This window comes from Oncorhynchus clarkii, chromosome 26 (assembly GCF_045791955.1).
Source record: "Oncorhynchus clarkii lewisi isolate Uvic-CL-2024 chromosome 26, UVic_Ocla_1.0, whole genome shotgun sequence".
Classification (NCBI taxonomy): domain Eukaryota; kingdom Metazoa; phylum Chordata; class Actinopteri; order Salmoniformes; family Salmonidae; genus Oncorhynchus; species Oncorhynchus clarkii.
In genome coordinates, this window is record NC_092172.1 from 22,258,495 (window position 1) to 22,380,390 (window position 121,896).

General features: G+C 42.2%; 5 protein-coding genes and 1 long non-coding RNA gene across 6 annotated transcripts; 1 reads left to right on the top strand and 5 right to left on the bottom strand.

The window, feature by feature from the left end:
• Positions 1–30,980: 30,980 nt before the first annotated feature.
• Positions 30,981–41,328, top strand: LOC139384819 (toll interacting protein). Its single transcript, XM_071129712.1, has 6 exons — positions 30,981–31,188; positions 37,363–37,512; positions 37,641–37,823; positions 38,002–38,154; positions 38,246–38,333; positions 39,194–41,328. The coding sequence occupies exons 1-6, from the start codon at positions 31,156–31,158 to the stop codon at positions 39,412–39,414; spliced, it is 828 nt and encodes a 275-aa protein (XP_070985813.1). The 5' UTR covers positions 30,981–31,155; the 3' UTR covers positions 39,415–41,328.
• Positions 41,329–42,887: 1,559 nt separating this feature from the next.
• Positions 42,888–69,184, bottom strand: LOC139384578 (mucin-2-like). The gene is made up of 53 exons (XM_071129410.1): positions 69,157–69,184; positions 68,803–69,064; positions 68,548–68,662; positions 68,017–68,107; positions 67,824–67,930; positions 67,479–67,692; positions 67,252–67,377; positions 66,898–67,015; positions 66,588–66,726; positions 66,308–66,418; positions 66,016–66,085; positions 65,766–65,903; positions 65,502–65,666; positions 65,301–65,395; positions 65,074–65,200; positions 64,620–64,872; positions 64,415–64,464; positions 64,060–64,160; positions 63,723–63,874; positions 63,483–63,621; positions 63,286–63,396; positions 62,966–63,145; positions 62,620–62,859; positions 60,061–60,217; positions 59,746–59,874; positions 59,406–59,553; positions 59,000–59,043; positions 58,645–58,905; positions 56,978–57,162; positions 55,757–55,960; positions 54,773–55,588; positions 52,303–52,552; positions 52,116–52,194; positions 51,032–52,028; positions 48,802–49,672; positions 48,480–48,685; positions 48,191–48,362; positions 47,822–48,069; positions 47,436–47,619; positions 47,094–47,277; positions 46,684–46,856; positions 46,506–46,575; positions 46,279–46,400; positions 46,050–46,081; positions 45,563–45,731; positions 45,295–45,399; positions 45,103–45,143; positions 44,769–44,891; positions 44,538–44,636; positions 44,319–44,447; positions 44,070–44,109; positions 43,745–43,868; positions 42,888–43,359 (listed from the first exon to the last, which is right to left on the bottom strand). The coding sequence occupies exons 1-53, from the start codon at positions 69,182–69,184 to the stop codon at positions 43,146–43,148; spliced, it is 9,708 nt and encodes a 3,235-aa protein (XP_070985511.1). The 3' UTR covers positions 42,888–43,145.
• An 11,990-nt stretch (positions 69,185–81,174) lies between these two features.
• LOC139384579 (intestinal mucin-like protein) lies at positions 81,175–83,867 on the bottom strand. The gene is made up of 9 exons (XM_071129411.1): positions 83,797–83,867; positions 83,573–83,671; positions 83,417–83,457; positions 83,026–83,148; positions 82,680–82,778; positions 82,311–82,439; positions 81,968–82,007; positions 81,694–81,817; positions 81,175–81,382 (listed from the first exon to the last, which is right to left on the bottom strand). The coding sequence occupies exons 2-9, from the start codon at positions 83,601–83,603 to the stop codon at positions 81,175–81,177; spliced, it is 795 nt and encodes a 264-aa protein (XP_070985512.1). The 5' UTR covers positions 83,604–83,671; positions 83,797–83,867.
• LOC139384525 (uncharacterized) lies at positions 83,867–85,611 on the bottom strand. Its single transcript, XR_011628869.1, has 3 exons — positions 85,563–85,611; positions 85,176–85,210; positions 83,867–83,965 (listed from the first exon to the last, which is right to left on the bottom strand). It is a non-coding gene; the product is annotated as an uncharacterized lncRNA (long non-coding RNA).
• A 706-nt stretch (positions 85,612–86,317) lies between these two features.
• On the bottom strand, positions 86,318–120,493 carry LOC139384580 (mucin-2-like). The gene is made up of 41 exons (XM_071129412.1): positions 120,413–120,493; positions 118,603–118,889; positions 118,209–118,323; positions 117,855–117,945; positions 117,651–117,757; positions 116,455–116,671; positions 116,234–116,359; positions 115,720–115,837; positions 115,483–115,621; positions 114,842–114,952; positions 114,632–114,701; positions 114,261–114,398; positions 113,993–114,157; positions 113,789–113,883; positions 113,434–113,560; positions 113,070–113,325; positions 112,850–112,902; positions 112,468–112,568; positions 111,511–111,662; positions 111,294–111,432; positions 110,872–110,982; positions 110,317–110,496; positions 109,944–110,183; positions 109,707–109,863; positions 109,462–109,590; positions 108,547–108,697; positions 108,387–108,430; positions 108,065–108,299; positions 106,275–107,009; positions 105,762–105,926; positions 105,303–105,434; positions 104,779–104,951; positions 104,319–104,442; positions 103,836–103,970; positions 103,372–103,481; positions 100,447–101,124; positions 87,793–88,010; positions 87,488–87,659; positions 87,005–87,252; positions 86,596–86,779; positions 86,318–86,508 (listed from the first exon to the last, which is right to left on the bottom strand). Exons 1-41 carry the CDS (start codon positions 120,491–120,493, stop codon positions 86,318–86,320), a joined length of 7,200 nt encoding a protein of 2,399 aa, XP_070985513.1.
• LOC139385263 (mucin-5AC-like) lies at positions 107,099–108,043 on the bottom strand (the record flags this gene model as incomplete). The annotated part of the gene is made up of 2 exons (XM_071130429.1): positions 108,038–108,043; positions 107,099–107,782 (listed from the first exon to the last, which is right to left on the bottom strand). Coding segments are annotated over exons 1-2 (690 nt in total), but the record flags the coding sequence as incomplete, so codon positions are not given.
• Positions 120,494–121,896: the final 1,403 nt, after the last annotated feature.

Below are 121,896 nucleotides of genomic sequence, written 5' to 3' on the forward strand. Positions count from 1 at the left end.
GCACTTCAAAAAGATTATTTCCCACCATAGCCAGCTGAATTTGCAAGGTAACTTTTCTTTCATTTTGATTTCGGCACATATGGAAATGTGTCACTGACCATTGATTGATGTTTCAGCATTGTCTCAATTAATAGTTCGGTATTCAACTAGCCATGTGCAACATGCACATGCAGTGACAAGCCTGCATGCTAGAGTTAATGGTAGGTGGACGAGCAATATCCACCTTCGTAGTACGGATAAAGCCTGAGCTGGAATGTGAAGTTAACTGAAACTAGTTAGCTTTAGAAAACCCTGAGTAGATCTAGCTTGCTTCGTAGGATACCCCTCAGCAGTGTGTTGTTGTGGATTGAATTCTGCAGCTTGCAGGTCACCGACAGGTGGAACGACGATAGATTTGTTTTAAAGGTATCGTGACGTCTGAGTTTTCCCTCCATTTCTCTTCAATCAAATTCAATCAAATTTACTTATAAAGCCCTTCTTACATCAGCTGAACAAAGTGCCGTACAGAAACCCATCCTAAAACCCCAAACATCAAGCAATGCAGGTGTAAAAGCACGGTGGCTAGGAAAAACTCCCTAGAAAGGCCAGAACCTAGGAAGAAACCTAGAGAGGAACCAGGTTATGAGGGGTGGCCAGTCCTCTTCTGGCTGTGCCGGGTGAAGATTATAACAGAACATGGCCAAGATGTTCAAATGTTCATAGATGACCAGTAGGGTCAAATAATAATAATCACAGTGGTTGTGAAGGGTGCAACAGGTCAGCACCTCAGGAGTAAATGTCAGTTGGCTTTTCATAGCCCATCGTTCAGAGTATCTCTACCACTCCTGCTGTCTCTAGAGAGTTGAAAACAGCAGGTCTGGGACAGGTAACACGTCCGGTGAACAGGTCAGGGTTCCATAGCCGCAGGCAGAACAGTTGAAACTGGAGCAGCAGCACGGCCAGGTGGACTGGGGACAGCAAGGAGTCATCAGTTCAGGTAGTCCTGAGGCATGATCCTGGGGCTCAGGTCCTACTCCGAGAGAGAGAGAAATTCACACAGGACACCAGATAAGACAGGAGAAATACTCCAGATATAACAGACTGACCCTAGCCCCCTGACAAACTACTGCAGCATAAATACTGGAGGCTGAGACAGGAGGGGCCAGGAGATACTGTGACCACGTCCGATGATACCCCCGGACAGGGCCAAACAGGCAGGATATAGCCCCTTTGCCAAATAACAGCCCCATACCACTAGAGGGATATCTTCAACCACCAACTTACCATCCTGAGACGAGGCCGAGTATACCCCACGAAGATCTTCGCCACGGCACAACCCTACCTGGGCAGGAAGATCACGTCAGTGACTCAACCCACTCAAGTGACGCACCCCTCCCTGGGACGGCATGGAAGAGCACCAGTAAGCCAGTGACTCAACGCCTGTAATAGGGTTAGAGGTGGAGAGAGGGGAACCGGCCAGGCAGAGACAGCAAGGGTGGTTCGTTGCTCCAGTGCCTTTCCGTTCACCTTCACACTCCTTGGCCAGACTACACTCAATCATAGGACCTACTGAAGAGATGAGTCTTCAATAAAGGCTTAAAGGTTGAGACCGAGTCTGCGTCTCCATAAAAATGGAGCTCTATTGGAGAAAGCCCTGCCTCCAGCTGTTTGCTTAGAAATTCTAGGGACAGTAAGGAGGCCTGCGTCTTGTGATCGTAGTGTACGTGTAGGTATGTACGGCAGGACCAAATCGGAAAGATAGGTAGGAGCAAGCCCATGTAATGCTTTGTAGGATAGCAGTAAAACCTTGAAATCAGCCCTTGCCTTAACAGGAAGCCAGTGTAGAGAGGCTAGCACTGGAGTAATATGATACAACTTTTTTGGTTATAGTCAAGAGACTAAGTGTTTGCTACAAACATTGTTTGCTAAGGTATCTCTTAGTCCCATCAAACATTGTGTATTGTAAAGAACAAATTGCAGAGTCTTATCTATAATGTCACTATTTTATCAATGTTTGTAAAAATTTTGATTCTTAGGCTATTGTTAATCTGTCTCTATTTACCAGTGCTGTATGCTAGTTGAGCATGCGCTGTTGATTTATGGGTAGCTGCAACCCAATATGGCGACCGGAGTATGAGCGAGTGGGTGTATCGAAAGTAGTGAAAATGAATCAGTTTATTGGGCAGATTTGTTTCCATGCAAGACCATTTTGCGTGGCTGATTAGGCTGCACTACAAGTCGATAAACCGGCAATCCAAAAACAGTACGTTATAAATCGCAATCTGGGACAGGTGTGCATGATTTGAAAGTTTGTTCTATTGCCAACATAACTAGCAAAGTTATAAAATATGATCTTACAATGTTTGGCTTTCACAAGGCAATTTACAGAAACAGATTGTAATTTTGGTGTGCATAGAAAGGAGTCATGAGGGCATTTGGGTGCTTGTACTGCGGCAAATTTTCTTCAAAATAAACAAACAGGCTCAATCTGTTTAAAATAAGCCAGGGTATTTTGCCATGCGTACATCAAACATAGTGATCATAAACGTTGACACTGTATATGACGTGAAGAAATGAAAATCTGAAGTGCAGATTTGGACTCACGGGTGTTTGGCTAGCTAGTATGACATCAGCGCCGTATTTATTATAATCCTCAATGTTTCATCTTTCAAAATACATTGATTTCCCTCACTCAGACAACAAAAAATGTGCAAATGTTTCACAATTACTGGGAGGGATGGGGGCAACGTCTTGTTGCGCAGGTTGCTCAAGTTCAGAACTACTGTAAGTCAAAACCCACGCAGCGCTGTGAAGCGCAGAGCCAGAGCTCTATTTACTACATTCCAATTTAGGCTCTTATACGTGCCCAGATCTGCCATTCTTACCCATATATGGGAATGAGTGTAATGGCTTTATAAAAAAAAAAAAGAGGAGAGAACTTAACTCATTAATTTCCCAAAGCCAGGTCTGGAAGAAATTAATCCTGATAGGGCTGCTCTCTCTGCTCTTGCCCTCTCTCTGTCTCTCCATCTCTCTCTCTGCTACTCCAGCCAGTGGTTGATGCTCTACAGATCCAGCAGAGCAGAAGAGGCAAGATAGACTCCATTAGAGTCAAAGAGACCAGAGGAAGGTCAGAGGGGAGGAACGATAGAGAGAGAGAAGAGAGAACACCATCGGCAGGAACCAGGATGAGAGGGACTGATTGCTGCTGTGCTCTGACTTGACCATCCCCACAGATGGCGGATCCACTATGATAGAGGGCAATAGACAGACACAGCACACAGATCAGAGGTCTGGCTCAAGGAAGTGTTACATTACATGAAGTTGTAGCAGTGGGTGTTCTGTGATGTGTCTTAAGCCTCCAACATTGGAGCTGTCATGTTGGACACTGAACCATGGCAGAGAAATGAAACTGTCAGCACACAGACAGTATGGCTGATTGTCTAGTCTGTTTGGTGTGTCGACCAAATTGTTGGTCGACACACCTCCTCACTCATCAGGTTTCTGAGGGACAGAACACACTTTCGTTTTGAAATGAGTTTATTTTAACTGACATTTCAAGGATGGACTGTGTGAGTGTGTGTATGTGAGTGTGTGAGTGTTAGCGTGTATCCTTACTGCAATAATGGCTCTCCTCAGTCCTTTTCTCAAATTACAGGGAACAGAAATGGATTTCCAGACAATCAGGAAGGCTTTGCTCTGATTGGGCGGAATGCTTCCTCGAGTGTTTGTCAGCCAATTTGGCCCATTACCCAGTAAAGTGAATAAGGACTCCTAGTCCATCAAAGACCTGTCCAGCTGCCAAGCAACAGCAGTGGGACAAAAAATGGTTCTTAAAGAGAATTTTGGTGCAAGAGAAATTTACTGCCATAGCAATATTAGAGGTAAGAAGAGTGATAAGAAGTGATCTAGTGCAAATACATATACACTATAAACTGTATCTTCACTGAAAAAATATATACAGTGGGGCAAAAAAGTATTTAGTCAGCCACCAATTGTGCAAGTTCTCCCACTTAAAAAGATGAGGCCTGTAATTTTCATCATAGGTACACTTCAACTATGACAGACAAAATGAGAAAAAAAAAATTCCAGAAAATCACATTGTAGGATTTTTTATGAATTTATTTGGAAATTATGGTGGAAAATACTTAGCACGGCAATAAGTGAATAAGTCTGCCCAAATGTGCCGAGTTGGTCAATTGATACATTTTCAATTACATAACTATGAAGAACATACAAAAATGATATGGTAATACAACATTTAGTTGTACACACTCATCATTGGCTTACACACTAACTTTCACATATCTAGATGGCGGGGTGGGTGTGGAGCCAGAGACAGCATGGGTTCAAACTGTAGAACGCAGTTCCAACATTTAAATATAAAAATTGATTTTATCAAACAAAACTATGCTACATCTCTGGGACCCTCAGGATGACAAATCAGAGAAAGATTATTGAATGTAAGTACATTATTTACCTTCAAGTGAATGTATCAAACCAGTTGCCATGCTAAGTTTTTGTTGATGTTGTGCACTCTCCTCAAACAATAGCATGGTATTTTTCCCCTGTTATAGCTACTGTAAATTGGACAGTGCAGTTAGATTAACAATAATTTAAGCTTTCTGCCCATATTAGACATGTCTATATGGGCAGAAAGTTTGCTGTTACTTACAACGTCATGCTAATCACATTAACGCTAATCACACTAACGCTAACGTTAGCTCAACCATCCCGGTAAAAGTTCATTTGTGGAATTTCTTTCCTTCTTAATGCGTTTGAGCCAATCGTTTGTGTTGTGACAAAGTAAGGGTGGTATACAGAAAGTATTACATATTATGAAAGTCCATATTATGACAAGAACAGCTCAAATAAGCAAAGAGAAACAACAGTCCATCACTACTTTAAGACATGAAGGTCAGTCAATATAGAACATTTCAAGAACTTTGAAAGTTTCTTCAAGTGCAGTTTGCAAAAACCAAGTTGCAGCCCAAATAAATGCTTCACAGAGGTCAAGTAACAGACATATCTCAACATCAACTTTTCAGAAGAGACTGCATGAAACAGGCCTTCATGGTCGAATTGCTGCAAAGAAACCACTACTAAGGACACCAATAATAAAAAAAAGACTTGCTTGGGCCAAGAAACACGAGCAATGGACATTAGAGCAGTGGAAATCTGTCCTTTGGTCTGCTGGGTCCAAATTTGAGATTTTTGGTTCCAACTGCAGTGTCTTTGGGAGATGCAGAGTAGGTGAAAGGATGCTCTCTGCATGTGTGGTTCCCACCGTGAAGCATGAAGGAAGAGGTGAGATGGTGTGGGGGTGCTTTGCTAGTGACACTGTCGGTCATTTATTTAGAATTCAAGTCACACTTAACCAGACTGTTGGAAAAGCATTCCAGGTGAAGCTGGTTCAGAGAATGCCAAGAGTGTGCAAAGCTGTCATCAAGGCAAAGGTTGGCAATTTTGAAGAATCTCAAATATAAGATATATTTTGATTTGTTTAACACTTCTTTTGGTTACTACATGATTTTATATGTGTATTTCATAGTTTTGATGTCTTCACTATTATTCTACAATGCAGAACATTGTAAAAAATAAAGAAAAACCCTTGAATGAGTAAGTGTGTCCAAACTTTTGACTGGTATTGTTAGTATTCAGACCCTTTACTGAGTACTTTGTTGCAGCACCTTTGATAGCGATTACAGCCTCGAGTCTTCTTGGGCATGACGCAACAAGCTCGGTACACCTGTCGTGGGGAGTTTCTCCCACTCTTCTCTGAAGATCCTGTCAAGCTCTGTCAGGTTGGATGGGGAGCATTGCTAAACAGCTATTTTCAGCTCTTTCCAGAGAAGTTCAATCGGGTTTAAGTCCGGGCTCTGGCTGGGACACTCAATGACATTCAGACACTTGTCCCAAAGACACTCCTGTGTTGTCTTGGCTGTGTGCTTAGGATCGTTGTCCTATTGGAAGGTGAACCTTCTCCCCAGTCTGAGGTCCTGAACGCTCTGGAGCAGATTTTCATCAAGGAGATCTCTGTACTTTGCTCCGTTCATCTTCCCCTCGATCCCGACGAGTCTCCTATGATGTTGCCACCATCATGCTTCACCATAGGGATCGTACCAGGTTTTCTGCCATTCTGCTTGGCATTCAGGCCAAAGAGTTCAATCTTGGTTTCATCAGACAACAGAATATTGTTTCTCATGGTCTGAGAGTCCTTTAGGTGTCTTTTGGCAAACTCCAAACTGGTTGAGTCTCCACAGGTTTCCGTGGTATTGAGATTCTCTTGGCTCCAGCAACACAATCCCTCTATTGATTGGGCTACTGGTGCCATCGTGGGCTGGAGCCCATCCTGCCACATTGCCTGAAGTCAGCTCTGCCTGCCCTGGGACGTCTTCCTGGGAGCTTGGAAATTGCCCCTTACCTCTCCGCCAGTCCCACGGAGTACCAGGACCTCCGAGAGGGGTTCAGTAAGGCCCGGGCCACTTCGCTTCCGCAGCACTGCCCGGTATCCAAGAAGGTCAAGCCTGAGGCCGCTATGGTGCCGAGGATACACCCCCGGAAGCGAGGCCTTCCCTCCCCGCTCTAAGATCATTAGCCCCTCTGCTGTTTGTCCTCTGTTGCCCAGTACCCTCTGTATTTTTCATACCTTTTCTATGTCTAGAGTTAAAACCATGTCTGACTGCCCCTTGTCTCCTGTTTCCAGGCCCACCGCTCTCCCCTGTCTCATCGATGGCCAACCGGAGTACATGGTGAGACGTCTCCTGAAGGTTTGACCTCGGGGCAAGGGATTCCAGTACCTGGTTGACTGGGGGGGTTATGGCCCGGAGGAGAGGTGCTGGGTCTCCACTAGGGACATGCTGGACCCAGGCCTCATCGCTGAGTTCCAGCGCCAGCACCCCGCTCAAACAGGTATGCGCCCAGGTAGGATGCCAAGTGGTGCCCCTAGAGAGGGGGGCGGGGGGCTACTGTCACACCCTGTTTCACCTGTCCTTGTGCTTGTCTCCACCCCCTCCAGGTGACACCCATCTTCCCCATTATCCTCTGGATACTTATATATGTGTTTTCTGTCTGTCTGTGCGAGTTTGTTTTGTTCCTCAAACCTACCAGCGGTATTCCCCTTGCTCCTTCCTTGACTATTTTCTAGTTTTGTCCTTTCTGCCTGCCCTGACCCTGAGTCTGCCTGCCGTCCCGTGTTCGAATTAATAAACTTTTGTTACTTCGACACTGTCTGCACCTGGGTCTTACCTTCAAACGTGATCATTTCATTGTTGTCATTCCATATACAGTATGTGCCTTGAATCACTTGAAAGGTCATCATGTCCTCCTTCCTCAGTGTTCCAGGTTGAAGTTCTCAGAAAAAGTCTGATTGTGTCCTCACTGCTTTGCTGACAAACATCAACTGATGTACTTTTCCTTATTCTTATCAGGATGCAAATTTGTTCGGTACAACACTATGGAACAGATGCCAAAGACAAACTCAGACTCCGGGAGACACACTCTCTACCCCACAGCTTTTAAACACATAAAACAATCAGAGACCTTGAAAGTTTAAGTTAAATGAAACAACACATAACCCTTCCCTGACACACCATATTCATCTTGTGAAAGAAACAGATGAGGCTACAGTAGGGCAGATGAGATGAATGGATAGATATTGATGGATAGACTGTATCTTGTTTTCCTTCAAAACCCACACACACACACACACACACACACACACACACACACACACACACACATTCAATTCAGGCAAATGCGCCGACAGAGCTCGCTCTTATTTGAAATCTATCTAAAACTTTTTTGAGAGGCTAGCAGAGAAATAGGACATGTTCACTCCCAAGTACCAATGTAGAGGATGATAAATGTTTCTCTCCATCTTGCAATGTGGGATGAGGCTGAGTTATCCTCTCTCTTTAAACCTCAATGCAACCTGTTACTGCTCAATGTACGACAGATACAGGAGCACATCCTAAAATAACTCTGCAAGACAGATATCCACATGCTGCTGGGTGGCAGCCTGGTGAAGCCTGGGCCTGGGTGAATGAGAAAGGATGTCTTGGGAAGGGATGTTAAGAAGTACACGGGAGGAAAAGAGACCACAGATGGGGCTCCAGAAAGATGACCTTCTCTTCTATCTTTCTGAGTGGTCTCTAACAACATCCTCATTAAAACAGCAGTGAATCACAACCGTCCCTGCTTTTTCACAACCATTCACCTGTTTTATTTGGTTAGAATGTGTGGATTCCATCTTGAGTCTCAATTTCTCTACATTATTTCACTCATTTATGGGTTTCCGGTCTAAATCATTCATATCTCTCTTCACTCCACTCTGCCTTCAGAATACACTCACAATCTCCAGCCCAATTTTCTAAAGATTTGATTCAGAAGGTAATATCCTCCTTTCTGACCTTTGAAATACAGTAAAAAGGCTATCTTATTCTTTCTTTTCTATGAATTTCCCCAGTCTAATTCTAGCTGAACTGGAGTAAGAGTAGTGAAGGCAGGGCAATACCTGGCTGTGTGTGTGTGTGTGTGTGTGTGTGTGTGTGTGTGTGTGTGTGTGTGTGTGTGTGTGTATCCCTCTCTTCTCTGTGTTCCTCTTCTTCTGGTTCATCTGCGGTGACCCTTTTCCACCCTTCTCCAAGTGCTGAAGAAATGTACTCTCTTATTGTTTACCCTGGTAGGCATAAGGACAATGGCTTGTGAGCAAAGGAATGATTTCTAGGTCTAGTAATTATGTTTTCAATGACTCCCGAATGGGTAGAGAGAGAGAAGGTGAGTGAGAGATTGGGATGCAGTGAGTGGGCTTTCCTCCATTGACCTTCTCCCTATGGTTTGATTATACTCACTCCATCTTTCCATCCATCCCTTGCCTTTTATCCCTGTTGCTCTCTCTCTTCCCTCTCTCCATCTCCTCCTATTTACCCAGACTGATGAGAGACACCTTGGAGGCACCATCAGACCTCTTCAGCTGAGCACAGACAGTCAATTACCCCCTGGGTGAACATTAGGACAGCTAGTGTGTGTGTGTGTGTGTGTGTGTGTGTGTGTGTGTGTGTGTGTGTGTGTGTGTGTGTGTGTGTGTGTGTTGGGTGTGTCTGTGAAAGGTGAGGGGTGGCTCTGCAGATGTACTTGTGTCACATGGCCTTGTGTCATTTCAATATAACAGCTATACCATAAGTGAATCAGAGAGCTGTATAAGCCAATATAAGACTAAATATGTGCATAACACTGTGGAACTGTGCAGATTACAGAGACTACAGAGAGATTGGAGGAGATAGGGGACAATCACACAGCTTCCTGCCCAGGATTGATTTGTTTACCTGTTCTGTACTGAACACACACTTGAATAGAATCCCTGCTGCACTGCATGCACACACTTGTTCTAGAGTACACACACATAAACACACTACACTGTTCTACACTGTTCTACTCAACTCCCAGTGGAAAAGGCACAGATAAAAACAATGCAAACATCTGGATTTCTAGAGACTCGGAGCTCCACTTACTGGTTATAAAGTGGAAGTGTTGTTCCACATGTAGCTCAGAGTACACCTTTTGCTGAATACCAATAAAAGCATGTGTACCCACAGCGAGAAATCTCCTTTTCGTGCAGATTGGCACTTTTAATATGGTTAATATGGTCAAACAACACCTACTGTTCTCAGCTTGTTCTCAGGTTGTGACAAATGCTGTCGGTACAGGTACCATGGACAGTTCAATACTGTTATGACAATGACCACCAGAGGAGGAAAGCCATATTGGCATTGTTACATCACTGGCAGGAGAGTTTTGGAATACCTGAATTGACTGAGAACATGACCTCTGCGTGCATTTATTAGCATCATTTGTTGGTCTCAAACCATATATGAAAACATTATACATATTTTGAAAGCTGAGAAACAGCTCTTTCAAATGATATGACATACACCACATCAATCAAATGGTAATCAGTCAAGAAAAAACACCTGTCAAAATGTGTATGTTATATGAAAATCAACGCTTGTTTCCCAACAACTGCCATTAGAGAATAACATAGAGGATAGAGTCTTCCTGGTTGTGTGAGGACTGGACATCTGAAATCAGAATAGTAATACCTTTTACCGTGGATGAGTTACAGCTATTTTAGTGAACAGTGAATAGTGGCATTTTTCTAGAATTATATGAATGTTCCGTGATCAGACAATTTCTTATCTGGATAGTGTATTAAACACATACAGTACCAGTCAAAAGTTTGAACACACCTACTCATTCAAGAGTTTTTCTTTACTTTTACTATTTTCTACATTGTAGAATAAAGTGTTAAACAAATAAAATCAAAGTAGCCACCCTTTGCCTTGATGACAGCGTTGCACTCTTGGCATTCTCTCAACCAGCTTCACCTAGAACGCTTTTCCAACACTCTGAGGTCCAACTCATCCCAAACATTCTCAACTGGGTTGAGGTTGAGTGATTGTGGAGGCCAGGTCATCTGATGCAGCACTCCATCACTCTCCTTCTTGGTAAAATAGGCCTTACACAACCTGGAGTTGTTTTGGGTCATTGTCCTGTTGAAAAACAATTGATAGTCCCACTAAGTGCAAACCAGATGGGATGGTGTATCGCTGCAGAATGCTGTGGTAGCCATGCTGGTTAAGTGTATGTTGAATTAGAAATAAATCACTGATATTGTCACAAGGAAAGCACCATCACACCTCCTCCTCCATGCTTCACGGTGGGAACCACACATGCAGAGATCATCCGTTCACCTACTCTGCGTCTAACAAAGACACGGTAGTTGGAACCAAAAATCTTAAATTTGGACTCGTCAGATCAAAGGACAGATTTCCACTGTTCTAATGTCCATTGCTCGTGTTTTTACCATGAAGGTCTGATTCACACAATCTCCTCTGAACAGTTGATGTTGAGATGTATCTGTTACTTGACCTGAAGAAATTATTTGGGTTGCAATTTCTGAGGCTGATAATTCTAATGAACTTATCCTCTGCAGCAGAGGTAACTCTGGGTCTTCTTTTCCTGTGGCGATCCTCATGAGAGCCAGTTTCATCATAGCGCTTGATGGTTTTTGCAAGTGCATTTGAAGAAACTTTCAAAGTTCTTGACATCTTCCGGATTGACTGACCTTCACGTCTTAAAGTAATGATGGACTTTTGTTTTTCTTTGCTTATTTGAGCTGTTCATCCCATAATATGGACTTGGTCTTTTACCAAATAGGGCTATCTTCTGTATACCACCTATACCTTGTCACAACACAAATTATTGGCTCAAACGCATTAAGAAGGAAAGAAATTCCACAAATGAACTTTTAACAGGGCACACCTGGTAATTGAAATTCATTCCAGGTGACTACTCATGAAGCTGGTTGAGAGAATGGCAAGAGTGTGCAAAGATGTCATCAAGGCAAAGGGTGGACATTCTAGTTGTCAATTTGTTGAGGTAATCTGAAGAAATTTCACACTATGCTTCCTGAAGCACCTCCCACAAGTTGGATTGGCTTGATGGGCACTTCTTATGTACCCATACGGTCAAGCTGCTCACACAACAGCTAAATAGGGTTGAGATCCGGTGACTGTGCTGACCTTTAAACCATAGACAGAATACCAGCTGACTGCTTCTTCTCTAAATAGTCCTTGCATAGTTTGGAGCTGTGCTTTAGGCCATTGTCCTGTTGTAGGAGGAAATTGGCTCAAATTAAGCACCGTCCACAGGGTATGGCATGACGTTGCAAAATGGAGTAATAGCCTTCCTTCTTCAGGATCCCTTTTACCCTGTACAAATCTCCCACTTTACCACCACCAAAGCACCCCCAGACCATCACATTGCCTCCACCATGCTTGTCAGATGGCGTCAAGCACTCCTCCAGCATCTTTTTTTCTTCTTCTGCTTCTCATGAATGTTCTTTTTTGTGATCCGAACACCTCAAACTTAGATTCGCCTTCGTCCATAATACTTTTTTCCAATCTTCCTCTGTCCAGTGTCTGTGTTCTTTTGCCCATCTTAATCTTTTATTTGTATTGGCCAGTCTGAGCTATTGCTTTTTCTTTGCAACTCTGCCTAGAAGGCCAGCATCCCGGAGTCGCCTCTTCACTCTTCAGTTTCTTGGCAATTTCTCGCATGGAATAGCCTTCATTTCTCAGAACAAGAATGGGCTGACATGTTTCAGAAGACAGTTCTTTGTTTCTGGCCATTTTGAGTCTGTAATCGAACCCCCAAATGCTGATGCTCCAGATACTCAACTAGTCTAGGCCAGTTTTATTGCTTCTTTAATCAGGACAACAGTTTTCAACTGTGTTAACATAATTGCAAAAGGGTTTTCTAATGATCAATTAGCCTTTTAAAATGATACACTTGGATTAGCTAACACAACGTGCCATTGGAACACAGGAGTGATGGTTGCTGATAATGGGCCTCTGTACGCCTATGTAGATATTTCATAAAAAATCTGCCGTTTCCAGCTACAATAGTCATTTACAACATTAACAATCTTGTGAGTATGAAAGAGTCGCAGGAGAGAGTATGAAGTGAGTGAGGGTACGAAAGAGTCGCAGGTTTAAAATGAAAACAATCAATCCAGCGAGATTTAATTTTGCACCCCTCAAACACAGGAAACAAACAGCTGAAAAAGATAGATCCTCAGGTGGGTGGGGCATGCGTGTTGCTTAACTAAAAGGTTTATCATAGTACAAAACGTGTACATGTATGCACAGCAGTGTTTTAGAATGTTGGACTTGGACCGTTGCCTTTCATACTTTTCAAATTCTCAGTGTAGCTCAAGCAATTTCTACAACTGTCAACACATTCTAATGAATAGAGAACATGTACAAGAGACATGTTGGTTGGGAACACGTCCTGCGGATGGTTGTCTGAGCCAAGTAGCTTTGTCACAATGAGATGCTGGACTACTGCGTCCATACTCTTAGAGTAAATCATAGTCCAAGGACACTGAGATGCAATAGTTCAAAGTCCCATTGTGACATAGTTACTTGTCTCGGAGACTACCATCCACAGGGGACACACAGCTGGAACACTCACCTCCCCACAATCTGCGGGGATACATAATTCCCAACCAATATGTCTCCAGTACTCGTCCTCTATTAATTTGAATGTGTTGACTGTTGGAGAAATTGCTTGAGCTGCTCTGAGAATTTGAAAAGTATGAAAGCCAAAGGTCCAATATTCTGGATCACTGACTTATGTGAGAGTTCAGTGACCAGCCAGAGGAAGACGATACGATAGCACCCTCCTCAGGGGATAGGTATTCAGTGTACAGCCAATTAGTACACAGCTGGACTCACTAATTGCTTTGTGTCTTCCTCTATATAGGTGTGCCAGGAGAGGAGCAGGGGTAGAATTGGGAGTAGAGACAGGGACCTGTTAGGACGGTGGGTTTTTTCTTCCCCGCCTCAGAGAAAATTATGTATGTGGCACCTTGTCTCTCTGTTAACCAAGGCAGGCTATTGGTAGAGAGAAGTGTTCCTCCTGTAACTATTATGTGTAGACGATAGTCCAAAGACAGGAGTAGGCATTTGTTGTTTTGCATTCCCTTTTTGGTCACGGCCTTTTGGTCAATGGCTTAGTTTATGTTTATTTGTTTTGTTATGCTGGTGTTTCAGCGTTGGACTTTCCCTGTACTGGAGTTATTTTTGTCGGGCGAAAGAAGACCGGTTTAGTAAACGATAAAAAAAGAAAAGGAACCACAACCACTGCTTTTGTCCTGTTCATGTTATGCCTCCCCGCCTGCGTTAGGGTGCTTCGGACAAGCTGATCCGTTCACACTTAGTTCACATTTTATGTTACAGCCTGAATTCAAAATTGATTAAATTAACAAAAGCTGCTCACCCATCTCCACACAATACCCTATAATGACAAAGTGTAAACATGTTTTAAAAAATGTTGCAAATGTATTGAAAGTGAAATACAGAAATATCAAATTTACATAAGTATTCACACCCTTGAGTCAGTACGTTAGAATCACCCTTGGCAGTGATTACAACTGTGAGTCTTTCTGGGTAAGTCGCTAAGAGCTTTGTGTTTGACTTGTGTTTAGGTCATTGTCCTCTTGAAAGGTGAATTTGTGTTCCACTGTCTTTTGGAAATCAGGTTTTCCTCTAGGATTTTGCCTGTGTTTAGCTCTATTCTGTTTATTGTCATCCTAAAACACTCCTTAGTCCTTGCGGATAACAAGCATACCCATAACATGATGCAGCAACCACCATGCTTGAAAATATGAAGAGTGGTACTCAGTGATGTGTTGCATTGGGTTTGCCCCAAACATAAGGCTTTGTATTCAGGACAAAAAGTGAATTGCTTTGCCACATTTTTTGCAGTTTTACTTTACTGTCTTATTGCAAACAATATGCATATTTTTGAATATTTTTGTTCTGTACAGGCTTCCTTCTTTTCACACTCATTTAAATTAGTATTGTGGAGTAACTACAATGTTGTTGATCCATCCTCAGTTTTCTCCTATCACAGCCATTAAACTTTGTAACTGTTTCAAAGTCACCATTGGCCTCATGGTGAAATCTGGTTCCTTCCTCTCTGGCAAAGGAGTTAGGAAGGACACCAGTCTCTTTGTAGTGACTGGGTGTATTGATACACCATCCAAAGTGTAATTCATAACTTTACCATGCTCAAAGGCATATTCAATGTCTGCTTTGTTTCAGTTTTACCCATCTACCAATAGGTGCCCTCCTTTGCGAGGCAATGGAAAACCGCTCTGTTCTTTGTGGTTGAATCTGTGTTTGAAATTCACTGCTCAACTGAGGGACCTTACGTATGTGTGGAGTACAGAGATAAGGTAGTAATTTAAAAATCATGTTAAACACTATTATTGCACACTGCGTAAAGGCCATGCAACTAATCATGTGACTTGATAAGCAAATTTTTTTCACCAGAACTTATTTAGGCTTGCCATAACAAAGGGATTGAATACTTATTGACTCAAGACATTTCAGCTGTACATTTCTTATTCATTTGTAAAAATACAAATAAATCCACTTTGACATTATGGGGTATTGTGTGCAGGCCAGTGACACAACATCTCAATGTAATCCATTTTACATTCAGGCTGTAACACGTGGAGGGGTGTGAATACTTTCTGGATGCACTGTAGCTAGACCACCATCCATGTGGGACGCACAGCACGAACACGCACCTTACCACAATTCCCAACCAATGAGTATTTTGGTGTGCATCCACTATTCATTTGAATGCGTTGACAGTTGGAGGAGCTGTGCGTACACCTTCGGTACTTAAATAGACTCTTAATTGACCATCCGTTACCATACATGGATAATGAGCTGGCATGGCGATATTCTCCTACTAGTTGAATAATAAATGCACTGCTACTTTGTTCCGTCTGCTGTACTTCATTTGTATATTTTAAAGTAACAGTGATGATTTCATAGTAATCAGTGGTGAACCTGAAATGGTGTGTTCCTTTATCTGCAATTGATTGAATTTGAGCTACTAGAGTGTGCAGCTTCACCTTTTCTTCTTAAATGATAGCATCTTCAACCACTGATAGTGTGGGGATAGTCTACTCAATGATACTGAGATGAGGGTGGCTCTCATTTCACGGTAAGTTAACTCAGGGGTAAAAAGTTGTTAAACCCAAATGAGAGGGAGATGAGTTGAATCAAACTGTATTTAAAAATGGAAACCACAGCCGTCAGATTATGTAAAGGACTAATGGTTCATCATTTATCTCTTTTAAGTGAGACCTCCCGACTCTGTCTACATTGTGTAATACTACAGAGACTGATGTAGCGCTCCATTACACAAACACTCTGTGACTCCCCAGCTTCCCCAACTGTGGAAGAGTATTCCTGGAGTTTCAGAGAGGGCGGACTAGAGTGAAGAGGCTGACTGTCAGAAAACAGTGCAGTGTATAAGAGTCTGCCTGTATCTTTATCCCTAGGGGTTGAACTCCTCCTCATCATCATGCCTTTAATAATCACTGTCCTGTTCTCCTTTAGCTTTAATATAATGTTGAGAAGGCCTGTTCTCCCATCTCCTAGTAACGGTCCTAGGTCAACACATGAGCACCTCCGTGGACACAGACTAAAAAAAGATAGGAAAACCAAGCATGGAAAGTGTTGCTGTACTCCTTATTATCCCACAATGCAAAAATGCAAATTGATGTGTTTTTAGTTCTAGTTAGCTCAGATGAATGATTATACACTGCTCAAAAAAATTAAGGGAACACTTAAACAACACAATTTAACTCCAAGTCAATCACACGTCTGTGAAATCAAACTGTCCACTTAGGAAGCAACACTGATTGACAATAAATTTCACATGCTGTTGTGCAAATGGAATAGACAACAGGTGGACATTATAGGCAATTAGCAAGACACCCCCAATAAAGGAGTGGTTCTGCAGGTGATAACCACAGACCACTTCTCAGTTCCTATGCTTCCTGGCTGATGTTTTGGTCACTTTTGAATGCTGGCGGTGCTTTCACTCTAGTGGTAGCATGAGACGGAGTCTACAACCCACACAAGTGGCTCAGGTAGTGCAGCTCATCCAGGATGGCACATCAATGCGAGCTGTGGCAAGAAGGTTTGCTGTGTCTGTCAGCGTAGTGTCCAGAGCATGGAGGCGCTACCAGGAGACAGGCCAGTACATCAGGAGACGTGGAGGAGGCCGTAGGAGGGCAACAACCCAGCAGCAGGACAGCTACCTCCGCCTTTGTGCAAGGAGGAACAGGAGGAGCACTGCCAGAGCCCTGCAAAATGACCTCCAGCAGGCCACAAATGTGCATGTGTCTGCTCAAACGGCCAGATACAGACTCTCACAGGTGGGGGTTGTGCTTACAGCCCAACACCGTGCAGGACGTTTGGCATTTGCCAGAGAACACCAAGATTGGCAAATTGGCCACTGTGCTCTTTACAGATGAAAGCAGGTTCACACTGAGCCGGTGACAGACGTGACAGTCTGGAGACGCCATGGAGAACGTTCTGCTGCCTGCAACATCCTCCAGCATGACCGGTTTGGCGGTGGGTCAGTCATGGTGTGGGGTGGCATTTCTTTGGGGGGCCGCACAGCCCTCCATGTGCTCGCCAGAGGTAGCCTGACTGCCATTAGGTACCGAGATGAGATCCCCAGACCCCTTGTGAGACCATATGCTGGTGCGGTTGGCCCTGGGTTCCTCCTAATGCAAGACAATGCTAGACCTCATGCGGCTGGAGTGTGTCAGCAGTTTCTGCAAGAGGAAGGCATTGATGCTATGGACTGGCCCGCCCGTTCCCCAGACCTGAATCCAATTGAGCACATCTGGGACATCATGTCTCGCTCCATCCACCACAGACTGTCCAGGAGTTGGCGGATGCTTTAGTCCAGGTCTGGGAGGAGATCCCTCAGGAGACCATCCGCCACCTCATCAGGAGCATGTTGTAGTAGCTACTATCTTGTCTCATTGCTACAACTCCCGTACGTGGAGGCCACGTATTTGTAAAAACATTTTTTTTTACCCCTTTTTCTCCCAAATTTCGTGGTATCCAAATGTTGTAGTAGCTACTATCTTGTCTCATTGCTACAACTCCCGTACGGGCTTGGGAGAGACGAAGGTTGAATGTCATGCGTCCTCCGATACACAACCCGGTGTCGGAGGCTACACCGTGCACCTGGCAACCTTGGTTAGCGCGCACTGCGCCCGGCCCGCCACAGGAGTCACTGGTGCGCGATGAGACAAAGAGATCCCTACCGACCAATCCCTCCCTAACCCGGACGATGCTAGGCCAATTGTGCGTCGCCCCACGGACCTCCCGGTCGCGGCCGGTTACGACAGAGCCTGGGCGCGAACCCAGGGACTCTGATGGCACAGCTGGCGCTGCAGTACAGCGCCCTTAACCACTGCGCCACCCGGGAGGCCCTGAGTCTAATTTTGACTTGTTTTAAGGACATTACATCAAAGTTGGATCAGCCTGTAGTGTGGTTCTCCACTTTAATTTTGAGTGTGACTCCAAATCCAGACCTCCATGGGTTGATAAATTTGATTTCCATTGATAATTTTTGTGTGATTCTGTTGTCAGCACATTCAACTATGTAAAGAAAAAAGTATTTAATAGGAATATTTCATTCATTCAGATCTAGGATGTGTTATTTTAGTGTTCACTTTATTTTTTTGAGCAGTGTACAAAGCTAGCATAGTCTTGCATGAGAAAAGAACAGGAAGTATACAGAATTAGCTTGTACACCAACAGATCCATAGCTAGCATGGTTCGCCATGTCATCACTTTTTTATAAAGTTATCACATTAGATATAATATCAAAGTTAACCAAAATGACTATCCACTATATAAGGTAAGTAGTTAAACCTGCAATATGTCACTTTTGGGGAAACCCAACCAAATTCAAATATAAATGTGAGTTATAAATATGTCATTCTCATTGAAAGCAAGTCTAAGAAGCAGTAGATCTCTTCAATGTGCACTATTTCTGTGCTTCTCATTAATAAGTTTAGTTTTTTGCATATTTTACTTTAGGTTTTGTACACCAGCTTCAAACAGCTGAAAATACAATATAAGACATTTCACAGCGGTTTAGATGGTACAATGATTTTCTACACTATTCTACAACTATTTGAACTTTAACAACCAGGCGGAGCGAATTCTGCATAATACACCTTTAAAGAATATGTTACATACCAACAATGCTACCAAAGGCATAACACACAATGCCGTGTGTTTAACCTTTATTTAACTAGGCAAGTCAGTTAAGAACAAAATCTTATTTACAATGACGGCCTACCCCGGCCGACGCTGGACCAATTGTGCGCCACCCTATGGAACTCCCAATCACAGCCGGATGTGATACAGCCTGGATTTGAGCCAGGGACTGTAGTGACACCTCTTACACTGAGATGTAGTGTCTTAGAACGCTGCGCCACTTGATGACGATTACAAATATGCTGTATGCAGAATCAACCACCCTCTTCCAGAGACAGAAGAGGAAGCGAGGACATCCCACTGCCTCATTTTTTCTGTTTCAATGGATGTCAATTAACTAGGTAGACTCAGCTGCTATTGCATTGGTGACTATGGGAGAGCCACCCCCCGGAAATTATGATGTTTTGTTCAATGGTAAATGGTAATGGTAATCTTTGCCTCTTCCATTAGAGAAACAAACTTCCTGTTTACTGTGATCACGGTCACAATAGGAAGAAACTTCTTATAGAAAACCACCAGCAGGGGGAGACAAATATGCAGGCAACAGAACACCATCATCATCAGACAGTATTATGAGTATCTGAAACCTCAGTGCTCCTACATTTCATTCCCTCAACAGAGTACAATGGAATGCATCAGATAAAGTTCCTTCCAAAAGTTTATTCACTCACACATGTTCACGTGTCTTTTTTCCTCAACCCGTCCTTGGACTGCCCACCTTCATCAGTGTAATGATGAGGCCTGTCGACTGCTCAGGACCCCTGTACCATAATTACTTAAACTAGGCCTTATTAAGAGATAATTGACCTTCAGAGGCACATCATACCTCATTAAGTCTGCCAAATTAGGCCTGAACAACCTACCTGCGAGAAAGAACACACTGAGAAACAAACCTTACACGTGTGAGATGAACATATCCAGAATTCAACCTTAGCCCCTATCCCTGACCCTCAAGCCCAGAATCCCTAGCCCTGACCCTCCAGCCCAGAGTCCCTAGTCAAAACCTCCTAGCCCTGACCCCCTAGCCATAACCATCTATCCCAGACCCTCTAGCCAAGACCCCTAGCCCTGATCATCTAGCCATGACCACCTAGTCCTGAACCTCTAGCTCAGCGTCCCTAGCCCTGACCCACTAGACAGGTCTACAGTCACCTGATAGGAGCAATATTGTGGAAATTCCCAAACACGTGTGTGAGATATAGAATAAAGATTCAAGATTATACATACTCTGAGTAGATTCCCAGAGTTTTCGTTCATTGCAGAGCCATTCCCAGGGGAGTCGTACAGCATAGAACAAGACTTGCATAAGAATGAGAATGAGCTAACAAATCAACCCTATAAACAAAACAGCACCTTTAATGCAGGTTAACGTTTATTGGGATGAATCTGGTCCTGGAGGCTAAGCCAAATGATTTCCACTGGATGGGACAACTGCAAAAGTCATAAAATATGATTTTTGGTATTCATTTAAGGTTGGGGTTAGGCCTAAGGTTCAAATGAAATCAAATTGTATTGGTCACATACACATGGTTAGCAGATGTTAATGCGAGTGTAGTGAAATGCTTGTGCTTCTAGTTCCGACCATGCAGTAAAATCTAACAAGTAATCAAACAAATTCACAACAACTACATTATACACACAAATGTAAAGGGATGAATAAGAATATATAAATATATGGATGAGCGATGGCGTGCTGCATAGGCAAGATGCAGTAAATGGTGTAAAATACAGTATACAGTGGGGCTTAAAAGTATTTAGTCAGCCACCAATTGTCTCACCTCCTCCCTGTAGACTGTCTCATCGTTGTTGGTAATCAGGCCTACCACCGTAGTGTCGTCTGCAAACTTGATGATTGAGTTGGAAGCGTGCATGGTCACGCAGTCGTGGGTGAACAGGGAGTACAGGAGAGGGCTAAGAACGCACCCTTGTGGGGCCCCAGTGCCGAGGATCAGTGGAGTGGAGATGTTGTTTTCCACCTTCACCACCTGGGGGCAGCCCGTCAGAAAGTCCAGGACCTAGTTGCACAGGGCGAGGTCGAGACCCAAGGTCTCAAACTTAATGACGAGTTTGGAGGGTACTATGGTGTTAAATGCTGAGCTGTCGTCAATGAAAAGCATTCTTACATACTGTAGGTATTCCTCTTGTCCAAATGGGATAGGGCAGTGTGCAGTGTGATGGCAATTGCATCAGCAGTGGACCTATTGGGGCGGTAAGCAAATTGGAGTGGGTCTAGTGTATCAGGTAGGGTGGAGGTGATATGGTCCTTGACTAGTCTCTCAAAGCACTTCATGGTGACAGAATTGAGTGCAATGGGGTGATAGTTATTTAGTTCAGTTACCTTAGCTCTCTTGGGAACAGGAACAATGGTGGCCATCTTGAAGCATGTGGGGACAACAGGCTGGGATAGGGATTGGGTGAATATGTCTGTAAACACACCAGCCAGCTGGTCCGCATGCTCTGAGGACGCGGCTAGGGATGCTGTCTGGGCCGACAGTCTTGCGAGGGTTAACACATTTAAATGTTTTACTCACATTGGCCATGGAGAAAGAGATCCCACAGGCTTTGGTAGCAGGTCGTGTCAGTGGCACTGTATTGTCCTCAAAGCGAGCAAAGAAGTTGTTTAATTTGTCTGGGAGCAAGACGTCGGTGTCCGCGACGGGGCTGGTTTTCCTTTTGTAATCCGTGATTGACTGTAGACCCTGCCACATACGTCTCATGTTTGAGCCGGTGAATTGCGACTCTACTTTGTCTCTATACTGACACTTTGCTTGTTTGATTGCCATGTGGAGGGAATAGCTACACTGTTTGTATTCGGTCGTGTTTCCGGTCGCCTTGCCATGGTTAAAAGCGGTGGTTCGCACCTTCAGTTTCGCGGCAATGCTGCCATCAATCCACCGTTTCTGGTTAGGGAAGGTTTTAATGGCCACAGAGGGTATGACATCTCCGATGCACTTGCTAATAAACTCGCTCACAGAGTGATACGAGAATTATGTTCTCAATGTTCATAAACCAATTCAATTAAACTACTCAGTCTGCTAAATCAGGATTTGTAAGATACTGATTGAAATGAAACAGACAGAGGCCCAGCTGAAATAGTCAATAAGATTTATTCCCGAGAGCGCTAGTCTGTTGTACAAAACAATTCATTTTACACTGGCTTCTCATATATTCACACAAACACACGCACACACATTCACACTAACATTAGCACAACTTCTCACGCACACACATTCACACAAACATACGCACACACATTCACACTAACATTAGCACAACATGTCCTGCTACCCAGCCGACAAAGATTAGGGGAATCCGTGAAACTCCCTCCCTCAAGATAGGGAGACCGAGACCCTGGGAAGTACTCTCAGTGGCCCCAGCCAAGGTCGGCACCGAATCTTGCACAGACAGTCTGTTGTTAAGATCCTATTATAGACATATTGTACAGATTATGGTTACACATAATTCTAATCAATTTCATACGATTATATGGCTTCAGGTTGGAATATTCTAGCCATTCATATAAATTCCATCAACACAGAGTCAGCGTATACATCAATGTTATTGTCTGAGGCTATCCGGAACATATCCCATTCCATGTGATCAAAGCAATCTTGAAGCGTACAATCCGATTGGTCAGACCAGCGTTGTATTGACCTGAGCCCCTGGCGTTTACTGTTTTAGATTCTGTCTATAGGCTGGTAGCAACAAAATTGAGTAATGGTCAGATTTTCCAAAGGCAGGGCGGGGGAGGGCTTTGTACGCATTGCGGAAGTTCAAGTAGCAATGATCCAGAAAGCTACCAGCTCTTGTCACGCATACGATATGCTGATAGAATTTAGGAAGTATAGTTCTTAGGTTAGCTTTGTTAAAATCCCCAGCTCCAATAAATGTAGCCTCAGGGTGTATGGTTTCCAGTTTACATAGAGTCCAGTGAAGTTCTTTCAGGGCCGGCGAGGGATCTGCTTGAGGGGAGGGGGATATACACGGCTGTGACTATGATCGAAGAGAATTATCCTGGAAGATAATGCGGTCGGCATTTGATTGTAAGGAATTCTAGGTCGGGTGAACAAAAGGATTTGAGTTCCTGTATGTTGTTGTGATTACATCATGAGTCGTTAATAATAAAGGCATACACCGATTTGGCCTTCCTGTGACATTGGGTGCTATGCTGATACCCTTCTTCTTACCAGAGAGATGTTTGTACTGACTCTCACAACATATCCTGAATTTGCAATGTTTCCGTGGAACAGAGAATGTTACAATCTCTGATGTCTCTCTGGAAGGCAAGTCGTGTCCTAATTTCGTCCACCTTGTTATCTAGAGATTGAACATTGGCGAGTAATATGCTCGGAAATGGTGGATGGTGTGCTCGCCTTCTGAGTCTGACCAGTAGGCCGCACCGTCTGCCTCCCCTGCGTCCACCGCGTTGTTTTGGGTCGGCTTCTGGGATAAGAACCCATGCCCAGGGTGGAGGTCCAAACAAAGGATCCGCTTCGGGAAAGACGTATTCCTGGTCGTAATGATGGTAAGTTGACATCGCTTTTATATCCAATAATTCTTCCCGGCTGTATGTAATAACACTTGAGATTTTCTGGGCTAACAATGTAAGAAATAATAAATATAAAAACAAATAACTTCATTGTTTTCTAAGGACCTGAAGTGAGGCGACCATCTCTGTCGGTGCCATCTTGCACGTTAGCAGTGCTGTTAAGGTTAGGGTTACGGTAAGGGTTAGATTTCAAATCAGATTTTATAACTTTGTGGCTGTGCCAGTTGTGACTACCCTACAGAGCTGTGGCTGCCTCCAGTACATGAGTCATCCCAAAAAATGCCAAACTGCATCTTTAGCCACGGCTGCAAGACCCACACAAAGCCTTCCCAGTGGGCAACATTGTGACTAAGATAACAAAACATTATTATTATTTTTTAATTGTAAAGAGAGCAGGATTTCTAACCACCCAGTACATCTCACGGACCATTTCCAAGAGCCAACATGGAGAATTACAAAACTTTACTTTCTCCAAGACCTGAAAAGATCTTATGAAAGCATTTATTTTTGGAAAAGGTCTTGTTTGGGGTCAAGCAATACATTGTAGGCTGAGTGTAATAGATGCACTGTAAACTGAGATTAAATATTTGACAGGGTTGACAGAGTTCCTTCTCCCTTTCTCTACCTCTCTTTCTTCCGGACTTTCCTGAGTATGTATGTGTTGGCTCTGCTGGGACTCATACTCGCCCTTCTTTGTTTGACTTTTTGTTCTTTCCCCCTCTTCCTCGTTTCCCGCTCACCTTGTGTAGGAGTGATCGTGGGCTTAGGGTTCTGATAGGTCAAGTCCTCTGCAGGGTCAGAGGTCATGCAGGCTTTCCCTAGCCCAGAATCCTCAGGGACCCACACTCCCTGCTGTGTCTGCGTCCATGTTACCTCCTCTCCTCTCCTCTCCCTCACACACACACACTTGATGATATGCCAATGAGTTGATAAAATATGTGCCCTCTTCTGGTGAAATAGTGCAACATACACAACATACTGAATTATATGTTCCTATGATATAGTTTAAGCACAACATATATTCAAAGCACAGTTGTTTCTATGGCTCATTGTGCTGTGTTAGATACAGGTCCAACGTACTCTTTAGTTATGACAGTTTCTCTTTCTCAACACATCTTTGAATAACATTGAAAATCATTTCTTCACCCACTCTGCCTTAGACATGTCCTCCTGCTGTGTTATGAAAAGGATTATCTTTCTTCTTACGCTTTCTTTGTCTCTGCATTTCTCTGTGATGCACTATATATAATATCCCTGCATGGTAATTCCCATTGGTGGAACAATAAGGATTTCTCAGAATCGCCAGCCCTCTCTGAAATGTCTGGAGATGTTAGTCAAAGCTGCCATGCAATCTGTCCTAATTGAGTAAATGGTAGAGAGAGTAGAGGTGGGGGGGCTTCGTATCTCCCCATGTGACATGAGTGCTCTTGGGTAGGCTAGAACCAGCGTCGTGGCCCACTAAACCCTACACCGCCCCTAATTGAAAAGCTTAAGGGCCATGGGGAAGCTGTTAAAGAGCACCCAGAGAGTCACACTCCTCAGGCCCACACCCAATCACACACTGAGAAGAGCAGGGGGCTCAGGCTCCACTGGGTGTCATAACATTATGATTTGGGGTTTACTAAGGGAAAAATATTCAACTCCATTTTATAAGCTCAGTCAATGTATCAATTTATATAGCTGAATGATGATGATCACTCCCAAATCAGTTCCAGGACTATCAAATTACTCAAAAGAAACAGGTGGATTGTTCCTTCTCTATCGGTTACTAAAGGGAAAAATCCAGGGCAACTCTTTGCTGAGCCCTTGTCACGACTTCCGCTAAAGTTGGTGCCTCTCCTTGTTCGGGCGGCGTTCGGCGGTCGTCGTCAGCGGCTTTCTAGCTGCCACCGATCCACGTTTATTTTTCCATTTGTTATGTCTTGATTGTACACACCCGGTTCCCAATACGTTATTATTATTTCCCTATTTAACCCTCTGGTTCTCATTATGTTTTGTGCGTGATTGTTCCTGGTTTTGTGTTAGTCTTTTGTGTTAGGGTTTGTTAAAGTAAAGTAAAGTAAAGTACATTATTTTACTCAGTTCTGTGTCCTGAGCCTGACTCTGTCCTCACCTCTGCACAACTGACACTTGACAGCCCTGCTGGAAAGATAAATTCACAGGCTACCGACATCACAAACACAAATTGTTTGAATCAACATTGTTTCCACGTCATTTCAACCAAAAACTTAAATGTCATAACGGTGAATCAATGTGAGAAACTCATTGGAAAAAGTCATTGCAAAAAGTCATCTTTTTGTCTTTTTGTCATCTAACATGGTGACATTGTTTGTTGATTTCACATTGAATTCAGGTTAGTTGACAACCAGGGGTTGGAACAAATTATTTTCCAATCCTTTTGTTCTGAACAGAACCAAATTTTTTGTTGTTGTGAATGTTCTTAACGGACTTGTCTAGTTAAATTTAAAAAATAATCCAACTTGAAATGTGATAACGAGGCCTAGAGTATCCTTCACTAGTACTGAAAAAGTTCATCCATTCTTCTACAGTGGTTCCTCCTTCAAAAGTTGCGTCATACTGCGGCACACCTTGCGTGCTGCCTCAAAATTCTGTGGCTTTAATTCTCAGCCATTTTTTCTGTTACTGCAAGTTATTGCTAGTTTGAACACCAGAGGGCATCTTTGAGAAGCATTTGATAGTCTTCCATATTGCAGACACACGGGGGATTGAACCCCGGTCTCCCAACGGGGAGGAATGAGTAGGCTGTCCTTGTAAATAAGAATGAGTTCTTAACTGATTCCATATGTGTTATTTCATAGTTGTGGTGTCTTCATCATTATTCTACAATGTAGAAAATAGTAAAAATATAGAAACATCCTGGAATGAGTAGGTGTGTCCAAACTTTTGACTGGTACTTGCTTAATTAATTTGATTGATTTATGGTGTTTTTATTCCATGAAAAATGAAAAACCCTCTGGGTTTCTGTTAGGATGGAACGGAAAATATAGCGCTGTACAATGTGACGGTCGACAGTACAGTAGTGGGCTATTTAGCTAAAGAATCCCTGTGTCCTGCAGATGGGAGACCGGGGTTCAATCCCCCAACAGGGAGGACGGAGCAGGCTGTCCTTGTAAATAAGAATGAGTTCTTAACTAATTTTATGTGTTATTTCATAGTTGTGCTTTTCGTAAATTAACTTTGACAAAAAAATACGCACAATCGTTTGTCTCTACATTAACTAACATATTCATCTCAATTGTACTTTTTAGCTTGACTCGTTAAGATGTTATAACTACTTACATCTGCTTCCCCCGTAATGTTTAGCCACCAGGGACGGGTGGCTTGCGTCAAATTCGTCATTGGAACCACTCGATATGATTGGTCATATAAAAACCTTGGGACGTAAATGCATAATGAGTGCTCTAACTCCCCCTTGTGGTGATCTGGAGCAATGAAGCCGTGACACTGGGTACCTCTAAGTCACGCGATGTAAGCTCGCAACTTTTAAAGGAGGAACCACTGTAAGTACAAATCTCTCTCCCTATCTTCTGAATCAATCTTGTAACTTCAGTACAGTAGCCTATGCTTTGAAAGGGGAAAGGGGCAGGTAGCCTAATCATCCACAAGCAAAGATTTTCACTTTGCAGGCAGACACTGGAATAAGTTTCTGAGTGACAGAGTGAAGCTTTGCATAGGCACTTTGTTTCATTTCTGTATTTCGTACTTTTCCTTCAATTCGCAAGAGGCTGACTGTATCTCACCTGAGAAAGCATCCGAATGCGGGAAACAGCGCCCCTCTGTCTCTGTATGTCTAATCCATCTTTCTGATGTTGTCTGGTCAAAAAGAGTATGATATTGTTGCCGCCATAGCAGTGAATGCAAAGGAAGCCAATTTGGATTTGGCTTCACACCAATCACTTCACATCAAGCCAAACATCATTTGACAGAAAAAAATATTGTTTAATCTTGCTGTGTTGTTGTCCTCCGATGGCTAGCTAGCTAGCTAACATTGGCCCTTTTGCTAAATTAGCGAAGGAATGAGATAGGGATTTGGACTTGTGGTTTTACTTCATTCTCCGTACTGGATTCTGATCCAACCATAAATTCATATATTGTGCCTCTGGCCTGAGAGGTTGAAAATCCAATATGTACACTGAACAAAAATATAAATGCAACCTGCAACAATTTAAAAGATTTTACAGTTCATAAGGAAATTTAAATGAATTAGGCCATAATCTATGGATTTCACGACTGGGAGTACAGATATGCATCTGTTAGTCGCAGATACCTAAAAAAGGTAGGGGCGTGGAACAGAAAACCAATCAGTATCTGGTGTGACCACCATTTGGTCATGCAGCGCAACACATCTCCTTCGCTTAGAGTTGATCAGGCTGTTTGTTAATTGTGGCCTGGAAAATGTTGTCCCACTCCTCTTTGATGGCTGTGCAAAGTTGCTGGATATTGTCGGGAACTGGAACATGCTGTTGTACACGTTGACCCAGAGCATCCCAAACATGCTCAATGGGTGACATGTCTGGTGGGTATGCAGGCCATGGAAGAACAGGGACATTTTCAGCTTCCTGGAATTGTGTAGAGATCCTTGCGACATGCATTCTCATGCTGAAACATGAAGTGATGGCAGGGATGAATGGCCTCAGGATCTCGTCACGGTATATCTGTGCATTCAAATTGCCATTGATAAAATGCAATTGTGTTCGATGTCCGTAGCCTATGCCTGCCCATACCATAACCTTACCTCCACCTTGGGGAACTCTGTTCACAATGTTGACATCAACAAACTGCTCGCCCACACAACGTTATCTGCCCGGTACAGTTGAAACCGGGATTCATCTGTGAAGAGCACACTTCTCCAGCGTGTCAGTGGTCATCGAAGGTGAGCAGTTTCCCACTGAAGTCGGTTACGACTATGAACTGCAGTCAGGTCAAGACCCTGGTGAGGACGACGAGCACGCAGATGAGCTTGCCTGAGAAGGTTTCTGACAGTTTGTGCAGAAATTCTTCGTTTGTGCAATCCCACAGCTGGTCTCAGACAATCCCGCAGGTGAAGAAGCCAGATGTGGAGGTCCTGGGCTGGCGTGATTACATGTGTTCTGCGGTTATGAGGCTGATTGGACGTACTGCAAAATTCTCTAAAACAACATTATGGCTTATGGTTGAGAAATTAATATTTACAATTATCTGGCAACATCTCTGGTGGACATTCCTGCAGTCAGCATGCCAATTACATGCTCCCTAAAAACTTGAGACACCTATGGCATTGTGTTGTGTGACAAAACTACACATTTTGGAGTGGCCTTTTATTGTCTCTAGCACAAGGTGCACCTGTGTAATGATCACAATGTTTAATCAGATTATTGCTATGCCACACCTGTCAGATGGATGGATAATCTTGGCTAAGGAGAAATGCTCACTAACAGGGATGTAAACACATTTGTGCACAAAATTTGAGAGAAATAAGCTTTTTGTGCATATAAAAAATATCAGAGCTCTTTCAGCTCATGAAACATGGGACCAACACTTTACATGTTGCGTTTACATTTTTGTTCAGTGTAGCTAGATGTAGTAGGTTAATGTTAACTATCTGGCTCATCATTGCCCATGAAAGGAAGTTAGGCGAGCAAGCCCGAAAAACAGAGGAAGATCACATTGGTATTTCTCTACAGGTAGGGTGAATCAACATGATTTTTCTACTTACGCGCACACACACACACACACACACACACACACACACACACACACACACACACACACACACACACACACACACACACACACACACACACACACACACACACACAGGAAACAGCCACATTATATTTAGCTTATGTTGATTGGACTAATTTGGTTTTCGAATCTTTTAGTTGTCACTGTATTAGACGAATATACTGTAGGTGATTTCATGATATTGAAATGTTGAAGTTGAAATAATGCTGGAATAGCACGGAAGCTCATGTTTTCTTTGCGACTTGCAGCTACTCTCCAGTGTTCTAAATCAATAGTTGTTTAGTAGTCTGAAAATGTTGAAAACATTAACTTGATTGACAATGCTGACTTGTCTAGTTAAATAAAGGTTAAATAAAATAAATAAAAATAAAAGGCAATGTAGCTGTTTGTTACATCCAAAATGCTTTGTGGACTCCATCTGACAGTTGCTCTCCGGTTTTGCGATGAAACAAAAGTGTGGTTGAATTTATTCTGCCATTGGGTGTGTTCATAAATTCACTGTGGCTATCTACTCCGATTTCAGAGCACTCTCTCTGAGTGTGCAAGAGCGCAGAATAACTGATGAATTTACCAACGCTCAACACCAGTTGAATATGGCCAGTGTCAGTAAACGTTGACAAAAAAGTGTAATTCAATTGTTGCCAGCAGCACAGTTGCAGTCACCAATGCTCTAGATAACATGAAAACAGCCTAACCAGCTCTACTAGGGGGAGTAAAATGGTCAGAGTGAGGTGTACTCTCATTTGTGTCTGGAAGAAGCTAGCAAGCTAGCCAACATTAGCCAGTTAGCTTGGATGCTATTGTGAAGTCAGAAAATGGTCTGAATTTAGGAAAGGACAATCTGACCACACTCTGAATTTACGAACAGCTCACTCTGGCACTCCAGATTGAATTTACGAACACACCCATTGTGTCCTCTTAATGTTTCGGCTGTAGGCCTATATATCATGGTGGGAAGGCATATGAACTAACAGGTTAAAGAACAAACAACACAGTTATCACAACACAGGTTGTAATATGGCTTCCCCAGAGATTCTACCCATGTACCGCTACTGAGTCTGAACAGCCAAAAAGCACATGGAATCAGACATCAAACCACATGAAGGTGGTTTGAAGTCAGATACAAATCTGTCCATGTACCTTGTGTCTGAACGGTCAATTCTTATGGATTTTCCCTCAACTAGTTTTTAGACTGTTATTTGGCATATCTTGTTGCTTGATAGCTGCTTTGTAGACAGTTTACCAAGAACATGTGGTAGCTAACTAGCTTGTTAATTGTTTGCAAACAAATTAGTGAACGTGCTAGAAAGCTAAACGGCTAGCTAGCTAGTTGACTACTGTGGCCAAAAATGGCTTGTTTTGAATGTTGGATCATCTTATCCTTCGAAGCTTTAAAAGTGTTCTTACACTATGATTTTGACCATTCGAAGCAACTGTGAAACGTATATGGCATGCACTGTTGTCACCTTAGCTTGCTACATAACTTCTGATTGATAGGAAGATGTAAGAGCACCACCACCAATCAGCCTACACCACTGCCAGTGCGCACACCAATCGTTACTATGACAACTAGCTTGGCCACGTCAACTAATGACTGCTGTCTGAAATCCGATTTGGTCACTCACTATAACTTGCTGTTTGGACAGTCAGTATTCCTAAATGGATTTGAAAATCTAAACTGATTTGAGCATTAAGCCCTGCAGTGTGAATACGAGTTTATACTCACAACTCGCTTCAATCTAATAGGAGGAACATAATAGATTTGATGGATGAACTCGAGACCATGAGTGCATAGCCTATGCCTTCCTGTCGTCATCTGCTTTTCCTCTATGTACATGTTGGTAAAGAAATAAGACAGGTTAAAGCAAATTCTGGCTGTCCTGTTATTTTGTGAAAATTAAGGAGAAAAGCTATTGACTATTATGGACGATTGAGAGGCACTATGTTTCTCTCGCCCAAATCAGACTTGAAATTGCGACCTCACGCTTACCGATGTCCTGCAACGCACCCATCAGAAGCGGAAAGAGGTCAAGTCAGCTGATTATCAAACCTGCCCGGATAAGGATTCTTGGCCTGACACGATTGGATAACTGGCGAGCTTGAGTTGTTTACTTTTTTGCGAGTAATATTTCCCCTCTTCTTTCTAACTGTATACGGTTGCAGTAGGCTTTCGTTATTTGTGAAACTGGCACACTTCAAAACGGAATGAGTACTACCATTAGCACCCAACGAGGACAGGTAAATATAACGATTAATGTTAGATAACAAGCTATAGAAGCTAGCTAATGTTAAATTAGCTAACGAACGGATAAACACCATTTTAGCTAACGTTAGCTTCAATAATCACTCGTTTTCATTTTAACCCAAATTGGCCAGATTAGCTGTAGCTAGCTGCAACGTTTTAATGCAAACAACACCGTAACGTTAGTTAATTTAACAAACGTTAGCTAGCTACAGTAGTTTACTAACTTCAGGCTAGCTTGCTGGGTCGTTTTTACGACAGCCAGCTAATTTAGAAGCCTAAAGTTTGCCAAGTCTCTCTGGATATAGCCATATAGCTAGCTTGCGCTCCTTAGCTAGCTAGAGCTTGCCAGGAGCAATAACCACAAAGGCGTAGTTAGCATTCGGGTAACTAGCTATGAAAATGAGCTACTTACTGGTTAAATCTAAAGTCATCTAGCCAGTTATCTAGCTAACTACTTCTTCGATGGGGTTTAACGGCGATTGGTCTCCAATGTTAATGGTCCATTACCGCCACCAGCTGGACTGGGTATTGAATAAGAAAATAACAAGAAAACATTCCGGGAAAGGGAGAAAACGACATACAAAATAAAACACGTCAACTAAAAAAAAACATCATACTTCTCCAATCACAGTCCACTCAAAAATACATCCCTGTGATGGGACTACATACACTGACAGGATTTATTGCATGGTTGTGAAATCACGAAGACAAACGTTCAGCAGCATTCACAATGATTCAAAAAATTTGTAGACGTCTTCTCCGCTTGTGCTGTACAGTTTATGACCATTGCAATAAATAATACAAAGTCCACCTTTTTAACATGTAGCATTTCACTATCTCTCGGTTGATGAGAAACCTTCACTGGTCGTGGTGGCTCTACCATTGCTTCTTCCCCCCCGCCACTTGTTCCTTCCAATTTTCTCACCACCTCCAGATAGGAGACACGCTGGACACTCTTTACCCTTTCCACCTCATTCTCCTTTCCACCTCATTCTCCTTCACCCTAACAGGGCACTCCAAGAATTCAGGCGCATGTTCACCTCCACAGTTGCATAATTTCCCTTCAACTGGCATACGATATTCTTCCCTTCTGCACACACTTGACACAAGACCAAATATTTTACATTTATGACACTGAAGGGGCTTGTGCACAAAAGCTCTTACAGGGTATCTAGGGAGAGACTCTTTATCAAAGAAGAGTAGCATTGATGAAGTTAACTTCTTTTCTCCGTCCACCATACAGGGCAATTGATGTGCACCAACCACTCCATCAAAGTCTTCTTATATCCTCTGCCCTTATTTCTTGCGCCACACCAGAAATAACCCCCTTGATAGGCGTCCTGCTATGGAAATCCATGCAGGATACATTCCACTCCGATATCTTTTTGACTCTTAACACATGCTTCTAACACACGCTTCTTCTGCTCCGCAGACACAAACAAATCTAAACAAGACCACTTATTGTGACTCACCGACTCCATCATTTCTTCCAACACATTCCATATTTTCCTGGAGATGTTAAATGGATTTCCCAAGTAGCAATGATCTAAAACTGATCCAAAACCCTGATTCGGACCAAAAATGAGTCTAGTGGTTTCCTATTTTCCAACATAGCTTTACTTCTCTTGTTTCTCTTTTTCTTCGCCACTGTAACCCACTCATTCTCACTTTCTGTACTATTAGTTTCACTCGACTCACTAGCAGTTTCAAACAAAACCTCAGTTTCTGCCATCTTCCGTCTAGCTAACTACTGTATTCACAGGAGTTGATTTTGTCCCCCCTCCCCAGACACGATCAGGACACGCAGATTGAAATATCAAAACCAACTCTGAACCAACTATATTAATTTGGGGACAGGTCGAAAAGCATTAAACATTTATGGCAATTTAGCTAGCTAACTTGCTATTGCTAGCTAATTTGACCTGGGATATAAACATTGGGTTGATATTTTACCTGAAATGCACAAGTTCCTCTAATCCACAGATAAAAGGGTACAAGTTTTTCTAGTAATCTCTCCTCCTTCAAGCTGCTTCTTCTGAGTTCATATGGCAGTTGGCAACCAACTAAGGTGCATTGCCACTACTGACTTAAGTGTGGACCTCAGTTCATCTTTCAATCACCCACGTGGGTATATGCTCCTAAAATCCAGTTAAGAGATGGCACGTGGTATATGCTCCTAAAAACCAATGAGGAGATGGGAGAGGCGGGACTTGCAGCGCATTATACGTCACAAATAGAACCAAGTTCTATTTAGCGTCTGGCTACGCAGACGCTCGCTAACAGTGTGTGTGCAATGATTGAATAACATGTATTTGGACATTTTATTTTGCAATGCACGCGACGCGAGCGGAGTGGTCAGCATGTGAGGCAAATGGCTGTAGCTTGCAAATGGCCAGTTTAGCTAACGTTACTCGCCCAGATTTAAACTTGCTTGAGTTTATCAGGACACAGCTAAACCAGTGTCCTCTGTTAGCCATTTGAGCTGAAGCCTAGGCAGGAGGTATTAAGCAACATTTTACTGAACTACCTCTATAGGGCAGTGATGGAGAGGCAGAGACGAGCAAGATCTGATGATGTTGGACTGGTTTCCCAGACTGATTAAACCCTGACCAAATCACCTGACACTTTTTGTCCAATAACTGAAGATAGGGTGGTCATATTGTTATGATATTTTCAAATAAAATGTAATGTATGAAATTAAAAAGCCATATTATGCAAATGTGGCACTTAATACACAAATTAGTCTGTAGGAAAACACAATTACAGTAAATAAATCCCAATCATTTAAAGTAGGGATTGTCATATTAACAAATCTTAATGTTTAATGCAAAATAGAGTTTGTAACAATTTATGAAATTAGAACAACTTTTTGTACGATTTATACAAATGTGATACTTAATATGCTATTTGACTGAAAACACAAAATACAACAAGTTAAGACCATTCATTTAAACTAAGGTGGTCATTGTTAACATATATTGATGTTTTATGCAGAACTGGGAGTTTACACTGAGGAGTAATACCCTGACAACACCGCTCGCATCGCGTGCGCGAGCATTGCAAAATAAATGTAGAAATCCATATTATTCAATTATTGCACCCACACTGCTTGCGTGTGTCAACGAGCGTCTGCTTTGCCAAGGGCTAAAATAGAAGTCCTTTCTATTTGTGACGCAGATCGCGCTGCAAGTCCTGCCTCTCCCATCTTCTCATTGGTTTATAGAAGCAGGTACCCACATGCCATCTCCTCATTGGTTATACCCACGTGGGTGACTGAAAGACGAACGAGGTCGGTGGCGGTAAAGCACCTAATTTATGAAAGTTGCCAATCGCAATATAAAGTTCATAAAAAAAAAAAGGCCTGGAAGGAGGAGAGGACTAGAAACGATTTGGTTGACCGTTTTATGTGTGGATTAATTGTCAGAGTAGAGGACCTTGTGCATTTCAGGTAAATTAACAACTCAATGTTTATATCCCAGGACAAATTAGCTAGCAACAGCAAGCTAGCTAAATAGGACAAATTAGCTAGCAAGTGCTAGCTAAATTGCCATAAATGTTTAATGCTTTTCGACCTGTCCTCTAATTAATGTAATTGGTTCAGAGTTTGTTTTGATATTTTAACCTGCGCGTCGTGATCACGTTTGGTGTGGGGGGACCAAATAAATGTATGCATTATTGTGCACGATGGCGCACGCACGCAGCTGGTTTGGGTTCTGTGTAAGGTGGAGCCCATGCGTGTGTGTACACACACACACCAAGGGTGTCAAGAGTACATGTAATTTGGATTAATACAAAAAGCAGGCTTACTATTTAGTATTTACCAATTAGCAACTGTTAGGCGGTTTATATCACAGTTATGTTGGATTTAGTTGTCCAACTGAAGAGGCCTAGAGTGCCAAATATTAGGCCCAACCCTGTGCCACCTGCATACACACTCTGCATATCCCCCACACACAGCATCCCCACACACATTTCTCAGAATCTTCACACAGCACCCACCAACACACACATAGTGAGAAGTGTGTGCCTGTGTTAGGCTAAGTCTGAACTGTTACACAGAAATATATTAGTCTAATAACATAGCTTACTTCTAAGGTAGGCCTATGCCTGAGTTGGGTTACATTGTAATGTTATTTTTTGGTTTTAGATCATTTTCTCTGGCGAAGGGAGGATAAACTGCACAATTTCCTACCAATGATTAGCCTAGACTCAGATGAGACAGTGAGCTGCCTGCTAGCCAGCTGCACAGAAAGATAGATGGGACACATTTTCAATTCACTTAGCTATGTTGTTATCGGTTGTAGGCCTGTCGCCACTGAATTCTTGTAGTTTTACTTGAAAGAATAAAACCATTAATCACAAAAATTGCTAGTAGCATAATGCTGCCTCTCGCCCCAGTTGCCTCAGGGAACAGTGTCAAGGACTCCCACACATCTAGCAAGCTAGCACTCATCATGGAAATGAGGGTGGGGGAACAAGAATTTGGAGCAATCCCTGACAATCCATACATTAAATTGTGTTAGTGTTCAAATACTGGAGAGTTGAGACCAAATCACGGACGCTGGACAGAGTGGATTTCAGTTGTAACGAAAGACAGTTTTAATGAGTCAGAGATATCTTGTCCCGCAGTTTTACGTGCACGGACCTAGTTCACATAACTCGGCAAGGAGCCAGGTGAAAAAGAGGCCTATACAATGGTTACATACATTTTTATACATAGAATAAAGTAGGTGGAGTCTTGTCGTTTCGGTCTTCTTGACTGGTCGGAGGGTTGGAGGCGGGCCTTGCTCTAGCCAGAGCGGGCCCCATTGGTGCACAGCAAAAGTTCTTTGCTCTTGGGACCGGCCAGTTAGAGGGAGATGAGATGTGTGTTTATATAAGGAAGAGGGGGTCAGTCTTATGGCTGGGTGTATGTGTTCTTACGACGGAATGTCTTTGTTTATATGAGCTATGTGTATGAATATTTATATAACAATTGTAGCTATGATACAATGTTGACAATTTGGTGACTTTGTCGCTATATTTAGCAAGTTTTCAGACCCATCCAGTGACTTATTGGTAAAATGTTCTAGCGACAAATTCAGCTACTTTTCAGGCTACATTTTGCAGAGTTTTGACACTGTTTTTTATTTTTATTTATTTAACCTTTTATTTATCTAGGCAAGTCAGTTAAGAACAAATTGTTATTTTCAATGATGGCCTAGGAACAGTGGGTTAACTCCCTTGTTCAGGGGTAGAACGACAGATTTTTACCTTGTCAGCTCGGGGATTCGATTTCGGTTGCAAATTCAACACTCTAACCACTATGCTACCTGCCGCCCGGTTCTCTATAGTTTTGATGGCATTTAGCATCTTTTCCCAATCAATTCTACCGAAAACAAGAGTGGGAGAAGCTGTCTGCAACAGAAGTCACATCAGAGGCATAAGGGGAGGGGGTTTGCACCGGGAGAGGGGGCGAAAATGCTTCGTCAGGGACCGCAGCTGTGCCGCAAGGCAAAACGTCAACTAGCGACAAATCAAGGAGCCGATAGTTAATCTCACTGAAAAATAGTTGCCAACACTGGCTATGACGCTCTACTTTGTAACCTGTTATGTTTTTTTGGTGTATCTGAGGAAAACATGTAATGATAGACCCAAAATAATATAGTTTTACCTTATATTTCAGTCCAAGGATGTCCAATACTCATGAAACACCCTCAGGACTTTCCAATAATTCTTAGCAATACAATGTCACATTGATCTTACTCTGGTAGGTTGAATACTTACGCCAAGAGCAAATATGAACAAGCTGATTTTGCGGGTTTCACAAAAAGGGCTGCCCCACAGAATTCTTAGCATGGCACTTGCTTTAGATTTTGGCTCATAAATATCATAACATACAGTATTGGGATTTTTAGACATTGTTAACAACTGCCACATTAATGTTTTCAAATGATTCATGTATTTTGACGACCACATTATTGACATTTGGTGAAAGTAGATTTGTTTACTCCTGTTCTTTGTAGAATTCTCACATAGCGTCCATTAACCTGTCTAGGTCTAGCGTCCATTAACACCATATCAATGGTGTGTCTGTGAAATCGCTGCATATTGTGACCCATTTCTTCCTCTAGTGTGGTTTACCTGTCCTCACTCTTACAATTCCACCGCTTGTTTTGTCTTTTTAGGTATACATTGGGGAGTTGCCTCAAGACTTCCTGCGTATTACTCCCACCCAGCAGCAGCAACAAGTTCAGTTGGATGCCCAAGCAGCGCAGCAGTTGCAGTATGGGGGATCCCTGGGCACTGTAGGACGGCTTAGCATCACTGTAGTGCAGGTAAGGCGTTTTTAACTGTGCATCTGCTTGGTCTTTCCCTATAGTCAAGACTTTTTGTGGAACACAAGGTTATTAATGCAGTGGGGATGTTTTCCTGTGAATCACTGTTATGTCCCTCTTTTCTCCAGGCCAAGCTAGCTAAAAACTATGGTATGACACGCATGGACCCTTACTGCAGGGTCCGACTAGGGTATGCTGTTTATGAAACACCCACAGCCCATAATGGTGCCAAGAATCCACGATGGAACAAAGTTATCCAGTGCACTGTCCCACCTGGAGTAGACTCCTTCTACCTGGAGATCTTTGATGAGGTGAGAAAGAAGGAATTAGGGGGCGGTGGGTGAGGAAGATCGTAACTTATTGGCTCGACAACTAGTCCTGTCTGGAGTTATTGATAGCAATCTACTTTGAGTGTTTCTTCTTGATGATCATCCTTGATTTTAGGGACAAGTTACTGATTTGAGGTGTTTGTGCTGGTCACTTTTCCAGAGGGCATTCTCCATGGATGACAGAATTGCATGGACACATGTCACCATCCCGGAAGGCCTGAGAGAAGGCAGTGTGGTTGATGAGTGGTACAGCCTCAGTGGCAGACAAGGCGACGACAAGGAGGGCATGATCAACCTGGTCATGTCTTATGCTGTGAGTTCATAAAACACACATGCTCACATTGTCATTGTAGGACAGTTTGAAAGTGATTGATTGATATTCCTCTTGGCTCTCATGCTTTCAGAACATGCCAGCAGGTATGCATATGTCTCCACCCGTTGTCCTCATGCCCACAGTCTATCAGCAAGGGGTAGGATACGTACCCATTGCAGGTGAGTAGAATCATACTGTGATGTAGTGTTAGGTTGAATTTTTGAGACAATAATCCAAACAGACTCCAAGAAAACTCAAGCTAGATTAATTCACCTCACTGGGTGTTGCAGCTGCAAAAGCACACACACCTGGTCATAACACGACTACAGGCTACTGCAATCCACTAGATAATTACACTCCTCATACACAAAGAGCCTAAATCTAACACTACTTTTGATCTCCAAGAATATATAAAAACTGTGTATTCATATTCAGAGTATATAAAACAGTAAAGATACAAGACAGTGTTATAGAACAGTAATTATGATCTATCAGCTCGAACTCCATCAGCTCTATTCCACCCTTATGGAATCATTCTTGCCCTCAGAGACAGGCCCCCTTTCCCTCTTCCCAAATACAATGCACATAGATCTTTCCATCTAACCCATAACATAATAATTACTACTGCTAGGCTAATTATACAATTATAAACCGATTAAAATGGGCTCATGTCAGTCTTCAACAGTTGGCAATCTTAGACAGAGACACTGCAGCCATCTAAGGCCCAATTCTATTTTGATTGCTAGTCTACTTTCCAAATTTAAGTGGTCATAGCTTGCCTTATGTAAGTGAAACTAAAGGACGAAACAGACCACGCCTCTGACTGACCACAGAACATTGTAATTTTCTGTTCATTGTTCTGACAATTGTACATGTTGAATCGCCACTGCTCATCGGCACCCAGCAAGTGATCTACTTACTGTGCACAGGAGATGTTTATTAGTGTGTGTTGCCCTTAAGAACTGTTGACCTGTTTAAATTCTACATTAATAATAGGAGATTGTTGCTTACCCATTTCTCTCTGGTTTGCTCTTCTCAGGAGTGCCCACTGTATACAACCAGGGAATGGTGCCCATGGGTATGCCTGCAGCACCCACAGTCGCCCCACAAGAGGCTCCCTGTAGCGAGGAGGATCTTAAGGCACTGCAGGACATGTTCCCCAATCTGGACAAGGAAGTGATCCGCACTGTAATTGAGGCCCAGCAAGGTAACAAGGATGCCGCCATCAACTCTCTGCTCCAGATGACAGAAGAGCTGTAACAGTGGAGCCACAAATAAATCCACTGTGGCTGCCAGAACATTGCCCATTCACAGCAACAGCACCCTGCACAGTCTGTAAATATGCACTCAGGCCTGCGAGCTCTCAACTGTCACTCACACTAAATAAAATCCAGCTGATTTTTTTTTTTACCATAAGCAGGTGTCCATATCTGAGGTGTCACACATTTATACATCTGTATACATTACCATCTGTATTATGAATCAATGTATAGCTTTGTTCCCAGTCCACATCTGAGATTGGGACAAATTGGTTTACCTATTGATAAGTGCTGTGATGGCTGGTTGGCTTCTCAATGTTACATTCCACTTCACTCAGAATGGGTTATGTACAATTGATGTTGATGCAGTGCTACTGTATGTGGAATAAAGAAAGGAATTGATCCTGCAGAAGCTTTAGATCTTTATGAAAGTAGTTGTTGTGAGACATTGTTGAGAGCTCCCTAACCTGTCTTCTCTGTATATGTGTATTGACCAGTACTGTCCTGAGCCGATCTGTATTTGATTGAGATTGATTGATATATATCAATCAATCTGTATAAATATAGTTATATATTCAAAATATGATAAATTATGAAGACGAGATTTAGGTATGCAGCGGTTCAGAGCAGAAAAAGGACAAAGGATAACAAACTGCAATGACTTAGGACAAGTGAAAATTCCCACATAGCCACACAGCCAATGCCTATCAACCTCTCAAATGTTGAGGTTCATTTGCCACCATTCCACTCTACTCTGGATAATGCCATTCGGTTTTTTCCAACCGAAAATGCCTCCGAATGTTTCAATATCACTGGTCAGTTGTTTAGTAAGAGTGGGTAACTATGGTTGAAGAATATATCATGGTAATCCAATATCAAATAATGACATGGTAATACAAAGTGATTGAATGAGGTGAAGAAATAAACATTATTGATATCATCCTTTCCCTTCACAGGTTTTATTTCAAACCGTTATAGGCTGTGAAAATCCCTGCTGGTTTAATAAACAAAATTGTGTGCACAGCCCAATACCATGATATTCAGAAAATTGTTGGTATGACTATCTTACAGATGAAATGTAATGTCCTACCACTACCATATATAGGCCCACACATAAAGAGGAGACTTGTAAAGATCCATTGACATGAGGTATTGAATGTTGCCGCCCCCCCCAAAGGTCTGATTTTAACATGGGGTTTTCATTTTCTATTTGTATAAGCTTAATCTTCAAAAATGTGCATATATTTTTCCAAGGAAAGATCCTCTGTTTTGGTGTGATTCATTAAAGAAAATATATAGTGAATTTCTTTATGCTTAGGCCATCTCCATGAGTGTCATACAGTATGTAAAAAATACTTCTTGTTTAAATTTAAAAGACCCAATTCTGGGCACTTGTGTTTGATTTAGCGCTCTATCCCCTCTTGATTTAACACATTCCTCTACCTTTCACTTTCGTGAAGACACAGCAAGCACTTTCATTTGAAATATTAGGTTTTCTTCTCTGTTTTCCCACATTTCCCATTCTCATAGACATATTTTGAACATGATTGTGTCATGTTTAGCCAGACATCTGTATAATCCCTAACACTTCCAACGTTTAGCCATTATACTTGTTTGTTGGTGGTAGTCCATAAGTAAATGTACCTTCCTAAGCTAAAGAGACCATAACATTTATTTCACTTTTACAGTCCTTTTAGATAGATCAATGTGCACAAGGATGTTCGAAGGCACTCTAGCAGAAGCTAGGAAGGTTGTTCTGATTCTGTTGCAATGGAATGGCAAGGCTACGTGCTACAGCAGTTTATCTGGTTTGAATGTACAACACTTTTTTGGCATCAAATTATGTTTGCAATTTGACATTTGCTCTTGTTTCTTTTACTCATGACACATTATGGAAATAAATGTTTTATCTGCACGTGTTTGGTCTTGTAGTGTAGATCTCATCCTGGTTTGTTTGCTATGCCATTTTTGGACTTGATGATTGAAATATACCATAGACTTTTGAAGAATACCAGTTAAAAATGACTCATGAGCTTAGTTCAACTGCCATAACTCAAAATATAAGCTTGTTTTACATCTTTGTAAACAATGAAATTGTTAACAAACACTGTATAGACTCAAAACATGATTAAGGCCAACATTCAATCCGGACTGTGGAAGATCTGTGTTACAGCGCAATTGACATATAAAAGTAATTTCCGATTGAGCCGACGTGCTGCGTTTACCGTTAATGTGGTCTCTGCGATCACTGGAACATTGCCTTTAGAATGTGCATATAGTGGACAAAACGTGATTGGATTGAATCTGGCCCTTAAACTATAATTTTGTACTCATGGATGGTACATTAATAGAGGGAGAGACAGTCTGAACTGCAGATTGCCCCTTTAAACCTCACCATGTTGTCAATGATACAAGAACATCACTACCCTATTCTAGCTACATATTTTATTATACCTTTACTAACTTGTGACTTACTGCTTGGCAAGTTTTGTTGCGTCAATATATTTTCAAAAGTCACTAGTAGCTAGCTACAAGTAATTGCCAAAATAATAGAAAAACTTGAGTAAATGAGGGTTCTGGTGGCTCTGTTATGGTGTGTGGTGCATTTTCCTGCCATGGTTAATGACCACTCAACCCATTGAGCAGTGGTATTCACATTATTTCAGCGCAAACCCCCATTTTTTTCAGCCAGATTTTTACATCAACAAATAACCTTATAATCATTGCATTTTCATCTCTTATCAAAATTAAGGAAAAAAACAATTTACTTAAAATGTTATCTTTCAAATTATCTTTCTCGAAAACGTTTGTATATCGTTGGTATCCTATTGGTACGTTTCTCGAAAACATTTGTAGATCGTTGGTACCCTATTTTTTTGTTGTTGACATTTTGGCGACCCCACTGCAGTTCTGTCGCAACCCTGACTTTGAATACCACTGCCCTAGAGGGCAAGATAAACACCAGTACTGTACATACACAACCATTCTGAGTGGTCACCTTCAATTTCTGATGAATAATTTCTATCCTGATGGGAGTGGATGACAATGCCGCCATCCACAGGGCACGAGTGGTCCCTGAATGGTTTGATGAGCATAAAAACTATTTAAACCATATGCCATGGCCGTCTCAGTCACTAGATCTCAACCAAATTGAACACTTATGGGAGATTCTGAATCAGCGCCTGAGACAGCGTTTTCCACCACCATCAACAAAACACCACATTATGAAATTTCTCTTGGAAGAATGGTGTCGCATCCCTCCAGTAGAGTTTCAGACACTGAGAATCTATGCCAAGGTGCATTGAAGCTCTTCTGGCAGCTCCTGTTGGCCCAGTGCCTTATTAGGACACTTTATGTTGTTACTGTTATTTTGCCAGTTACCTGTGCATACTTCTAAGTAGCATAATGTTACTGTTATAGTGGTCACTGTGAATAGCTTGAACAATTGTGAGAATTGCTGAAAGAGCAAAGCAACATGCAGAAGCACATGATGTTGCTGTTGTTTATTAATCACTACAAATGAGAAAAGAGATTACCCTCTACATTTATCATAGAAAATACATTCATTCTATAATGAAGGTATAAGAACATAATAGTAAGTGTTGCCGATTGTGGAAATACACTGACATGACAGATTTAAGTAAAACGTTACAAGAAAACAAATTTGGAGTAAAACATTCAATGTCATGAGGATAATTCCTATATCAGTGTGCATGTTGTCTCCCTAGACGTTTAGCGCCTCCTTCTGCGCTTTCTCGTCGTCACTGGGGCGGCGGTTGTTTTTGCATCACAGTCTGTGACATGACATCCGCACGACTCAACGTGGATGTAGGAGTGCTTGACCTTTGACCCATCAGGGCAGAGCAGCTCCACCTCTTTCTGGCTAGTGGTCGCCTCTTGGCAGCAGGAGCAGTAGTGCATCATGGTGTTTGCCTCTGCTGAGTACCTGCACATTCACAAATCAAATCAAATGTATTTATATAGCCCTTCGTACATCAGCTGATATCTCAAAGTGCTGTACAGAAACCCAGCCTAAAACCCCAAACAGCAAGCAATGCAGGTGTAGAAGCACGGTGGCTAGGAAAAACTCCCTAGAAAGGCCAAAACCTAGGAAGAAACCTAGAGAGGAACCAGGCTACTCAGAAACACAAGACAAGTTGAAAAGATGGCTTGAATTCCCTGGGTTGTCTTGACAAGATGAGCACAGGAACAATAAGTAATTCAAATTGGCTTCTAGTTCATAAAGGGCAAACTAGACAGTGAATAGGTGATGACTGACTGGGGCCTGCATGACATTGACTAGTGCTGCGTTCAATATCCGTAGTACTTACATGGAAGAGGTTCCACAGTTTCCTGAGCAGGAATTGATCTCCACAGGCTCAGCGGTCACACAGCCACTGATGACAATGCTAGTGGTGGTGTACTTCATCTCACAGACATTGCTGCGTTCTGTGCCTGGTCAGGAAAGATGCATCAAGAGTTATTGTTTGAAACAGTATGACAGTAGATGAAGCAGAAACATCCAACATATACATTTTTGGCCAGTATGTAGGCACACAATGTTTCCTGTTGGTCTTATTTTGGTGACATAGCATGCTATTATTAACCAGTAGATAGGTGGTTATTAGGAATGATTTGGCTGGACGTGTTACTTACAAGTCTTGCAGCATCCATTTGCATCTGTCTTTTCTGTGCCCTGCAGTGAAAAATAGGAGAGATGATTTATAAGCGTTAGATTGTATACATTATGTGAGCTCCCTTCCATTCTAAATGTTACTGAAACATCTTATCTCTATGACCCAAGAGCGCTACAAATTATAGTAACATTCTGAGTGAGAATGGGAAACAGTGTAACTTCAGTGTTGATTGTCCCCAAGACGGAGGTGAGATAGGACAGAAACTCACTGGGACACAGATCTCTGGGCTGAAATCAGGGCACACAGTCTTCACCTCTACTGGTATATATTGGTCATCACTTTTGTCACACGTGTACATCACACATTTGTCACCAGTTGGTGACCATGTTTCGTTCACCTTTCGCACAAGGAGAAGATGAAGAATTATGATGGAGTTTCAGATTATGCAGACAGATTATGCATCCTCATACACTCTTGTGGTACTCACCTGAATAGTGTGTTTGGTCTTATCTGGCATATTAACCACACAGCTTGTCTGTACACATTTCCCACAACACTGACCAGGTATGGCCTGATACTGGAAGCCCTAATACGAGCATGGAGAGTATATTAGTAAATCATTGGTAACCTACTTCATAAGCTTTCAGAGTAGGCTACTGCAAGTTTCTTATAAATATGTAAATCCATGTATCATGTTTGTTAAGAGAGACATGACTACCTGTGAACATGTAGTGTCGCAGGAGATATTTGTGCACACAATGTTGTTGAGTTTGGTGCTAGGATCCATGGTCGAGCTGCAGATACAATTCTCACATGTTCCTTTAGGAACTTCAGCACCAGGCTGGAGTGAAAGAGAGAGACACGTTAAAATCCACAATAACAGACTGTTTGAATAGAGGAGGGTCAGAGTGCAAAGGGAGCAGTTCTATAGTAGAATGTGGCCAATTATGAGGGCAGCAAACACAATACAGCTTATCTCAAGCTATGTGTGTGGGTGTCTTTCAGAAGCTTGTTGAATTTAATTACATTTATTTGAAATGATTTATTCTTACCTGGTACTCAATGTTATTGTAGACACATACACCCTTAGGAACTGAACAGACACACATTGATAAGGAATCAGTCAGTGATACCAGTGATTCATGTCATAGTTAACACAAACGTAATTCAAACCAGTGATACCTGGGAATTACAAAGTCAATGAACTAACTAAACCGCTGATGAAGAAAATCAAAGGGTCTTACCACAGGTATACTCTGGACAGCAGCTTGAGTTGGATGTGCTTATAATTGCCTCCCACCCTGGCTGGCAGTCCATCATGACTTTGGGGCAAAGCAGTGCATCACACTCTGTTACAGAGGTAACCAATGAAAAGTGATTAAAAGACACGCCGATAGAGGGTCAAATAACCCCTATGACCCTACACAACACTTCAGATAATCTTGGTCTAGTACTGTATGAATAAGAGTTGGCTTTCTAATGATTTACCGAAGGGTCTGTTCCATCACTCACCACATGTATATTTCTGGCAGCAGCCTTCTGTCTTGTTCACCAGTCTGTAACCAGTCTCATTGCAGATGGGTGTGGCTGATGTGGGGCAGGTGATAGGCTGGCACTGGACAATCATGGAGTCCATGTCACAGGTGCACTGCTGGCAACCACTCTCCCATGTATCACCAGGCTTAATGGAAAAACAGGGTAATGTCAGGTCAATACATAGATAGAAAAGACAAACTCAAATGTTGTTGTTCTGCAATGAACTGGATTTAACCATGACAGTTAATATGAACCATCATAAGGTGAGAAGGAATGGGTTGGAAGTGGTTATTCAGAGATTAAACATTTTCTGGTCTGTTCTTTGGAAGGAATAAAGAGGACAAGACCTATCAATGAAAAGTATCCATCCTAAGTATGTGAGTTTCCCTGACTCACGTGAAATGCATCTCATGATATGTCAATGTGAATATCTGGAGAATATTTAGATGGAGGAAATTCTTACCATTTGGGGGTTGCCATCAGGTCCGGTGCAGCCTGAAAATAAATACAGGGTGTGTTTAAAATGTTTGTAGTTGGGGTCAAGTTCTTCACACCTCCACATTTTTTTACTCTTCCATTACAAATAAAGCCAGTAAACCGTGATTCATGCTGAATTCAACTTTTAAAAGTACAGAAATGTCTAATTCTTATATTGATAGCTACCTGCAAAATGACCCATAACCCATTCTTACCACAGGAGACCACACAAGTATCAGAGTAGGTGCTGAACAAGACGGTTTTAGATGGACAGAAGCAACCCTCCTTCGTCTTATTGATCGTTTGGGTTTGGTTGTTCAAATACTTCTCATTATATCTGCGTACAAAATAGGTTTGGGATTATACAGGATATCATTTATTTAAAATAATATGAAGGAATATGAAGGAAATTCATATGACATCCAATCAGACTAAAGCTTACCTGGTATTACATGTTGGTTCAACTGCTGGACCACATGGCATGTACACCTTAGTGGCTGGGCATGTATGCTCTGCAGGACAAAAATAGGCCACAGTTATGCTAAACATCAGCAAAAAAAAATGTAAGTCGCTGCCTATGAATTTGTGGCATAACTACTATGCTTGGATTCATAGCTCACCACATTCTCCATTGGTGAACTTCCTCCATTCAATGCAGATCCCTTTATTTGCACATTCAGATGCATACGCCTCCAGACTAGAGCAGCTAGAATTAGCATTGTAGCAGACATCTGATCTACAGGCCTGAACGAAGGCATCAGGAGAAACCGCTTTATGGCATTCCTCAAAGACCCTTTGACAGAAAAGAACATAGTGATTTAGAGAGATGCATGGAGTGCAACCTTTAACCAGAAATGCCAATGGAACAGTACCTGTATTATGATAGAAACAAGTTTCAAATACAAGCAAATTAACATGACAGAAAATGTACATTACAATTGATAAAACACATTAGGAAGTGAATTATCATTTAGCAATTCCTATTGTGTGCTTGTTCCCTTTCTCGAACTTAGTTTGATGTGTTCCTTACTTGCTGTTCATGATTTCACAAACGGCTGTCTTGCAGGGGGTAGAGGATGTGCTTGTGGGTGGTGCTGTTGGAGGAGTTGGACAGTCCTGGTTTGGAATCAGCCACTGGCTAGCTGCGACTGAGCAGCTCTGTATCTGACCATTAGGTGACTGGCAGTCATTCTTCTGGGAATTATCACAGGTACCTTGAAAAATAGGGATTTTGCATAGTGTAAGACCTAGTTAGCAAGGCCAGGCCATAGTTTTTTGTTGTATGCAATTTCTATAGGGTGGTCTCGATAGGAGCATCTACTGGAAGTTTGAAACTGTGAAATGTATATTGACCCTCTTTTATAATACTCACCACACTGGCCCTCTGTGCTGCTTTGGAAGAGGGAGTAAGGAAGGTTGATGCTAAATGATGACCCTTTGTAAGACACCTGAACCTTAAGATCAGGGATCTCCAGCACAACCTCCACACCAGTACTTGTTAGAGCAATGTCACCCATTCTGTAAGCTGGGTAGATTCGTTTACTGTTGACATATACCTGCAGTTGTGCAAAAATGGATACACATTTAGATGGTTGAGTCATGTGTTATCTTGAAAGTAGTAACATGACAATATTAACCTCGTTATTGGTTTTAATTTAAAGTTATGGGATTTGAATAATGCATGATAACGCAGCAGCATAAAAACGCAGCAGCATAGAAAAATACAAGCAATGGGAATGATATTTTTTAAATAGTTACCACGTTTTCTGTTGTTTCACCAGATCTCTGCTGGGTAAGAATCACTTCATAGGAATTGTAGTGAATGATAAGGGACTGAGGACAGAATCCACTGTCGGCGTTTCCACAGTAGTGATTATCAACAATAATGGTAAGGTTGTATTTGAAGTTGATTTCTTTCACTAAGATGTATGAGCAGTTCTCCTGGAAATTGTAATACACTCCATCAAATGTCATGTAGTGAGATCCACCCCATCCACTGCATACACCTGCAACATGTTAAAATATGAGTTGATCATTGTCTAAGCTATTGACAGAGGACAAATGAATATGAATGAGCAACAATGTCTTATTTTCATTCAGATTGTTGGGTTGTATGTTGTCACTTACATTCACATTCATATGTAAAGCAGCATCCAGTTGAATCATAGACCTTGACAGGTGGACGACCATTCTCACACTGTAGTGGCTCCACTGGCTTGCATTTTACTGGTAGATGGACAACAATGCCGTCCTGGCAAATTGCTGTGGTACAGCTATTCAGCTGCCAAGACTCTCCATTCTGCCATTGATTTGATAAGGGAAAGCAATTACTCAAACATGCACACACAAGCATTACACCACAAAGACAAATATACCCATTCACCCATTTTATTATTAAAAACCTTATTAAAATGACCTTTCTTGGTGGCTGAACGCTAGTGCAGTCTGGGGAGGATTGGGTTGTTGGTGGTGTGGTCGTGGTCTCTTCTGACGTTGTGGGTGAAACAGTGGGTGGTGTAGAGGAAGGACATGGATTTGATTCCACTTCAACTTGACACGTTGCTTTGCAGTAAGCGGTGAAGCACCACCCTGAACCATCAGTCACATTATACACTAGGTCCCCTGATTGTTAAGAAAGGCAAGTGTTACAACATTTCTTTTTACAAATGAAAATGAATTAAAAGATTAGTGAAATGAAATTGATTTTGATTGTCTAAATGACATTTATAACATGTTACCTGGTAGATATTGTGTCCCATTAACATGGCACATACACTGGGTGGTGGTGACTACTTGTGATGTTGGTGTAATAATCACTTGTGGCGATGCTGAAGGATTTCTTGTTGTTTCTAATGGGCCTGTGATTACAACTGGCTCTGTTGTTTCTGTACTTGTTGTTGAAGGCTGTGATGTCAAAGTTACAACTTCAGCAGTTGTGGAATATGTAATTGGGCCTGTGGTGACTTCATTAGGTGGCTTTGTGGATGTAGATGGACTTGTCTCCACTGTGGTTTCTTCAACTGTTGTAGTTCCACGTGTGGTAGGTGTAATTACCTCTGTAGTTGTTGTGGTTGACGTCGTGGGATTGTAACTAATGACAACTGGCCCGGTTGTTTCTTCACCTGTTGTTGTTTGCTGTGATGTTGAGGTAGAGGTTTCAACAATTACAGTGGTGGAAGTGGTCGTGGGGCCAGAGGTGACCTCTTTAGGTGGCGTTGTGGATGTAGATGGACTTGTCTCCGTTGTGGTTTCTTCAACTGTTGTAGTTCCACGTGTGGTAGCTGTAGTTACCTCAAAAGTTGTGGTTGTTGATGTCGTGGGATTGTAACTAATGACAACTGGCCCTGTTGTTTCTTCACCTGTTGTTGTGGGTTGTGGTGTTGAGGTAGATGTTTCAACAATTACAGTGGTGGAAGTTGTTATTGAGCCAGTGGTGAATTCTTTAGGTGGCGTTGTGGATGTAGATGGACTTGTCTCCACTGTGGTTTCTTCAACTGTTGTAGTTCCACGTGTGGTAGGTGTAATTACCTCTGTAGTTGTTGTGGTTGACGTCGTGGGATTGTAACTAATGACAACTGGCCCTGTTGTTTCTTCACCTGTTGTTGTTTGCTGTGATGTTGAGGTAGAGGTTTCAACAATTACAGTGGTGGAAGTGGTCGTGGGGCCAGAGGTGACCTCTTTAGGTGGCGTTGTGGATGTAGATGGACTTGTCTCCGTTGTGGTTTCTTCAACTGTTGTAGTTCCACGTGTGGTAGCTGTAGTTACCTCAAAAGTTGTGGTTGTTGATGTCGTGGGATTGTAACTAATGACAACTGGCCCTGTTGTTTCTTCACCTGTTGTTGTGGGTTGTGGTGTTGAGGTAGATGTTTCAACAATTACAGTGGTGGAAGTTGTTATTGAGCCAGTGGTGAATTCTTTAGGTGGCGTTGTGGATGTAGATGGACTTGTCTCCACTGTGGTTTCTTCAACTGTTGTAGTTCCACGTGTGGTAGGTGTAATTACCTCCGCAGTTGTTGTGGTTGACGTCGTGGGATTGTAACTAATGACAACTGGCCCTGTTGTTTCTTCACCTGTTGTTGTTTGCTGTGATGTTGAGGTAGAGGTTTCAACAATTACAGTGGTGGAAGTGGTCGTGGGGCCAGAGGTGACCTCTTTAGGTGGCGTTGTGGATGTAGATGGACTTGTCTCCGTTGTGGTTTCTTCAACTGTTGTAGTTCCACGTGTGGTAGGTGTAATTACCTCTGTAGTTGTTGTGGTTGAAGTCGTGGGATTGTAACTAATGACAACCGGCCCTGTTGTTTCTTCACCTGTTGTTGTTTGCTGTGATGTTGAGGTAGAGGTTTCAACAATTACAGTGGTGGAAGTGGTCGTGGGGCCAGAGGTGACCTCTTTAGGTGGCGTTGTGGATGTAGATGGACTTGTCTCCATTGTGGTTTCTTCAACTGTTGTAGTTCCACGTGTGGTAGGTGTAATTACCTCCGCAGTTGTTGTGGTTGACGTCGTGGGATTGTAACTAATGACAACTGGCCCTGTTGTTTCTTCACCTGTTGTTGTTTGCTGTGATGTTGAGGTAGAGGTTTCAGCATTTACAGTGGTGGTAGTGGTTGTTGGGCCAGGGGTGAATTCTTTAGGTGGCTTTGTGGATGTAGATGAACTTGTCTCAGTTGTGGTTTCTTCAACTGTTGTTGTTACACCTGTGGTAGGTGTAATTACCTCTGTAGTTGTAATGGGTGCCTTTGTAGTTGTGGTTGATGTCGTTGGATTGGAAGAAATGACAACTGGCCCTGTTTTTTCTTCAACTGTTGTTGTGGGCTGTGATGTTGAAGTAGAGGTTTCAACATTTACAGTGGTGGAAGTGGTAGTGGGGCCAGAGGTGACCTCTTTAGGTGGCGTTGTGGATGTAGATGGACTTGTCTCCGTTGTGGTTTCTTCAACTGTTGTAGTTCCACGTGTTGTAGGTGTAATTACCTCTGTAGTTGTTGTGGTTGATGTCGTGGTATTGTAACTAATGACAACTGGCCCTGTTGTTTCTTCACCTGTTGTTGTTTGCTGTGATGTTGAGGTAGAGGTTTCAACAATTACAGTGGTGGAAGTGGTCGTGGGGCCAGAGGTGACCTCTTTAGGTGGCGTTGTGGATGTAGATGGACTTGTCTCCGTTGTGGTTTCTTCAACTGTTGTAGTTCCACGTGTGGTAGGTGTAATTACCTCTGTAGTTGTTGTGGTTGAAGTCGTGGGATTGTAACTAATGACAACTGGCCCTGTTGTTTCTTCACCTGTTGTTGTTTGCTGTGATGTTGAGGTAGAGGTTTCAACAATTACAGTGGTGGAAGTGGTCGTGGGGCCAGAGGTGACCTCTTTAGGTGGCGTTGTGGATGTAGATGGACTTGTCTCCATTGTGGTTTCTTCAACTGTTGTAGTTCCACGTGTGGTAGGTGTAATTACCTCCGCAGTTGTTGTGGTTGACGTCGTGGGATTGTAACTAATGACAACTGGCCCTGTTGTTTCTTCACCTGTTGTTGTTTGCTGTGATGTTGAGGTAGAGGTTTCAGCAATTACAGTGGTGGTAGTGGTTGTTGGGCCAGGGGTGAATTCTTTAGGTGGCTTTGTGGATGTAGATGAACTTGTCTCAGTTGTGGTTTCTTCAACTGTTGTTGTTACACCTGTGGTAGGTGTAATTACCTCTGTAGTTGTAATGGGTGCCTTTGTAGTTGTGGTTGATGTCGTTGGATTGGAAGAAATGACAACTGGCCCTGTTTTTTCTTCAACTGTTGTTGTGGGCTGTGATGTTGAAGTAGAGGTTTCAACATTTACAGTGGTGGATGTGGTCGTGGGGCCAGAGGTGACCTCTTTAGGTGGCGTTGTGGATGTAGATGGACTTGTCTCCGTTGTGGTTTCTTCAACTGTTGTAGTTCCACGTGTGGTAGGTGTAATTACCTCTGTAGTTGTTGTGGTTGAAGTCGTGGGATTGTAACTAATGACAACTGGCCCTGTTGTTTCTTCACCTGTTGTTGTTTGCTGTGATGTTGAGGTAGAGGTTTCAACAATTACAGTGGTGGAAGTGGTCGTGGGGCCAGAGGTGACCTCTTTAGGTGGCGTTGTGGATGTAGATGGACTTGTCTCCGTTGTGGTTTCTTCAACTGTTGTAGTTCCACGTGTGGGAGGTGTAATTACCTCTGTAGTTGTTGTGGTTGAAGTCGTGGGATTGTAACTAATGACAACTGGCCCTGTTGTTTCTTCACCTGTTGTTGTTTGCTGTGATGTTGAGGTAGAGGTTTCAACAATTACAGTGGTGGAAGTGGTCGTGGGGCCAGAGGTGACCTCTTTAGGTGGCGTTGTGGATGTAGATGGACTTGTCTCCGTTGTGGTTTCTTCAACTGTTGTAGTTCCACGTGTGGTAGGTGTAATTACCTCTGTAGTTGTTGTGGTTGAAGTCGTGGGATTGTAACTAATGACAACTGGCCCTGTTGTTTCTTCACCTGTTGTTGTTTGCTGTGAAGTTGAGGTAGAGGTTTCAACAATTACAGTGGTGGAAGTGGTTATTGGGCCGGAGGTGAATTCTTTAGGTGGCTTTGTGGATGTAGATGGACTTGTCTCCGTTGTGGTTCCTTCAACTGTTGTAGTTCCACCTGTGGTAGGTGTAATTACCTCTGTAGTTGTTGTGGTTGAAGTCGTGGGATTGTAACTAATGACAACTGGCCCTGTTGTTTCTTCACCTGTTGTTGTTTGCTGTGATGTTGAGGTAGAGGTTTCAGCAATTACAGTGGTGGTAGTGGTTGTTGGGCCAGGGGTGAATTCTTTAGGTGGCTTTGTGGATGTAGATGAACTTGTCTCAGTTGTGGTTTCTTCAACTGTTGTTGTTACACCTGTGGTAGGTGTAATTACCTCTGTAGTTGTAATGGGTGCCTTTGTAGTTGTGGTTGATGTCGTTGGATTGGAAGAAATGACAACTGGCCCTGTTGTTTCTTCAACTGTTGTTGTGGGCTGTGATGTTGAAGTAGAGGTTTTGACATTTACAGTGGTGGAAGTGGTCGTGGGGCCAGAGGTGACCTCTTTAGGTGGCGTTGTGGATGTAGATGGACTTGTCTCCGTTGTGGTTTCTTCAACTGTTGTAGTTCCACGTGTGGTAGGTGTAATTACCTCTGTAGTTGTTGTGGTTGAAGTCGTGGGATTGTAACTAATGACAACTGGCCCTGTTGTTTCTTCACCTGTTGTTGTTTGCTGTGATGTTGAGGTAGAGGTTTCAACAATTACAGTGGTGGAAGTGGTCGTGGGGCCAGAGGTGACCTCTTTAGGTGGCGTTGTGGATGTAGATGGACTTGTCTCCATTGTGGTTTCTTCAACTGTTGTAGTTCCACGTGTGGTAGGTGTAATTACCTCCGCAGTTGTTGTGGTTGACGTCGTGGGATTGTAACTAATGACAACTGGCCCTGTTGTTTCTTCTCCTGTTGTTGTTTGCTGTGATGTTGAGGTAGAGGTTTCAGCAATTACAGTGGTGGTAGTGGTTGTTGGGCGAGGGGTGAATTCTTTAGGTGGCTTTGTGGATGTAGATGAACTTGTCTCAGTTGTGGTTTCTTCAACTGTTGTTGTTACACCTCTGGTAGGTGTAATTACCTCTGTAGTTGTAATGGGTGCCTTTGTAGTTGTGGTTGATGTCGTTGGATTGGAAGAAATGACAACTGGCCCTGTTGTTTCTTCACCTGTTGTTGTGTGCTGTGGTGTTGAGGTAGAGGTTTCAACAATTACAGTGGTGGAAGTGGTTATTGGGCCGGAGGTGAATTCTTTAGGTGGCTTTGTGGATGTAGATGGACTTGTCTCCGTTGTGGTTCCTTCAACTGTTGTAGTTCCACCTGTGGTAGGTGTAATTACCTCTGTAGTTGTTGTGGTTGAAGTTGTGGGATTGTAACTAATGACAACTGGCCCTGTTGTTTCTTCACCTGTTGTTGTTTGCTGTGATGTTGAGGTAGAGGTTTCAACAATTACAGTGGTGGAAGTGGTCGTGGGGCCAGAGGTGACCTCTTTAGGTGGCGTTGTGGATGTAGATGGACTTGTCTCCATTGTGGTTTCTTCAACTGTTGTAGTTCCACGTGTGGTAGCTGTAGTTACCTCAAAAGTTGTGGTTGTTGATGTCGTGGGATTGTAACTAATGACAACTGGCCCTGTTGTTTCTTCACCTGTTGTTGTGGGTTGTGGTGTTGAGGTAGATGTTTCAACAATTACAGTGGTGGAAGTTGTTATTGGGCCAGTGATGAATTCTTTAGGTGGCTTTGTGGATGTAGATGGACTTGTCTCCATTGTGGTTTCTTCAACTGTTGTAGTTCCACGTGTGGTAGGTGTAATTACCTCCGCAGTTTTTGTGGTTGACGTCGTGGGATTGTAACTAATGACAACTGGCCCTGTTGTTTCTTCACCTGTTGTTGTTTGCTGTGATGTTGAGGTAGAGGTTTCAGCAATTACAGTGGTGTTAGTGGTTGTTGGGCGAGGGGTGAATTCTTTAGGTGGCTTTGTGGATGTAGATGAACTTGTCTCAGTTGTGGTTTCTTCAACTGTTGTTTTTACACCTGTGGTAGGTGTAATTACCTCTGTAGTTGTAATGGGTGCCTTTGTAGTTGTGGTTGATGTCGTTGGATTGGAAGAAATGACAACTGGCCCTGTTGTTTCTTCAACTGTTGTTGTGGGTTGTGGTGTTGAGGTAGATGTTTCAACAATTACAGTGGTGGAAGTTGTTATTGGGCCAGTGATGAATTCTTTAGGTGGCATTGTGGATGTAGATGGACTTGTCTCAGTTGTGGTTTCTTCAACTGTTGTTGTTACACCTGTGGTAGGTGTAATTACCTCTGTAGTTGTAATGGGTGCCTTTGTAGTTGTGGTTAATGTCGTTGGATTGGAAGAAATGACAACTGGCCCTGTTGTTTCTTCAACTGTTGTTGTGGGCTGTGATGTTGAAGTAGAGGTTTCGACATTTACAGTGGTGGAATTGGTCGTGGGGCCAGAGGTGACCTCTTTAGGTGGCGTTGTGGATGTAGATGGACTTGTCTCCGTTGTGGTTTCTTGAACTGTTGTAGTTCCACGTGTGGTAGGTGTAATTACCTCTGTAGTTGTTGTGGTTGAAGTCGTGGGATTGTAACTAATGACAACTGGCCCTGTTGTTTCTTCACCTGTTGTTGTTTGCTGTGATGTTGAGGTAGAGGTTTCAGCAATTACAGTGGTGGTAGTGGTTGTTGGGCGAGGGGTGAATTCTTTAGGTGGCTTTGTGGATGTAGATGAACTTGTCTCAGTTGTGGTTTCTTCAACTGTTGTTGTTACACCTGTGGTAGGTGTAATTACCTCTGTAGTTGTAATGGGTGCCTTTGTAGTTGTGGTTGATGTCGTGGGATTGGAAGAAATGACAACTGGCCCTGTTGTTTCTTCAACTGTTGTTGTGGGCTGTGATGTTGAAGTAGAGGTTTCGACATTTACAGTGGTGGAAGTGGTCGTGGGGCCAGAGGTGACCTCTTTAGGTGGCGTTGTGGATGTAGATGGACTTGTCTCCATTGTGGTTTCTTCAACTGTTGTAGTTCCACGTGTGGTAGGTGTAATTTCCTCCGCAGTTGTTGTGGTTGACGTTGTGGGATTGTAACTAATGACAACTGGCCCTGTTGTTTCTTCACCTGTTGTTGTTTGCTGTGATGTTGAGGTAGAGGTTTCAACAATTACAGTGGTGGAAGTGGTCGTGGGGCCAGAGGTGACCTCTTTAGGTGGCGTTGTGGATGTAGATGGACTTGTCTCCATTGTGGTTTCTTCAACTGTTGTAGTTCCACGTGTGGTAGGTGTAATTACCTCCGCAGTTGTTGTGGTTGACGTCGTGGGATTGTAACTAATGACAACTGGCCCTGTTGTTTCTTCACCTGTTGTTGTTTGCTGTGATGTTGAGGTAGAGGTTTCAGCAATTGCAGTGGTGGTAGTGGTTGTTGGGCCAGGGGTGAATTCTTTAGGTGGCTTTGTGGATGTAGATGAACTTGTCTCAGTTGTGGTTTCTTCAACTGTTGTTGTTACACCTGTGGTAGGTGTAATTACCTCTGTAGTTGTAATGAGTGCCTTTGTAGTTGTGGTTGATGTCGTGGGATTGGAAGAAATGACAACTGGCCCTGTTGTTTCTTCAACTGTTGTTGTGGGCTGTGATGTTGAAGTAGAGGTTTCGACATTTACAGTGGTGGAAGTGGTCGTGGGGCCAGAGGTGACCTCTTTAGGTGGCGTTGTGGATGTAGATGGACTTGTCTCTGTTGTGGTTTCTTGAACTGTTGTAGTTCCACGTGTGGTAGGTGTAGTTACCTCTGTAGTTGTTGTGGTTGAAGTCGTGGGATTGTAACTAATGACAACTGGCCCTGTTGTTTCTTCACCTGTTGTTGTTTGCTGTGATGTTGAGGTAGAGGTTTCAACAATTACAGTGGTGGAAGTGGTCGTGGGGCCAGAGGTGACCTCTTTAGGTGGCGTTGTGGATGTAGATGGACTTGTCTCCGTTGTGGTTTCTTCAACTTTTGTAGTTCCACGTGTGGTAGGTGTAATTACCTCCGCAGTTGTTGTGGTTGACGTCGTGGGATTGTAACTAATGACAACTGGCCCTGTTGTTTCTTCACCTGTTGTTGTTTGCTGTGATGTTGAGGTAGAGGTTTCAGCAATTACAGTGGTGGTAGTGGTTGTTGGGCCAGGGGGGAATTCTTTAGGTGGCTTTGTGGATGTAGATGAACTTGTCTCAGTTGTGGTTTCTTCAACTGTTGTTGTTACACCTGTGGTAGGTGTAATTACCTCTGTAGTTGTAATGGGTGCCTTTGTAGTTGTGGTTGATGTCGTTGGATTGGAAGAAATGACAACTGGCCCTGTTGTTTCTTCAACTGTTGTTGTGGGCTGTGATGTTGAAGTAGAGGTTTCGACATTTACAGTGGTGGAAGTGGTCGTTGGGCCAGAGGTGACCTCTTTAGGTGGCGTTGTGGATGTAGATGGACTTGTCTCCGTTGTGGTTTCTTCAACTGTTGTAGTTCCACGTGTGGTAGGTGTAGTTACCTCTGTAGTTGTTGTGGTTGAAGTCGTGGGATTGGAAGTTATGACAACTGGCCCTGTTGTTTCTTCACCTGTTGTTGTGTGCTGTGGTGTTGAGGTAGAGGTTTCAACAATTACAGTGGTGGAAGTGGTTATTGGGCCAGTGGTGAATTCTTTAGGCGGTGTTGTGGATCTTTCATTAGTAGTAAATGTAGTTACCTCTGCATTTGTTGTGGGTGCCTTTGTGGTGTAAGTTGAAGTTGATGGCTGGGATGTTGAGGTAGAAGCTTCAAAATTTACAGTTGTAGATGATGATGCTGTGTTTTGTGTGAATATCCCAGATGTAGTTGTATTGGTAATCTGGGAGGTAGGCTCTGTTGTCAATATTCCACCTGTGATTACTGATTCTGTTGTTGTTGAGGGCTGTGTTGTTAATGTTAAAGGCCACAATGTACCTGTAAAGTAAGGTAGTGTTTTTGTAATTGACTCAATCAAAGTCACTGAAGGTTTGGTGGTGACATGTGATGTCGTTGTTCTGGTACCAGTGGTGACTACTTTAGGTGGCTTTGTAGATATGATGGTCTTAGTTGTGGTTTCTTCCATAGTTGAAGTTTCAGCTGTGGTCGATGTAGCTGTGGTCGAGGGTACCGTAGTTGTTGTAGTTACAGTTGTCGGGTTGGGAATTGTGACTGTACTTGCTCCAGATGTTGTAGTTGAAGGATTTAATGATGAAGTTATGGTGCCAATAGTGATTTCAGGTGTTGTCTCCATTGTTGTGGATGACCAAGTAGATGTTGGTTCTGTTTTTGAAAAAAAAAAAAAAATAGTTAACTAGGCCAGAAAAATAACATTTGAATTTACCAAATAGCTCGTATTTACAATACTTACCATCCATATTCAATTTGAACATATCGTCAATATGAATTAAACTCATCACTACCACCTAGGGTCCACCCGAACCCGAATACCCGAGACCCCACCAGGGGCCCGAGCTGGTACGGGTCCAAATTTCTAACTATTCCTTTGGGTCCGGGTCGAGTCATGTTTGATTGTCATCGGGTCTTGGGTCTATGTAATTACAGGTGATTGACCTGAGTGGACCTGAATGGACCCGACCACAGCTCTGCATAGCCTGTACCATATTTATTTTACGCTAATATGGTACATTTATTGACTTATAGAAGGCCTAGGCAAAATATAAATACCTATTAATTAACCAGAGGAGCATCTTGGCTCCAATCAGGTCTGGTCTAGAACTGGACCCATTAGGGTATGGGCCGGGTCTAGGTCTGGTTGTCGTCGGGCCCATTAGTGTTTAGGTCTGATTGTTCTCGGGTCTGTTCGGGTCCAGGTCCCACTTTATTTTAAATGATCGTGTCCGTTCAGGTCCGGGTCTGATTGTCCTTGGGTCTGTTCGGTTCCGGGTCCAACTGTTTGGACCCGAGAAGACCTCTACTACCATCTTAAATACAAATTGCTATTAATTTCCATCAAGATTTCCATTTATCAGTATGGTAGTTAGCAAAAATTGGGCTGCACTTGAATCATTCAAGAGCTTCTCTGCTTACCAGGTGTTGAGAAGTGGAAGACAGTTGTGGGCTTTAGTGTTGTTGTAGAGGTCTGTGTTGTAGTTGCATGGACAGTTGTTGTGGTCAGAGGGGATGTTGTGGTTGGTACTGGAGTTGTGGTCATTTTACAAGGGGAAATGTTCCTGGTAATGGTTCCGTTCGAGGCACAAACAGCAACAATGCAGTTACCAATCCCATCTGTTGTATTGTAGAGGGTTTCTCCATATGGGTGTTGTTTACCATTATGCAAGCATGTACAATCTACAGGGGGGAAAGTATTTTACAATTAGATTTAATCAATGTTGCTTTGGTTATTGCTAAATATGTTACTTTTATTTGGGGATGTCATCCTTACCATTTACATCATAACTACAGCTCACTCCAGTCATTGTGCAGGTGCTTTAAAAGAAGAAAAATAATGTAAACATTTGAATTATTCCCAGTTTCAAATGAATAAGATATGAATGTTTTGTTCAAAATACCATTATAGAGATTAAACTAGTAAGGGCTTGGTAATAAAGTACTGTAAGTTGTGAAATGGTTGTGGAGCAGGGCACGTTTTGAGATTGCCATATAGCCATAATTGGCATCACTATGGAAAAACTAGCATATGACCTTCCCATCTTAGACAAACCCCTACCCAACCTCTTCTAAAATTAATGCAATACAGAAAACATAAAACCTAATACTTTCACAGTTGTAACATTCAGAATATGCTCTGAAATATTACAGGTATTGTGAACTGAATTATTCAAACATACCATGTTTCACAATTTTGTGCCGGAAGATTCTGTCCATTGGTGTACTGGTTTCCTTCATAGTCATAACAGCCACATTGTTCCCTCTCCACACACTTCATTGTCTCCTCATTGAAGTAAGGTTGTGCCGCAGGACAGTTAGGATAGCAGCCTGTAATAAGCACAATAGCCAAGAGGTTACAAAAGGTCTTGTTATGGATAACAGTAGTCAGTGTAAATGTAGCCTGAGGCTGCTCAGACACACAGCATGTAGATGTATAACAATTGTTGGAGTCAGTTTCAATTACAATTGTTATTCAGAAATAATATCCAAAATGAGACAAAATATGAGTTAGACGGTCACCTTCCAATGCTGGAATTAAACTAGAACAGTCTCCGGAAGGGTTTCTGCAGGTCTTCATACACTGAGCTCCACATGCCTTGTAGTGCCACTCACATTCTCCAGTAGGGTTGTAGTAATCACAGAACAGTGCTGTATGTGGTGTACAAAATATGGTGGGGAAAAAAAAAAGTTGTCATTATTTGAACTAGAATAATGATGCCTTTCCATGTTCAACTGTCCTGTATGATAATGTGTCAACCTAGTCCAGTATTGAATTGACAAGCGCCTTAATGTAGTTCGAAAATCACATTCACTGTTGATTGTGAAGAAACTTACGGCAAATTCGAGGGGTTCTCCAGGCTACGCATGCTCCAGCTTCATTACAGGCCTTAGCATAAGCTGCCACTGCGGTACAGAAGCACTCGCAGTCTCCACCACTGTCACAAGCACATGAGTCTCTCACACAAGCATCGTAGTAAGGAGAGGGGTCCACCTTAAAAGCACAGAAATGTGTTGTAAGATATACAGAAGTTGCATGGTGAAGTACATTTCTTTGTCCACAAATCACAAATCCACATATCTTACTAGTGTGGTGGATGAATCAGAATTAGTTGGGCAACATAAGTCATTAAGATGTCATATTACAGGCTGCTATCCACCATCGATCACCACATTCTTTTGGAGAGATTGGAAACACAAATTGGTCTACACGGACAAGTTCTGGCCTAGTTTATCTGTCGGAAAGATATCAGTTTGTCTCTGTGAATGGTTTGTCCTCTGACAAATCAACTGTAAATGTCAGTGTTCCTCAAGGTTCCGTTTTAGGACCACTATTGTTTTCACTGTATATTTTACCTCTTGGGGATGTCATTCGAAAACATAATGTTAACTTTCACTGCTATGCGGATGACAAACAGCTGTACATTTCAATGAAACATGGTGAAGCCCCAAAATTGCCCTCGCTAGAAGCATGTGTTTCAGACATAAGGAAGTGGATGGCTACAAACTTTCTACTTTTAAACTCGGACAAAACAGAGATGCTTGTTCTAGGTCCCAAGAAACAAAGAGATCTTCTGTTGAATCTCGATCTCAACTTTAAGTCTTTACTGAAGACTCATCTCTTCTGTGGGTCATGTGATTGAGTGTAGTCTGGCCCAGGAGTGTGAAGGTGAACGGAAAGGCTCTGGAGCAACGACCCGCCCTTGCTGTCTCTGCCTGGCCGGTTCCCCTATTTCCACTGGGATTCTCTGCCTCTAACCCTATTACAGGGGCTGAGTCACTGGCTTACTAGGGCTCTTTCATACCGTCCCTAGGAGGGGTGCGTCACTTGAGTGGGTTGAGTCACTGATGTGATCTTCCTGTCTGGGTTGGCGCCCCCCCCCCCTTGGGATGTGCTGTGGCGGAGATCTTTGTGGGCTATACTCAGCCTTGTCTCAGGAATGTAAGTTGCTGGTTGAAGATATCCCTCTAGTGGTGTGGGGGCTGTGCTTTGGCAAAGTGGGTGGGGTTATATCCTTCCTGTTTGGCCCTGTCCGAGGGTGTCATCGGATGGGGCCACAGTGTCTCCTGACCCCTTCTGTCTCAGCCTCCAGTATTTATGCTGCAGTAGTTTCGAGGGGCTAGGGTCAGTTTGTTATATCTGGAGTACTTCTCCTGTCCTATCCGGTGTCCTGTGTGAATTTAAGTATGCTCTCTCTAATTCTCTCTTTCTCTCTTTCTTTCTCTCTCTCGGAGGACCTGAGCCCTAGGACCATGACTCCTTGCTGTCCCCAGTCCACCTGGCCATGCTGCTGCTCCAGTTTCAACTGTTCTGCCTGTGATTATTATTGTTTGACCATGCTGGTCATTTATGAACATTTGAACATCTTGGCCATGTTCTGTTATAATCTCCACCCGGCACAGCCAGAAGAGGACTGGCCACCCCACATAGCCTGGCTCCTCTCTAAGTTTCTTCCTAGGTTTTGGCCTTTCTAGGGAGTTTTTCCTAGCCACTGTGCTTCTACACCTGCATTGCTTGCTGTTTGGGGTTTTAGGCGGGGTTTCTGTACAGCACTTTGAGATATCAGCTGATGTACGAAGGGCTATAGAAATACATTTGATCTGATATCTGCATAATATTCTAATGGGATATACGTTTTATTAGAATGTATTTCTAATAGACTCTAGTGTTGGCAGTTGCATTTCTTCCCTCAGCTGGGGCTCAGTCACTTGCGACCCAGAGAGGGGAGAGGTCAGACTTGTCTTTCACATATCCCTGGTGCTATGCAGAATATCAGAAAGGGAAGAGGACAAGATGGAACATTGTCTTCATATGTGAATGTATCTGTTAAACCATGTGAAGGGATGGCGTGATTAAGGGGGAACAAATTACTTGTCTGTGCGCAAGTCACTCCCCTCAGTGAGTTTGTCCAGGAGAGGGGTCAAGAGAGGATTTACTTGAGATGGGTGTATCTAGAGTTGACAATTGAGTTATGCCATTGGATGAGGTAATGGCTCTGTGCTATGAAGTACCAGGAACGAGATTAGAACCTCGTCTTAGGGACCAAACTGAACGATAATTTATAGCGAATGCTATCTGGCTATGGGATACTCCTCTCTCTCTCAAGTAAAAGTCTTTCTTTGTGAACTGTTTGTAAGATCTGTGGTTCGTCATGTAATTTGAGAGGGGTGTATCTTGGCTATAAAAGATCTTTGTACTTTTCTGTAGTCACTTTCAATGGTTCATTAGAGATAGCGCATCATTGAAGGTCAAATGCTATTGCAAAGCTTATTATTATTAAAAATGTAGTTTAAGCATAAATCTGACTGGTATGTGAAGTTTGTAACTATCCTCATTTGGTAAAGCAGAAATAAGCCACCACGCTACTAATATATCCTAGTTGAATATATCCATACCTGGTTCTGGCAGGCTGTGAAGACATCACTGTTAATGATGCTGCACTGTTTCTGGGCCCAAGACGCTCTGTACGGGTTGGAGGCACATGGGTGCACTACAGCGGTTACACTTGGACAGCTTGATGAAACTTTCCAGCTGTTTCCAAATTCCACCGGATCAACAACAGTCGCTTGGGCTCTAGTGGTGAAGTCATTGTTTGCGTTGCCGTCATAGTTTCCACACAGACCACACACCAGCCCCTGAAGAAAATAGATCATGAATTAAAATGACTGATTTGGCAGGGTTCTACAAAAATATTGGTAATATCAGTTTTGACTGAATATTTATCAGAGTATCTTAATGTACCTGGTATTGTGGGCTAAGCTTGATAAAGAGACTGGTCTTCTTGTCCCACATGAGGATTAGACCACTTTTGACTTCAATGACCAGATAATTCCCCAGAAGGCTGATCTGTTTAGGAAACTGCTCTTCTGGAGTACTCCTGACAACTTGAGCGTTCCCATCTGCCAGTATGAGCTCACTGGTCTGAAGAAGAGAAATATGTTTTCGTACATAACTTGGTCTGAAATCGGATCTCAACCTGATGTTTGGTTGATGATTTGTTAATTGTTCTTTACACGAGGGATGGAATGTACAGTATTGTGTGAAGTCAACTTGCTCATTACCCCCAGGAAGAGCTTGATGGTCTTGGAGCAGGTGGTGCCTTTAGTTCCACAAGGAACGTTCTCAGTGAGGACTCTGAAGCTGCCACTGCCATTAGTATTGCCACAGTAGTCCTGTGAGAATGAAACATATTATTAATATGGTTCAAATTCACACTTTTCAATGCTGATACAATTCTACCAAATAAAGAGACACAAACCTGAATGAGAGTGTATTCACAGTTTCCATTAAAGTTGAACCTTTTCTCATCAAAAGTGATATAGTGACCCTCTCCATAGATTGCACAAACTCCATCACAGAGATGTGTGGTACACTGCCATTGTCTGTCCTTGCAAGTACTGTGAACAACACACACATAATGTCAGGTTTTTCATTATTTGTAAGTCTGTGTTCTTTATGTTTTCTCCCCCATGAGATGTAAGACACAAAACAGGCATACCATGTATTGCAGTCAACCTTAAGGGTCTCTCCAGCTTGGTAAGTAGCTCCATTGTGAGCACAAGGACAAAGTTCCTCCTTGATGCAGTCTCCGTTTCCATCAGACACCAGTCCGTTGGGGCACATACAACCTGATGTGCACTCTGTGCTAATCTAAAGGGATTTAACAAAAAAAAAGTACATAAAGAAGTCATGGCAAATGAAAGAGATTTTGTGCGCGCGCGGGGGGGGTCTATTTGACATCATTTCGATTTTCCAGGGTTTTTGTTCATTCAACACGAATCTGTATAATAGTGACCGTATGTGACAATCCCATTTAGAGTGAATGAGAGACTCACACAGGTCATGTCCAGAGTTTTGCAGCTCTTTTGACACTCTGAACCTGACGCTCCTGGAGGTACAGTTGAGCAGTTGAAGAAAACCATTGGCAGTGTGCATACTGGGGATATATGAGAATACAAGTTTTAAAAAACGATTTTCAATTCTCAAACAAGAAGAATATAATTGTCATATATCCAGAAATATCCACATTCATCATAATTAATCACATTGTCATAAATGAATTGCTTAAATTATCTTGGTTCATTTCATATGTACCTGTTTTGTGAAGGATGCATGTAAAGGGTTACATAATACCGAGCCATATATTTTATAAATAGCTACTACATTGGAAGCAAAGAACATAAAACTTACTAAATAATATTGCTCCCCCAGTGCAACTCAGTGTCCCTTGTCTGCAAGTGCTGTTAAATAGTTACAGTATTAATAGTTATAGTTAGATAATCAAATTAACAGCAAATATCATTATGACATAATTGAATTCACAGCTTTGAATATATCCATCAAGTTTCATTAGTACTGGGTCTCCTAGCTTTATACGTATGAGGGAGGTGCTTACCAGGTGGCACCGTCTCTGCTGATAGTCTCTCCTGCAGGGACCACCGAGCCCTTGTCATAGCAGGGACAGTTGGTGGGGGCAACACACTGGCCAGCCTCGTCCATGTAGGTGCCCTCTGCACAGCCACATCCGTCCACTGGAACAAACTCCACCTGGCAAGATTGGTCTGTCATGCTCAGGGAGCGGCAGGTGCGTCCACAGCTGGTCATGTTGTAGGTATAAACTGTTTGACTGGGGCAAGTGGCAAATGTATCTGAGAAAAGTCATTCGATATGATTAGTATTAGCAAGACCATTTTTGTTTTCCTTATATCTTTGTATTTGTGCAGTTATTTCCTCAGGTTATTTGTATTTAGTAACTCAACCCTACAGTTGTTGTTTCAGTAAATAATTCAATTCTAATCAATTTGCAGCACTCATTAAAATGACACATTGATGCCGCATTGTCTACTCACTGCAGATAGTGTCTCTCCAGCCAGTGAGATGGATACCCTCGGCAGCACAAGCGTGGACATAAGAGGAGACGGCAGCACACATGCAGTCCTCACTCTTCTCACAGTTACAGCTGTCATACATGCAATTCTGTTGGAAAAAAAGAGTCAAAGTGTTTCAGGACTAAAACTTCATCACATAAGAGTTTAATGGTTTTACTTTGTGATTGTATCCTTCTTAACTAACTTACGGTTTTGTAGGTGTCAGGTCTTATTTCAGAATGGCAAGGTGAGAACACTCCTTTAGGATCTGATAACATGGAACACCAGTGCTGGGCATATTTCTCTGTGAAAAAGACAGTCATAATTTCAACATACGCATATACTATCTCATATAAATTTGTTATAATCATTCAACAAGTGATTAATCTGTAGGCTTAATAAATATGTACCATTTTCAATGCTCAAACTGCAGGGGTTTTCAAAGCTAGTCTTGACATCAGGGCAGCTAGACATGGTCTTCCATGTGTTGGCAAAAGCTACAGCTGTGCCCTCCACCAATCCACTGATGACTCTGAAATCATCTGCCTGAACATTATTGTAGTTTCCGCAAAGGCCTGTGGAAAAATAATTGAAGCCGTATGATGTATTAGATTTTTATGAATAGAGATACTGAAGAAAAATGTATGAAACTGGTGGATGAATCTGAAGCATACCACAGGTTGTTCCTTTGTAGGATGAGATGGCAGTTATGTAGATCTGCATAACTGGTGAAAGCTGGATCTGAAGTTGAACTCCAAGAGTTGTCTGGATAACAATGTAGAATGAGGAGGGCTTGAAGACGGTCACTTCAGCTGCAATACATGAAATAAATAGAGGGAAACCATCAATGCTTCATCTAGTGAATATAATTGATATGGTTTTTATACACTGATCCACACTACAGATTAATTTGGATTATCTCACCTGTATAGAGTGGGACCTGAGAAAGAATCTGATTTACAAAAACACTTCCACATGACTGGACTCGGATCACCTGTGAATTAGAGAAGATAATATATTTTATTAAATTCTCATTTGTTTCCATACATAGGCACTTTATAAGATTGCAAACAGCACAGCAATATTTGCCTAATCAGGGCAATTTTAAAGAAGGTTATTGTGTGTTTAGTCAAAAAGGTTGACTAAAAACGGTTTTGCTTTGGAATGAGATGACAGGTGTTATTTGCTCTGAAACATATTTGGAGAGTTGCCTTACAGTGGATCTGCTGGAGAGGGCAAGGGTAACAGCCCTCATACATGTCTCAGTGTCAGTCAACCCACACTTCACAATGTCTCCCAGCACGGTGAATTCAGTTCCATTGCATTGCTGAAAGAAATCAAGCATGAGTTTGAAGGCAGAAATATGTAACGATAGTGAATCGTTTGAACCCATTTCTACATAAACATATGGCTTTTCACCTTAGTTTGCACTGAAAACGTATCAAGAGTTTCTTCTTGCTTCTATTGCTTTGCTATGCTGCACCACATGCACTGACCTTGGTCAGAATGTAAGAGCAGTCCCCATGGAAGGTGTAGGCTTTCCCATCATAGGTGTTGATGTGGGATCCTCCCTCCACAGAGCAGGTCCCAGGACAGTCCTTGTCTGTGCAGGCCCACTGACCACCAGCACAGGTGCTAAAGGGAATATTTATACATGTATACTCATCTCACAACTGCATTCATACAGTATTTTAGAAATATTTACGTGGATATAGTTTTGATAATCACACTGTAGAGTTTGGCATGATTCATGAAAATGAGGCATGGGATATGTGATGTTTAAATCAGATAATGTACGTGGCCTACCATTCTTTACAGTTGCTGGTGTAAGATTCTCCAGGTTTGTATACTTGTCTATTGTGGACACAAAGGCATTCTCTCACTGGAATACAGCCACTGTTGTTGACGTCATCAAAAACAGTACCTTTTTGGTGAGAGATCAGGCAGAATTCAGTAGATTTAAGTTATTCTAATGCGTTCTTTACACAGAGAACTTCATTGACTCCAGGAAGTAACTGAGAGAAACATCAAATATTTATTTATATCATTATCAAAGACTTTGCACACATTGACATAAAAGGCTGTTTTCACATAAAAGTGTGGTGTTTTCATGATGTGCTTAAGGTTAACTTGTACAACAGAGTTGAACCTATGTGTTACCTAGAGGACAGAAGCAGCCGCCTGTACAGTGGTCTTCACACAACTGGCTGGCCTCTGGGTTGGAGCAGGTGTCAACACAGGGGCTTCCACACTCCTGGTACTCCATGTTGTCGGGGCATGTCTTATCTGAGAAAATAAACATTGTGATTAACAGATTCCTTAAAATAGATTGTGAACATGATCATTAAGTGTTTGGTGGTCATGTTGAAGAGTATCTGCATGCTTACAGCAGAACTGTTCAGTCCTCCATTGCTGGGGCTTCCCCCCTGCATGAACACACTGACGGGAGTACTCTGAGATAGTGTTGCACAGGCAGAAGGAGTTGGTGCTGTTATCACAGTGGCACAGGTCAGCCAGGCAGGTCTCGACGAAGGCGTCCTTGTCCAAATAATTAGTGCAGCTACTGAAAGCTGCACTGGAGAACAGCTGCTGACAAAATTCCTACAAATAGAGACAAACCATAACAGGTTCCCATATAGAAAACATTTGATGGATCATATGGAATATTTGCCATTTCTAACTTCTATTAATATTGTTTTTGTATTCTTCTTCTGTGGTTTGAATTGTAATACCTCATCTCCACAACTCTCCTCAGAAGTTAGTGTAGGCTCCTCACAGACTTCCAGAGGACCATCCATTTTCCAGAGGTTTCCATAGTCAGAGCTAGAGAGTTTCCCACCTGCATCAACACAAACATTGACAATTAGCTTTTCCACTAATACAGTTACATTTCAATAGTTTTGGTAGTTTCAGAAATTATTTTACCATTGATGATGAATTCGTTGTATGTTTGGACTTCATTGAAGTCACCACAGAGTCCGCAGGTCTGGTTTCTGTACTTATCGTTCATTTCAATCTGTAGAATGACCAGACACAATGTGTTTACTCAACAAAATCTCATCCTGTTCAGCACTATTCACATGTTCAGTCTTGGCTATCCACGTTACCAAACTTTATTTTGATTAGTCTTTGTATTAGGGAGTGACATAAAATCTCATTCAAATGTACAAATATTTGCAAACACTTCATCAAATAAACATTGGAGTATGAGCCTCTGTGTGTATAGGGTGTACATCTTCACAGATCCTTTCAATGTTAACATTTTAGGAGGAGAGTAGACAGTGGTTCAACCAACATGAGACAAAGTGCAGCCAAAAATAGGTGTCTTTCACTCACAATCAACTGCTGATCATTGCCAAATGGCAATGATGCTATGCTTTTAATCTAAAGACAAATTTAACGTGGTTAACTAATCAACCATTGAAGATTAGAAAATTATTAAATCAGGTATTTTACCATTAGGGAATCATCCTTGTTCCAGACGGCAACCAGCCCCAGTTTGGCTACGACCTTCACATTGGAAGTAGTCTTCATGATGCTGACTCCAGATAAGCTGAATGGCAGGGTCACCCTTCAGGAGGAAGAAGATAGTTAAAGGTCATCCTATACATTATGATTATAATTTTTATTAAACTCCAGAATGTAGCACACAAAATCCTCAAGAGAGGTGCTTGTAGAATGGCGTATAAGTCAAATGACAGGGAGACTCACGTCTGCCCATTGACCACAACAACACCCTTGGATAGCTCCACCACTACACCATCTAGCTTCATGGTGATCTTGCTAATGGTGGGCTGGTTGTCCACCACCTGCCGCCTCATCTGGATGTTGAAAGCCTCATAGCTGCTCTTACACAGTGAGGTCACAACATGGTTGCAGGTAGAGGGGAGCTGGAAAAAGTCCCCGTCAAAGGTCTTGAAGTGATAGTTACCCCATGTGCTGCAGACCTGGTCATTGTGTGAGACATTCACTCCTGAGGGACAAGGAATACAAATGTCAGTTCCATCTTAGCTTATTGATGGATACCCAGTCATTTATTTGGTGTGCATTCTGTCAGTCATTTACCTGAAAGTGTGGGTATAGTCGTGATCATAGTCGGGATGATTGTTACACTTGTGGTGGGGCTCACTGAAATAAAAGCAATTCATGAGTATTTTACAATATTATATGTACATTACGGCTGGAATTCAATCATTGCAGATATAGATTGTTGCACTGCGCTTTTAGAAGTGTATTTGATTTACACAGCAGTATGTCCAGACCAAGGAGCATTTGAAGCATGATGTGACCCATTCAATATTTACAGCGAACCTAAGGCTCAATTCAAACCGTATTGCCAAAGTTCAGCGCTATCATGCAATTTAATTTTAAAGGGACTGTTCTTGCGTTCGCAGAGTTTGTGTTCATGGTAAACGCTGCATATGTCGGCTCAATCGGAAATTACCTTCACATTTCAAGTACGGCGATAGGGATTGAATCGAGCCCCTAGTTTACCAAAAGCTGCATTTGACAAGTGAGTCAAACAGCTGCAAGGGGCTAACAATTGTAAAATCAATGTTTCATGTTCTTCTGTGCCTGAACTACTTTGATGTTCTATGAATTGCGTAGGTGGGGTCAAATCTTATGAAATGCTCAGCCCTGGCTGACACATGCAACAGGCCTGAAGATTCCTTAATCAAGTGTCATCTGCTGTCTTAACCAAACACATTGAATTCCGATGACAGTTCAGTTCCTATTTTACATATTTAGGCATCAAATTTTTCCTGTCAGTACTATTTGAATAATATCAGACATACTTACCACAACTATTATTTTAACGATATGCATACGTTTTTGACTGTATTCTGTTCCCGATCTAAATTTGGTTTGAAAAGTATTAACTCGCTCCCAGTGTGGGGAGTGCTTTATGTATTTATAACACTATAAACTATGCTACAACCACTCATGATAACAATCACTAATGATAATGATACAAAGTTACAGATTTTTCACCACAAATGTGTAACATTTTCAAATTTAGAAGGAACAAATGTGTATAAGGAACAGAAATAGGATGAATAATGTAATCATATGATCGTAGTAAATGTGTTTGCTGCCCTAAAACAGAAAACAGGAGAACCGTTATTACTGATTGCGTAACAACTGCTACTGTATGCCTACTGTCGAATTCTTCAAAATGCTTTTGTAATACATTTAATTAATGTTCTGTGTGTTAGTACATTTATGAGTAGCTAATACATGTTATTTTTTTACATAATGAGATTTTACGCAAAATATATATGTTATCAAATCTGAAAGTGACTTGTGGTTACAGCTTTTAAAACCTATCGACCTGCTGAGTGTCAATCATCATAATCATTTGGTATTGTCCTGAATAATTACTAGTTGTAATTAACAATTAGTCTGATTTATGAAATAATATGTAGATTTTACAGATTTGTCAGACTTTAAAAATGTAGAATAATTGTATTATAATTATAATCAGAACAGTTTCTGATATAGGCAAATTAATGAATATTCTACCAACCTGTTTGTGTTGATCTGATCAGTAGTACCAGGCATATCAGCCTCCATATCGGTGTATCCTTGGTTGTCCCCATGGTGATCCTGTGGGTAGTGAACAGGTCCTGCACAGGTGATATGAGAGAGGTGCTTAGGATGGATCTGGTCTTTATAACCACCTGTATTTGAGGAGGGACCTTAAAGGTTAAAACAAAGGTGGGGCCAAAGGTTAAACATGACTCAATGACGACTTTAAGACTTCAATGTTCTGTCTTATGAGGTTTTTAAGTACATTAACAGTGCGTTAAGCATGAGCATTTACATACAGATTTAGCTGTTCATTAAGTATTCTATCATTGGGAATTGTTGTGTACCCCTATTGTTATTATAAACTCAGGTGGTTCATAATGTCCTTTATTATAGACCTATCTATACATCTATATTGCACAAGATAAGTTACTTAATAGTCTTACAGTGAGGGGAAAAAGTGTTTGATCCCCTGCTGATTTTGTATGTTTGCCCACAGACAAAGAAATTATCAGTCTATAATTTTAATGGTAGGTTTATTTGAACAGTGAGAGACAGAATAACAACAACAAAATCCAGAAAAACGCATGTCAAAAATGTTATAAATTGATTTGCATTTTAATGAGGGAAATAAGTATTTGACCCGTCTCAATCAGAAAGATTTCTGGCTCCCAGGTGTCTTTTATAGAGGTAACGAGCTGAGATTAGGAGCACACTCTTAAAGGGAGTGCTACTAATCTCAGTTTGTTACCTGTATAAAAGACACCTGTCCACAGAAGCAATCAATCATTCAGATTCCAAACTCTCCACCATGGCCAAGACCAAAGAGCTCTCCGAGGATGTCAGGGACAAGATTGTAGACGTGCACATGGTTGGAATGGGCTACAAGACCATCTCCAAGCAGCTTGGTGAGAAGGTGACAACAGTTGGTGCGATTATTCGCAAATTGAGGCTACATGCAAGATCTCACCTCGTGGAGTTGCAATGATCATGAGAACGGTGAGGAATCAGCCCAGAACTACACGGGAGGATCTTGTCAATGATCTCAAGGCAGCTAGGACCGTAGTCACCAAGAAAACAATTGGTAACACACTACACCGTGAAGGACTGAAATCCTGCAGCTCCCGCAAGGTCCACCTTCTCAAGAAAGCACATATACATGCCCGTCTGAAGTTTGCCAATGAACATCTGAATGATTCAGAGGACAACTGGGTGAAAGTGTTGTGGTCAGATGAGACCAAAATGGAGCTCTTTGGCATCAACTCAACTCGCCGTGTTTGGAGGAGGTGGAATGCTGCCTATGACCCCAAGAACACCATCCCCACCGTCAAACATGAAGGTGGAAACATTATGCTTTGGGGGTGTTTTTCTGCTTAGGGGACAGGACAACTTCACCGCATCAAAAGGACGATGGACAGGGCCATGTACCGTCAAATCTTGGGTGAGAACCTCCTTCCCTCAGCCAGGGCATTGAAAATTGGTCGTGGATTGCTATTCCAGCATGACAATGACCCAAAACACACGGTCAAGGCAACAAAGGAGTGGCTCAAGAAGAATCACATTAACTAAGGTCCTGGAGTGGCCTAACCAGTCTCCAGACCTTAATCTCATAGAAAATCTGTGGAGGGAGCTGAAGGTTCGAGTTGCCAACCTTAATGACTTGGAGAAGATCTGCAAAAGGGAGTGGGACAAAATCTCTCCTGAGATGTGTGCAAACCTGGTGGCCAACTACAAGAAACGTCTGACCTCTGTGATTGCCAACAAGGGTTTTGACACCAAGTACTAAGTCATGTTTTGCAGAGGGGTCAAATACTTATTTCCCTAATTAAAATACAAATCAATTTATACAATTTTTTTTAATTTTATTTTTTTATTCTGTCTCTCACTGTTCAAATAAACCTACCATTAAAATTATAGACTGATCATTCCTTTGTCAGTTGGCAAATGTACAAAATCAGCAAGGGATCAAATACTTTTTTCCCTCACTGTATGTGATTTCCTTTTTTACAAGGAGAGGTGCCTTACTTCTTTCATTCAATATCTATTTATTTCAGGCATCATCTCCACTTCAGTGGTTTGAGCTTTTGGTATTTGGTATTGTATTAGGATCCCCATTATTCCGAAAGGAGCAGATACTCCTCCTGTTGTCCACAACACAATACATGTTTTTTTCTTTATGTAATATTTATTTTAATGTATAATTACAGATATATTCATAATAAATAAGTAGTGAGGTTTGATCGAACAAAATGGTGTATCTCCACAGCCATCGTAAAGTCAGCCAATGTATAACGGATTAATAATACATTCATCCACTCTATTGGCTCAGTAGCTTGAGCACACATTGTCCAAATGCAAACATTTGACTCTCTGCTGTTGCTCGAAGGAGCCATCAAGCTAATTGTATTCATTGTTAGTATTCATAGGCTAGTGTGACTCACCAAGCTGATCCAGGAACTGCATCCTGATAAAAAATACTAAAAAACATAATTGAAAATAATTTTACATTTGTTTTAACACACTAATGTGCAATTTTGCACAACTATTGTAAGTATTATTTCACAACTATTATAACGTTAATCACTTCAGCTTTCTCATATGGCCACTAAGTCTATCAACAGTATCAACCTATTATTTTTGGGGTGTTTTTAAACTCAACAGGATAGCTAGTTGTATATAGCACATACAGCCCATGCTGTTGCAAAATTAACTTAGCTTCAGTAAAATATTTGCATTTTTTTATGTTTCATAGCATACAGTGGGGCAAAAAAGTATTTAGTCAGCCACCAATTGTGCAAGTTCTCCCACTTAAAAAGATGAGAGGCCTGTAATTTTCATCATAGGTACACTTCAACTATGACAGACAAAATTAGAAAAAAAAATGCAGAAAATCACATTGTAGCATTTTTTATGAATTTATTTGCAAATTATGATGGAAAATAAGTATTTGGTCAATAACAAAAGTTTATCTCAATACTTTGTTATATACCCTTTGTTGGCAATGACAGAGGTCAAACATTTTCTGTAAGTCTTCACAAGGTTTTCACACACTGTTGCTGGTATTTTGGCCCATTCCTCCATGCAGATCTCCTATAGAGCAGGGATGTTTTGGGGCTGTTGCTGGGCAACACAGACTTTCAACTCCCTCAAAAGATTTACTATGGGGTTGAGATCTGGAGACTGGCTAGGCCACTCCAGGACCTTGAAATGCTTCTTACGAAGCCACTCCTTCGTTGCCCGGGCGGTGTGTTTTGGATCATTGTCATGCTGAAAGACCCAGCCACGTTTCATCTTCAATGCCCTTGCTGATGGAAGGAGGTTTTCACTCAAAATCTCACAATATATGGCCCCATTCATTCTTTCCTTTACACGGATCAGTCGTCCTGGTCCCTTTGCAGAAAAACAGCCCCAAAGCATGATGTTTCCACCCCAACTCTGCATTCTTTGTCCTCCAAACACGACGAGTTGAGTTTTTACCAAAAAGTTATATTTTGGTTTCATCTGACCATATGACATTCTCCCAATCTTCTTCTGGATCATCCAAATGCTCTCTAGCAAACTTCAGACGGGCCTGGACATGTACTGGCTTAAGAAGGGGGACACGTCTGGCACTGCAGGATTTGAGTCCCTGGGGGCGTAGTGTGTTACTGATGGTAGGCTTTGTTACTTTTGTCCCAGCTCTCTGCAGGTCATTCACTAGGTCCCCCCGTGTGGTTCTGGGATTTTTGCTCATCGTTCTTGTGATCATTTTGACCCCACGAGGTGAGATCTTGCGTGGAGCCCCAGATCGAGGGAGATTATCAGTGGTCTTGTATGTCTTCCATTTCCTAATAATTGCTCCCACAGTTGATTTCTTCAAACCAAGCTGCTTACCTATTGCAGATTCAGTCTTCCCAGCCTGGTGCAGGTCTACAATTTTGTTTCTGGTGTCCTTTGACAGCTCTTTGGTCTTGGCCATAGTGGAGTTTGGAGTGTGACTGTTTGAGGTTGTGGACAGGTGTCTTTTATACTGATAACAAGTTCAAACAGTTGCCATTAATACAGGTAACGAGTGGAGGACAGAGGAGCCTCTTAAAGAAGAAGTTACAGGTCTGTGAGAGCCAGAAATCTTGCTTGTTTGTAGGTGACCAAATACTTATTTTCCACCATAATTTGCAAATAAATTCATAAAAAATCCTACAATGTGATTTTCTGGATTTTTCTCATTTTGTCTGTCATAGTTGAAGTGTACCTATGATGAAAATTACAGGCCTCTCTCATCTTTTTTAAGTGGGAGAACTTGCACAATTGGTGTCTGACTAAATACTTTTTTGCGCCACTGTATCTATGTTTTCCAAATTCATGTTTGAAAATGTAACATATTTACTTTTTTGTCAAATGTTCCCTGTTCAATTGATGGTTGTCATTTTAAGGCTTATGGTTATTGTTAAGGTTAGACACACCTTTAAACCCTCACTTTAAGCATACACTTTAAAAATGGCAATATGTTACGTGTCTCAACATAAAAGGTGGCTTTTCTTTACGACATATAAAATATCACGCTAAACGACCAGAAAGTACATATTTGACTAAAAACCCATTAAACAAGTTTGCTATACCGGCATGCCTTTCTACATTTCATTTTACTTTGATAATCATTTATTTTACCACCGATGTACATGTAACTGCCAAAATAAAGAAATCACTTGAATAAATGAGGGGTGCAAATTGAAAGCAGGTGCTTCCACACAGATGTGGATCCTGAGTTAATTATGCAATTAACATTCCATCATGTTTAGATTGTGTGTATGGTCTGTGTGTGTGTGTTTCAGTCACCAGATCTCAACACAATTGAACACCTATGGGATATTCTGGAGCCTGAGACAGTGTTTTCCACCGTCATCAACAAAACCACAAATTATGGAATTTGTCATCCCTCCAATGGAGTACCACCAGACACTTGTAGAATTTATGCTGAGGTGCATTGAAGCTTATATAGCGCCTCATGGTGGCCCAACGCCCTATTAAGACACTTTATGTTGGTGTTTCCTTCATTTTGGCAGTTCGGTCAAGCCAAATCCTGATTGGTTTTAGTGGTTTTCCTGCCATGAATGTAACACATGACATTAAATATTGTACCGTCAGGTGATCAACATTTGTTGAAAAATTGCCTTTTTTATTAAGTCAATCATCTAACTTTTTTTATCATCCATTGCTGACAGAGCCAACCAGAGCCGACCAGAGCCGACCAGAGCCGACCAGAGCCGACCAGGCTCTGTCAGCAATGGATGATAAAAAAAGAGCCGACAGAGCCGACCAGAGCCGATTATATCTGTATATGATCATGTCTACATTCATCTGCTAAAGGGAAGAATCTGTTGAAGGTTTGTAGGTTAGTACTTTTTGTATCTGACCCATCTTTACATTGACAATGGAATATTCATAGTGGTCAGTCTGGAATTCATACAGAGCTCAAACCTCACTACCGTACCTAGGGCACTCTTCCAAAATGTTATTGACTGATTTATGCCTGATAACTGGCCCAACCTTTAAATGGCTTTCACACTACCTAGGCTATGGCATATACCCTTGTGTCTACACCCCAGGTGTTTTTTTCCTAACAAAGCCTTCGCTGACTGAATAGCCTTCCCCACGCATCCCCACCTAGGTCTTGCCAGAGGCTGTGTGCGGCTCCACCTTACCCAAAGACTTCAACAATGTTTGATGATTTTAGCAGCTCCGGGTTGTGTATTTGGCTGCTCTATCGTCATAGCTACACTTGTTTTTTGTATAGAACCATTACTACACAATCTCTGGGTAAATAGATTGAGGTTGAGAGTAAACTCAATTCAGCATACAGAAGTAATATCATACAGAGCAAGCTGATGAGCACTCTGAATAACTCAAACAAACTGTGATGATTTATGGGTGACAGCTTAATGTCAAGTGTAACTACAGGTTAGATTGAGGTAGGTTGAAAGAGGAACCTTTATGTAAAAGTAAGTGTAATATTAAAACATGTTGAATAGAGTGGGAGAAATGAATCATAATTAACTGTCCAGTGTGGAGCACACAATGTTGTTTAGCTTCTTAGGTGGGACTTTCAATGTTGATTCAGAGTCAATACAGTTGTTGATCTAATTACAATTTAAATGCATATCTAATCCACTGTGGCACCTCAAGGCATAATCTTCTAAATATATGTAATGTCCTGTACATAGCAATTGGCACTACACTGACTTTGATTGAAATCGATTTTATGTTTGTCAAGTGCTTTGACTGTGGTGGTCTATTGAAGGGCCCATTATTCCATTATCCATCATTCTGTTTCAGGTAAGGGTTTCAAGAAACTGTAGAGAGTATTTCTCATTTTAAAGAGCCATTGAAGCCTCAACTAACCAAAAGCTGTCAGCAAAATGTCCCTTTGGACACCAACACTTATCGTGCCAGTTGTAGACAAGTCAGTATAACATGATCATGCTATAAAGCAGGCAGAGTGCTCTTTTCTGCAATATTAGTTTTGATTTGAATGAGTATATTGATCCACTTTTTGTGTGATTGTTGTGAGGCTACAACATCAGTAAGATAAGTCATCTGTAACAGAGGACTGGTTATAATAGCGAAAGAGTTTTATAATTCCCTCCAACTAAGGTGGGAACCTTCCCATTTCTGTTCACGCAGTTTGACAAACACTATCAAAATAATTTGAAAGAAATAATTTAAGCGCATAAAAAAAACTGTGTTTGTTTTATATAATCACACATGCCACATTACAGACCCCCCTCTGCCCCCAGCTGTGCCCTGGACACCATATGTGAATTAATTGCCCCCCATTTATCTTCAGAGTTTGTACTGTTAGGTGACCTAAACTGGGATATGCTTAACACCCCGGCAGTCCTACAATCTAAGCTAGATGCCCTCAATCTCACACAAATTATCATGGAACCTACCAGGTATAACCTCAAACCCTCATAGTACACCTCTGCTGTCTTCAACCAGGATCTCAGCGATCACTGCCTCATTGCCTGCGTCCGTTATGGGTATGCGGTCAAACGACCACCCCTCATCACTGTCAAACTCTCCTTTAAACACTTCAGCGAGCAGGCCTTTCTAATCGACCTGGCCCGGATATCCTGGAAGGATATTGACCTCATGCCGTTATTCTTTAAAAGTGCCTTCCTCACCATCTTAAATAAGCATGCCCCATTCATTTTTTTTAACCAGGAACAGATATAGCCCTTGGTTCACTCCAGACCTGACTGCCTTTGACCAGCACAAAAACATCCCGTGCCGTACTGCATTAGCATCAAATAGCCCCCGCGATATGCAACTTTTCAGGGAAGTTAGGAACCAATATACACAGGCAGTTAGGAAAGCAAAGGCTACAATTTTCATCCAGAAATGTGCATCCTGTAGCACAAACTCCCAACAGTTCTGGGACACTGTAAAGTCCATGGAGAATAAGAGCACCTCCTCCCAGCTGCCCACTGCACTGAGGCTAGGAAACACTGTCACCACCAATAAATCTACGATAATTGAGAATTTCAATAAGCATTTTTCTACGGCTGGCCATGCTTTCCACCTGGCTACCCCTTCCCCGGCCAACAACTCTGCACCCCCCACAGCAACTTGCCCAAGCCTCCCCCACTTCTCCTTCACCCAAATCCAGATAGCTGATGTTCTGAAGAGCTGCAAAATCTGGACCCCTACAATCAGCTAGGCTAGACAATCTGCACCCTCTCTTTCTAAAATTGTCTGCCTCAATTGTTGCAACCCCTATTACTAGCCTGTTCAACCTCTCTTTCGTATCGTCTGGGATCCCTAAAGATTGGCAAGCTGCCGCGGTCATCCCCCTCTTCAAAGAGGGAGACAATCTAGACCCAAACTGTTACAGAACTATATCTATCCTACCCTGCCTTTCTAAGCTTTCTTCGAAAGCCAAGTTAACAAACAGATCACCGACCATTTCGAATCCCACGTACCTTCTCCGCTATGCAATCTGGTTTCCGAGCTGATCATGAGTGCACCTCAGCTATGCTCAAGGTCCTAAATGATATCATAACTGCCATCGATAAAAGACAATACTTTGCAGCCGTATTTATTGACCTGGCTTTCTACTCTGTCAATCATCGCATTCTTATCGGCAAACTCAACAGCCTTGGTTTCTCAAATGACTGCCTCGTCTGGTTCACCAACTTCTTCTCAGATAGAGTTCAGTGTGTCAAATCGGAGGGCCTGTTGTCCGGACCTCTGGCCCGGACCTCTGGCAGGCACTATGGAGATAACACTGTGTTCAACTCTCGGGCCGACTCTTTTCTCTGTATACATCAATGATGTCGCTCTTGTTGCTGATGATTCTCTTCTCCACCTCTACGCAGACGACACCATTCTGTATACTTCTGGCCCTTCTTTGGACACTGTGTTAACAAACCTAAAAAAAAAGCTAAAATGCCATTCAACACCCCTTCCGTGGCCTCCAACTGCTCTTAAATGCAAGCAAAACTAAATTCATTATTTTCAACCAATCGCTGCCCGCACCTGCCTGCCCGTCTCGCATCACTACTCTGGACGGTTCTGACTTAGAATATGCGGACAATTACAAATACCTAGGTGTCTGGTTAGATTGTAAATTCTCCTTCCAGACTCACATTAAGCATCTCCAATCCAAAATTAAATCTGGAATCAGCTTCCTATTTCTCAACAAAGCATCCTTCACTCATGCTGCCAAACATAGCCTCGTAAAACTGACTATCCTACCGATCCTTGACTTCGGCGATGTCATTTACAAAATAGCCTCCAACACTCTACTCAGCAAATTGGATGCAGTCTATCACAGTGCCATCCGTTTTGTCACCAAAGCCCCATTTATTACCCACCACTCCGACCTATATGCTCTCGTTGGCTGGCCCTCGTCTCAAATTCATCACCAAACCCACTGGCTCCAGGTCATCTATAAGTCTTTGCTAGGTAAAGCCTCGCCTTATCTCAGCTCACTAGTCACCATCGCAGCACCCACCCATAGCACCCTGTCCAGCAGGTATATTTCACTGGTCACCCCCAAAGCCAAATTCTCCTTTGGCCGCCATTCCTTCCAATTCTCTACTGCCAATGACTGGAACCAATTGCAAAAATCACTGAAGATGGAGACTCATATCTTCTTCACTAACTTTAAGCATCAGTTGTCAGAGCAGCTTACAGATCATTGCACCTGTACACAGCCCATCTGTAAATAGCCCATCCAACTTCCTCATCCCCATATTGTTTTTTTTCCCCCTTTGCACCCCAGTATCTCTACTTGCACATTCATCTACTGCACATCTAACACTTGTGGTTAATTGCTAAATTGTAATTATTTCGCCGCTATGGCCTATTTATTGCCTTAACTCCGTAATCTCACTTTATTTGCACACACTGTATATAGACTTTTCTATTGTGTTATTGACTGTACATTTATTTATTCCATGTGTAACTTTGTGTTGTTGTTTGTGTCGCACTGCTTTGCTTTATCTTGGCCAGGTCACAGTTGTAAATGAGAACTACCTGGTTAAATAAAGGTGAAATATATAATATAATTTATATAATCACACATGCCCATGTATTTCACTTTGTTTTATATAATCACACATGCCCCATGTAATTCCCTTTGTTTTATATAATCACACATGGCCCATGTGTTCCCCTTTGTTTTATATAATCATACATGCCCCATGTAATTCCCTTTGTTTTATATAATCACACATGGCCCATGTGTTCCCCTTTGTTTTATATAATCACACATGGCCCATGTGTTCCCCTTTGTTTTATATAATCACACAAGCCCCATGTAATTCCCTTTGTTTTATATAATCACACATGCCCCATGTAATTCCCTTTGTTTTATATAATCACACATGGCCCATGTATTTCCCTTTGCATTTTGTACATTTTGTACACCTGGTACATTTCAAATGAAATTATCTGTTTTTTGTTTTCGGTGAAACCACGGGACAATTATTGCCCGGACAAAATAGTTTCTATTTTGTATACTTTATTTAATATGATAGATGAGTTAGGACAAATATTTGATTACTTTATTTGTCCATCAAAGTGGAAAATGTGTCTTTAGTACTGTATAGGGAGGAGCACAGTGTCAGCCTCAGTGCTGCCCCTGGAGATATGTAGAGGTTAACTAAGTGTGTTGCTCAAGAACAACAGTAGGAAGTGATGCCAGGGATCTGAAACCAGCAACCTTCTGATTACTGATCCGTTTCTCTAACCTAACACCATCTCAAATTGAAATAAGTGTTTGACACTTTGAATTGTGGTTGTTTGTCTGGAAGAGGATAGGCCATTGTTGAACTGGGTGTCTGCAATCAAATATTTCTCAACAGAATTTCAAAAAGGAATGAAAACGAGAATGTGGTATATATGCACAGCCTATTGCCAACTTTATTTTGGCAAAAATAAAATAAAAAATGAATACGAAGCTGAAACAATTTCTCCTACTTTTAGCAGATTACTTTGCAGGAACATGAACAAGTTGAACATAAATAGAAAACTAATCTAAGCAGTAAAGGGATGGTAGTGGAGAGTCATTCATCTTCTCCTGCGTCGTGACCTTGTGACCTGGGTCTCCTCCGGGGTCACGCACTCTGTCCTCTGGCAGCCACATTTATTGATGTGGATGTAGGAGTGGTTGAACTTTGAACCGTCTGGGCAGATCATCTCCACTTCCTTCTTGGTGGTGGATTCTTCCCGACAGCAGGTACAAGAGCGCTCCATCCTGTTGGCCTCAAGAGAATACCTGAAAACAGAAAGGAGAGATGATGTCATTATGTGGAAGTAATGATTGTAGCAGTTGTAATTATGTAACATTGGCTGCGTTTACACAGGCTGCCTAATTCTGATCTTTCTGACCAATCAGATGAGCTCTTTTGCCAATAATTGGGAAAAATATCAGAATTGGGCTGCCTTTGTAAACACAGCCATTGTAACATAACATATTACTGAAAATATAATTTGTAGTTTGCATTTAGACAGGCAGCCGGATTCTGTTTTATTGGGAGGAATGTGTTAGTGTTCCTGAAATATTTCAGGAATGATCAAAATACTCACATGGCGTAGGTGACACAGGATCCACTGCATGTTGTCACTTCCACCGTGTTTGCAGACTTGCAGCCATTGCTGTCCAGGTACACTTTGCTCTTTGTCACGTTGCATGGCTTAGTTATTGGAATACCTGCACATAAAAGTGACATTTTCAAATGAATTAACGTTAATCATCCTGAGGACCATGGCAATAGCTAAAACACTTTCCCCAATGCCTGATAAAGGGCAAGAATGATTTACAAATGTCTATCAAAAAGGATGGTGTTAAAAAGACACTCACAGCCATGGCAGCAACCATCTGGAGCAATGACTTCAGTTCCCTTAAAAACAAGAAAATGGAAGAAAAAACAAGAACATTTTTAAGTCACTGACGTAGCATTTACCAAACTGTCTCCACATATTTTTCAGTGCAGTGTTCTTGTATTGTTCACTTTAAGCAACAGGTGTCAATAACCTCACATAAATACACAGTAGGCATACTATATTAAGCAACAGGCCTTGGTCTGAGTGACTGGGCATGTTTAAACTTTATTTCACAAATTATTTTGCACATTGTCCAGTTGTTTTTAAATGGGCCAGTTATCCGGGCCCAGATAATTTGCCAGATGGTTATTGTAACTCACGGGTACGCAGTCTTCTGGGTGGAAGACAGGGCACACAGTCTTAGCCTCGATTGGGATGAGTTGGTCCTGAATCTTTACGCACTCATACTTGAGACACTTGTCTCCCGATGGTATCCAGATGGAACCAGGCTGTAGAGGTGAGAATATGAAAGATATCAACAGGAGATTCTTCAAATGATATACGATATACTGTATCATTGCTAAGATAGTTATTTTGCATAAAACTTTATTGCTACAGTAAAATTACATGTTGATGTTTTTAAATAATCAAGTGAAATAGGACTGATATGTTTTACGAATTGTAAAAAAAAAAAAAATACAATTTGAGAATCTGTGATAGATAAATAATGCGTCTTGATGCTATTTTACCTGAATAGTGTGTGTGGTGTTATCTGGCAGCATAACCACACAGCTTGTCTGTACACACTTCCCACAACACTGCCCAGGAACGGCTTGATGATCATAGCCCTGAAAGGAAGAAGACAGACCAGAGAGGAGAAAACCTTTATGATGTGCACATGATCTCTCTTATACCAATGTGTGATCCTTGTAACTCACTAGTAATTACACTTATCCAGTAGTAGTCCAATAGTGGACACAGAGGAATCAGTGTTATTATAATATTTTGACATGGATAAGAACTCACATTACACTAAGTATGTTGAATTACATAATGAGGCCAAAGGGTGTCGATGCGTCAATGGAGATCACTTACCTGCTGGCAGTGAGTGTCACATTCAGTAGGATGACACTCAATGATATGTAGATGGCTTTGGGCATCTACACTGTCACCACACACACAATTCTTACACTTGTCCTCAGGAACATTGGCACCAGGCTGGAATGAGAAAATATGATATTTGTATCTAAAGTCTATGAATTGAGACACTTTTTTTGTCCTATCTAATCTCATAAATGGATTGACCAAAAACATTGTTGGCACCCTGATAGAGGCCTCTAATTGCTTAAAGGAGGAATTTGCATAGTTTAACTTGTTTTTTAATTAATGTATGCAAGTAAAAATAACGTTGTACTCTTTAATTAAGTTGATAATTTAGAAGTGGTGGGACTGGCCAAAATGAAAATAGCATAGAATGCATTCTCACCTGATATTCAGTGTTGTTAAACACACAGACATCCTTTGGCACTGTGGGGCAAAGAACATGGATAATCATTCAATAATGCAACTAACCTGTTGGGATTTCTAGGATATGCACAAATACTGTACACGCACACTCAAACACATGCAGACGCAAACTCACCGCATTGATAAGTTAGGCAGCAGACTCCCATAGTTGCCTCTGTCTCGAATCCGACTGGGCAAGTTATCTTGGAAGTAGAGCATCGTGTGACATCACACTCTGTTTGGAAAGAAAAAACTATTGTTTTAAAAACTATGCGAATGGCCACAGTGGTTGGATTTTTTTTTTTACCGAGATGTTAAAAAGCCCACATATAAAGCACATTATCCAAACAAGTCACTCACCGCATTTGTCCTTTTGACAACAGTCAACGGTTTCTACGACCTTAACTTGGCCCTCCTGATCACAGGTGAGAGGAGGCTGATGTTGGCATGCCATAGGCTGGCACTGGATTTCCAGACTGTACGGGTCACACACACACTCCTGGCAGTTGCTCACCCAGGTCTCATTAGCCTGCAATGAGGAACAATTTAAGTACACTAAGGCTTGTATGGACACTACCAGTACAAAGTTCAATCATTCAGTGTGTGGAATTAGTAATTACTGAAGCGCTTTGAGGTTTTATGAAAGCACTATAGAATTGTAATACATTATTATTATTATTATTATAATTATTATTATTGCATACATTACTATACATGATTGCCAAAAGTGAAATACAAGCTACATTACCTTTTTTTTCAATTTTCGTCTATATTACATACTCAAATCTAACTGCCTGTAGCTCAGTCACTGAAGCAAGGATATGCATATTCTTGGTACCATTTGAACGGAAACACTTTGAAGTTTGTGGACATTTTTGTCAAAAATGAAAAAGGCATGCTGTCGTACAAGGTTAGTAGCTACAGTTTACGACATATACATGGTTTCTGGATACTCCCGTTAAGCCCAGCTCATTGGATATCTAGCTAGCTTTGTTTGACCCCGATTGGTGCTTATTTGACAAAGATACAGTTGTTCAAGTGATGGTCGCCCGAGTCATCGGCGTGCCATGAAGGCGTCGCTCTCTGACCAAATATGGTGTTCTATAGGATATACTACACCCCTAATGATATAGTGAAGTCTTGTTACCTTCTAGGATCTCTGAGGAATACATACGAATGTGATTTGACTCATTGAAACAACATTTAAGGTGAGATTTTCACAGATTCCTTTCTTTGCAAATTGAACGAGTGGAAATATAAAATAGATTGTGCGTGCTATATGGACCTTTTTAGGATAGGAAAAGGGATTTTATTAAACAAAACGACACTTCATGTTATCTCTGGGACCCTTTGGATAGTAAATCAGAGCAAGATTTCAGAATATAAGTATACATTTTACCTTCAGAGGTGAATTTATCAAACCTATCACAGTGAAAAAATTGTGTTGTTGTTAGGAGCTCTACTCAAACAATTGCATGGCATTTTTTTGCAGTAATAGCTACTGTAAATTGGACAGTGCAGTTATATTAACAGGAATTTAAGCTTTCAGCCGATATAAGACACTTATATTTACCGACATTTGTTGTTTCTCTAAAATCTGCGATCTTGACATAACGCGCTGCATGATTTACAACTGTCCCATTGATGGGACGCCGATCCTTAAGTTAATGTGTATATCAGAAATGAATAGTTTCTCTTCCCTGCTTAAACCTGTGAGTGAAATTCAAACACAATTTTACCTCTTTCCATTCTCCATTTGGCAATGGGCAAATATCTAATGAACCAAAGAGAAAAAAATACATTACAAAAACTAAGTAATTGAAATACATTCCACAACTTCATTTTGATGATGCATTTTATATACCGGAAGCACTTGAGGAAATCAATATCAATCAAAATAAACCAAAACCCGCACAATTGAAGTATCTGTGAAAAATGCTGTGGATATTTTTTGTTTGTTATACAAAAAGCTGATCCAGCTTTCAAAAGACCACTACAGTAGCAACGAACAATTAACACTTTGTCCTTCCCAAAGTGAAGGTCAGCAGGATGTAGCTACTATCACAGCACCATACAGTAAGTCACCACACCCTCATTATACAATGCTGTTATTTGACCATTCTTACCACAGCTGGGGATACAGTAGTTTGAGCTGGAACTCATAAGAGTGGTCCCAGGGGGACAATAACATCCCTCCAATTGTATATCTCCCATGACACTGAACTCATTTTGAGTCTGGATGAATTTGAAATTGTACCTGCAGAGATATTCAAAAAATGTTTCAATAGCTGAAAGACTTTTGCCCATTATTATACCCATCCACTGAACAACAACAGCATTATACATACCAGGCATTACAGGTTGGTTCAACTTGTGGACCGCAGGCTTTATAAACCTTGGGTTTCTCACATGTGAAGTCTGTAGCGGGGGAGATAAAAAGGTTAATAACCAATAAGCAACATCATAGAAAAGCTATCTGAGCTTTATGGTCTTGAGGAGTGACCTACTTACCACATTGTCCATTTGTATAATTTCTCCACTCAATACAGACTCCTGCTTGTGCACATGCATCAGCATAGGTCTGCAAGCTGGTGCAGCCAATGGTAACATCATCCATATTACACGCATCAAAGATACATGCCACAAGGAATGGCTCGTAGGGGATTATCTTATGGCAACTCTCAAAGACCCTAGAAAAGATGTCACGCTTCAGTTAGAGTAGATACTTAAATATGATAATTCACTTTGTTTTGTCATCAGGCTTTGTCAAATGATTGCCGTGTTTTAGTATGTCAAGTTACTGTTGGCACTGAGATTATTATGATTGGGAGGTTATCGATCCGACAGAAGAGCTAGGTTTACTGTAAATACTAATTGCTACTTACTTGCTTTGAATGAGATGACAAATGGGTGGATCACAGCCTCGTGGTGGTGTCGGCTCTGGTGGTGGTGGTGTGCACTGACTGTTATTGTGGTCAGCAACATGCCATTGGTGTGCCATGTCAGGACAAGATGAATCGATAGTCCTATTTGGCAAGCGGCAGTCATCTGTCCGGTTGTTGTCACATGTACCTGAATAAGATTGAAAACCATTGTTAGACAATGAGACATCATGGGGTAATCATCTTAACAAAGTGACCATAAAACACCTGTACTCACCACACTGTCCCTCAGTGTTGCCACTGAACTTGTCCCAGGGCAGGTATATGCTAAACATAAGACCAGTGAATGACACCTTGGCATTAATTGCTGGTATGACTAAAAGGGTCTCAATTCCGTTGTCTGTGATGCGGAAGTCCTTGGTCTCATATGCTGGGATGATGCGTTTCTGGTTGACATAAATCTAGGACCAAAATATTAAGAGATGGACAAAATGGTTACAATAATTCAATATTTTTATACCCAATAGTATTCTAGAACTGTATCCTATATCTAATACATAAAGGAAGTATATCAATCTTAAATGGAAGCTAATCAATATCTAAGCTAAACCCAAAACGAATCCCTCTTAAATGAAAAAACGACTGAAAATGTCTTGAACATACAGTATTTGAGATATTTTAATTACCAGACTTGTGAAATCTCCATCAACGTCCTTCTTGGTCATGAATATCTTGTAAGATTGATAATAAATTGTCAGAGACTGAGGACAGGAAAGTCCATCTGGGGCATCACAATAGTAATTGTCGATTACAACACTGAAGTTGTACTTTGGCAGGATTTCTTTGACCAAGACGTAAGAACAATTTCCTTGGAAGCCATAGTATGTTCCATCAAAGGTGACATAGTGAGGGTCTCCCCAACCATAGCAGATACCTTTGTAAGAAGAGAATGATTAGCATTTAAAAGGACACAGATGTGGAATGTTTTATGCAAAATTAATGGTGCTGTGCTGAACGTTTTCCAATGTTAGACATGCATATACATTTACTGCTGGTAACTATTAGATAAACCTAAACAAGTCAAACTAAAATCAATGGCTAAAGTAGAATTTGTGACACAAAGAGTAAACATATCTATTTTTTTGGGGGGGGGGGGGTGGTAAACTTACATTGACACTCATAGTGGAAACAGCATCCAGATTCGTCAAACACTTGGATTGGAGGATAGTTATTTTCACATGTTATAGGCTTCGGAGTCTCACAATGTACATGCTCATAACTAACTTTCCCGTTGGTGCATGTTCCGTTGGTGCATTGGTTATGTTTCCAGCTGTCACCATTCTACAAACACAGAAATATATTAGGCCTACATGAAATGTCCATAAAATCATTCAATTATTTTTGTAATGTAATCATCCCTTTGTACATAATAATTCCTATGCAACAAAAGTTATTATCTATAGCAGAGTAAAACCTGTCTTGGAGGATGGTCATGGTCACAGTTCTTCTCAGATGGATATGTTACATGCGGAACTGTTATTGTTGGGGGCTGTGAAGTGGTTGGTGAAGTAGGAGTAACTGGGGTAGTTGATGTACCACAGCTGGTCAAATGTGTTTCTATTTCACAAGTCTTGTTGCAGAGACCAATGTAGCACCATCCATCATGGTCAGAGACATTATAAACAATTGAGCCTGAAAGTAATTTGAGGTGTAATCATTAAGCAAGTTTTCCAACTTAACATGTGAAATGACATACAAATTGAACATCACTAATAGCTGAACTAATAGTACAAAAGGTTTCAAACTTGGAAAGGTGAAAAATAAAACTTACCAATGAGGAAATCAGTATGATTGAAATGGCAAAAAGAACAATGATGGGGTAATGTGACTGGAATCGAAGGTTTCGCTGTTTCACCAGTTATTACAAAAAAGGGAGTTGTAGGAATAATAGTAGTGGTGGGAGGCTGAGTTGTTGTTTTTGTTGTAGATGGAACTGTTGACGTTGAGGTTGTAGTAGTGGGTGTAGGAGTAGTGATGTGAGGACCTGTCGTTGTTGTGGTGGTTGGGATGTGTGTTGTGGTTCCACATTGACAACATTTCACCCGAATCTCATAATCAAAGCACTTTTGCTGAAGACCTTGCATATTGTTTTGACAAATCAGTCCAACGGATGGATTGCAAGTCACGTCTTGGCCAAGCTGCGAGATCTGAAGTCCAGGGTATTGTTTTGCTCTACATTCAACTGCCTCTGGAGCTGAGCAAATGTGATAACCAGCAGAAATGATGCTCTTAATGGATTCATTATCTCCACCTTCAGAGCCAGACGTTGGCTGACCAAGGTTGATCCAGTCTGACCACACACATTTTTCTTCACCACCGCATGTGGTCGGTGTTACTCCTGTTGAGGTTGATGTAGGAGTAGTGGTTAGAGTTGTACTAGGGCTGGGAGTCTGAGTTGTTGTTTTTGTTGTAGGTGGAGCTGTTGATGTTGACGTTGTAGTAGTGGGTGTAGGAGTAGTGATGTGAGGACCTGTCGTTGTTGTGGTGGTGGTTGGGATGTGTGTTGTGGTTCCACATTGACAACATTTCACCCGAATCTCATAATCAAAGCACTTTTGCTGAAGACCTTGCATATTGTTTTCACAAATCAGTCCAACGGATGGATTGCAAGTCACGTCTTGGCCAAGCTGCGAGATCTGAAGTCCAGGGTATTGTTTTGCTCTACATTCAACTGCCTCTGGAGCTGAGCAAATGTGATAACCAGCAGAAATGATGCTCTTAATGGATTCATTATCTCCACCTTCAGAGCCAGACGTTGGCTGACCAAGGTTGATCCAGTCTGACCACACACATTTTTCTTCACCACTGCATTGGGTAGGTGTTACTCCTGTTGATGTATGAGTAGTGGTTAGAGTTGTACTAGGGCTGGGAGTCTGAGTTGTTGTTTTTGTTGTAGGTGGAGCTGTTGATGTTGACGTTGTCGTAGTGGGTGTAGGAGTAGTGATGTGAGGACCTGTCGTTGTTGTGGTGGTGGTTGGGATGTGTGTTGTGGTTCCACATTGACAACATTTCACCCGAATCTCATAATCAAAGCACTTTTGCTGAAGACCTTGCATATTGTTTTCACAAATCAGTCCAACGGATGGATTGCAAGTCACGTCTTGGCCAAGCTGCGAGATCTGAAGTCCAGGGTATTGTTTTGCTCTACATTCAACTGCCTCTGGAGCTGAGCAAATGTGATAACCAGCAGAAATGATGCTCTTAATGGATTCATTATCTCCACCTTCAGAGCCAGACGTTGGCTGACCAAGGTTGATCCAGTCTGACCACACACATTTTTCTTCACCACCGCATGTGGTCGGTGTTACTCCTGTTGAGGTTGATGTAGGAGTAGTGGTTAGAGTTGTACTAGGGCTGGGAGTCTGAGTTGTTGTTTTTGTTGTAGGTGGAGCTGTTGATGTTGACGTTGTAGTAGTGGGTGTAGGAGTAGTGATGTGAGGGCCTGTCGTTGTTGTGGTGGTGGTTGGGATGTGTGTTGTGGTTCCACATTGACAACATTTCACCCGAATCTCATAATCAAAGCACTTTTGCTGAAGACCTTGCATATTGTTTTCACAAATCAGTCCAACGGATGGATTGCAAGTCACGTCTTGGCCAAGCTGCGAGATCTGAAGTCCAGGGTATTGTTTTGCTCTACATTCAACTGCCTCTGGAGCTGAGCAAATGTGATAACCAGCAGAAATGATGCTCTTAATGGATTCATTATCTCCACCTTCAGAGCCAGACGTTGGCTGACCAAGGTTGATCCAGTCTGACCACACACATTTTTCTTCACCACCGCATGTGGTCGGTGTTACTCCTGTTGAGGTTGATGTAGGAGTAGTGGTTAGAGTTGTACTAGGGCTGGGAGTCTGAGTTGTTGTTTTTGTTGTAGGTGGAGCTGTTGATGTTGACGTTGTAGTAGTGGGTGTAGGAGTAGTGATGTGAGGACCTGTCGTTGTTGTGGTGGTGGTTGGGATGTGTGTTGTGGTTCCACATTGACAACATTTCACCCGAATCTCATAATCAAAGCACTTTTGCTGAAGACCTTGCATATTGTTTTCACAAATCAGTCCAACGGATGGATTGCAAGTCACGTCTTGGCCAAGCTGCGAGATCTGAAGTCCAGGGTATTGTTTTGCTCTACATTCAACTGCCTCTGGAGCTGAGCAAATGTGATAACCAGCAGAAATGATGCTCTTAATGGATTCATTATCTCCACCTTCAGAGCCAGACGTTGGCTGACCAAGGTTGATCCAGTCTGACCACACACATTTTTCTTCACCACCGCATGTGGTCGGTGTTACTCCTGTTGAGGTTGATGTAGGAGTAGTGGTTAGAGTTGTACTAGGGCTGGGTGTCTGAGTTGTTGTTTTTGTTGTAGGTGGAGCTGTCGATGTTGAGGTTGAAGTAGTGGGTGTAGGAGTAGTGATGTGAGGACCTGTCGTTGTTGTGGTGGTTGGGATGTGTGTTGTGGTTCCACATTGACAACATTTCACCCGAATCTCATAATCAAAGCACTTTTGCTGAAGACCTTGCATATTGTTTTCACAAATCAGTCCAACGGATGGATTGCAAGTCACGTCTTGGCCAAGCTGCGAGATCTGAAGTCCAGGGTATTGTTTTGCTCTACATTCAACTGCCTCTGGAGCTGAGCAAATGTGATAACCAGCAGAAATGATGCTCTTAATGGATTCATTATCTCCACCTTCAGAGCCAGACGTTGGCTGACCAAGGTTGATCCAGTCTGACCACACACATTTTTCTTCACCACCGCATGTGGTCGGTGTTACTCCTGTTGAGGTTGATGTAGGAGTAGTGGTTAGAGTTGTACTAGGGCTGGGTGTCTGAGTTGTTGTTTTTGTTGTAGGTGGAGCTGTCGATGTTGAGGTTGAAGTAGTGGGTGTAGGAGTAGTGATGTGAGGACCTGTCGTTGTTGTGGTGGTTGGGATGTGTGTTGTGGTTCCACATTGACAACATTTCACCCGAATCTCATAATCAAAGCACTTTTGCTGAAGACCTTGCATATTGTTTTCACAAATCAGTCCAACGGATGGATTGCAAGTCACGTCTTGGCCAAGCTGCGAGATCTGAAGTCCAGGGTATTGTTTTGCTCTACATTCAACTGCCTCTGGAGCTGAGCAAATGTGATAACCAGCAGAAATGATGCTCTTAATGGATTCATTATCTCCACCTTCAGAGCCAGACGTTGGCTGACCAAGGTTGATCCAGTCTGACCACACACATTTTTCTTCACCACCGCATGTGGTCGGTGTTACTCCTGTTGAGGTTGATGTAGGAGTAGTGGTTAGAGTTGTACTAGGGCTGGGAGTCTGAGTTGTTGTTTTTGTTGTAGGTGGAGCTGTTGATGTTGACGTTGTAGTAGTGGGTGTAGGAGTAGTGATGTGAGGACCTGTCGTTGTTGTGGTGGTGGTTGGGATGTGTGTTGTGGTTCCACATTGACAACATTTCACCCGAATCTCATAATCAAAGCACTTTTGCTGAAGACCTTGCATATTGTTTTCACAAATCAGTCCAACGGATGGATTGCAAGTCACGTCTTGGCCAAGCTGCGAGATCTGAAGTCCAGGGTATTGTTTTGCTCTACATTCAACTGCCCCTGGAGCTGAGCAAATGTGATAACCAGCAGAAATGATGCTCTTAATGGATTCATTATCTCCACCTTCAGAGCCAGACGTTGGCTGACCAAGGTTGATCCAGTCTGACCACACACATTTTTCTTCACCACCGCATGTGGTCGGTGTTACTCCTGTTGAGGTTGATGTAGGAGTAGTGGTTAGAGTTGTACTAGGGCTGGGTGTCTGAGTTGTTGTTTTTGTTGTTGGTGGAGCTGTCGATGTTGAGGTTGAAGTAGTGGGTGTAGGAGTAGTGATGTGAGGACCTGTCGTTGTTGTGGTGGTTGGGATGTGTGTTGTGGTTCCACATTGACAACATTTCACCCGAATCTCATAATCAAAGCACTTTTGCTGAAGACCTTGCATATTGTTTTCACAAATCAGTCCAACGGATGGATTGCAAGTCACGTCTTGGCCAAGCTGCGAGATCTGAAGTCCAGGGTATTGTTTTGCTCTACATTCAACTGCCTCTGGAGCTGAGCAAATGTGATAACCAGCAGAAATGATGCTCTTAATGGATTCATTATCTCCACCTTCAGAGCCAGACGTTGGCTGACCAAGGTTGATCCAGTCTGACCACACACATTTTTCTTCACCACTGCATGTGGTCGGTGTTACTCCTGTTGAGGTTGATGTAGGAGTAGTGGTTAGAGTTGTACTAGGGCTGGGAGTCTGAGTTGTTGTTTTTGTTGTAGGTGGAGCTGTTGATGTTGACGTTGTCGTAGTGGGTGTAGGAGTAGTGATGTGAGGACCTGTCGTTGTTGTGGTGGTGGTTGGGATGTGTGTTGTGGTTCCACATTGACAACATTTCACCCGAATCTCATAATCAAAGCACTTTTGCTGAAGACCTTGCATATTGTTTTCACAAATCAGTCCAACGGATGGATTGCAAGTCACGTCTTGGCCAAGCTGCGAGATCTGAAGTCCAGGGTATTGTTTTGCTCTACATTCAACTGCCTCTGGAGCTGAGCAAATGTGATAACCAGCAGAAATGATGCTCTTAATGGATTCATTATCTCCACCTTCAGAGCCAGACGTTGGCTGACCAAGGTTGATCCAGTCTGACCACACACATTTTTCTTCACCACCGCATGTGGTCGGTGTTACTCCTGTTGAGGTTGATGTAGGAGTAGTGGTTAGAGTTGTACTAGGGCTGGGAGTCTGAGTTGTTGTTTTTGTTGTAGGTGGAGCTGTTGATGTTGACGTTGTAGTAGTGGGTGTAGGAGTAGTGATGTGAGGACCTGTCGTTGTTGTGGTGGTGGTTGGGATGTGTGTTGTGGTTCCACATTGACAACATTTCACCCGAATCTCATAATCAAAGCACTTTTGCTGAAGACCTTGCATATTGTTTTCACAAATCAGTCCAACGGATGGATTGCAAGTCACGTCTTGGCCAAGCTGCGAGATCTGAAGTCCAGGGTATTGTTTTGCTCTACATTCAACTGCCTCTGGAGCTGAGCAAATGTGATAACCAGCAGAAATGATGCTCTTAATGGATTCATTATCTCCACCTTCAGAGCCAGACGTTGGCTGACCAAGGTTGATCCAGTCTGACCACACACATTTTTCTTCACCACCGCATGTGGTCGGTGTTACTCCTGTTGAGGTTGATGTAGGAGTAGTGGTTAGAGTTGTACTAGGGCTGGGTGTCTGAGTTGTTGTTTTTGTTGTAGGTGGAGCTGTCGATGTTGAGGTTGAAGTAGTGGGTGTAGGAGTAGTGATGTGAGGACCTGTCGTTGTTGTGGTGGTTGGGATGTGTGTTGTGGTTCCACATTGACAACATTTCACCCGAATCTCATAATCAAAGCACTTTTGCTGAAGACCTTGCATATTGTTTTCACAAATCAGTCCAACGGATGGATTGCAAGTCACGTCTTGGCCAAGCTGCGAGATCTGAAGTCCAGGGTATTGTTTTGCTCTACATTCAACTGCCTCTGGAGCTGAGCAAATGTGATAACCAGCAGAAATGATGCTCTTAATGGATTCATTATCTCCACCTTCAGAGCCAGACGTTGGCTGACCAAGGTTGATCCAGTCTGACCACACACATTTTTCTTCACCACTGCATGTGGTCGGTGTTACTCCTGTTGAGGTTGATGTAGGAGTAGTGGTTAGAGTTGTACTAGGGCTGGGAGTCTGAGTTGTTGTTTTTGTTGTAGGTGGAGCTGTTGATGTTGACGTTGTCGTAGTGGGTGTAGGAGTAGTGATGTGAGGACCTGTCGTTGTTGTGGTGGTGGTTGGGATGTGTGTTGTGGTTCCACATTGACAACATTTCACCCGAATCTCATAATCAAAGCACTTTTGCTGAAGACCTTGCATATTGTTTTCACAAATCAGTCCAACGGATGGATTGCAAGTCACGTCTTGGCCAAGCTGCGAGATCTGAAGTCCAGGGTATTGTTTTGCTCTACATTCAACTGCCTCTGGAGCTGAGCAAATGTGATAACCAGCAGAAATGATGCTCTTAATGGATTCATTATCTCCACCTTCAGAGCCAGACGTTGGCTGACCAAGGTTGATCCAGTCTGACCACACACATTTTTCTTCACCACCGCATGTGGTCGGTGTTACTCCTGTTGAGGTTGATGTAGGAGTAGTGGTTAGAGTTGTACTAGGGCTGGGTGTCTGAGTTGTTGTTTTTGTTGTTGGTGGAGCTGTCGATGTTGAGGTTGAAGTAGTGGGTGTAGGAGTAGTGATGTGAGGACCTGTCGTTGTTGTGGTGGTTGGGATGTGTGTTGTGGTTCCACATTGACAACATTTCACCCGAATCTCATAATCAAAGCACTTTTGCTGAAGACCTTGCATATTGTTTTCACAAATCAGTCCAACGGATGGATTGCAAGTCACGTCTTGGCCAAGCTGCGAGATCTGAAGTCCAGGGTATTGTTTTGCTCTACATTCAACTGCCTCTGGAGCTGAGCAAATGTGATAACCAGCAGAAATGATGCTCTTAATGGATTCATTATCTCCACCTTCAGAGCCAGACGTTGGCTGACCAAGGTTGATCCAGTCTGACCACACACATTTTTCTTCACCACCGCATGTGGTCGGTGTTACTCCTGTTGAGGTTGATGTAGGAGTAGTGGTTAGAGTTGTACTAGGGCTGGGAGTCTGAGTTGTTGTTTTTGTTGTAGGTGGAGCTGTTGATGTTGACGTTGTCGTAGTGGGTGTAGGAGTAGTGATGTGAGGACCTGTCGTTGTTGTGGTGGTGGTTGGGATGTGTGTTGTGGTTCCACATTGACAACATTTCACCCGAATCTCATAATCAAAGCACTTTTGCTGAAGACCTTGCATATTGTTTTCACAAATCAGTCCAACGGATGGATTGCAAGTCACGTCTTGGCCAAGCTGCGAGATCTGAAGTCCAGGGTATTGTTTTGCTCTACATTCAACTGCCTCTGGAGCTGAGCAAATGTGATAACCAGCAGAAATGATGCTCTTAATGGATTCATTATCTCCACCTTCAGAGCCAGACGTTGGCTGACCAAGGTTGATCCAGTCTGACCACACACATTTTTCTTCACCACCGCATGTGGTCGGTGTTACTCCTGTTGAGGTTGATGTAGGAGTAGTGGTTAGAGTTGTACTAGGGCTGGGTGTCTGAGTTGTTGTTTTTGTTGTAGGTGGAGCTGTCGATGTTGAGGTTGAAGTAGTGGGTGTAGGAGTAGTGATGTGAGGACCTGTCGTTGTTGTGGTGGTTGGGATGTGTGTTGTGGTTCCACATTGACAACATTTCACCCGAATCTCATAATCAAAGCACTTTTGCTGAAGACCTTGCATATTGTTTTCACAAATCAGTCCAACGGATGGATTGCAAGTCACGTCTTGGCCAAGCTGCGAGATCTGAAGTCCAGGGTATTGTTTTGCTCTACATTCAACTGCCTCTGGAGCTGAGCAAATGTGATAACCAGCAGAAATGATGCTCTTAATGGATTCATTATCTCCACCTTCAGAGCCAGACGTTGGCTGACCAAGGTTGATCCAGTCTGACCACACACATTTTTCTTCACCACCGCATGTGGTCGGTGTTACTCCTGTTGAGGTTGATGTAGGAGTAGTGGTTAGAGTTGTACTAGGGCTGGGAGTCTGAGTTGTTGTTTTTGTTGTAGGTGGAGCTGTTGATGTTGACGTTGTAGTAGTGGGTGTAGGAGTAGTGATGTGAGGACCTGTCGTTGTTGTTGTGGTGGTTGGGATGTGTGTTGTGGTTCCACATTGACAACATTTCACCCGAATCTCATAATCAAAGCACTTTTGCTGAAGACCTTGCATATTGTTTTCACAAATCAGTCCAACGGATGGATTGCAAGTCACGTCTTGGCCAAGCTGCGAGATCTGAAGTCCAGGGTATTGTTTTGCTCTACATTCAACTGCCTCTGGAGCTGAGCAAATGTGATAACCAGCAGAAATGATGCTCTTAATGGATTCATTATCTCCACCTTCAGAGCCAGACGTTGGCTGACCAAGGTTGATCCAGTCTGACCACACACATTTTTCTTCACCACCGCATGTGGTCGGTGTTACTCCTGTTGAGGTTGATGTAGGAGTAGTGGTTAGAGTTGTACTAGGGCTGGGTGTCTGAGTTGTTGTTTTTGTTGTTGGTGGAGCTGTCGATGTTGAGGTTGAAGTAGTAGGTGTAGGAGTAGTGATGTGAGGACCTGTCGTTGTTGTGGTGGTTGGGATGTGTGTTGTGGTTCCACATTGACAACATTTCACCCGAATCTCATAATCAAAGCACTTTTGCTGAAGACCTTGCATATTGTTTTCACAAATCAGTCCAACGGATGGATTGCAAGTCACGTCTTGGCCAAGCTGCGAGATCTGAAGTCCAGGGTATTGTTTTGCTCTACATTCAACTGCCTCTGGAGCTGAGCAAATGTGATAACCAGCAGAAATGATGCTCTTAATGGATTCATTATCTCCACCTTCAGAGCCAGACGTTGGCTGACCAAGGTTGATCCAGTCTGACCACACACATTTTTCTTCACCACCGCATGTGGTCGGTGTTACTCCTGTTGAGGTTGATGTAGGAGTAGTGGTTAGAGTTGTACTAGGGCTGGGTGTCTGAGTTGTTGTTTTTGTTGTAGGTGGAGCTGTCGATGTTGAGGTTGAAGTAGTGGGTGTAGGAGTAGTGATGTGAGGACCTGTCGTTGTTGTGGTGGTTGGGATGTGTGTTGTGGTTCCACATTGACAACATTTCACCCGAATCTCATAATCAAAGCACTTTTGCTGAAGACCTTGCATATTGTTTTGACAAATCAGTCCAACGGATGGATTGCAAGTCACGTCTTGGCCAAGCTGCGAGATCTGAAGTCCAGGGTATTGTTTTGCTCTACATTCAACTGCCTCTGGAGCTGAGCAAATGTGATAACCAGCAGAAATGATGCTCTTAATGGATTCATTATCTCCACCTTCAGAGCCAGACGTTGGCTGACCAAGGTTGATCCAGTCTGACCACACACATTTTTCTTCACCACTGCATGTGGTCGGTGTTACTCCTGTTGAGGTTGATGTAGGAGTAGTGGTTAGAGTTGTACTAGGTCTGGGAGTCTGAGTTGTTGTTTTTGTTGTAGGTGGAGCTGTTGATGTTGACGTTGTCGTAGTGGGTGTAGGAGTAGTGATGTGAGGACCTGTCGTTGTTGTGGTGGTGGTTGGGATGTGTGTTGTGGTTCCACATTGACAACATTTCACCCGAATCTCATAATCAAAGCACTTTTGCTGAAGACCTTGCATATTGTTTTCACAAATCAGTCCAACGGATGGATTGCAAGTCACGTCTTGGCCAAGCTGCGAGATCTGAAGTCCAGGGTATTGTTTTGCTCTACATTCAACTGCCTCTGGAGCTGAGCAAATGTGATAACCAGCAGAAATGATGCTCTTAATGGATTCATTATCTCCACCTTCAGAGCCAGACGTTGGCTGACCAAGGTTGATCCAGTCTGACCACACACATTTTTCTTCACCACCGCATGTGGTCGGTGTTACTCCTGTTGAGGTTGATGTAGGAGTAGTGGTTAGAGTTGTACTAGGGCTGGGAGTCTGAGTTGTTGTTTTTGTTGTAGGTGGAGCTGTTGATGTTGACGTTGTAGTAGTGGGTGTAGGAGTAGTGATGTGAGGACCTGTCGTTGTTGTGGTGGTGGTTGGGATGTGTGTTGTGGTTCCACATTGACAACATTTCACCCGAATCTCATAATCAAAGCACTTTTGCTGAAGACCTTGCATATTGTTTTCACAAATCAGTCCAACGGATGGATTGCAAGTCACGTCTTGGCCAAGCTGCGAGATCTGAAGTCCAGGGTATTGTTTTGCTCTACATTCAACTGCCTCTGGAGCTGAGCAAATGTGATAACCAGCAGAAATGATGCTCTTAATGGATTCATTATCTCCACCTTCAGAGCCAGACGTTGGCTGACCAAGGTTGATCCAGTCTGACCACACACATTTTTCTTCACCACCGCATGTGGTCGGTGTTACTCCTGTTGAGGTTGATGTAGGAGTAGTGGTTAGAGTTGTACTAGGGCTGGGAGTCTGAGTTGTTGTTTTTGTTGTAGGTGGAGCTGTTGATGTTGACGTTGTAGTAGTGGGTGTAGGAGTAGTGATGTGAGGACCTGTCGTTGTTGTGGTGGTGGTTGGGATGTGTGTTGTGGTTCCACATTGACAACATTTCACCCGAATCTCATAATCAAAGCACTTTTGCTGAAGACCTTGCATATTGTTTTCACAAATCAGTCCAACGGATGGATTGCAAGTCACGTCTTGGCCAAGCTGCGAGATCTGAAGTCCAGGGTATTGTTTTGCTCTACATTCAACTGCCTCTGGAGCTGAGCAAATGTGATAACCAGCAGAAATGATGCTCTTAATGGATTCATTATCTCCACCTTCAGAGCCAGACGTTGGCTGACCAAGGTTGATCCAGTCTGACCACACACATTTTTCTTCACCACCGCATGTGGTCGGTGTTACTCCTGTTGAGGTTGATGTAGGAGTAGTGGTTAGAGTTGTACTAGGGCTGGGTGTCTGAGTTGTTGTTTTTGTTGTTGGTGGAGCTGTCGATGTTGAGGTTGAAGTAGTAGGTGTAGGAGTAGTGATGTGAGGACCTGTCGTTGTTGTGGTGGTTGGGATGTGTGTTGTGGTTCCACATTGACAACATTTCACCCGAATCTCATAATCAAAGCACTTTTGCTGAAGACCTTGCATATTGTTTTCACAAATCAGTCCAACGGATGGATTGCAAGTCACGTCTTGGCCAAGCTGCGAGATCTGAAGTCCAGGGTATTGTTTTGCTCTACATTCAACTGCCTCTGGAGCTGAGCAAATGTGATAACCAGCAGAAATGATGCTCTTAATGGATTCATTATCTCCACCTTCAGAGCCAGACGTTGGCTGACCAAGGTTGATCCAGTCTGACCACACACATTTTTCTTCACCACCGCATGTGGTCGGTGTTACTCCTGTTGAGGTTGATGTAGGAGTAGTGGTTAGAGTTGTACTAGGGCTGGGTGTCTGAGTTGTTGTTTTTGTTGTAGGTGGAGCTGTCGATGTTGAGGTTGAAGTAGTGGGTGTAGGAGTAGTGATGTGAGGACCTGTCGTTGTTGTGGTGGTTGGGATGTGTGTTGTGGTTCCACATTGACAACATTTCACCCGAATCTCATAATCAAAGCACTTTTGCTGAAGACCTTGCATATTGTTTTCACAAATCAGTCCAACGGATGGATTGCAAGTCACGTCTTGGCCAAGCTGCGAGATCTGAAGTCCAGGGTATTGTTTTGCTCTACATTCAACTGCCTCTGGAGCTGAGCAAATGTGATAACCAGCAGAAATGATGCTCTTAATGGATTCATTATCTCCACCTTCAGAGCCAGACGTTGGCTGACCAAGGTTGATCCAGTCTGACCACACACATTTTTCTTCACCACTGCATTGGGTAGGTGTTACTCCTGTTGATGTAGGAGTAGTGGTTAGAGTTGTACTAGGGCTGGGTGTCTGAGTTGTTGTTTTTGTTGTAGGTGGAGCTGTCGATGTTGAGGTTGAAGTAGTGGGTGTAGGAGTCGTGATGTGAGGACCTGTCGTTGTTGTGCTGGTTGGGATGTGTGTTGTGGTTCCACATTGACAACATTTCACCCGAATCTCATAATCAAAGCACTTTTGCTGAAGACCTTGCATATTGTTTTGACAAATCAGTCCAACGGATGGATTGCAAGTCACGTCTTGGCCAAGCTGAGAGATCTGAAGTCCAGGGTATTGTTTTGCTCTACATTCAACTGCCTCTGGAGCTGAGCAAATGTGATAACCAGCAGAAATTATGCTCTTAATGGATTCATTATCTCCACCTTCAGAGCCAGACGTTGGCTGACCAAGGTTGATCCAGTCTGACCAAACACATTTTTCTTCACCACCGCATGTGGTCGGTGTTACTCCTGTTGAGGTTGATGTAGGAGTAGTGGTTAGAGTTGTACTAGGGCTGGGAGTCTGAGTTGTTGTTTTTGTTGTAGGTGGAGCTGTTGATGTTGACGTTGTAGTAGTGGGTGTAGGAGTAGTGATGTGAGGACCTGTCGTTGTTGTGGTGGTGGTTGGGATGTGTGTTGTGGTTCCACATTGACAACATTTCACCCGAATCTCATAATCAAAGCACTTTTGCTGAAGACCTTGCATATTGTTTTCACAAATCAGTCCAACGGATGGATTGCAAGTCACGTCTTGGCCAAGCTGCGAGATCTGAAGTCCAGGGTATTGTTTTGCTCTACATTCAACTGCCTCTGGAGCTGAGCAAATGTGATAACCAGCAGAAATGATGCTCTTAATGGATTCATTATCTCCACCTTCAGAGCCAGACGTTGGCTGACCAAGGTTGATCCAGTCTGACCAAACACATTTTTCTTCACCACCGCATGTGGTCGGTGTTACTCCTGTTGAGGTTGATGTAGGAGTAGTGGTTAGAGTTGTACTAGGGCTGGGAGTCTGAGTTGTTGTTTTTGTTGTAGGTGGAGCTGTTGATGTTGACGTTGTAGTAGTGGGTGTAGGAGTAGTGATGTGAGGACCTGTCGTTGTTGTGGTGGTGGTTGGGATGTGTGTTGTGGTTCCACATTGACAACATTTCACCCGAATCTCATAATCAAAGCACTTTTGCTGAAGACCTTGCATATTGTTTTCACAAATCAGTCCAACGGATGGATTGCAAGTCACGTCTTGGCCAAGCTGCGAGATCTGAAGTCCAGGGTATTGTTTTGCTCTACATTCAACTGCCTCTGGAGCTGAGCAAATGTGATAACCAGCAGAAATGATGCTCTTAATGGATTCATTATCTCCACCTTCAGAGCCAGACGTTGGCTGACCAAGGTTGATCCAGTCTGACCACACACATTTTTCTTCACCACCGCATGTGGTCGGTGTTACTCCTGTTGATGTTGATGTAGGAGTAGTGGTTAGAGTTGTACTAGGGCTGGGAGTCTGAGTTGTTGTTTTTGTTGTAGGTGGAGCTGTTGATGTTGACGTTGTAGTAGTGGGTGTAGGAGTAGTGATGTGAGGACCTGTCGTTGTTGTGGTGGTGGTTGGGATGTGTGTTGTGGTTCCACATTGACAACATTTCACCCGAATCTCATAATCAAAGCACTTTTGCTGAAGACCTTGCATATTGTTTTCACAAATCAGTCCAACGGATGGATTGCAAGTCACGTCTTGGCCAAGCTGCGAGATCTGAAGTCCAGGGTATTGTTTTGCTCTACATTCAACTGCCTCTGGAGCTGAGCAAATGTGATAACCAGCAGAAATTATGCTCTTAATGGATTCATTATCTCCACCTTCAGAGCCAGACGTTGGCTGACCAAGGTTGATCCAGTCTGACCACACACATTTTTCTTCACCACCGCATGTGGTCGGTGTTACTCCTGTTGAGGTTGATGTAGGAGTAGTGGTTAGAGTTGTACTAGGGCTGGGTGTCTGAGTTGTTGTTTTTGTTGTAGGTGGAGCTGTCGATGTTGAGGTTGAAGTAGTGGGTGTAGGAGTAGTGATGTGAGGACCTGTCGTTGTTGTGGTGGTTGGGATGTGTGTTGTGGTTCCACATTGACAACATTTCACCCGAATCTCATAATCAAAGCACTTTTGCTGAAGACCTTGCATATTGTTTTCACAAATCAGTCCAACGGATGGATTGCAAGTCACGTCTTGGCCAAGCTGCGAGATCTGAAGTCCAGGGTATTGTTTTGCTCTACATTCAACTGCCTCTGGAGCTGAGCAAATGTGATAACCAGCAGAAATGATGCTCTTAATGGATTCATTATCTCCACCTTCAGAGCCAGACGTTGGCTGACCAAGGTTGATCCAGTCTGACCACACACATTTTTCTTCACCACCGCATGTGGTCGGTGTTACTCCTGTTGAGGTTGATGTAGGAGTAGTGGTTAGAGTTGTACTAGGGCTGGGTGTCTGAGTTGTTGTTTTTGTTGTTGGTGGAGCTGTCGATGTTGAGGTTGAAGTAGTGGGTGTAGGAGTAGTGATGTGAGGACCTGTCGTTGTTGTGGTGGTGGTTGGGATGTGTGTTGTGGTTCCACATTGACAACATTTCACCCGAATCTCATAATCAAAGCACTTTTGCTGAAGACCTTGCATATTGTTTTCACAAATCAGTCCAACGGATGGATTGCAAGTCACGTCTTGGCCAAGCTGCGAGATCTGAAGTCCAGGGTATTGTTTTGCTCTACATTCAACTGCCTCTGGAGCTGAGCAAATGTGATAACCAGCAGAAATGATGCTCTTAATGGATTCATTATCTCCACCTTCAGAGCCAGACGTTGGCTGACCAAGGTTGATCCAGTCTGACCACACACATTTTTCTTCACCACTGCATTGGGTAGGTGTTACTCCTGTTGATGTAGGAGTAGTGGTTAGAGTTGTACTAGGGCTGGGTGTCTGAGTTGTTGTTTTTGTTGTAGGTGGAGCTGTTGATGTTGACGTTGTAGTAGTGGGTGTAGGAGTAGTGATGTGAGGACCTGTCGTTGTTGTGGTGGTGGTTGGGATGTGTGTTGTGGTTCCACATTGACAACATTTCACCCGAATCTCATAATCAAAGCACTTTTGCTGAAGACCTTGCATATTGTTTTCACAAATCAGTCCAACGGATGGATTGCAAGTCACGTCTTGGCCAAGCTGCGAGATCTGAAGTCCAGGGTATTGTTTTGCTCTACATTCAACTGCCTCTGGAGCTGAGCAAATGTGATAACCAGCAGAAATGATGCTCTTAATGGATTCATTATCTCCACCTTCAGAGCCAGACGTTGGCTGACCAAGGTTGATCCAGTCTGACCACACACATTTTTCTTCACCACCGCATGTGGTCGGTGTTACTCCTGTTGAGGTTGATGTAGGAGTAGTGGTTAGAGTTGTACTAGGGCTGGGAGTCTGAGTTGTTGTTTTTGTTGTAGGTGGAGCTGTTGATGTTGACGTTGTAGTAGTGGGTGTAGGAGTAGTGATGTGAGGACCTGTCGTTGTTGTGGTGGTGGTTGGGATGTGTGTTGTGGTTCCACATTGACAACATTTCACCCGAATCTCATAATCAAAGCACTTTTGCTGAAGACCTTGCATATTGTTTTCACAAATCAGTCCAACGGATGGATTGCAAGTCACGTCTTGGCCAAGCTGCGAGATCTGAAGTCCAGGGTATTGTTTTGCTCTACATTCAACTGCCTCTGGAGCTGAGCAAATGTGATAACCAGCAGAAATTATGCTCTTAATGGATTCATTATCTCCACCTTCAGAGCCAGACGTTGGCTGACCAAGGTTGATCCAGTCTGACCAAACACATTTTTCTTCACCACCGCATGTGGTCGGTGTTACTCCTGTTGAGGTTGATGTAGGAGTAGTGGTTAGAGTTGTACTAGGGCTGGGAGTCTGAGTTGTTGTTTTTGTTGTAGGTGGAGCTGTTGATGTTGACGTTGTAGTAGTGGGTGTAGGAGTAGTGATGTGAGGACCTGTCGTTGTTGTGGTGGTGGTTGGGATGTGTGTTGTGGTTCCACATTGACAACATTTCACCCGAATCTCATAATCAAAGCACTTTTGCTGAAGACCTTGCATATTGTTTTCACAAATCAGTCCAACGGATGGATTGCAAGTCACGTCTTGGCCAAGCTGCGAGATCTGAAGTCCAGGGTATTGTTTTGCTCTACATTCAACTGCCTCTGGAGCTGAGCAAATGTGATAACCAGCAGAAATGATGCTCTTAATGGATTCATTATCTCCACCTTCAGAGCCAGACGTTGGCTGACCAAGGTTGATCCAGTCTGACCACACACATTTTTCTTCACCACCGCATGTGGTCGGTGTTACTCCTGTTGATGTTGATGTAGGAGTAGTGGTTAGAGTTGTACTAGGGCTGGGAGTCTGAGTTGTTGTTTTTGTTGTAGGTGGAGCTGTTGATGTTGACGTTGTAGTAGTGGGTGTAGGAGTAGTGATGTGAGGACCTGTCGTTGTTGTGGTGGTGGTTGGGATGTGTGTTGTGGTTCCACATTGACAACATTTCACCCGAATCTCATAATCAAAGCACTTTTGCTGAAGACCTTGCATATTGTTTTCACAAATCAGTCCAACGGATGGATTGCAAGTCACGTCTTGGCCAAGCTGCGAGATCTGAAGTCCAGGGTATTGTTTTGCTCTACATTCAACTGCCTCTGGAGCTGAGCAAATGTGATAACCAGCAGAAATGATGCTCTTAATGGATTCATTATCTCCACCTTCAGAGCCAGACGTTGGCTGACCAAGGTTGATCCAGTCTGACCACACACATTTTTCTTCACCACCGCATGTGGTCGGTGTTACTCCTGTTGAGGTTGATGTAGGAGTAGTGGTTAGAGTTGTACTAGGGCTGGGAGTCTGAGTTGTTGTTTTTGTTGTAGGTGGAGCTGTTGATGTTGACGTTGTAGTAGTGGGTGTAGGAGTAGTGATGTGAGGACCTGTCGTTGTTGTGGTGGTGGTTGGGATGTGTGTTGTGGTTCCACATTGACAACATTTCACCCGAATCTCATAATCAAAGCACTTTTGCTGAAGACCTTGCATATTGTTTTCACAAATCAGTCCAACGGATGGATTGCAAGTCACGTCTTGGCCAAGCTGCGAGATCTGAAGTCCAGGGTATTGTTTTGCTCTACATTCAACTGCCTCTGGAGCTGAGCAAATGTGATATCCAGCAGAAATGATGCTCTTAATGGATTCATTATCTCCACCTTCAGAGCCAGACGTTGGCTGACCAAGGTTGATCCAGTCTGACCACACACATTTTTCTTCACCACCGCATGTGGTCGGTGTTACTCCTGTTGATGTTGATGTAGGAGTAGTGGTTAGAGTTGTACTAGGGCTGGGAGTCTGAGTTGTTGTTTTTGTTGTAGGTGGAGCTGTTGATGTTGACGTTGTAGTAGTGGGTGTAGGAGTAGTGATGTGAGGACCTGTCGTTGTTGTGGTGGTGGTTGGAATGTGTGTTGTGGTTCCACATTGACAACATTTCACCCGAATCTCATAATCAAAGCACTTTTGCTGAAGACCTTGCATATTGTTTTCACAAATCAGTCCAACGGATGGATTGCAAGTCACGTCTTGGCCAAGCTGCGAGATCTGAAGTCCAGGGTATTGTTTTGCTCTACATTCAACTGCCTCTGGAGCTGAGCAAATGTGATAACCAGCAGAAATGATGCTCTTAATGGATTCATTATCTCCACCTTCAGAGCCAGACGTTGGCTGACCAAGGTTGATCCAGTCTGACCACACACATTTTTCTTCACCACCGCATGTGGTCGGTGTTACTCCTGTTGAGGTTGATGTAGGAGTAGTGGTTAGAGTTGTACTAGGGCTGGGAGTCTGAGTTGTTGTTTTTGTTGTAGGTGGAGCTGTTGATGTTGACGTTGTAGTAGTGGGTGTAGGAGTAGTGATGTGAGGACCTGTCGTTGTTGTGGTGGTGGTTGGGATGTGTGTTGTGGTTCCACATTGACAACATTTCACCCGAATCTCATAATCAAAGCACTTTTGCTGAAGACCTTGCATATTGTTTTGACAAATCAGTCCAACGGATGGATTGCAAGTCACGTCTTGGCCAAGCTGCGAGATCTGAAGTCCAGGGTATTGTTTTGCTCTACATTCAACTGCCTCTGGAGCTGAGCAAATGTGATAACCAGCAGAAATGATGCTCTTAATGGATTCATTATCTCCACCTTCAGAGCCAGACGTTGGCTGACCAAGGTTGATCCAGTCTGACCACACACATTTTTCTTCACCACTGCATTGGGTAGGTGTTACTCCTGTTGATGTAGGAGTAGTGGTTGGAGTTGTACTAGGGCTGGGTGTCTGAGTTGTTGTTTTTGTTGTAGGTGGAGCTGTCGATGTTGAGGTTGAAGTAGTGGGTGTAGGAGTAGTGATGTGAGGACCTGTCGTTGTTGTGGTGGTTGGGATGTGTGTTGTGGTTCCACATTGACAACATTTCACCCGAATCTCATAATCAAAGCACTTTTGCTGAAGACCTTGCATATTGTTTTGACAAATCAGTCCAACGGATGGATTGCAAGTCACGTCTTGGCCAAGCTGCGAGATCTGAAGTCCAGGGTATTGTTTTGCTCTACATTCAACTGCCTCTGGAGCTGAGCAAATGTGATAACCAGCAGAAATGATGTTTTTAATGGATTCATTATCTCCACCTTCAGAGCCAGACGTTGGCTGACCAAGGTTGATCCAGTCTGACCACACACATTTTTCTTCACCACTGCATGTGGTCGGTGTTACTCCTGTTGGGGTTGATGTAGGAGTAGTGGTTAGAGTTGTACTAGGGCTGGGAGTCTGAGTTGTTGTTTTTGTTGTCGATGTAACTGTCGATGTTGAGGTCTTTGTAGTGGGTGTTGGAGTAGTGATGGGAGTAACTGTTGTTGATGTGGTAGGTGGTGTAGTCGATGTTAAGATTGTGGTATTTGGTGTTGGAGTAGTGGTAGGAGTTGTAGTTGTGGTTAGAGGTAGAGTTGAGGTTGGAGGAGTAGTGATTGTTGTTGGTTTACTTGTTGTTGTAGGTAATGTGGATGCTGACATTGTTGTTGTTGTGACAGTAGGTTTAGTTGTTTGGACTGGTGTTGTAGTGTGACATTTCACAGTCTTGCAACACTTCACCTTAATTTCATAGTCAAGGCATATTGGAGGAATGCCTTGATCTTTGTTCTGGCATATTAGTCCAACCTTCGTATTACAGTCTACATTCTGTCCTAATTCAGACAATGGGATCCCTGGATATCGCACTGCTTGGCACATGACATCCACTGGTTTTTCACAAATATGTTTTCCAGATTCTAGAATCTTTTTAATTGATTCATTGTCGCCACCCCCAGGACCAAATTGAGGATAATCCACATTATACCAAGGTGACCACTCACAAACTGTGCAGTTAGGGGGTTTTGTATTCAACGTGGTTGTTGATATAGTGGAGGTGGTTGCGTTAGTAGTTTTTGTTGTAACAGGTGGTCTTGTAGTTGTTGGTGAAATGGTTGTAGGCTTAGATGTACAAAGATCTTCATCACAGCAGAGGACTCGAACTTGGTAGTTAAAGCACAGTGGGAATTTGCCTGACTGGTCTTCATTTCTGCAAGTCAACCCTTCTGCTACATTACACTGCACCACTTGGCCTACTTGGCTTATGCTAACATTTGGGTACTTCTCGGCTCTGCATTGGATCTTGCTTGGCTTCTCACATATATCGTGTCCCTCTGCTCTTATGTTGTTGTAGGTTTCAGAGTCTCCTCCTGGAGTTCCTAGTGTAGGGAATGTGGTATCAAACCACTGTGACCACACACATGGATAGCCACATGTAGTAGTAAAGGTTGTTGGAGATACTGTTGTCTCTGTTGAAGTTGTGGTTGGCGCTATAGAATCAGGGATTACATTACAGTTATTTGGTTGAACTTGAAACAAACAAACCATTTTAAATGATGTAAAAACATTTAATTATGGGGCATAAATAGCAATGTCCTTAGCCATTTTGATCACAAAAGATACCTGCTGTAGTTTTTACATTTCACACATCAACTAATTCACAGTCATTCAAGTCTTAGTCTCAAGTACCCACCAGTTGTGGGTGTTGAGAAAGTAAAGACAGTTGTTGTCACTGTAGAGGATGGAGTAGAGTTAGGAACAGATGGAGTTAAAGTTGGAGTTGTAGTTGAACATGGGTAAATGTCCCTCTGAGTGGTTCCATTCTTCCCACAGATGGCTGTGATACAACTGCCGTGCCCATTTGTGGTGTGATAGATGATATGCCCATTGGGGTATTTGTTCCCATTGTAGGTGCAAGTGCAAGCTGAAAGGGTAAGATATATTTTAGGGTACTGGAATGTTGCAGAAATCATGTATGTGTTGTTGTTTTGGTTGAAGGATCTGTTCATACCTTGTACATCGTATTTGCAGTCCACTGTCACAGAATTACAATAGCTTTGGAAAAAGAAGCATTTACAATTCTACTTAGTTTCATTCTTGACACTCAAACACAGTTACAGTGTTCACAATTTTAGCCAAGACCAAGATTCTCTGCATTACTAAAGGCATACCATGTCTGACAGTTTTCTGTGGTCGGTACTTTTTCTCCATTATTGTAGTGTTTTCCATCTCTGCCATAGCAGCCACACTGCTCCTTCTCCACACACTTCATTATATCTTCATCAAAGAAGGGTTGAGCAGGAGGACATTTTGGATAGCAACCTAAAGAAGAAGAAAAATATTCAAATATTAATGATCAAAAAGCTATTTTTTGATAGAGGGATATGGTGAAGAAACGCAGTGAATAGAAAGGGAGTGAAAATGTAAGAATATCTAAATTGACCTCAGACAGTTATTCTTCTAAATACTTGATGATTGTAAAACTGGAATAGTCCAACAAAAAGACAAAATAAATGAATAGACTACAGATCAAGTTCTCTAGAGATCAAGTTTATACTATAATTATACCACCAACACCAGGTACACAAACTCTTTACTATCAAGCTGAGCCATATACTTGCTGGATCACTTTTCAGTTAGCATGGTTTGGTAAAAGATGTAGCCTGCATTTCTTTCACACTGCCAATTCCATTCAGATAAAATTGATAGTAATTTAAAGCTAGAATCCTTTGTCACGAAAGCATGTCGTGCCCCATAAAATAACCTAAAATATACACTTGTTTAACCCCAATATTTGTAAACAAAACAAATGAAATCAAACACTTTATAGCCTCAAAACATGGTTAAAACAAAACTTTTTATGTCATGAATTGTCAGCCCTTGCATCCATAGCTCTGTCTATGGATTTGAGAGTGGTTACAATTTTCCTGGGCCTTCCCTCAGCTTTTTACCTAAACAGAGGCGGGGTGGCGACTTTGTTATTGTTTCAATTAAGGACTCTATCTTCAACATTAAATAAATACTAAGTACCTGTTATAGAAAATTGTAGTTACCCAAAATAGATCCTCAATGAATGTCTACTGTACCTTCAAGAGGTGGTATCTGAGTTGAGCAGCTCCCGGAGGGATTCCTGCAGGTCTTCATACACTGAGCTCCACATGCCTTGTAGTGCCACTCACATTCTCCAGGGGGGTTGTAGTAATCACAGAACAGTGCTGTATGTGGTGGACAAAAGCTCTCTGTAAGTACTATCTTCAATTCGGTTTAAACTGACTGGATTAAGCCTATTTTTATGTCAGCACTTAAATGAATGGAACATTTAGAAACTCACGGCAGATTTGTGGGCTTCTCCAGGCTATGCAGGCTCCAGCCTCATTACAGGCCTCTGCATAAGCTGCCACAGCAGTACAGAAACACTCACAGTCTCCACCACTGTCACAAGCACACGAGTCTGTCACACACGCATCGTAGAAAGGAGAGGGGTCCACCTAATTGGAAAACAGATCTTATTTGACATGATCACATCAAATCCCAAAACATTCAGTGAACGACTAAAGTCTAAACCTACTTTAGAATGGCAGTCTGTGAAAACGTTGCTCTGTATGATGCTGCACTGCTTCTGTGACCAAGACTGCCTGTAAGGGTTGGCAGTACAGGGGCTCCTTTTGTTCTTTGCATCGGGGCAGCTTGCAGAGACTTTCCAGCTGTTTCCAAAGTCTAGAGGGTTGACAACTACTGCCTGGCTCCTGGTAGTGAAGTCATTGTTTGCATTGCCATCATAGTTTCCACACAGACCACAGACATGTCCCTGAAGAGGACATAGCAAAAGATTCAGTTGAGTGATTAAAAGGAGTCATAACAGACTTGTGAATATCAGTTGATGGAACACTACACCCATATTTTAATATCTAATGTGTCATCCAATCAAAGTTGAAATGTACCTTGAACTGTGGGTTCAGTTTGATGAACATGCTTGTTTTCCTGTCCCACATGAGAATCAACCCATTATTGGCTTCAATCACAAGGTAGATGCCCATTGTGCGAATCTGGTAAGGAACCGCCTCCCCTGTATTTCTCTCAACGACTTGGTAGTTCCCGTCTGTCAGAATTAGTTCATTGTTCTGAAAGAGATTTTTTTTTAAATAGTTTGAGTATGCAGTTAAGATATTAATTTATGTAATTACTCATCATGTTATAATGTATGCCATAATGTTCATTTTTTTGCCAGGCCTCATGAAGCTTTGATTTATGTGTATATTGTGTGCTTTATAGTATGTATGTATGTATGTATGTATGTATGTATGTATGTATGTATGTGTGTATGTGTGTGTGTGTGTGTGTGTGTGTGTGTGTGTGTGTGTGTGTGTGTGTGTGTGTGTGTGTGTGTGTGTGTGTGTGTGTGTGTGTGTGTATGTATGTATATATGTATGACCGAATATTAGTAGTCTTGGCTTCAGTAATGGTATGTGCCAGGCAGAAAGCAGGAATCTAGTTACCCCCAGGAAGAGCTTAATGGCCTTGGAGCAGGTGGTGCCTGTCGTTCCACAAGGGATGTTCTCAGTGATGACTCTGAAGCTGCCGTTGGCATTGTTGCTACCACAGTAGTCCTGTTTAAGGTTTCAGTCATAAATTTAACAACAGCCAACATAGTATTTTGGTGGATGGAGCATTATCTACAACAATACATGTTGTAAGTCAATCACTGAAATAGTGAAAAGGTTCAGCTTGTTGGGAATGCTACAGCAACATCTACAAAGCAACAGCAGATCATGGCCAAACAGTTTCAAATATTGCTATTCAGACTCCGCAGAAACACCTACAGTATATATACCTTAAAACAATTAACACAAACCCTTATTGTTCAGCATGTAATATTGGTGATGATCACTTAGACTATCAAGAAACCCTGCAAGCATACCTTTGTAAGTGTGTATTCACAGTCTCCTTCGAAAGTGAATCGTTTCCCATCAAAAGTAATGTAGTGTCCATCTCCATAAATGGCACAGGTTCCAAGGCACAGGTTAGTTGTGCACTGCCATTTTCTGTCTTTACAAGTGCTGAAAGTGGCAAAAACAGATATATCAGACTGAAGTCTTAATTGGTTTAAAACGCCAATTGAGGCAAGATAACCTTACCAAGTATTGCAGTCGACCTTGATTCTGTCTCCTGGTTGGTAAGTAGCTCCATTGTGAGAACAAGGACAAAGGTCTGGCTTGATGCAGCCTCCTTTTCCATCGGATACCAGTCCAGAGGGACACATACAGCCTGATATGCACTCTGTGCTGATCTGTAAAGTGAAAATTATTGATTTGAAAATCTACTGTGTAAAAATTGTGTTAACTTCCGCTCAAATGCGTGGAGTCTGGTGGACCAGAAGGTCAAACTTGGCCTTCATTAGCCATTAGCCAATACAGAAAGACCAGGAGAAACTCCCAGGGCATAGGCATTGGCTTATTCAGCTTAATCTACCAACCAATCATCTCCCACAACACCTTACCCCTAACCCTCCCCCATACGTTAGCACACCACAAGCACAGAGCTACGCCTAGCAGTCGTATGGTTCGCTCAAATTAAATGATAACACATGCTTTACTCAGTAAAGATACTCCCATGGAAGTATATGGTTACTCCCACTAAGGACAAAATTAAATCGTTGATGTACCATGCTTATATGTTCTGTGTGCAATAGCTTGGATATGAGGTTACCTGTATGTTAATATAAAAATATATATTTAAAAAAAGGAAAGTTTATATTTTACACTCAATTTCTATTCACAATCCTATGGGCATTATATGACTGACTATTCACTGAGTGTAGAAAACATTAAGAACACCTCCTCTTTCCATGACATAGACTGACCAGGGGAATCCAGTTGAAAGCATTGATCCCTTACTGATGTCACTTGTTAAATCCACTTCAATCAGTGTAGATGAAGAGAAGGAGAAAGTTAAAGAAGATTTTTCAAGCCTTGAGACAATTGAGACGGATTGTGTATTAATATCAATATTAGGAAGGTGTTTTTAATGTTTTGTACACAAGCTTATATCCGTTGTGCAGAATGGCCTGGAGACGAGGTGAATAGGGGACTTACACAGGCCATATCCAGAATGTTGCAGCTCTTCTGACACTCTAACCCTCTCACTCCTGGGCTTGCATTGGAGCAGTTGAAGAAAACCATTGGTGCAACACATGCTGTGAAAATAAAGGGAATTCATGTGTCATGACTCTGTTGTGTCTTTCACCAAATCAATATGCTCTGTAAAGTGTGTACTAGGATGGAGAGATAATATTTCAAAATGCACATAGCCTGATTCTGTTGCCAATAGCATACTATTACCACACACCATAAATGTATATAGGATTTGGAAGATTGCCATTAAAAGAATGGACTTATTTCAAATTCAGTGTTGCCTGGCACAGTACAATAGCTCAAAATTGTGAGTTGTTTTGACAATTAATATACATGAACTTACATGGCTGATCGGGTGAATCTCCAATGCAACGGAGTTTTCCCTCCTTGCAGGTGCTGAAATAAAATGTTGTTAATGGTACTTGAATGTCGCTATGCTCACTACGGGAAAGCAAGACCCAAGGCTCTTGGTTCATAAAGTCTCAAAAATATGCAATAAAATGTGTAGTGAATTACATTGATATACAGCTTGAGTATAGGTAGGTAAATAACTCGGTCCATACCACATGGTTCCATCCTTGCTGATGACCTCTCCAGGGGACACCACTGAGCCCTTGTAATAACAAGGGCAGCTGGCTGGTGGAACACACTTGCCCTCATCATCCAGGTAGGTTCCCTCAGAACAGACACACCCATCCACAGGCTCGAAGGTGATTGAACAGGTAAAGTCAGAGTCGCTGTAGCAGCGGCAGGAGCGATCACTGTTTTTTATGCTGTAGCTGTAGACCATGGTGCTAGGGCACGAGGTGGAGTATTTGTCTGGGGATGGCAACAATTAGTGTTTGATGTAAATATTTATAATATTTGTATCTTATTCTCCCACAATTTACACATCTTCTTAGGTATTACTGTGTGATTGTCACTCACTGCAGATAGTGTCTCTCCAGCCGCTGAGTTGGATACCCTCGGCAGCACAAGCGTGGACATAAGAAGAGACGGCAGCACACATGCAGTCCTCACTCTTCTCACAGTTGCAGCTGTCATACATGCAGTTCTGAATAGAAAACCACAGTCAGAACAGCATCCATATTATACTGTACAATAGTTTTAATTAATTGTGTGTGCATAATATGCACAAGTTCTGTGCAGATACACAATACCTAACAGCAAGCAACGTAATTCTCAAATTCCCCATAACAGCTGGCATCACGTTACATACATTTGTAAATTAGTTATCCTCAGGAAATTGTGTGAAATGAATAGTATGGTGAAATGGTCTCACTTCTTTGTACATGTCTGGGCTTATTGCTGTGTGGCATTTAGCAAACAACCCTTTAGGATCAGCCAGCTGAGAGCACCAGTGCTGAGCATATTTCTCTGAAAAAGTGAAAAAATAAACCACAGTTAGGCCAACTTTAAGAAACACTTGCACCGTTCTCCATAACAATTAAAACAGACATGGAAAGGTGATAAACCATGCAGATACCATTGTCAAGACTTAAACTGCAGGGGCTTTCAAAGCTACTCTTGACGTCTGGGCAGCTGGCTCGTGTTTTCCAGGTGTTTGCAAAACCAATGGCTGTGCCCTCAGTCACTCCGCTCAGGACCTTGAAATCATCTCCTTGGTTGTTGTTGAAGTTTCCACAAAGACCTGTAGGGTGAACATGTATTTATATACAGGGAAAATAAATCATTCCCAGAACATGAACACCTCAGTGGACTGTGGTGGTTGGTCAATGGATGATGAGACATACCGCAAGTTCTCTGCTGCCAAACGGTGCTTGCAGCAATATAGACCTGCATGATTGGTGAGAGTTGGATTTCCAACTGGAGGCCAAAGGTGGTCTGGACAATGATGAAAAACGAGGAGGCTCTGAAAATAGTTACTCCAGCTATAAGGAACAAAGGGAAGAGGAAGGAATGAGTAAGATTCAGAATTATGATGTTAAGGAAATATATGTGTCAGTGTTGAATGATAAAGCTGCATCACCATCACAACATTCCCATGTATCATTATGTATTCCCCATACCATGATGTGCTTTAACTGTAGGACACAAGTTTCATGTATGCCTAGTCATGACTACATTGATTGTACTGTATGTTTATTGTGCAACTGTAACTTACCAGCAGAAAAGGGCAGCTGAGAATAGATTCCATTTACAAAGGCTTTTCCATTGGGTTGTATGTTGATCACCTGCATAGAGGGTCATTGTTTAACCATATGCTTATTCATGATATTCAAACAATGCATTAAAGTCTAAAACCTAACAACACTAGGGAAAAAACATTTACTGCAGTCAAAGGCTGATAGCATGTCAGTCAAATAATACTTACAGTGGCTCCTTCTGAGAGGGACAGGGTAACAGCCTTTAGACAAGTCTCACTGTCAGAAAGCCCACACTGCACCAGATCACCCAGTACAGTGAATTGCATCCCATCACAGTCCTGAAAAAAACATAAATAAGTTGTTACAAATATTTCCCTTAATGAAAGGAAATATCCTTCGAATTCTTTTGAAAAAGGAATATCTCAGTGTAAAACAAGAGACAGAGTAAACAACCCACATATCTCCATAGGTAAATGTATCAATGCAAGATGAATAGTACTGTTCTATATGAGGGCTCCCCAACTCTGTTCCTGGAGAGCTACTCTCCTGTGGGTTTTAGCTCATTCAGCAGTTGTAACTAACCTGAATCAGCTCATCAACCAACTTAATATTAGAATGAGGTGTGCTAAATTAGGGTTGGAGTGAAAACCTACAGGGAGGTAGCACTCAGGGAACATGGTTGGAAAGCCCTTTTCTATATTACAATTTTCATCATACAAACTGGATATATCAGAAGAAAAATAAAGAAGATGGAGGCAAAGCTGTAATACAGACATAATAACTACAAAGAAGGTAGCAAGTTTCAAAATGTATTTAATGTGACTGAGATTCATGCACACAGAGCTTTGGTGAGGAAACTGTACTGTACCTTGGTCAGAACATAAGAGCAGTCCCCATGGAAGGTGTAGGTTTTTCCATCGTAGGTGTTGATGTGGGATCCTCCCTCCACAGCACAGGTGCCAGGACAGTCCTTGTCCACACACTTCCACTGACCACCAGCACAAGAACTAAGGGCAAAATATAAATTATTCAATGGAACTTACATATGGTCACCCCTGGAATAACTTTTAGACTCAAGTCAGAATTCTTAGCCTGGTTTTCTTACCAATCTTTACAAGTGCTTGAATAAGACTCTCCGGGTGCGTATGTTTTTCCATTGTGGCGGCAGGAGCATTGACTCAAGGCGATACAACCATTCTTGTTGACGTCATCAAAAACGGTTCCTTTGGGTGAGAGCATACATGTGTTTATTTTGTCTCCATCCCAACCTACTGCCCTTCATAGGCAACACCTATTAACGATGTCTTTTGTTTTACTCCAAAATCTACATTCACAGTATTTTTCTGTCTCGACAGACAATTTCTGAAACTCCATGATATATTCTGATCAACTGGCTTGTCCTTGTGTCAGGAACTAAATACCACATGAATCAGATAGTATACCAGGCCATTACAAAACAACAAACTCGTAATTGCCTTTGTAACTCAACAGAGTCCAGTCCACAATATGGAATCAATTGCTTTGCAATTCAGTATACAGTCTGCTCCATTCCAATGGATTTTTATTACATCTCTTTGAAGAAGAGGATGTGCAGAGAACGTTTAAATATGTCTGCCTACCTGGAGGACAAAAGCAGCCATCTGAGCAGTGTTCCTCACACAGCTGGCCTCTCTCTGGGTTGGAGCAGGTGTCAACACAGGGGTTTCCACACTCCTGGTACTCCATGTTGAAGGGGCATGTCTTATCTGCAAAGATACGGTTATGTCAAAATATGAGTACACTGTTGCAACTAACCAATGTGCGATTTGAATGTTGATACGGGGAGTAAGGGCATGCTTACAGCAGAACTGTTCAGTCCTCCATTGTTTGGGCTTCCCCCCTGCATGAACACACTGACGGGAGTACTCTGAGATGGTGTTGCACAGGCAGAAGGAGTTGGTGCTGTTATCACAGTGGCACAGGTCAGATACACAGGCCTCAACAAATGAGTCGATGGCCAACAAGTCCTTACAGCTGCTGAAGGCAGGACCGGAGAGCAACTGCTCACAAACTGGTTTCTATCAAACAAAAACAGAGAGATGTTATAATTAAGACATATACAGTGGAGTCTGAAATTATTGACACCCTTGATAAAGACGAGCAGAAATTACTGTATAAAATAAATGCAAAACGTGGTAATGGCTGGAGCGGAATTAGTGGAATGGTATTCCCTTTACTCCGTTCCCGACATTATTACGAGCCGTCTTTCCCTCAGCAGCCTTCACTGTTTAGGATCTTTGATGTCCTCTGTCTGTTCTTATGGACTGCCCTCTTTAATTCAAACGCCAGATGTCCAATGGGTTTCAAAGAGAGACTGAGATGGCCATTGCAAAAAGGGGCTATTTTGCTTCCACTGGTCCTGGGGCTCTTGTAAAGATCAATCATGAACTTTACCCAGTACCTGGATATTTTAGCAAAAACCTTGTTGGCACTGCCACTTGGCCTTCAGTGGATCTTCCAGCAATACAATAACCCCATGCACACATCAAAATCCCCAAATAAATATATATTTATATATATTTATATAAATCAACTCAGTCTCTGAACTTGACACCCATTGAAAATCTGTGGTTTGAAATGAAAAGGGCCGTCCATAAGCACAGACAATGGATATCAAGGATTTTGAAGGATTCTGTATGGAGGAATGGTCTAAAATCCCTCAGAATGTGTTCTCCAACTCATTTTAGAAAAAGGCTCAGTGCCATTATTTGCAAGGTGTGGTATTGAAAGGTATTGGAAACAGGGGTGTCAATAATTTTGACTGGAGAGAAAGAAAATATGACGTTTAAACAACATCTCTTTCTCAGAGCAATTGTATTAGTATAAAATAATATAATTTTCAAAGAAATGGAGCACACAATATACTGTAGCAGTATACAGTCATGTTTGCAAATCTTTATCAAGGGAGTCAGTCATTTCGGACCCCACATGTTGTTAAGTACACAGCAGCCTAGCCAATATCCCTATTCTTATCATAAGCGATAAAGTGTAACCTACCAGATTGGGGCATTTCTGATTTGAAGGCAGTATGTTTTCAGTACAGCTTTCAGTGGGACCATCCAATTTCCAGAAGTTTCCGAAGTCGACAGCGGACAATTTCATACCTTTGGCATAAAAATAAATCCAATTATTGTTAAATGTCAACTGTATTCCAAATAATAGGCCATTTTTGATGTGTTGATATTGTCAGTGAAAATGTACCATGGCTATAGAACTCATCAAATTGCTGAATTGCGTTAAAATCTCCACATAGACCACAGGTCTTATTTCTGAATTTGATGTCCATCTCCACCTGAAATAGAAGACCATTAGACATTTTAGGGTGACATTTTCCCTCCATTACCCTTGACAAAAACGGGAAATGACTGTAACAAAACAAAGATTTAACAGGAGTGACAACCTATTCCTTAATAAAATAACTATAGATTAGGACTACCTTAACTGTTGTTAACACAGTGCCCACCACAGCACAGGCCTTCAAATGTAGACATTGACCACACCGCAAAAACCTAACTCCACCTAGAAATATTCATAAATGCATAATTGTTGTACTACCAAGAAGGAATCATCCTGGTTCCATATGGCTACCAATCCCAGTTTTGCTTTGATCTTGATGTAGGAGGGAGTCTCTTCAATGAGAATACCAGACTGGCTGAATGGTAAGGTGGCACTGGAGGAAGAGGAAGACAAAGCACTAGATTCAACTAGAACTTAGTCAGACCAACCACTTTTACATTAGCTCAATTGACTTCATTTTGAGACATTTTCATTGGTACTTTAAAAACAACATTCTCATCTCTGTCACTGTAATTATGTGCTTGAGCATAACTACACAGTATAAGGTTGAGTCTAATCTGTTAAGTCAACGCGACTGGGACAACAATATGACATCCAACTACTTGAGCACTGATTTAAAAACAGCTACATGAGAAATTCTTGAGGAACTTACTTATTCCCATTAACAAGAACGGAACCCTTGGATAGCTCCACCACTGTGCCATCTAGCTTCATGGTGATCTTGCTAATGGTGGGCTGGTTGTCCACCACCTGCCGCCTCATCTGGATGTTGAAATCCTCATAACTGCTATGGCACAGTGAGGTCACAACATAGTTGCAGGTGGAGGGGAGTTGAAAGATGTCTCCATCAAAGGTCTTGAAGTGGTAGTTACCCCACGTACTGCAGACTTGGCCATTATGTATAGGACTCACTCCTGGGAAAAAGGACAACCAATTCAGCTATGATAGCATACAACTCAACAGGTTTTATCTTTAGATATTTAGAAATAAATGAATAGGTAACGTAAAACCCTGCCCCTCGTAAAACGTTGCTTTTAACTAGGAGTCCATTGGTTGACTGCTAGATTGGCCTCACTCACTCACCACAAGAGTCTACTGACACACCTGTGTGTCAATCTAATTAACATAATACAAAAATCCCCACCAAAATCTGTCAGTTTAAGCTAAGGATATCAGTTTTTTTTGCATGGGCTGTGTCTCAATCCACCGCATCCACCTATGTCCACCTTCCGCATCTGAGGTTGAAAGTGGCAGAGCTACAGAGCTGTTTGTCACACCAGGGGACATCCTGAAAATCGGTATTCTCACAAAAACGTCTTTAGCGTCCAAACGATTTTGCCTACTAGCTAATATGACCACTCTATGGTGTCATGGAACTCGTCTTATGTCGGTACCGCCGATGTGCCAACTACTGTCTGTAGCGTCTGAACAGTTTGGTCTTCGACCTCCACAAGTGTCACGGGACTCGTCTGAAGTTAACCCATACAAATGATTGGAATTATGGATGTAGTTTTGTGCCAACATAAAAAGGTGGTTAAATATGTGTACAAAAAACACGAATATTTCCTGAGATTTCTTATGTCTCCAGACACTTCAAAACCGTATTCCTTAGGATACATTTTTTGGCATTTACGAATGTGTTATTCAAGGCGTTTCTATGGGATATAGTAGTAAACGCCAAATTCAATATTTGATCAACTAAACAACCAAGACTTTCCAATCTCTATAATGTTTATGAACTTGAACAACAAATGAATAATCTAGTGCTCCTTCACGCTTTTTAAATCAACTAATCCACAAAACCTGTTGCACTACTTGCTATGACTGTCTCCATCATGGTTATTGTCATTTCACCATTGTCTGTGGATATGTAAGGCTGCAGTGTTAATCATTGTCATCATCCTCAGGGCTCATGCATCTGTATAGCACATGTATTATGAAGCTTACCTGCAATCTCAGGTATCCTTGACATTGAGGGGATGATGTTAACTGTGGCCTTTGATGTATCCTCTGAAATCAAAGTGTATGTTAATAAGTTACATAAAGTTGTACTGTAAATCATTGTGGAATCCTGTATATTTCAGGCTCTGTTATGTAGTTCTCTTGCCAATCCTACATTTACCTGTTCATCAATCATAACCCATGCTTAAAAGGCACATAAAGGCAGGACTGAGCATATTCCCTCATTGTTAGGCTGTCCAATGAGATAAACATTGGAGCTATTATGAGAGCGCTATGACATACAGTAACATACAGTTTAGCCCTGTCAACACTAAAGTACAAGGTTTAATGTAAATCAAAATCATGGATTCTACCTACCACTTTGAGAGGCAGTTAAACCAATCGCCAGAGCCATCCATATTAACACCCATGTGGGCGTCTGTGTTGTCCCCATGGTCATCCTCTGGGTAGTGAACACAGGTGGTATGAGAAAGGTACTTGCTTGGATCTTAGCTTTATACCACCTGAGTGAAGGGAAGGCCCTTGGTCTTTCTGGATGTGAAGGTGTGGCAGAAGGGCTGGCTCCGTTCCAAGGATTTCATGGCCCTCTCATACCAATATGAGAGGTTTAAACAGTAGGTGGGTTGGCAGCTAGCCTAGTGGTTTGAGTGTTGGGCCAGTAACCGAAAGAATCCCCGAGCTGTCAAGGTAAAAATCTGTCATTCTGCCCCTGAACAGGACAGTTAACCCACTGTTCCCCGGTAGGCTGTCATTGTAAAAAGCAATTTGATCTTAACTGACTTGCCTGTTAAATTTAATAAACTCATTGCACAAAAAAAGGTATAATAAACAAGTGGTTCCTGGATTTGTTTACCTTGTGACCAAGTTCCAATATTTATCGTGACCAACCAAATAAACCAAACGCATGTGTCAACCTAGTCTTCAGTTGAACCACAACCCAGGAGGATATATCCCTGACCCATCATTCAGGAGACAATTTCCATAACCATTATTGTTGCATTAGTTATCCATTAGATTGATTGTATTTATACATTTATATATATATGGACTGAATAAACACCAAAACAGGTCAAAAAGTGTTTGTGTTAATATGTTTTGTTTATCTTTTGATGACTCATTCAACAGACCAACATAACACGCTGCAGGTGTGTTCCTCTGATAAGAGTGATTACTGACTCAATCTATTGTCCTTACACTGAGGCTACGATTTCTTATTGTTTCTCTTATCACAAATAGTTTTTACACACAATGGCAATACTGCTCATGACTTGATATGAAGGAAAACCCTTGGTTACATTACTAATGAATTGTTTTATAAACACGAAACGTTTTCAAAATGCCATTAGTATTGTTGTAATGCACAATGTGATTATGTGGTGCTGTGGAATGTAGCTCCACCACCTCATGTCATTATATCAATATTCTTGTATAAGGGTCGTTCCATTTGATTTCAATAACGTTTTGACTGCACCTCTTTTAACTTGAACAAAACTTTCTATACATTTTTGCCCATCGTAGAAGTAGTCAGAAACAAACTTTTTGGACGTGAATACCAAACATTTAGGAGATAGAGATGCTCACAGTTGACCCATTTTGCATACCCCACTCTACCATGAGACATCCATGTCTTCGTCACTGGAAAGACAAACGGTTGAGATTGATATAATTTAAAAGCTTGCAAACATGGTAGTCAAACTTTTTTATAATTTCGTGAAAAAATGATATAAATTGTCAAAAAATGCATGAACTGATGCAAAGTTTTGTTGCTGTATATGTTGTAGCTTGACCCTATTCCACATCATCTGAGGTGTTTGTGTTGTGCCCGATATCGGTTTCTTGAATGCAGGTTGTGTGTAATGTTTTGTCTGAAGAAATCAAAATGTCAATTTTTAAAGGATAGCACAAAGATGGTTGGAAGTCCACACATCAGAGAATGTTGACATGAATGGGAATATCAGTTGTTTAAAATTATGCTGTCAATCTT

Bases quoted from the DNA above. Each gene is read 5' to 3' on its own strand.
- LOC139384579 (XM_071129411.1), bottom strand. From the start codon at position 83,603: ATGGGAGTCTGCTGCCTAACTTATCAATGCG. The intron at 81,818-81,967 runs GTGAGTGTCTTT...TTTTATGTGCAG, and splicing joins AGATGGTTGCTGCCATGGCT to GTATTCCAATAACTAAGCCA. The intron at 81,383-81,693 runs GTGAGTATTTTG...TTCTGTTTTCAG, and splicing joins TCCTGTGTCACCTACGCCAT to GTATTCTCTTGAGGCCAACA.
- LOC139384819 (XM_071129712.1), top strand. From the start codon at position 31,156: ATGAGTACTACCATTAGCACCCAACGAGGACAG. The intron at 31,189-37,362 runs GTAAATATAACG...TTGTCTTTTTAG, and splicing joins TTAGCACCCAACGAGGACAG to GTATACATTGGGGAGTTGCC. The intron at 37,824-38,001 runs GTGAGAAAGAAG...TCACTTTTCCAG, and splicing joins ACCTGGAGATCTTTGATGAG to AGGGCATTCTCCATGGATGA.
- LOC139384578 (XM_071129410.1), bottom strand. From the start codon at position 69,184: ATGATCACGACTATACCCACACTTTCAG. The intron at 64,465-64,619 runs GTAAGCACCTCC...ACTATTTAACAG, and splicing joins AGCAGAGACGGTGCCACCTG to CACTTGCAGACAAGGGACAC. The intron at 47,278-47,435 runs GTGAGTATTATA...CTATTTTTCAAG, and splicing joins CAGCACAGAGGGCCAGTGTG to GTACCTGTGATAATTCCCAG.
- LOC139384580 (XM_071129412.1), bottom strand. From the start codon at position 120,493: ATGAAATCCTTGGAACGGAGCCAGCCCTTCTGCCACACCTTCACATCC. The intron at 112,569-112,849 runs GTAAGTTCATGT...TTATTTTCACAG, and splicing joins AGATTCACCCGATCAGCCAT to CATGTGTTGCACCAATGGTT. The intron at 107,010-108,064 runs GTACTTGAGACT...TACAACAACAAG, and splicing joins TCAACACCCACAACTGGTGG to TAAACCAACAACAATCACTA.